Source organism: Calonectris borealis, chromosome 1 (genome assembly GCF_964195595.1).
Source record: "Calonectris borealis chromosome 1, bCalBor7.hap1.2, whole genome shotgun sequence".
NCBI lineage: Eukaryota > Metazoa > Chordata > Aves > Procellariiformes > Procellariidae > Calonectris > Calonectris borealis.
The window spans coordinates 183,471,258-183,615,436 of NC_134312.1; the positions used below are offsets into that span (position 1 = coordinate 183,471,258).

At 37.8% G+C, this 144,179-nt stretch overlaps 1 protein-coding gene across 1 annotated transcript; it reads right to left on the reverse strand.

The window, feature by feature from the left end:
* Positions 1–21,652: 21,652 nt before the first annotated feature.
* On the reverse strand, positions 21,653–116,220 carry PCDH17 (protocadherin 17). The gene is made up of 5 exons (XM_075139147.1): positions 115,610–116,220; positions 110,929–113,978; positions 86,347–86,405; positions 86,020–86,192; positions 21,653–23,215 (listed from the first exon to the last, which is right to left on the reverse strand). The coding sequence occupies exons 2-5, from the start codon at positions 113,542–113,544 to the stop codon at positions 22,533–22,535; spliced, it is 3,531 nt and encodes a 1,176-aa protein (XP_074995248.1). The 5' UTR covers positions 113,545–113,978; positions 115,610–116,220; the 3' UTR covers positions 21,653–22,532.
* Positions 116,221–144,179: the final 27,959 nt, after the last annotated feature.

The window sequence follows — 144,179 nt, forward strand, 5'->3', positions numbered from 1 at the left end:
TCTGATTGTATGCATCTGTGAACCTACTGACATTCTGGATCAGAGCAGGAATCTATTCAACATGACGTTCTGACATGTCCAGTGCCAAATATTTCAGTGGAAGTTGCAATAGTTCCCTAGAGTGAAAAGTTATGGAATAAGCTGCTCATTAAAGAGGTTTCCTTTTGACTGTCATCATTTGGAAATCATAGCATGTTCTGAGGTATGAGGATTTCATAGATTCATCAATGTTGAGGCTGGAAAGCATTACTATAAATCATCTAGTTTGACCTTCTGCATGTTGCAGAGAATTTTTCTTCCTAATTTCTCTATCAGGCCAATAACTAAATTACCAGGTTTTTGTATTTTTGATTCTATTTAGTAGAAAGGGAAAATTTTCTTTATCTACATAAATGAGTTAACTGTTTTATTGGAGTTGAATATGATTTTTTTATTATTTTTAAAGAACAGTGATTGGTATGATTGAATAATTGTGTCATCATTATTTTAAATTACAATTTTAATATTGTCTTCTTAATATTCACTGAATGCTCCCCCTGAATGTTCCCCCTGAATGCACATTACAAACACAAATTTTCAAAAATGACTCATTGTTTTGCAAGCCTAGAAGGTATTTATTTAGGAAAATCTGTGCCATTTACATTTCTGCACAGAAAATTTCCAGAAGCTAATCCATCTCCCCAAAATTATTTTTAAAATGCCATATTCCTGCAGTCTGCAATACCATCTGTCAGAATGGAAGATTTCTTCCTGAAAGAAGGTGAAAACATCCCATATGGATCTAAGACTTGGGTCAGAAGTCTGAAAGGAAGGGCCGAAATGCAGAGTCTATTTCTGATAAAGCCTATGCTGAAAAATTGCTCTTCATTTGCTGACAGGATATACTCCGAAAACATTAGACAAAATGAAAATGCACATTAGACGAATTTATTTTGTTCACAGTCCACTTCTACCTGTAGTAAAATGTTAAAGGAAATAAGAGTTCAGTTCATCCCACAGCATATTAGGCCCCATATAGTGCCATACAAAGGAGTTAATATGATTTTTTTCTGGGGATTTGTTTCAGGACCAAATATTACCCTGTGGGAACCTATGAAGTGCATATTTAGCCACATTCTAGATTTAGTACTAGCCTGGAAGTGATTTAATGTACATGAAAAGGACTACAGAAAGGAAGAAGTGAACACTTTATTTCATAGTAGCTGTTTCTCTTGATGACCAAAGAGCAAAACACAAAGGGAGGATGGAAGAAAAGGAAGGAAAAAATAGCTAAAACATCTGAAAGGTTGATAAAAAGTTGCTGAAGGTTTTTCATAGCTTTTGCATTCAGAAGAAAGAAATTTGATGTTAACGAGTAAGGCAGACAGCAGTTGTCAAATTCCTAAGTACTTGAACCCCTTCCTTGGGTGCTAGATGGGAATGTAATTGCACAACTAAAGAGGATCTTCTACATAATTAATAGAAATAACACATTTGCAAAATATACCACTTTCTCCTTCTCTTTTTTTTTTTTTTTTTTGAAAGAAATAACTTATTCCCTGGAAAAAAGTCTGTCATTCTGGAGCATCTTTTTCACCATAATGTTAGCTCATCTTTTTGACAGTTTATTAAAGTTTCAAGAAGCAGTCATGCAGATTAGCCTAAATATCTTATTTTTCCTTACCATCAGATTTCTGTTAAAACAGAACAAATCATTACATTCATTCATCATCATTTGGCTGTGAGGTTCCAGGATGCCAAAAATAGTAAACACTTGTGGAATCTACAATAATTGAGAGCAACAGTAAATTACATTTTAAGTGCTCATCAAGGTAAGAACAAGGCACTTCATGACTCTTTGTACATCCTTGTTAGGAGGTTTGCCAAGCTAGAAGAATGCACAGGTTCATATAGAAGTTGCTAGCTCTAGCCTTCCTATGAGTGCGTTTGTGCTGTACAAACCCAGTGATTTTTGTAGAGATACCTAACCTACTTTAAAAAAAAAAAAAGAAAGAAAAAGTAGATTGCCTTCGATAGAGCATTGTGCTAAAACCTCTAATATATGCTACTCTTGTACGCCAGTTTGATAATTTAAAATGCAGTGTGGATACCTGCTTCGTTTCCTTTAGGGTTCAGGCAGGGTGAGGTGTTGCATTTAGCTGTAGTTTTCTACAAGGAAAGTTCCCTCTGTAAAGCGCAGCATCAATGTCTTAACATTGAATATTACCAATAAAGCAGCTGTTGCTTAGTTTGTCAACATATGCATATGCTATAAAGCTAGTAGAAACACCATCATAGAACAACTGTCTGCTTTAGAAGTTTCACTTTCTTCCCAGTTCTGCCCTTATGCGATGCAATTCAAGGAGCTGAAAAATTTTGCCTTTGGCACTAACAAGACACATTAGCAAGGTACAATTTTTGGATTATATTTTAGCTGGAACACCATCCCTTGGTCTTGCAAAATTCAGTTACCATTCTAGTTATAAAACCTGCTTGATTTCCTCTTCTCATAATAAAGATACCAACTTATCCACACAGTAAATGAATTATGTGTTGCTCCTTTGTGTATTCCACTGTAAGTTTTGCAAGTATTCCACTATGTCTGGAACTAGATAATTTTGGCCAGTGAAGTCCCAAGGGGTCAAAGATGCATCTTACCTGTCCATTTCTACAGTAGCCAAGATGGGAAGGGCTTGATCACTCATGCCCACTCTCCAGTTCTTTCTTTAGTGTCCATGGAACATAAAGAATGAAAGGGAGATATCCTCTTTCTAAAAATGCCTGTTCTTATAGAAAGAAGTATCCTTTTTTTATCTTCTGATTGCTCGTCTCTCTATGTATTCTGCTGCAGGTGGCTCCAAAGCAGTACAGCTGAGTGGGGCTACAAAGCAGATGGTAATAATTACTACAAGACTTTATAAAGGAGGCATCCAGGGAAAGCACATGCGTTAGAATACAATGATTTGTAAAAATGTCTATGGAACTCTGTGTTATGCTGAATGCAAATTGCATTTCTAAGCAGCACAGGTCCTTGTTGAGTGTGGTCATATATTATCAGGTGACTTAGATAAATCTTAGGAAAGCATAATAGATACAGAGATCCGCTTTGAGATACTCTGAGTGGAAATTGCTTCGCTTTTCATTCTCTCAGCAAAGGAGACAAACGGCTTTAGAAAAAAATTTGAAAGGTTTTGTCCTATACAGATAAAAATCCAAGGCCTCCTACATATCTTGTTTCTTCTCTTTGAAGCTGGCATGGTTTGGTAAATTATTAAGTTGGCTGAGTTCTGAAGCTATTGAAACTAGAAATATCAGACAGAAATGTTACCACAGTATATTTTTGGGAAAAAGAACCTGGTATTCTCTCTCTCTGGAACCTCCCACCATTTTTCCTATTGTCTTAAAAAAATGATGGACAGCACACTGGGAGAAAAAACTGACAGAGAAAAAGGTAACCATGAGGCAGTGCTACAGGACATCTGAGATATAGTGCAGGATACTCATGTATTTAATTAAATCCACAGGTTTCTAAATGTCAACTTCATTCAGTAAGATCTATTAGTAGAAACCAGAGTGTATACTCAGAGCTCTGACTTAGCAAAGGCACCTTTGGTGTCCTGGAAAACACAGCTAAGTGAGAAAAAAATTAAATTCAGACATGCTAACCATCTACTTGATCTAATGAATACATCGTTGAGAGTGATGACTGAATGTAAAACAGAAATAGGTATGTTTAGTCATTTCAGATTTAGAATAAATTTTTATGTCTAATTTTTGTCTGAGTTTTGTTTTGGAGAGGAATTGGAAGGATCAGAAAGTTTCTGCTGTTAGTTATTCTCTCTTTTTTTATGTTGACAATGAGACTCTAATGCTGTTGTGCCCAGTTTACATGTATTGGTTTTTGAAAATAAAATCTATGACAAAGAAAAAAGGTTGTTATAAAGATGTAGAACAGCAGAAATAAACTCAGTAGCTGTTTATTTGTTATGATGGGAGACAAACTGTTACGATTTGTACAAACATTTCCCACAGAGGTATAGGAGGGGGAAGACAGATCCAAAGGCTGTCAACAGTCCTGTCAAACAGGATGTTACCTGATAGTGATTTTGGTGACAAATACCTAGAAAGTATATTACCACTTTGAGCCTTTTCATGCATCTGAGATGGATCCTAAGAGCACTGTGTCCCAGTGGGGCATCAGGAGCCACAGTGGCTGACAGGGCAGCACATCACCAAACATGGCCCATCTCACCACCCTCACCAAATACAAAACTTAGGGTGATCCCCAGACCATAACTATTACTTACCCATATAATACTTCTCTAACCTCAAGTCCCGGCTCTAGCTCAGAAGTTTTGCTGGACTCACTTTACCAACACTCACATTTCAGCCAGCTCCTCTTTGTAATGCACAGGGAATTTCACAGAACCACAGAAATGTTGGTTGGAGGGGACCTCAGGTGGCCATCTAGTCCAATCCACTCCTTGGTGCAGAGTTATCACCAATATTAGGTCAATCAGCCTTCATTTTGTCTAGCTAAGTCTTGAACACCTCCACGGACACGGGTTCCACAACCTCCTTGGACAACCTGGCCAAGTGCAGCACTACCCTCCTCCAGAATTTTTTCTTCATGTACAATTTTCTTTTCTCAAGCTACAACTTGTGGCCATTGCCCCTTGTTATATCACCTGGCACTACCAAGGAGACTTTGGCTGCATCACCTTTGCATCACCCTTCAAATAGATATAAGCAGAAGCCCTTCTTCTTCACTGAGCTGTATAATCTCAGTTTCCTCAGGTGCCATTCATGGTAAATATTCTGTGGCCCTGATCATCTTTGTAGCCCTCCATTGGATCCTCTCCAATTTCTTCTTATCTCTCTTAAACTGTGAAGTCCCAAACTGGATGCAGTATTTTACATACAACCTCACTGGTGCTAAGTAGAAGGGAAAAATAACGTCCCTTGATCTTGTGGCCAGAGTCTCGTAACATAGCTCAGTATATAGTTTGCCTTATTCAGGAAGAGAGAGCACTGTTGGCTTATCTCCAACCTGGTGTACACTATTACCCTAAAGCTCTTTTCCGCAGGGCTTTAACTCAGCTAGTCCCTTCCTAACCTGTGTTGATGCATGGAATCATTTCTCCCTAGGTCCAGAACTTTTCACTTTTTCTTATGGAACCTCAAGAACTTTCTTTTGGTCTAGTGCTAAAGTTTATTGCAGTCTCTTTCGGTAGAGTTGTGTCATTTGTCACGGCCACATTTACTCCTTCCAGTTTGTTTCATCTGCAAATGTTCTTAGTGCAGTTTGTGCTATCATCCAGGTCATTGAAGATGTTGAACGTCATGGGTCCCAGCATGGAAACGTACGGTACTGAACTTCTCACTGCTCTCCAGAGGGACATTTAACCATTGATCACTGTTGTGGCTGAATCCAGTTAATTTTCAACCCACATAACTAATCTACTTAACTGTTTTCCCAGCACATACTTCCTCAGCTGTGGGACAATGTCAAAAACCTCACTGAAGTCAAGGCAAATTCTATACATTACTTTCTCTTGTCATATACCCAGTCATTAAATTGCACAAAGACAACAGATTTGTTATGCACACTTTACTGTTGGAAAGTCCATGTTGAGTATTCCTGATTACCTTTCTTGTCTTTCACTTGCTTAGAAGTAGATTCCAAGATCATATGTTTCTTGATCTTCCCAGGGACTGAGGAGAGACTGACCAGCCAACAGTTTCTTTGATTCTCCTTTTTGCCTCTCCTAAACATTAATGTTTCATTTTTTTTTGCTTTGTTTTGTTTTGTTTTTTCCAGACAACATGATAGGCAGCAGCCTCACAAACACACAATCAACTCGTTCAGCATCTGTTAATAAAACTTAGCCTCATGATATGGAGTACACTTAATTTCTACAACCTTTTGTTCTAAAAATGAGAATCCCTTCTCCTTTCCAAACTTTGCTGGTACACACAGAGGTCAATTGAGTCCTTCAGCATTTTCAGTATTCATAGTCAGTCCATGACTAGCCTGTCTTCCATCTCCATCAGCTTCCGTTCATTTTCCCTAACATTTTCTTTGCAACTGGCATAACTATACAATCCCCACCTGTTTACCTTTGTCTTTCACCAGTCTTAGCTCCAGCTGGTCTTCTGTTTTCCTGATCTTGTCCCTAGGTGCCTAAGCAATTCTTCCATACTTCTTTTTTGTTGCTTTGTTGTTTTGTTGCCTATTTTGTTTTTTCCAGCTCTTGTGGACTCCTTTTGTTTGTTTAAGTTTGTTGGAGAGTTGCATGCTTAGCCAAGCAAGTAATTTGCCAAAATTACCAGTGTTCCTGCACAGCAGACTGAGGACAGACTTTTTAGTAGGGCCTGTAGCAATAGGACAAGGGGTAATGGTTTTAAACTAAAGGACGGTAGATTTAGACCAGATATAAGGAAGAAAATTTTTACAATGAGGGTGGTGAAACACTGGCACAGGTTGCCCAGAGAGGTGGTAGATGCCCCATCCCTGGCAACATTCAAGGTCAGGTTGGATGGGGTTGAATCTAGTTGAAGATGTCCCTGCTTATTGCTGGGGGGTTGAACTAGTCGACCTTTAAAGGTCCCTTCCAACCTAAACGATTTTATGATTCTATAATTCTATGATTAATTCCTGAGCTGTCTTTAAGCTCTCTTCAAAAATCAGCTAGCTCTCCTTGACTTCCTTCTCCTTCATGGCAGCTCCCCAAAGAGTTCCCAAGCAACATCCTGAGTAAGATGAAATATGCAGTTGTAAAGTCCAGAATCCAAAATTTGCTGCTTGCCTTCACACTTCACCTCCAGGTCCTTAACTTAATCACCTCAGAGACACTGCAACCCAAGCCGCCCTCTGAGACTGCCACCAGGTCTTCTCTGTTTATGAGTAGAGCACTACCCCGATCATCCCTACCAATACTTGCATTAGGAGATTGTTACCAGAGTAGTATAAGGACCTCCTGGACTTCCTAACTAATGTTGTGTTTCCCTCCCAGCAGATGCCCAACTCACTGAAATCCCCCATAAGGACAAGAATCTCTGAGTAGGGACATCTTCAACTAGATCAGGCTGCTCAGAGCCCTATCCAACCTGACCTTGAATGTTTCCAGGGATGGGGCATCTACCACCTCTCTGGGCAACCTATACCAGTGTTTCACCACCCTCATTGTAAAAATTTTCTTCCTTATAGCTAGTCTAAATCTACCCTCTTTTAGTTTAAAACCATTCCCCCTTGTCCTGTTGCAACAGGCCCTACAAAAAAGTTTGTCCTCATCTTTGTTCTAAGGCCCCTTTAAGTACTGATAGGCTGCAATAAGGTCTCCCCAAAACCTTCTCTTCTCCAGGCTGAACAACCCCAACACTCTCAGCCTTTCTTCATAGGAGAGGCGTTCCATCCCCCTGATCATTTTCATGTCCCTCCTCTGGACCCGCTCCAACAGGTCCATTTCTTTCTTGTGCTGAGGGCTCCAGAGCTGGACGCAGTACTCCAGGTGAGGTCTCACCAGAGCAGAGTGGAGAGGCAGAATCACCTCCCTCGACCTGCTGGCCACATTTCTTTTGATGCAGCCCAGGATACGGTTGGCCTTCTGGGCTGTGAGCGCACATTGCTGGCTCACGTCCAGCTTTTCATCCCCCAGTACCCCAAGTCCTTCTTGGCAGGGCTGCTCTCAATCCCTTCATGCCCCAGCCTGTATTGATACCAGGGGTTGCCCCAACCCAGATGCAGGACCTTGCCCTTGGCCTTGTTGAACCTCATGAGGCTCAACATCTAAGCTGTGAAGCTCTTGTGTTCATATATAGTTTATAAATTTTCAGTGTCTATCATCAAAGAAATTATAGTGCCTTAAAGTAAGTAAATCTGTATTTTATCTGCTTTGGGAATGGCAGGAAAGTTATAAGAATGTAATGTGTGAGAATAATTTACAAATTAAATTTGAATTAGTAACGTGGAAAAAGACAGAAAGTGTTCTGTTATGCGGAAGTACTGATTATAATCCAGCCTTTATATTTGGTTAATATAAGGGCATTCTAAATACTTATCTAGATTTTACAAGTATTTCTTCAATCTGCAAATATAAGCAGAAAACAATCGCAGGGAAATAAATAATGTCTAGATCCATTTCAATATTTCTGGACTCTCCAAAATGAGATTACAGAGGTACATGAAAATGGAAAACTTTTAATTAGCTAACTGTGTAGTAATATAGAATTACTCCTTTGTTATAAGTGAATACATCTAGGAAAAAGGTTTGGCTCAGAATGTAGTTTAGCTGAATCTGTGAAGCTCAGTTTTAAATCTTTTACTTTCCCATGATTCTTCTCCTTTTCTGTGTGTGTGTGTGTTATGCTAGACTCTTAAAATTTTAATTCCTGCATTCCATTAAAGATAGGCACCTTTTTCATGATGCCATTTTCCTTACTTGCTTAGAAATCCAGAAGGGAGCATATTCCCTATTATTATTTAAAACAACTTAAAAACCTTGGCTCCTATAGGGACTTCACTGTCACATTCATTTGTGTTCTACTGTGAGTGTCAGGTGCTAGTTTTGGTATGCAACATGAAATAGAAATCAAGCATAATCAAATGGCTTTTATACAGCTTTTTCGGTGCAACACAATTATAAATGATCTTGAATATTATACATGGAGAAGTCAATTCATTATCTTAAATCAAGACTAGTAGTTACAGTGATACACTACCTATTTATCTAAAATTCTATTAAAACAATATTCTTTCTGCCAGAAAATTTGACTTTGAAAAATCCGTAGTTTAAGCAACTGTCTGAATCATATAACAAGACTCAATTACACCAGGAGGTATTGACTGATATATTTGGTAATGTAATAAAGACGCCAACCCTGACAAAATTTGTTAGTTTGAAAATAGGGCAAAATGCCATTTTATTGCAAAGCTAATGAAAAATATTGCTTACGGAATGATGAGGCCCATCAAGTAGATTTATAGCATACGACGTTTGTAAGATCTCAAATATTGCAAGAAGATTGGAAGGCTTATGCAATGGGCAATATGACTATTGTCTCTGGAGTATAATGAACACAAGAAGAAGAAGAGGGGTGAGCTCTGACATTCAGACTTGCACCGTAGAGGGCTAGAAGCTTTCTGTGTAGTAAAACTCTTAAACAGAGCACAATGCTTCTTGAGCTTATGCAGGCATTGTCATGGCAGGACCACCACCTGGATGTTTTGCAAGCTCCACAATTCAAAGAGGTACTGCTTGGGGGGATTAAAGGCTGTGAGTCGGATTCAATGAATCCAAATCCCAGCAGAAGTTTGGCAGAGGACTGAGTCGGTTCCTGGGATGCCAGCATTAATGGCTGAGGGCCAGAAACTAATCTCAGATGCATGGCACGTGTCACCTCCTATCTCGATTAAGCCACGTCTGTGGCTTGCACACACAACGCATAACAGCAGATTTGCTAAGGCATATGCTGCTTCCAGTGCCATACATCTTAGTTTAAAATCTGGTCCGTAAGGCATGGCTATTTCTTTTCTTTTTTCTTCAGTTGTTTGCTGAAGAAAGAAAAACAAAAGAAAAGGAAAGTAAAAATTTGTTAACAGCACTCACCCTGTTTTACCCCTCTGGCTTCTTCTTCATCTCCTGTTTCCCTCCTTCCAAAGGATTCAATCTGTACCACACCAAAGACGTAAAGAAATTAAAGTAATAATAGAAGCAGCACAGGAAGATTATTTTCCTTCATTCATTCTTCAGTATATGTGAGACATGACAGGATTCTATAAACTCACAAGTATTTACTTTTTAAGCTAATTCTGCAGTGTTGTAAAACAACATGCAAACTGCAGGCTGGAGAGAAATAAGAGAGTCAGCATAGCAAAACTCGATTAGAAAGTTTGATTTGATTATCTGTTCCTTATTTGCATCACACTGCTGTTTCACTCAGAGCTACCTGACTGGAATATTTTCACTGCAATCTGAGCGTGGAAACCGAAGCTATCAGCAGAACACCAGGCTGCAGGAAGCACAGAGTTTTATGCTGGAACATTCCGGCACACTAATTGCTGCTTTGAAAATCATACTGCAAACATTTTCTTGCTTCATTTCATCTCTTGGTTTCGATGGAAAATGCCCAGAAATGATGTGGTTGAGCTTGAAGATGAGAAATGGGAGACTGAGGGGCTGAAAGGTACTGTACAAGTGGATTGATGCAGTGTCTTAATGTACTGGCCTTGAACTATGAGAACTTGAAGGTGAATTCAGCCAGATCAAGGAGAGTGAGAATCAATCAGTTTCTGATGGCTCTAAAAGTCACAATAAAAGGGAAGATGGTTGTGTATTTATTGTCTAAGAGCTACACAGAAGACCCTTTTGTGCAATAATAATTAAAAAGGCTCAAGTAGAGAGGTTAGCTTGAAAAACATGGAACAAAAACACATGACCTTTCTGTTCCTAGAAGAAAGCCTATTAGCTGAATGATTGATTTTGTGCTTAACTTTTTTCTTTTTTGTTGTTTTTTTTCCTCAGCATGTATTTTTCCTCTTGGTCTCATTCTCTACATTACATGAAACACCCCAAAGTATTTTTAGCCATTGGATACTTAGCTCAAATTGGGGAGGGGTAAGTGGGAGGCTAATTAAAAAGTCCTGTCGTATTGAATTTCACTTTCAATAAGCTACTTTTAGCCCTTCACATTCTAGCAGGACAGGCACCAGAAAATATACTGCTTTCAATTATTTTTTAAATAAAAGGAAGAATCTGTATAGATTATGTATCAATTTTTAAAACCGTATCCCTATTTCACTGATGCAGGACCACCAAAAATAAATAAGAAATTACAAGAAAATGACACCCCGCTGCTTCTGAAGTGTTGTAACAAAGAATGCTCTTCGCTGTCACTGGCCCTGACTTTGCATAAGCATCTCTCTTGCACAGTGGAATCATATATAATGTAGATGAGATTGGTAAGGCCAGAAATCTTAATTTATTTATTGTATAAGTGTAATGCCAGCCACCTCCTGTTTTCATTATACCAATCTAATGCCAGCCATTTCCTGTTTCCATTAGACCATTGTAATGCTAGGCTCCTACTGTTCTCATTAGTGCAGGACTGTGTAATGGCAACCACCTCATGTTTTCATTATAACAAAACTGTATGGTGCCAGCTGCCACTTTTCTACTTTACAGAATCGCATTTGAATGTAGTCCATACTCTTTCCAAGAGAATATATACAGAGATGTCAAGGACCTTAGAAGTCGAAGGCCCCTAAGAAAAGCTTGGGAAACACCCTTCCTGACTATTTCGTTGCTGGAAAATGGCAGAGAAATTATACAGAATATACAGAGAAGAGGTTAAGGCTGGGGTTAAACTATTGTGGAACATGGTTAAATTCTAGCAACTGCCTTTCTGATCCATAACCTATCTGGGCTTCCAGAAGAAGATAAAAAGGTGGTTGTAGTAGCTCAAGGTCTTGATTAGACTTCTAGGGAAATCCAAGTTAAATTCCTGGCTCCAGCACATATTGCAGACTGCAACCTATAAATTCTCAGTCTTATTACTCCAGCTGTGACTGGACTGGAGATGATAAGATTTTTTCTGTCCAAAACATTGGATTGTTTTGCTTTGTTTCACTTTGCTTTGCTTTGCTTCTGTACTATCTATGCAATACAAATTATATCATTACTTATCAGCAGTGCTTAAAAAGAAGCTGTGACTCCTTCTCTGGGGTCTTCAAATTCTATTGTAATGACATTAAATGGTACTAAGAACCGCCTGATGACACAAAAATCTTCCATTGAGAGATCTTAAAAACGTAGCTTCTTTGAAAGTTGGAAGGTTCTGTTACTAAGGTGCAGTTAAGTTGTGGTTACATTCCAAAGGATTATGGCTATTTTAGTTTTTGTAGTAGGTACCAGAATTAAAAAAAACCCTCAAATTCTAAAATGAATAAAAGTATAAGGTGTTGTGAAAATATTTTTACTAAAATGTTTTCTAGTTATTTATTAAAAAGTTTTCATTCAGATGCTCAGGTTTTTGCTGATATTGAACATTATAGATTTCAAAAAGAAAGCCAGTGTCATTGTTCTGTGGATGTCCTGTAATATCATTGCAAATAAATATCTGGTTTACGTAAGGGGACTGTGGGCTCAGGTCTATAATGAATGAATGAGTTGTGTTTTAGTCATGAGGCAGAGACACCACATTTACTGGTACACATACATCTGCTGTCTCGATCCCGAAGCCTCGGGAGCTTGAAGTGCTTGCTATCAGGACCAGAAAAAGCACCACAGTGAAGGCCCTTATTCTGTACCTGACCAAAATTATCAGTTCTCCACAGTGACATTGGTTTTAATTATTCATGTGATTCCAGCTTGTCATGTTTTATCTGTTGTATGTTTTAATGATTTATAGTTTCACTGTAGCTTGTGAGAGGATAAAAAAGCTCTGTGGACAGGTACCATGAAAATAAAATTTTACTGTTATTATAAATACTGGTACTTATATTCATTTCTCTGGAAGAAAACAGCTCTTCAAAAGTATTTTTGTTCCACTCTTCCATCTTCATGGAAAAGTTGTGGTTTCAAGAAAAGGAAAGTGTTCTTTGTCATTCTCAGATTGCTGTATTATTAACATTGCTGAATAGAGTAATTGACAGATGTGTATAAGTTTTGTTAAAATGATTAAAAGCTCTGCAAATCATAACCTGTCAGTGTTCCCAGGGAAACAAAGACCTTTCCATCTGTTAGGAGACTCTGTAAATGAATGTAATGAGTCACCTCTAAAATGACAGCTGTCATCCATAGGATTTGAGCCTTGAAGGAAGTGCAAAAATATAATGAAATACATATAAATGGTCGATCAAAAAATATCCTTAATTTGTTATTATTTTGATCACCTCACTGTGGGCAGGGTATAATAGCTTGTTATTTGTCTGTGATCTCTAGTGCCTGGATTACATCCAAGTCAATAGGAAGATAGTTATGTCTGGTGATGTTACAGTTTGATAAGGCATTATATGCCTGCATATATCTTTGCACATTCTCTGTCACAGTCTTCACAATGAATAAAATTTTACGAGGATAGTGGCATGTGATAGCACCACATTTGAAAATTACTTCTTCTGAGCTGTGGAAACTCAATAAAATGGAAACCGAGGGATGGTACTGAGGGAGTGGGGGGGTTGGTGCACTTTTGGTTCACCTGCAAAGATGGTACACCTGTACTCCCTTACCTTTCAACATTTAAGTTTTTTAGTAAAGGTAAGTGATTTGTCACTCCTTTGTTTGTACCATTGTTTCCCCTTTCTGATACATTATCTGAACTAAGGCAGGTGGAATCATAACATTTTCTGTGAAATAAAATGCAAATTCTGCTATGCAAATGGACCATTAAGAACTGAATTAGATTAAACAGTGGTGGTAAATTAGCAATTATACTGCTTTTTTTTTTTTTTTTTTGCTTTTTAAATAGCAAGATTCCATCACAAATAAAATCCAACTAGTCTGCAACACATGTTGTAGATGGTAATGCTAGTCACCACTAGAAGAGAAATCCTAGGGCTGCTGATGTGCTTTACTGAAACTAGTATACATTTTACCAACTGCTCTGATGCAGACTTTAAAGCTAAGAATGCTGAGCAAAGTGCTTTGAGTCGGCTGGTAACACAGTGTATTAATTACAGCTCATAATAACTTCCATTTTTACATAATTGTTGCATAGTTGTGCATGTTATGCCAAATAAAATCCTCAGTCTGGACTGGTGATTGTGATTAATATTTATGCTGCTGTTAAAAATGAGCATGCTTTTAGCTTCATTGATATTGAAGATTTTCTTGATTATTTATAAAATGAAACAAAAATAATAATTAAAGAAATCCCAACTGAGCAAACAGGTCGTTCTTCAAATACAATTCTAACTGATTTTTATGTGGCTGCAAAAATGCATTCTGTGCTAAGCAACACATGCATTGAACAAGGATTGGTCTTTCTCCAGACCACCCTTCAAGGCTTGGAAATGTGGACTAGCATTTTCTAGTATGCCTTACAAACACTCAGGATGAAGGAAATAAAGAAAGTGAATGAGGAGAGCTGGCATCCACTTACAAGAAGCCATGGGATTCAAGATTTGGCAGCAGCACCTGGTGGCTCCTCACAGTTGAGTGTTGTCATTGCTTATACAAACTTGAATTTCTTCCAGGCAAGAGGTGATGTGAACAGCACCTTAGACTAGAGGAATTACTGGTTATCAGCAGAGCTGTCGCAGGTTTACATTCTTGATCCCACAGTAAGCTTGGCAAATCTCCATGAAAGCTTTTTGAACAAGAGCGCTTGATTCAGATGTCCTCCAACTGACCCTACTTCTCCTACTGTTGCAGTAATACGGTGGTTCCCTGACATTTCACCTCTGCTAAAGGGGTAAGAAGTAGTAGGAACTGAGAGTCTGCCCAAAGCATTGTATTCACTTCCCTCCTCTATCTTGATTTCTGCCTCCAACCACAATTACTTTTGCAGTTGCAGTGGTTTTAAGTCTTAGCAGTCCAGAGAAGATTTTTACTAAGCACTGGAGAATGAATCCTTTCAAAAAGGTGATTTCTTTGGAAATTAAAGCACTGAATGTACTTACTAGCATTCTACAGGCTTTACCTGGGTTTCTAGATCTTCCATTCCTCTCTCCTATTTTAGGCCACTGGAACGGGTGTATTTAGAAAAGAATAGTAGTGTATTTATAGTCGTCAACAGCATTACTCAACTGAATTGTGGAGGAAAAAGTGTCCACGAACAGGGTTATATTTGCCATTTGTCCTGTTTGGTGTTTTTTTTTTTTTTTTTCTTTTGGGTTCTGGAGACTACTTTTCAAAGACTGTTACTTTTTCAAAAGGTAATTGTTCTTTTCCTTTTAAAGGATTGCTGTGTCTTACTCTGACATATACAAAAAGATTAAGTTAGCTAAACAAATCCGCTTTCTATCCACATTGCATCCCTAAATGAGTCAACTAAACAGACTCTGCTAAGGTAGCATTGGAGCGCTGAGTGGCAGAGAGTTGGTGTATACCAGGGAGCTTGGTTCGCTTACTTACGCTGGTGCATGGAAGTGCAAAAGGTTTTGTGGAAACATAATTACTGACCTCTGGAGTTTCTTCCAGAAGAAGATAGCACGAAAGAAGCCCAGAGTCTGGACAGCACTCTTTTTCTGGAGCTTTCCCCTACTACAGACTTTGAACTGAGGCAAAACCTCAATGTTTTTAAGAAGCTTATCTTGTGGTCAGTAATAAAGGCTTATTAACAATTGCTAATCTCTATTCTAAATCTCTTATAGCACAATGGTACGGTAACGTTATTAAAACAGTTTCAAATGTATTCTTTTCTGCTGTATTTACTATATTCATTTGGTATTGTACAAATCCTTATTAAATGACATTGCGGTGGCTTATATTAATTTTGTTCTCAATTTAGAATGAGACACGAGGGAATAGAAAATCATTCCTATAGCCAATATGGCTTTAAGCATAGAAACTCAAAGGGTATTCAGAGTAAATACAATTTCTCATCTGGTCCAAGACAGTCCCTAAACACATACTCATAATGAAATACATTGTTATGAACTATAATATAGTTAGAAGATATTAAATGCATTAGTTATTCAGAATATACATATCAGATGATTTTTTTCTCAGAATTTCAGTAAAAAAAATCTAAAAATAAATACTTTTTACTGAAGATGAAATAGATATATGTTTAGTTATCAAGGAAATATCCTGATTTAGAGCTGACTAATTTACTAAGTGTGACACTCCTCTTAACAGGATCTCCCACTGAACTCACAATAGTGAATGAAGAATTTGTTCATAAAAAGATAAGTGTTTTAACTGGAAAATAAAAATATTGTTTTAATACATTTTACAACTTTAATATGATCAAATTTAAACCAAAGAATTTTAAGAAATGAATGGAGGTCTTATCTAAAAATATTATGATTAATAATTTTTTAATTGTATGGTAGGAAGTGTGAAACAACTTTGAAGACAGATAAGGAATCTACTCTAAATTCTCTATATGAGATAAATATGCAAAGTAAAGTATTTTAAATGGACATATGAAAAGGGAGGAGTGGTGACTAATAAAAGGAGCACTTGCAGAAATCATTATAGCATGTAGCATCATAAAAGATACCTGTTGTAAAAGGTTTAAAAAAAATAGATTCATAGAATATTTTCCTAAAGACAGTAATAACAGAAATAGATAAATGTCATTTTGTGATGGTCAGACAGATATGGTGTTTCCATTTTAAAGTTGATGCCAGCACAGTAATCCATTTTTTATCACTTTCAAATCAAACCACCGAAAAGAGTTCTGTATATGATTGCCCCTAAAATGATGGAAAATTTGCAGTTATTAAAAAATGTAATTGCAAATTTGTTAAGGAGTATTTCTTCTTGCAAACATATTAGAAATATGTTTTCTGTACTGCACTAGCAATCAACTGGTTTCCCGATGCAACTTCAATGTTGGTTTTGGGTTGGAAAAAATTGAGGATAACTGATTGACTGATCCCCTAGTTCTCTGGCAGCAGTTCAGTAAGTGCACTTTAATAAGATTTCCATAGAGTTAGTGTTCAAGGCACTAAATACTATATGTTTTCAGAAATGGAATTTTAATTATTCCATTTCTCAGCAGGTCAAAATCTAAATCTGTTGTCCAATAATGTTTCAAGCCATGTCTATACTCTTGCTTCTTACCGAGATAAATGGAAGAATGTTTATAAACATTTTGGAGTCTTGTCCAAATAAAAGGTATTATGTCTAGCCCAAAGAACCTAAAGGAGGGAACCTGTCAGAACACTATTTTCATTTTTAAAGCTAACAAAAGGCCCACAATTTACCCAGCATATATTTAGGGGGAGGGAAAAAAAAACCACCAAACTTAAAAAAAAATATTAAAAACGAATTGGTGTCCCAATCAGAGAAAAATGTTTCCCCAAAACTTGAACTAAATGTTTTTGTGAGCCAGGCATTATCGGGAACAATCAGCAATAAATAAACCAAGATACTGTGCTCTCTTCCCTGAATCATAACATATGCATTATGAAATACATATCTCAGAAAATTCTTAGATGGCTCATTAATTCCCTGTTTCATTTCTGCATGCACTACTGATACTAAGGTGACCTTTCACAAATCAAGCTATACACACAGCAAAGAGACGTCCCTTCTTTCTACTGGAGAAATTTCATTTTTAGGGAAACATTACTAACTGAAGAAATAAGCTTTCAGCTGCTTTCATGTCTTAGACTCAATAAAGGATAAGGATAGGGTATTTATCCCATGAGTGAACACCCTGAAGCAGTTATACGTGGTTGGCTTAAAGGAGATCTAAGAATCTCTGTTTGACAGACTGGCCACTTTCCAAATGAGAAATCAATGACTCTGTATTCTGGGTAAAGAAAAGCCAGGATGGTTTATGACTTGTTCTACATATACTGTGGATCCAGCCAAGCTCTGAATTACACACAGTTGAAGACAGCAAGACAGCAACATCCCATGTCCAATGAGGCCTTCAGCAGCATAAGGTGCATTCTGGCAGGACTCTGCACAGACAGTGGCTTGCTAGGTTTTGGAATTCAGCCTGTAGAAAGATAAATATATGTAGCAGGAAAAGGGGAAGAAAACAATGGGGGTTTTCTGTGCCTAGGATAGCCAGCTAATTAGATGCAGGCTGGTTTTGTTTCTGGCAAAGAGACTTGCAGAAAACATGCAATGGGTAAAAGGTAATTCTGCCTGCAGGACTAGCACATATCTTCATAATACCTGTAGTATTCTGAACAAACTAAAATTCTTTTTAGCTGTGAAAAGCAATGCCTATTTACTTAATCATTGGTAAAAAACCCCAAACAAACAAACAAAAAAAACCCAAACCAAACCCCCCAAAAACCCAAAAAAAGCTGGTGTGGAGGCTTTTTACTATTTGGCATATCATTGCTACAATCACACAGGAGCAGACAGAAAGGGCCACATACGCTGAGGGATTGATCATGATGCTCAAACAGAACAAAAAACAAACAAAAAAAAGAGATTAACGAAAGTGTTAAATTATAACAACAAACTCAAACAACCAGACATAGAACTTTTAGTCATATTTTTCCCAGCATTTTGTCACGTTGTTTACAGCAACATGAATAAAATTATTTATCGCTATTACTCAGGCTCTTAAGAAAGACATGTTAAAAAAAAAAAAAAAACACAAAAAAAACCCCCAACCCTTTACATTCTTCAGATTTTTTTCTCCACTTGCATACTCAAGCAGTGTTTTGATCTTTCATGTTCAGCTGACAGTCTTTGAGAACTTATACCCTCCTTTATAATGCTTTTGGTGAACTCACACCAATGTACTAAACCAAACTATCCTTTATTCAGCTCCGTGTTTCTATGAGCAAATAACAGCCTGTAGGGATTCAGCACATCAACTGCTTAAAAGATAAACCTACCCAGCTTGATGAAAACTCTTCACCACCTTCCTGTTGAGAGAAAACGGTTACACATTTCTAATAAATGAAGCAGGAACTGTCATTTTTTTGGCAAACTGATAACTAGCTGTAACAGCCGCATTGCCACAAGTTGCTTTTCCAAAGTAATTACCATCAGGCTCCCTGTGGTATGCAGTGTTTAACACATTTCTTCTGTGTTAATGAATGCAAAAGCAGGCAACACCACTATTAGTAATTGCTTTTTATTCGTAGTCCTCATTTTCCAGATAGGTCACATTAAACACAGCCATTAAACAATAGCGGTTGAGATAATCCATACAATGTATGCTGCTTTTGTTTGTTTTTTGTGTCATTCACCGGTCATTGGTGCAACTTTGAGCCATATGGGGAGACAGGGGCTGATAAATGTGAATGCCAACCTGTATCACAACTGGGCCAGAGAAGTCAAAACCTTATTCAGGTTTCATTCAATTACACTTCAAATCAACAAATCTTGATAGCCAAAACTCCCATTTGAATTAATGCAATAATAATCACTGCCTGATGTCAAAAGAAAGTAATCAAACAATAATGAGTGGGCATATATTCTGCTAGGCTTCAGACTCCTTCTTGACCTCAGTGATTTCCCTTCCATTGGACAGCAAGCAGCTTGAAAGTTTGTTTGAATGATGCATCTTGCTCCACTGTGAGCAGTGTTTGACTTCTAAGGGTAACTTGGACTGGGAAACCTATACTCTCAAGTGGCAAATCACAGTTCAGGAGAATTTCTTTCCTGGTAAATGTGCCAAGAAAAAAACAGAAAAAAGGGTAGATTTTGAGTCCTGATTTGATTGGCCAATTGTTTAAAGAACTCCCAGTTGCTGGCTTTCATTAATAAAAAAAAGATATAGAATGCCTTATTCGCTATTCACAGTGTACAATATAATTTTATTACTTAACTTGCCTTCCTTAACTCCGCCATTCTCTTTATAATCATGTGGCAGATACTTATTTCAGTCTTATAAAATATGTATGTAAGGAATGAGAGAAATAACTCATCAACTTTATCTTTCATTGTTGCCTCTTTCTCCAGTGGTGATAGTAGAGATACCATGGAGAAAAAATTCTTTTTTAATTCTTTTGTGTATAGTACTTCCTTCACACACAATCATGTTAATTTTGACTGAACCAGCAAAACGCACATTGTATAATCTCTGCTGGTTTATTGGTTCGTTATGTATCCACTCTAAATTGTGAAACAGATTTTTTAACCTGGGATATCCTTAAGCAGTATGCCAGAGATCTACAACACAAGGCAGTTGTCAGCCAAATTAAATAAAAGCAAGATTTCCTAAACTCTTCTATAAAGCTGTGAGTCATGAATTCTGAATTACCTCAGAGTGGTAAATAAATAATCACTACTAAATACAGATAATGTGTTAAACAGCTAAAGCTAGTAAATCACTAGTGACAGAGAGCCTTAAGGTAAATTCCTCTTACATTGGCACAGCCCTTTCTCAGAATGTTGTGGTTTTATGTTTTCAGAAACATACAATGAATTGTACAATTGGTTACTCAGTGTTAAAATCATTTATAAAATACACAAATCTCCATCACTTGACTGCGTTTACATACTGGCTTAGATTTTGCTGAATAATGGATCTCACCGGCAGAGCTAAAGACTTGGTGCACAGACACTGAAGTGATGGGCACCACGGAAATACGTATAAGAGACTGATCAAACAATAAGAAATCCTCTCCACTATGGAATTTCAAGCTATCAAGCTATCAAGCAAAACCAATCTCGGGTCTCCTGGCCAAAAAAAAAAATATATAACACAGACAACACCACATTTTAGATACATAAATTGTCCAAAACATGGAGAGTAGCTTGATAAAACATGTACAAGATCCTTTTTTTTTGCATGTAATTGTAGACTTTTTTAACAGGAGGAGCTAAAAACAAACTGTCAGAATGGTTATCTCCCAAAGACAATTCATTGTAGGACTGACTAGCTAAAATCACCATTTAATAGCAATCCCAACATCAAAACAGACTGTTGGGTCAACTTTCTTTCTTGAACTGATGAAAACTATAGCTTTGTGGGATTTGAGAGTGCCAACCTCTTTTGTATATGTTTGTATAGTTTAGATTAAATTTAATAAACCCAATACGCCATTTTTAAACATTGCGCCACAGTGGTATTTCCCACAGAGTATCTGAAGTATATATAAGGGACAAATTCTGAGCTAAACATTTTATTCTTCTGCTTCTTCTTCTGTGCAAGTTCATTTTGAATGTGCATTGGTTTTTAACTTTCATCCGAAGGCAATTTAGAATTTTTCAAGTGCAATAAAAACACCCCTAGAAAAAATAATAAAAAGCAGAAACTATATTCCAAGTTATTCTGCAAATACTTTTCAGAACAAATGAAAACCAAACTAAAAACACACCCCAAAATAAGCAGTGTATATCTAGAACTGCAGTAAGCAATTGCACATTCTAAGGAATCAGATAAAATACTGCCCAGACCACATTGGCACTGACATGTTTTTCAGCTCTATGAACTTAATAGCAAAACTTTGAAAATGGTGGCATCTCTTAAGAAGTCAATAAAATATCCTACATTAAACAGGCTGGCTGCATGTGTTTGGAAAAAAAACCCAAGGAGGTTCCAGTTGTTGGTTCGAGTGTAATTTTTGTTATTAAACATGGATTTGCAATAGAAGCTTCTACAAGGACTTGCACATAACCATGACTGATGGATGTATTTGTAGGCCGTTCAGTTAGCTCCATCAGCTCACTCAAACACATTTTGAACAGATTATGTACTGCAGTACTTTGTAGACCATACATTAAACAAGAGACTTTGCTCTGAGGCGCTGCTTCCCACAATCCATGGGGAAAAGGAAGCAGGAAAAAACAAAACTCATAGAGTTCGACAGCTACCGAGGCAACACTTGCCATTTACAATATAAGCCCAAATATTTTTGCAACACAACTATATATTAATTTAATAAAATACACAATATAGCTCTTATACACTCAACAATTTGGCTCATATGCACTGAATCTGCAATAAATCAATAAAAATATGTCATTTGATGTAAACACACTGAATCTTCTTACATTTGCACATTTAAATGATCATGTGATTTTTGTGGATATCTAAGACATTTTCACTTTCCTGAGCTATTTTAGTGTCCACAAATGAATAAAAAAGTGTTAATAATGTTAATTTCTTTTGTGTATTACCCTTAAAGGTAACTAATTTTTTTCAAACTTTATTTTACTTCAGTGTTTTTAAAACTTACTGCTAACTATTTATAGTTTTGTTGGACACTAAAATGCTAAATAGATATTAAAATCTTTTTTTTCTTTTTTATCAAGTGAATCAGCTTATGTGTGTGCAGGACAAGATGGACTATATCATTTTACATTTAACCTTAATATGATATGAAGTGTTTTACTAATGATCAGAATATGTTTTGTTGAATAATGATCTGGAATGGATTTTTTTGTTTTCTTGTTCTTTTTTTTTTTTCATATTTGTGGCAGATAACTTTGTACATAAATTTTTACCACAAATGAATGTTAATGTTTGGTGTCGCTTGGACTACTACAAGAACTCTTTTTAGGACTTTCAGTAGAAGCCTGTGGTGACTGCTGGAAATCCACCACAGATCAGAATTATTCAACCCTGTTTTTCTTGGGGTTTATACGTAAACAGTAAAGTCAACATCAGCTATTGAGGACAGTCTTAAAGTATCAGACGTATTTCCATTCCACCTTTCTCACACCTTCCTATCAGATTGTCAAAATGGCACCGTCTTTCCTTCTTTCGTTTTGTTCTTAGTGTACTTGACTCTGTCCTAATGAAAGTTTGGTCAAAATGAAACCAGTGTTATCTGTCAAAAAGAAAGAGCAGTGAAAAGAACATACTTGTGGGCACTTCAGATGTTCACTAAAAGCCTTAAAGCAGCATTGGTCTTCCTTCATTCCTGTAAATCTGTTACAACCGGGGGATTTATTTATTTATTTACTTTTAATCAGCAGAAGAGGAATGTAACTGCCATCCTGTCCTTATTTTCCCCCTCACTTTCTGATGGCTACAGGGTCGCTTCCTCGACAGTCCTGCAAGAGCTTGTCTATTTCTCTCACAACTTCCTCGGCATCCACCGACTCCCTGCCTAGATCCCGGGCTGAACGGTCTAACTGCTCCAGAACAGAGTCCATCTCACTCGAGTCTCGGCTCACTCGGGAATGCACATCTGCAAAGGCCCTAGCCATCTGATCTGATGCAATGAAGGGAGCGTCTTTTGACTGTTTACTAGGCGATAGATACTGACTGTCAGTTGACAAGTACTGGCTGCTTGGTTCAGCCAAGGCTCCTGATTTCACTTCACAACCATCCAGTGGTCCTTTTGTTGAGGTGCAAGGCTCAATGCATGTCTTGGTTGGGCTGCTCGATGCTGAGGGAACCTCCTGAAGCAGAGGACTCAGGGCACGTTTGGCTTTTAAGTAAGGTTTAACATTGGCAATGAGAATAGTGTGCTCTCTCTTGTCTTTCCCAAATGTACAAAAAGTCTTTTTCCCGGTGGGATTCACAGTTTCGTATGTCTCAGTCTCAACATTAGCTTCAACTGTGGGTACAAAGAGATTTGTGCGATAATCTGCATTCTCAGCCTGACTGGCTGCAGGGAACTGTGGCATCCAACACCTGTCAGAATGACCAAGCACTCTGCATTCATCTGTGCAGTTAACACATTCTTCTTGCTCTGTAAAACAAAGGAGAAACAGAAAAAACTCTAATTACAAGTGAATTTCTTCAAACTAATGGATAGGCTATGATCAACACGTGATGGGCTTACTTGACATCTGGTTTCTTAATTATGGAGAAAAAGAAGAAGCTATAATTAAAATATTTCAGAAGGACTGCATAAACCTGTTAGTTGAGACAATAGATTTATTTAACTCCGTTCTCTATGTATTAAAGCATTCACACAGCCCAATGGAAGTATAAAGGAGCCATTAGAGAATCATTCTCAGTGGAATTGAGCTTCATCTGTAAAATAATCTGCTGTAGAAATCTGTTAGGCTTTGTTCTGTAAAACTCATCCTAGAAAAGAGTGAACAGTACTTACGGAACTCAAAAGGCATTATCAGGATTAATTTTTCAAATCAAATAACTAAGCAATGGCTGCCTTTCTGGAAATACAAACACTTCATAAAAATCAGCAAGTTGGCTTTTCATTTTTGTCACCTCCATTTCATTTATAATTGTTATGTTGTGTGACAGTCACAAAATAAAAAGGTTTTCTTAAAAAGCCTACTTTTCCTGCTGAGAACAGAGAACTAGAATTTTCCATCAGTATGCATTAAATATAAGCTTGTCAAAAAGCGCATATTGCAGTTTTATTAGACATGAGTATGGATCATGTAATCAGTTTTCCCCTTCTTTGTTTTGGTGCGGGTAAGTGAAAATGGATTTGCTCAATACATACAATTTGGAAGAATGACAAACCGTGACACACTATTTGAACTGCTAATGTTTTCAGATAGGATTTCTATATTTTTATTTCTTTCAAAGAATATAGTTAAATAAGATTTTTTTATTCACTACATTTTTATAACATAAATTTTGATACTTCCTATTCTACAATTCAAAGACATAAAGAAAACTTTCTGCTTTAGAAACCTTAGCTTGTCTGTCATTTTACGCTAAAAGAATTTGTTTGGGGCACTATTTACCATTTTATAATTGTACACATGAATCTAACCCAATGTCAGGGATAAGGAAACTTCCAGAAATACCCCTTAAATCTGTTTTTTAGAAAAACACAACTCTGATCCAAGTTGTTTTCTTTTTCTTCTTCTTCCCAGTACGCTCTAGTCAATACTGATAGAATAAATCTTTTTGTCATCTCTAGATTTCAATCAGCTATACACTAGTCTTTAACTACTAAGCATTTTCTTCCACAAAATGGGCAGATGGGTTCAAATATTCATTTTATTTGAGGAATTTAGTATTTACAAAATGCTTGGAATTCCAGTTAGACAAAAACCTATGAGTATACCTTTAAACGTAAGGATGAAACACACACAGAGACATGCACAACAGGTCTTCAGAAAAGCAGAAGAAACTTGTTGACCCAGAGATAGCGAAAATTTAAGTGATCGTCATCTTTCTAAATTAGAAAATAAATTCTTATTTACCATGATTCATGGACAGTTGCACTGCAGAAACCTGATACAGAAGAAACACCAAAGGTCATCTATGAGAATCCAATAGTGTAAACAGCTTTGACTGTTCACATTTCTAGGAAGACATGAATAAATGTGACTTAAATTTAAATAAAATTGTGTTATGTCACAATGATCAGTTAAATTGGGGTGAGATAGTTTACTCAGAACTGATACTTGTTAATGATACAGTTCTGTGAAAAAGTGTCATTTTGTATACATGTTCCCTTCCTTGAAGAGTTTAAAATCTAAAACTGGTGTAAGCCCTAAAAAAATATCAAAAGCAAGAGAGAATGAGGTACAGGGAGAGAACACAGAGTGATTTTTGAGGAAAAGAATGTAACAGAAAGGCTTTAAATATAAAACTAATAGATGTGAGTCAGCCTCTCCTGTGTGGGGATCATGGAACAGATCTTCCTGGAAGATATATCGAAATATATGGAAGACAGGGAGGGGATTAAAGGCAGACAAGATGGCTTCAACAAGGACAGATTGTGTCTGACTAACGCAGTGGCCTTCTATGATGAAGTGACTGCATTAGTGGACAAGGGAAGAGCTATGGATGTCATCTACCTAAACTTTTGTAAGGCCTTTGATATGGTCCCCCACAATATTCTTGCTGCTAAATTGGAAAGACACAGGTTTGATGGATAGACTGTTAGATGGATAAGGAATTGGCTGGATGGCCACATGCAAAGAGTTGCAGTCAATGGCTCAGTGTCCAAGTGGAAACCAGTAACAAGTAGTGCCCCTCAAGGGTCCACACTGGGACTAACATTATTTAATATCTGCATCAATGACACAGACAGTGGGATTGAGTGCACCCTCAGCAAGTTTGCAAATCACACCAAGCTGAGTGGTGCAGTTGATTCGTTAGAGGCAAGGGATGCCATCCAGAGGGGCCTTGACAAGCTTGAGGAGTGAGCCCATGTGAACCTCATGAAGTTCAACAAGGCCAAGCGCAAGGTCTTGCACCTGGGTCAGGGAAATCACCAGCATCAGTACAGACTGGGGGATGAATGGATTGAGAGCAGCCCAGTGGAGAAGGACTTGGGGGTACTGGTGGATGAAAAATTGGATATGAGCTGGCCATGTGTGCTCGCAACCCAGAAAGCCAATTGTATCCTGGGCTGCATAAACTGGAAGAGGGTAGATTTAGACTGTACATGAGGAAGAAACTCTTTAATATGAGGGTGGTGAGACACTGGAACAGGTTTCCCAGAGAAGCTGTGGATGCCCCATCATGAAAGATTTCAAAGACAGGTTGGATGGGGCTTTGAGCAGCCTGATCTAGTGAAAGATATTCCTACTCATGGCAGGAGGGTTGGACTAGATGATCTTTCAAGGTCCCTTCCAACCCAAACCATTCTATGATTCTATGACCTCCAAGGAAAAGTAAGCTGCACACTGGTTTTAGTGTACAATAAAAATTAGAATTATCATAACGAAAAGCAAGAGTAAACCCCCAGCCCTGGACTGTAACACAGTGACAGAACTGAGAAGAGTTTAAGGAAGAGATTTAAGTTTGTGGTGTTTGATTTTATTTCATTTGAATGAGATGGCATTGGTATGCATAACCATAGAGCCAACATATGTGGTGACAATTGCCTAATGAAAAGGGAGCCATACAAGTAAAGAACATTGCTATACACCTCATTCCATTAGTTCACCTCCACTAAAGTTCTCTGTATCTAGTTTTTGAGTGCTTCTACAGCATCAAACAGCTGCTGACTAGAACAACCAAGTGAAACTGATACTGTCTCTCTCTCTCTCACAAGAAGGAAAACATAAAACTCCACAAAACAAACCAAATCAAAATATTTTGAAAGGCACATGGGGCAAGAGCATTGGAGAGGAAGGTTCCAAGCTTTAGCATGGGATGGGCAATAGTTAATACTAGCCAGCTTTGATTACGTTTTATCACAGAAAACCAACAGAAATAAACAAACAAAAAAAAATGGCCAAGCCCAACTCTTTCACTGTTAATTATAGAACTTTAGATTTTGCAATTGCTTACTATTAATTAATTTTCTTCTTTTTCTCTTCCTCCTGATCCTACAGAGTAGATTTGTGGCACGCTTGGCCTCTAGCTTTAAAAGTAAAGCTTTAAAAGAACCTATATAGTAAGGAGAAATAATAGGTGTTTTGCTTAGGACTTTTTCTAACCATATCTAAAATTAATTGTCTCTTATATGGAATTCATGACAATGCTGAGTAGAAGTTTTCCGGCACTTTTAAAGGTTTCCCTAAACAATTAATCAGCTTTCCAACTAACTGATTTACTTTGTAAACTTAATTATCCTTTGTATGAATTTTTGTAAATAATTTTGATCCTTTTTTTACAAAAGATGAAAATAAAAACATGCTGCATGTGAGCTACCATAAAATGCTCAGAACTGCACAATCAATGGATCAACACTTCTTTCTGCTGTTCTCTCTCTTTTCAATTATTCCATCAAAGCAGGACCCCTCTTTGTTCCTTCCTTTCTCACAGAAAAAAAGTAACACTCCCTGTAAAACTTTCTAACATATTTAATATGTCAAGAGCTCATAGTGTACTGGGAGACCATCAGTGAACAAAACTGTGAAGATTTCAATATATTACAGCCTATTTCATTAAACCACAAAAAGACCATCTGTATAAGGGAAACTCTTCCTGCCTTTCAGGTAGTAGTTCTGTGTCATATTATCTTAAAATACATTAAATAAATGTTCATATATTTATATACAATTATCTGCTATATACATTGACAACATATATATGTGAATATGAAATATACAACTAAGAAATTCTATTTCGACATTGTCTCTTATTCTAAAACTTGACTGAACTGTATTTGTTTAAAAAAAAAATAGTAAAATTATTCCCTGAACTGAGATTGAAGTGAACAAACTTTAGATGAAAGTTAAGATCAAACTTCTCAACAACTGAACATAAGTTAACTACACTAGCTATTCAGTACTGTGCCAAAAACTATGTTTTGAGATTTTCAAGACTGATTAGGTTAATTTTGTTTTAACTAAGTTATGTTCTGAGATTTTAAATTCTTAGCTTTTATGCATGCGCATACACATACAGTGGGTATGAGGATAACTCTTACACAGTATTTACATTATTCATTACTGCCAATAAAAATACAAAGTTTGCTGGCAATCTCTAAGTAAAAGATATATATATCATATACCATATATATGTTATATATATTGCATGCCATATCTTCCTTCCCCTTCTCATTTCCTGCATTTGCTAAAGCAGTTTTTATACTTGCATTCATACTCACAGTATCGACTAACTTTCCATTTCTGCTCCCTGGGCATCCTAGCAGTGACTGAATTAAATATGAAGCCCAGGAAGAAGAAGAAACAAATACTGAATGACCTTGAAGTGAAAACCACCTGCATTGCATGAGCTTTGGTGCTCTAGTCTTGAAAATCTGTGTCTTTTCACTTCACTCTTTTATGTCACATCATAGGAAACGGATTTTGAGTATTGATTATCATACATTATAAGCTGCTCGTCTCACCATTAGCCTGTAATTTTGACTGCTACAGCTAGCAGACAGCGAAGAAAATCGAACAGGCACTTTTGTACTAGCAGCAGAAACTATAAACATGAAGTGAACTATCACCACCAAGGGCCAAATTAGTATATATGAGAAAATAGAATCAATTTAAAGGTAAATATATAAATATATATATGTAAAATAGGTCATACACTGTGCTGTACAGCAAGATAGTGATAGAGTGTAGAGTGATATGCACCACCGGTCTTTATCTCTATACTTCATACTGTTGAAAATAAACCCCTAACAGTGCAAGTGTGTACAATAAACAGGAACAGCCTAGAGGTTTTCCTAACTCTCTGGAGTTTTAAGGGTAAACAGTCAGAAGTGCGTTATGCACTTAGGGGAGAACATACACTAAAATAGAACTGCTAAATTATCAGCCATAGAAAGAAAAGGAAACAAGCTATCTGGGAACAACAGTCACCTAGATAGGAAATGTATACTGGATAGAAATTTAAGATAGTGTAGAATGAAAGTTATGTTGGCAACATATAAAATTCAAGGCAAGGTATGTGTTTTGATGCAACATTAGATATATCTTACATATTTTATTCAATATCACCAGAGGAGCTATATTTAATATCTGCCTCCTATGTCAAGCTTAAAGTAAAAGATACTTTTATTGTACTATCTCTAATTTCGTACACTTTCCTCATAAATATTGTGAACAGAATTAAATATGGGTACTGATTTCACCCTAAATATATTGCACTGTAAAGTTAATTAATTAATGCTTTAGATAGCTGGCTCCTTTCAATGGCTAAAACTGAGATATCTTAGTTTGACTCACTAATTATATGACATTTGCATAATGATAACAAAGAAGAAACTCAATAATTTTTTTTTTTAAACAGTCACTCAATGTAGCCAAACTGAGTTAATAAATACAATATTTTTTCTAATTTAATTGGACCCTAATTATTTAAATTATACATACACACACAAAGCAGAAAAGCAAATGAAAAATAAACAATACATGTACATAAAACATCAGCATACAAACATTTTCAATTAATATTTAATGTATTATTTTTATAAGATGAAGAACATTATACTCTGTATCAAAGTACTGCATATAATGTAATAGTAAATGTCCAGGCTTGTATAGAGGGGAAATCAGACTTTAAATATACGTATATGCACATATACGTATATGCTTTTTTATATATGTATATATGTATGTAAATATATGTATATACATATATATTTAAAATCTGATTTCTTCTGTACACAAGCCTGGACATATATCTAGACCTAGACCTAGACTTATACAATCGTATTCCTCCCAAAAGCTGAAAATGATGTTATCAAATTGTATCTGAAGTTAAACAAGTCAGAGAGAGTTCGGATCATTATAATTTATAAGATATGACCTGGTAAATGGTCATTCAAGTGCATTCTTTTCTAAGAACTTTTTACTCACAAAATATAAACAACTGTAGCTTTGTATTACCATATGCTCATCGATGAAGGCTAAATAAGTATATGGCTAGATAAGTACATGAATAACATTGAATATTTTAAAATGTCAGTAACTTTTGTTATTTTTTATTGTCCTAGGAGATGCTAGCTTATCTTTCCGATATCTTACTTATTTACCCTTTTTTTCTCTTTCAACAAGTGACGCCTAGTTTTTACTACCACATAAACACACCTCCTTCTAATTAACATTTTTTTTTCTTCTTTTCTATAAACATGGAAGCTAAAAAATAATCATTAATTGTCAGGTATGGCTCACTGGCTGACTCAGTTGACTGGAATGGCTATCAACTAACAGCTCCAAATGAAAAATACACTGGAGGACCCATTCCAAAATGTATGTCGTCTTCTTTTTTGAAGCATGCAGTTTCACACACAGCTGATACAATCTACCTTCACTCCTGAAATACTCTATTTTTCATTGCATTACACAGTGAATAGTAATGCACATGTTTTCTGACCCTTGTTTCGCATTACAAAGAAAAAGATCTGCCTTTGAATGTGTGCATAGAGTTCACACTGACTTCCCTAGGAGATGATAGATTCGTTTCACCCTTGATGTTGTGAATTTGTGTTCATTATTGAAAATATTTCCATTTAGAATTCACTCAATAAAGAAACAAGGTGTAAAATCCTCTGTAGCTTATATTTCTCTGGTCTAACCACAAACACACTATGTAAAAAAACCCACCAGTACTTGCTTTAAACTAATAAAATGAGGCATGTTTTATATGTTTTAATACCTTGAATATATATAAAAGATCTGTATTTTCTGTACATATGTGTAAACAGATGGACAATAAATGGCATCTAATGTCTAATAGAGAATATAAATAACTCTGCCCTTCAGAACTTCAGTAACTCATGTAATATGACCAGAAAACCTCCCAGAATTGATATGAAATGGTGTCTTACTTTTTTATTTGAGACAGGCAATTGCCTTTATTAAAGCACAGAAAAGACTATAAGTAGGTATTTATTACAGGAGAAAAATAATGAGCTGCGTTGAAATGTCCTAAACACCGGGGCTATATGACACTTCTGATGAGAAGTACTACTTCTGTGGTTGGATTCCTGTTTAATTACAGTTGATTTTGACATAAATGAGCAGAGGTAAACAAATACTTCTATAAACATGCTTGCTGTTATTAAACAGAGCTGTCTCCAATCTGAGTATTTATGTTGGCTTGTCTGTTTAAAGGCTCCTTTCAGTTAGGCAAAGCAACTATGTAGCTCAGATTAGCAAAATGATTGGCAGTAAAATAAGACGGACTGCCACTTTTTTAAACCTCTTGGATCTTGTGGTCTTTTCCTGATATTATAACTACAAACTTCTGAGGTCTATAATCTTTACACAGTTTCCCCGTTGTTGATTGTTGGGTTTTTGTTTGGTTTTTTTTGTTTGTTTGCTTGTTTTCTGGACACAGGATAAAGAGAATATATTTTTTATATTGACATGGCATAAAACATTTCAAAAGCAGTAAAAAGATGGTGGACCTATGGATTTAATTCAAGTTCATATTTGTCCCAAACCATAAATATTAGAGGAATATTTCAGGATTACATGGAGCACTATAGAACATTTAACATTTTTCTTATGGAAGTATGCTTCAAGTTCATGCTTATAATTTAAATGCAATCACATATTTTTATTTAAAGACAGCGTAAGAGCAAAAAAATTCTTCTGTTACCTGAAAATTTTCCATCCTCACAGCGGGCTGGTCCACAGATCCCAACAATGGGTCTTTGGCCTCTGCCTTGCTGTTCTGGAGGCAAATCAGACCTGTGAGTCACAGACAGGGATAGGCTCTGCTTCCAAAATTCACAACAATGTCAAAACTTCCACAGCAGAAAAACAATTTCTCTCTGTGGCCCAGGCACAGCTCATGGCCCTTGAAATTTTTCACTATGCTTCTCAAAGGTAGAAACACAGCAGTTTATGGTTGGCAGTGAACTGAAAATGTCCAAGTAATAAAAAGGGTGTCTCATTTCTTCCTATCAGAGGAGAAAGAGGAGAGGCTGAGAATGGACACCCAGTTTTGGTTTCTGACGTTTGCCTGTAAGTCAGACTGGCACCTACTCTAATTTGCAGTAAAAAGACCATATGACAGTCATGAAAAGATATTTTGGCCTCTTCCCCATCCCATCATAAAAAACCTCTTCTTAGCCCAGGGCCGCAGGGAGAAAACGTTCAAAGGTTAGCTATGCCAGCCCCGCACTTAGCTGAGAAGCTACAGGGAAACTTTAGTAATCTGACAAATTCATAGTTTTAAACAGTAAATCTTTGTTGTAGAGCCCAAAAGCTGTTTCCTGGAAAAGAAGAGAAACAAAACTGCAGTAATTAACAGAAGAGAACAGGCTTGTGGATCTGTTAGAAAGAGCTTTTTTGATATAACGCATTTTCCTACTCTTGATCAAGGCAGTTCCACAGATTTTACAGTGGGATTGTTTCAGTACTGGCACCTAAAAATGCAATGACTCTTAAATCTGAAACCTAACTGAACCTGCGTAAATCTGCAGAATTTGCATGATATTCACATCCTTTGTTACTAACTTCATTGTAAGTTGTCATAATTATAATATCAATAATTTCCATATCTAATTTGTAATATTTAGTAAATACTAACACTGTATATTGTACTGTGGCAATGTTTAGGAATCCAGTCATTAACCAAGTCCATTGTGAGGCATCCTATACAAATATTAATAGATTGTACAGTTAGAGACAAGAGGTAACAAGTGATTTTGACTAACAAAAACAGTGAATAGGAAGGAAAGACAACATTAATGAAAATATAATCATGCTCTTGACATTTCCTGAAAATACCAATATAAAAGCTCCATAATTTAAAGAAGCTATCCCCATCTGTCACACCAGCAAGCCACCAACGATTAGCTATATATTACACCACTGAGCCTTCCTCACTGGTTGCCAATTATCCCAGTATAAAAATCTTTAATTAGAAGGCACCAAGCTTTTTGCTTTGTAAGCTTGTCTCAAATTTGGCTATGACAACACATTTGCAGACATTGATTGATGAGGGTGCCACTGAGGAGAGAGAATGACAGGCTTCTGAAGAAATCTGTTTCTATGTCCTTTTGATGGCTCTATTTATATCCTGCCTATAGGTAGACTCTCTTGAATGGAAGTCTGTCAGGTTCTGTGTGGGAGCATGATTTTGTCCCAAACAGAATCAATGCAGTAAAGCTTTTCAAATGTTATCAGTTTTCCTTTACGAAGTCTCACAAAAAATGATTAAAGGCTATATGGATGCTGAACCATTCAAAATCTGGCCACTTTGGTGAAAGAGAGTAGTTTCCTCCACGTTCCTGCCAGCATGCCTGGATTTACATTCAAAATCTCCTTCACCAGACATAATGAGACCATGTCTGTTTTGTACTGATAGATGGAAAAGCCCACTGGCTTTTTTTTTTGGCCAGTGGCCCACTGGCCCACTGGGTATCATTCTCTGCTTCAAAAGATTGATGTCATGTACGGGTCATATAGTCTGGACTTCATGGGAGGTACAATGCATGTGACAGAAGAGGAGGAAGAACACTTTTCATGATGCTGCTCTCAGAAAAACCCAAAAAGTTGTCCAGGTATCTTAAGGAACACTCACTGGGACATATAGATACAGAAATATCTTCTTAGAAAAAAAGAAATTATTTAAGAACTTCATATAGAGTCTCCCCTATGCTATGATAAGTAACATACTCATTATTGTTTGATCAGATGGTGCCCTACACTATTGTTTAGCAAATTGCTGGTGTTGTGTTTTATTACCACCTTCGAAAGAGATTTGCAGAATGGGATTACCCTCATGCCAATTTATGAAGCACCCTCATTCTCTCAGGAATTTGAGTCTCAGAATGTTACTTAGCTTTCTGTCTGGATAGTGCTCCAATTAGATCAATCTGAAAAAATAAGTAAGGATGCCTTTTTCAAATCTGACTCTTTAAACATAACTAGTTTGGCAAAAAGGATTGTACATGTAAACACATTTGATACCATGTTTTCAGGTTCTCCATGAACTGTAAATTAATTTCTGAAAGACATTTACTGAAGATGTCTTCAGAATATTCACATCTTCCTTTTCCCAGATCCTTCATCAAGAACCTTAAGTTCCAGATCACTTTCTTATATTTTAAGGATTGAGAAGATTATAGATATTAACAACATTAATACAGAAAATCTTTCCTGTTAGTTGCTTTTATTTGCAGCAGCTGAGCTGCTCAACTGAGAGTTACCTTTTTAGTTGTCATTTTTGCATTTGTTATAGCTTCAACTTTTGTATTGATGTTGAAGTAATGTGATGTGACAAAACATATCTTTAAGAAAAATTGGTAATTTGGGAACTATTTCCAAAGATATTGTCATTATATGTTCATTGTTTTCACTAATAGCTTCACTTTTTAAGCCTGCTAACTGTTAGAAGTTATTTTTCTGGTCTCTAGCAACCCTCATCTGAGCCATGTTCTTACAAAAAGTGTATTTTAGTCTTGGAGATAGACTTAAATGCTAGTTACAAACAGCACTGCCAAGTAAGATGTAGTCAGGGTAATTTCTCTTAGCTGTGCCCTCAGCTTACTTATCTCAACACTCTACAAAGGAAATCCAACAGTGAAGCAACAAACACTGTTCTGGCAAAGCAAGTAAAAGATGCAACTGCTACCTTTAAAGCTGCTGAAGGATTCAATGTCAGTCAGTGTCAACCTATTTACTTCCTTTAAGAAAATCTTCACTCTGTAGAGGTGATGAAGATACTACACCCCTAGAAATGGGGCAGACATGTTATGAAACCTATTCTAGACATGGATCATGATCAAATTTCTTAGGGTATTTAAAGAGACCTTTTCATTTACTGGAACTTATCACTATAATATTTACTTGATTTAGAGTTTCATGTATGCTTTCCACCATGACTTGATTTTAATGGGTCCCTCTCCTCCCAGCCTTTTTGTTCTATTGGAAAGAAAAGGCAAGAGACCTGTACAGTTATTATTGGCTTGAATTCTTAGTATCACAGATAACGGGAAGCAGAGAAAACTGAGCCCTAATATCTACTGCACGGTTTTTCAAAAACAGCCTCTGGCTTTCCTAATAAATCATAGAATCACTAAGGTTGGAAAAGACCTCTAAGATCATCGAGTCCAACCGTCAACCCAACACCACCACGCCCACTAAACCATGTCTCTAAGCACCTCATCTACACATCTTTTAAATACTTCCAGGGATGGTGACTCAACCACTTCCCTGGGCAGCCTGTTCCAAGGCCTGACCACTCTTTCAGTAAAGATATTTTTCCTGATGTCCAATCTAAACCTCCCTTGGCGCAACTTGAGGTCATTTCCTCTCGTCCTATCGCTAGTTACTTGGGAAAAGAGACCAACACCCACCTCACCACAACCTCCTTTCAGGTAGTTGTAGAGCGCAATAAGATCTCCTTTTCCCTGAGATCCTAGCTTTGCTTTGTTTTTCTTTAAGAAAAAGAATTGCTTTAATTCCCAAGGAGGCAAAAATTGTGTGTGAAGCACTGTGAAGCACCATATCTGAAAGAAAGGCTCAGTCTGACCTTGAACAAATTCTGTAAGGAATTAAGGTAAGAAAAAATATTCTTACGGGAAAAAAAAAATCAAACTTCTTTTTTTTTTTAAGTCCACCTCTTACAGCACATGCATGGTATGTATCCCACTTCTCAGGTATCTAAGAAACAGTTTAGCAGAACTCTAAACTTATTTGTAAGCTCTCAAGTGACTCTGCAGTTCCAGCTGAAGATGGATACAAGGCAACTAATTTGCTACCACCAAGGGAAAATATTATAACATAAAAACATTCCCTCCCTCAGCTTCAAAACTGTCGAGTGCCTAGGGAGCCCGACTATTTGTAGAGTTGATACTCTGCATATGCTTCCTCTGCAACAGTTACATGTATACATCTGGCATCTGTCTCTGTGTTAAACAGACTTAATTGTCCCTAGTATTACTATGTAAAAAACCTCTAACCTAGATGGTTAAAGCAAAAGAAATAAATGAAAGGATATATGTGATTTTTGTAGAATTATTTTTGCATTATTGGAAAGGTAAAGCAGAGAGTTCTGCACTATGGCTATCAGCAAAATATTTTAGCTCTGCCTTCTGAATAACTTTAAATAGAGATTATGCTCTTAGCATGACATTTGGCACTTTGTATTACCTCTTAATCAAATGGGGTTGTTTTAACTGGAATTCCTTTTTCCATTTATTCTCCTTTCCCCCCCCCCCCCCCCCCCTTTTTTGATTGTGGTTCCTCCCTCTTTTATCCACATAAGACTTCAGAGCATTTAATAAATTACCAGACGTAGCTGGACCTATTCTGAGGATATGTCATTTTTTTTTTTAGTTGATATTAGGAGGACTCTACATGTTAGTACATTATTCAGTTCACTGTTGCCAGCAAAGTCAAGACTCAGGCAAAGCACTTGATTTCAGATTTCAATATATTTTTAAAAGATCAAAGAGCAAGGCAAATCTTCTTCTTTGTTTAGGCAGACCATGCAGAACAGTAATACTCTAGAAGATGGGGGTAGAACTAGTACTAAATTAAAGGCCTTTTGAAGTTATTTTAACCTTTGTGTCAATGTTCATCTCAAAACCCCATAGCAAAGTAAAAAAAAAAAGAAATGCTTCTAATTGGGAAAACACACAGAAATAAGTTCTTCCTGTAAAGTAAGATAAAATGCTGGTGATTTGACACATGACATCATTCATGATAGCAAAAATAAAATATGCTCAAGGTGCTTCTTTTACTGAGATTTATTTCTTTGAGCAAGACTATAAAGCATAGTCCTTCCTAAGGCAACTGTACCTGCCTAAGTCTATTTAGGATTCAGGGAAAGAGTATTCCTACAGCTGAGGTCTTCTGAAGAGCCTGTTTTCCTCCTACCATGTGCACTAAACCCTAGCGAGCAGGAAGACAGGCCATAGTTTTTTTCACCCCTCCTGTTTAAGCTTTATTATCATGTAACAGGGAAGCAAACCAGAGAGAACTTTCATCTAATCTGCTATTTAAGGGAGAGTTCTTGTCAATCAAGGGACTGAAAAAAAAACCCACAGGAAGTAGCCTCAGATGCTGAATATTAGTTTCATCAGATGCTTAACAGCAGCTATAAGAGAGAAAATAATTTCATTCAAGAAACAGAGATAGCCACGTAATCTAATTTCTGACAATTAAAATTAGGCTAGAATTCTTATGCTGTCTCTAGAGGCAATGGAGAACGATGGATTCAAAGAGCCATTCAGAATGTCGGTGATAGGCTCCAGATCTAAAACACTTCCCAGATAGGCCTACCTATTTTCACTGAATGTGCATGGAGTTGATGTCCTGAAGTTATCTACCTCTGTGTTAGAGATATGTACTCATTGGTCTGGCTTTTTCTGTTAGCTGTCTTAAGCTTTTCAACACTCAGAAAATTGTCTGTTTTGAGTCTAAGGGCCCAATATTCCCTAATTTAATGTAGATGGTATTTAGGTGTGTAACTCAGCATAATGAGTCCCCTTTTCCAAGATATGCTCCTAATGCACATTGTCCTCCCATTGGTAGGAAAACTGTCCCCTTGAAAACTAATAACTTAATGATTACATGCACATATAACTTCTGGGATTTCCACGGAATATTCACTCAGTATCTAGTCCAATCAAGATTCTTGGTATTTTTCCACTGAGCTATTTTCTTGCAAAAGTAAAGCAATTTTCCTTCTCCCTTAATACTGTGCTGCCATGCTTATACCAAGCTACTACCTCTTTTACACAATTGAAATTTGTGTCAAAGTGCTGCATTTTGAATGCCTGAAGGAACGCATTGGGATCTGCTGCTCTTCATTGAGGCAAATTGTAGCTGATCCACTCCCTTCTTGCAGCTGCAGCTCTGGCTCCAACTAAGTTCTTGTCAGAACTGTAGCAGGGAGTGGCTTTGCTGATGTATAGGTGCTGCCACCTTTACACAAGCAAGATGTTTGACATGGTGTGAAGTGGCCTTTTTTTAATTTATGTTATTTTATTTTATGTTATTTTATTTTATTTCCAGAAATTTAGCAAGAGAAATCCAGATCAGCTGATCAACTATATTTTGTCTACAGAGCAAGTTGGCACCTTAGGTATGACCAGAACATCATCCTAGCTCCTGCTGGAATTTAGAGACAGAGGTAGATGAGAGCCAACATCCTTCTTGCCAACTCTTCTGTCCAGCCATACCTTGCTTTTGCATCCCAGGCTCTGTTGGCTCACAGATCCAGCTGAATCCTAAACACAGCAGAGTACCGGATACCTTGCAAAGATGCTAAATTCCAATTTTCCCTTTCATCTACAGTTCAAACCTACAGATCTTCTGCAAACATTACCAAAGTATACATTTAGCTTTTGTTTAACTAGGAAAATAAAAGGAAGGGAGCTTCATGAATCATAGCCCATGTTTATGTACTAGATTTTTCATGCTTACCTGCCTGTCCTGAGAGTACAGAATTGCTAGCCTTGGATTTTGGAGTCGGACTTTAAGTTAACTGAGATGCCCAAAAGTAAATCTTAGTATGTCACTTCTCTCCTTTCCAAGGAAAAAATAAAATTTATTGATATAGAGCAGCATACCTGGAATTCCCACCAGTTACTGATTCCATTCTCAGAAACAATTCTGATCTCAAAATTCTTATTGTAAAGGTTGAGTAGGACTGAGCTCTTTCATTCATTAAGTCTGTGGCTTTCAACATCAACCCAAATATTCCCTCTTTAAATAAATTCTCAGTTTAAATTTGGCATGTGCTTTTTGATTCAACAATGTTGAATCGATATTTCTCAAAGAGTCAGACTGAGATAATAAACAACTGTCAACAACTTTGTTCATAAAACATCAGTCACAGTCCTCTGAAAAACTGACACACTTATTTAGCAGTTAATTTTTCTTTAAACATAATCAAGTGGAAAACCAATGATGGTAATCCTGTAGAGTGCATCTGCATTATCAAATGTTCCCGTGACACATTACCACAGGTACATTTAGCCACTACAGCCTACTGGTCTACATGATATACAAATAAATCCAATTGCAGCTTGATGTTACAAACTGCCTTCAACATTTTCATCCACAGTTCATTGCACCTGCATAACTTCAAGAAGTATTTCAGAGCCATACTGGACAGAGTAGTAAGGTTAATATTCACAACATATATTGGGATACAACATATATTGGGGTAGATATTTTCAGTTTTAGAGCATGCTTTTTTCAGTAGAAAAAAGCTAAGGGCTATTAAAAAGAAAATAATCATAATAAAAAAATCATATGAAAAAACTAACACAGGAAAATAAAGGACAATTCTTTAATAGGTTAACCACTCTGGATAAAAAGAAGTTATTATGTACATCTGATTTTCAAGTCAAAAAAAAAAAGAGAAGAAAATATATATTAAATCTCAATGTTTATGTAAAATGTCTTCCCTAAAGCTTCCTAGAACTAATTAATTAGAAATTTTTTTTTTTTGCAATTTTTCTTTGAAAAAATCGTATCTAAAGTAATATATATTTATTTTGGTTACTGTGAGAATCTGTTTTACAAAACAATCAGCAAATGTTATCCTTGAATATAATTGCCTATTTAATTTTAAACAGGAAATCAAAGTGGAGTAAAAATACAGAATAAAGCATTTCACACGGAGAGGGATATGTATATTTCTGTCACTTTTTATTTTCTACCTTTGGAGAGGAAAATACAGCATTTTCTATAAGCTTTCAGTGTCACAGTTAGCCTGCTCTAACTATGATGACAACATGCATCTTTGATGACATGGATGAATACATCTAAAATTCAAGTCTTCCTTCTAGCAAAACTGTAATCCTGTACAGAAGGTCAATGGCAATCTGCCTATTAAGGCCAACTGTTTGTAAGTAGTAAGCAGCATTTTCTTGTTAGGATTTTTCTCTCTGCTTTGCTATCTGATTTCTGCAGGGACATGTATCTATTTACCACACTAAATCCTGTTGTTCATCTTTTGCGTCTAAAGTATTCTTTGTTCATTTCCTAGAGGTAGACAAACAGAACTGGCATTATTGTTAGCATTCTCCAAAAACAGAGTCAATGCAGATCTAGCTAATCCCCTCCTACTTATTATTCAGCAATCAGTGTCTGCCAATAGGATTTGGGAATCCCAAAAGACAATGCTTAAAGGGAAGGGTTAAATTCAGCTTGTGTAAATGACATTCTCTGTTCCTGGGATCATTCATCATATTCACAGAATCTGTTCCATGGAGGGACCTCAGGCTGCCAATTAAAATAAACTAAACTAGATGGACAACCAGCTGCATGAATGAGATCGTTGTCATGATCTGAAGTAACTTTATTAATGGTGAGAAGTTATGTTGGTACAGACAGTTCTTTTAATCTGCTCCAAAGACCCACATATTCCTTACAAAAAGTTGCATTTGGGAGGTATTACCTCTAGAGCTAAGCTCCCTGAGAAACGATCATATTAAGAGAAACCTGCTGGGGTACTTGATTTCAACTACTCCCAACTTTTTGAGAGACTAATTGAATTATCAAAGGCTGCAATGGGGAACGTAAAGCCTTCTAAGAACAGATCTGCAATACAGATAAAATCCTTAACTCATGCCATGTGATTATCTTAAAATGTAGTAATAGCCTGGGTGTTAAAACACACCCAAATTTAAGATTTCTTTTGCCTGGTTAAAACCTCTCTCTATCCACAAAAATTATGGGAAATGTCAAGTGTTTGGGACAGGAAAAATTACTTTAAAACATCTTATTTATTCTGTGTCCTCTTTCAATGTCTTCAGGTGTGCTGGATGCTCCCTGGGGTAAGTTCTATCAAATTTGTTGTTCAAATGTTTACAGTATATATTTTAACCTTTCACTTTTTATAGTCTTTCAGAAAGAATATACTATTTCCCTCATTTTCAGTGGGATCACACATGGTTAAAATCAAACATGAATGCATCATCTTCCTGAACTAAGGCATATAATAGTGACAGAAATGCTGCTATTTGTGCAGACATTAATTTCATTTGTGAAAATTCAACCTTGCCCAAAATTTTGCAAGATAATTTTGCAAGATATAGGTTTGGAATTGTAGAACAGGTCCTGGCAAAAAAGACTAGTGGATTGGGGGTGGGTGAGTCTGGCAAAGTTACAGGACAAGGGCAATTTATTGTATCCCACTGACACTTTGTCAGAGATCACCTTCATATACATATATAAACATAAATGTTCACAAGGATATTGTTGAATTTATATTATAGAGACAAATCTGTGTCTACAATTGTCCTGGTTTCGGCTGGGATAGAGTTAATTTTTTTCCTATTAAGTGGTATAGTGCTGTGTTTTGGATTTAGGATGAGAATAATGTTGATAACACACTGTTGTTTTTAGTTGTTGCTAAGTAATGTTTTATAGTCAAGAACTTTTCAGCTTCCTATGCTCTGCCAGGTGCACAAGAAGCTGGGAGGGAGCATAGCCAGGACAGTTGACCCAACTGGCCATGGGATATTCCATATCATATGACATCATGCTCAGTACATAAACTAGGAGGCGTGGTCCGGGAAGTAGCAATCGCTGTTTGGGGGTGGGCTGGGCATTGGTCAGCAGGTGATGAACAATTGCATTGTATATCACTCATTTTGTATATGCTATTATTATTATTATTATTATTATTATTATTGTTTTCCCTTTTTTTCTGTTCTATTAAACTGTCTTTATCTCAATCCACAAATTTAACTTTTTTTTTTCCCGATTCTGTCCCCATCCCACTACATTTGTTGCACAAATGTATGAAAAGCACTTAATTACCCTATTAACAGTTATAAAAGTAATTATAAAAGTACAAAAAGAACCATGTTAAAATTGAAAGTATGAGAGTAAAGCTCACAAGACTTGCATGACAGAACAAAAGATACAAGAATAGCTTTGACCCCTTGACCCTATGCTGCAATCAAGTGCAGTGACAACAAGGTGGAGGTGTTCACTGCATGAAGAGGTGAAAAGAGGTGATTGTGAGAAGTGTGAAGACAATTCTATATCGATAATGCATTCATCCCAGAGTGCAAGGACATCTGTTAAAATGCTTTCTCTTAACAAGCACCTTTAGGGATACTTGAGTAAAAGCAGGTAAAGAATCACAAATAGAGGATAATTTAACAAGGTGCTATAAGGCATTAGAAAGGACATATATTGTAAACTTATTCTATCGTAGAAGTGTATCCTGTCCCATGACTACAACTGGTGATAATTTTGAGTAATTAATAATTATTCCAAGAACCACCTGCTTATCTCTCATGCACAGAGCAAAATCTGTAGCATTCTCAAAGCATGCTGGTGGTGTTTGCATTTTCCCTTTCTCTTACGGGTACCTCCCAGAGGCATGCAGAATTCACCGCTCAGTGAGGTGGACCTGGCAGCAGATCAGGAGAAGCTGAGGAGCTATGAGTTGTCTCTAATTTATTCTTCTAAAGAGAAATTGTCTACTTAAAGAATATGAAAAGCAAAAGAAAAAGATTACTCCCCCCTGCATTAAAAGCATGTATATTCTTTTAGTATTTGCAAATCAAATGTCTTGCCAGCCTCTCAAGAGCCTCAGAAGTCAGATTGCTTGTCCCTGATTTTTGGAGTGTCATTTCACTGACAATTCCATCTTCTGAGTTTCCATCTACCACCAAAGGAAATTTAAACTTTTTCAAAACTCTGAATAGTTTTGTACATTCACTGGCCTTCCATCATCTTTGTTCCACTAATATTCCTGGTCATGACAGTTTTGTCCTCCTTGAGCTTCTCCACAGGGCTGTTAGTCTCCCTGTGCTTAATTCTGTTCACTAGACCTGTTTTTGTTGCACTGTCTACAAAGATAACATGCTAATAATAAAACATAGTTCCATGAGCAATGGAACTAATTAAAGCTTATTTTCTGCAAATTTTTGTATTATTATTGACTAACGTATCTTGGAAGGCACAGTCTGCGTGAAGCTTTCTCGGTAACTGATGCAATGTTAATGACTTTCTTCAGTGCCTAATAACCTGTGACATCAGTTTTTCACTTATATTGGGCACTTATATAGTCTATTACAGCTGTCTATATCCACAAAATGTGTGGAAACTTATTTTTGAGGCCTGTGTCCTTGGATAGACAGTGGTTCAGAAGTTACGGATAATCAGGGAAACAGGCAGACACAGGTTGCAATTTCACGGAGTTATTTCTTAAAAAACCTAAAAATGTATCTAAAAATCAAATTCTTTTTTCCATAACTGTTGTTGGAAGACTGATCTCCCTAGATAAGATTTTTTTTTTTCCTTGAATATCTGGAAGGCACCTAGGAGATCATGAATGCTACCATAAAATACTTACTGGCTAGGTTTTTCAAATATCACTTTCTGGCCAAATCGATGTAAAATATGTTTACGTGACTTCTCGTTGAGAAGAATATTAGCCTGATTAAAAAGATTCACTAATGTGTCCAGGTTGATTCTGACACTGAACTAGTTCAGACACTTCCACTCGGCATGCAGTACTGCTTTATGCTGTTCACGCAGACAGGTACATACATTTGCACCTGACTAAGGAATGTAAGTGGGACATAGCCCCAGATTCTGACACTTGCGTGTCTCCAAGGAAGGTGTCCATATGCCAGATAGGTGTCTAACTTCCCATTATAGTATATGGAGACCTACTTAAGAAAGTCAACACCATGTGCACGCTAATGTAAATACTTGCAGTTGATCTGAATCCCATTGCTAATTAGGTGTATGAATGTAGACCAAAATTGCACTCCAAATGTCTGAATATAGATGTAGGTTACCATCTTTAGGCAGAAATACTTGAAAATACTTGGTTGCCTACCCTAAATACAGTCTTCTATAACGAGACACTTTGCACAGAATTTTGGCAGTGATTATGAGCAGAGCTGCAGAACTGACATCTAATTGGATTCTTTCTGTTTCTGTATTAGGAAAGTCCTATTTTGATTAATCAGTTGTGCTACAAAAATGTGTTATTTCTTTCACAGCAGTTTTCAAGAAAGCTGTTTTGAAATTTCTTGGAAGACACGCTCCAGCTTGTTGTGCCCAGCTGTGTTGCATCACACAACACCATACTCAGACATGATTAATGAAAACCATATCATCCTACACCAGTCAAGAATGAACCAATTTAACTTACTTATATTCCTACCCCTTCCGTAAGGAAAAAGATCTCCTAGTCCTACTTTAAAAAATGGAGCAGATTAGCTTTTGTACTCTCACACTTGGAGCAAAGGACAAGAAAGAAGTTTCAAGAGATTACAGGACAAAATTAAGCATAAGAGGCCAACATATTTCTATCAGATCAAAAGATAAAGATTGGGGGGAAAAAAGCCAAAAGCTGAGGAAATACTTCTGCTGAGAACTGTTTCTCTAAATCAGAATTGCAAGTTTAGACTTACCATTCTCCAACATGCACTATGTTATAAACCTTCAGCCCACAATAAATATCAATTATTTGGATACACTTTTAAGTAGCATCCAAGATCAGTTCACAGAAGGAAGGGAAATTTATGAATATAAACTTTCAGGTCAACAAACTTTAAACCTAGCAAGCTTAAGCATGCCATTTTCTACATGAGTAGAAAAAAAATCTTTTAAAATGGAACATTTATCAATAGGTCATTCTGAAGAATCCAAAGCACAAACAAAAATTTACAAGTATGCACGTAATACATGTTGGCAAATATACAGTAAGAGGGAATATCTGGTATATACCTGCTTTGCTGAAAGGCAAAATCCTATTAAAAACAAAATAAAATAAAAATAACATCAGTGATTATAAAAAACTCCCAATCCACCTTCTAAATCATTTTCTTTTCCTCACTAAATCACAAATCCCTTCAAGCTTAACTTTTAGCTTATTTCAATGGTTGTGGTTAAGTTCAGCTGTATTAGGTGTGGCTTTGTTTGTTTGCTTTTTTCCCCTTTAAACTGGTATTAAACAAAACTGGAAAAAAATGTTATGTAACACAAAAGAAGTTTTTTCTCCAGTAAGATTTAAACCAGAATGCATTTCAGCACAACATTTTTACTTCAAGATTGTTTTGCCAGTATTGGTTCTGTCATAAATATATATCAAAATTACATAAATGTAATGACTTCCATAATTTAAAATTAAGAATTACTTTTGCTTTGTGGGAAAAAGAAATGTGATGAATTTTAAAAGATGTCCAAAACTGGACTCTAGCTAAGACCTAACTGTTCCACACCTCCAGGGTTTTACTCAAAAGGAGGTGAGCTGAAATGAAGACAGCAGGACTTTTTATCTTATGCACATCTAGAGGATCTCCTTTTAGAAATATATATGTATATCTGTAGTGATGAACAAGAGAAACACCTTCTGAAAAGTATGTTTGCTTTCATGAAATAGAAACTTTTGCCAAATATGTGAAAATCAATATATTATTTAATAATTCTTTTTATTTTCTTTTTTTATTCTTCAGTCTTTTTCTTCTCATCTTGTTTTTCTGTTTGTCAGTTCATGTTTCTCTTCCTCTGTTCTTCCTTCAAAACGTGTAATACAGTGCTTTTTTGATAGTTGACGTATGGTTTTCTGAAGTGTCCACAATTTTATTTTCTCATTGAATAAAAATATCCGGAACTAAAAATAAGTTATAGAATTAATGTCCAAAACTGAACAAAACCTGAATGGTTATCACCTTTGGTTATTTTAATTTACATATTGTAATCAGTTCTGGTTTTTTTCCTCATGAAGTACAGATTTAATAAACTCATAATTGTATACTGACTGCAGTTACATGACACCAAGTGAGACACGGAGTCAGTCACATGCACTCACACAGGCAAAAAGCAGAAATAATATTTCAACCTTTATATTTTTGGTCAGGTATAGAATTTCTCATAATATGGACAGGCAGATTATAAACGAAAAACTTTCATTCTCAGCTGAAATCTGCGTCTTGCAGTAAAGCAGGTAATAATAAGACAAAGTATTTCATGCTTTAGCAAAAACTGCCTTTTCAATGAATTTACACTAGGTAGGAATGAGCTATATTGTGCAGTGTTTAATCTGCTCTAAAAAAAGTGGGAAGAAATTCTTCTGCGCAGCTCTCAGGTATTAAGTCCGTACATCTTTTATGTTGACAGTTCAGCTTGAGGCTATAAAATAGAAGAACCTGTTCTACATCTACTGTTTAAAACAAGAGCAGAAAAACTAAACCTCCATCAATCTGCTATCTTCGTTTTATGGCTTATCTGTGGCAAAAAATGAATCATAAGAAAGATTTGTTCTGATTCCATAGACATATCCATCAACTTGCTGGTACCCGTGAACCATGCTTTCCTATAGAGATTGGTGGTAACGGCACAGTTGCAGTATGGAACATACTACAATACTGAGCTACTGCTATTCACTTGCAATTACAGTAACGATCTGTAACAAGAATGTATCTAGAAAACGTGACACCACACACCCGAAGTAATACAAGTTCACATGGTTGTTTTTTTCACATCTATACCTCTTCCAGATTGAATACTTTCTTTTAGAAGCTCTATCAGGACCAAAGCAAATAGAATAAGACAGTGATATAATTCTGAATATTTTTTTCAGAGGAAATTTCTGTCCAAATCCTTTGAATACAAAGGACATACAAATATGCCGTTTCTTCATCAAATTACTTGTAAGCTTTTCAGGAAATAACAGTCTATCGAGTTCTGAGCTGTGACTTTTTAAGCTGTGACTTTTCAAGCTGTGACTTCTCAAAAAACAAACCCTACACAGCTTTGTAATCTCACATGTAAATTTTGGATCACAAGAGAAGACAGCTAACAGATGAAGTATTTGCTCACCTGAAAGAAGCAGTTCAACAGACTGAAGTCTACTTGTGATGGTATGTAGGGTGAGGATAGCAAAGGAAAGCAAAGTCGGGAATGCTTGAAAAATAAAATATTTTCAGTTAACAAGAAGAAAATTAAAACTTTGGGGAAAGGATTCATTTCACATCTGAATCCCTCTCTCAAAATTGTCTCTGATTTTATCTTAACCCTGTGAATAGCCATCTCTGAAAAAGTGCAATAGCAGTTGCATTAAAGCACGTGATTCTTTTAGCTAAGGGCCACTGCAGAGTGTATTCAGGAATAACTCCCACTGAGGTAAATAATCTGCTCAGGGTAAAAAGGAGCGTACAGTGTAGTGGTGATGCAAATGATTTAGTGTAGTAACTCTGCATGTAGTTTCAGCCCCCTTTCTTAGATAGCTCTATCCTGACAGCAATTTCATAATGCATTCAAACCCAATGCCAGAAAATATCAACTAAGTGGAGAAAAAAATTGGTAGTTCAGTTTGCTTTAAAGCATGACACAAGTGTGAGAAAAGGGGACAGAAAAACACACAAGTATAGTTTAGTGACATTTATTCCATAAAGACTGTGAAAAATGTATCTTGTATGGATTATTTGGATATTTGCAAAGTGTGAAAAAAACAGCTAATTAGATAAGCTATCAACAACTTCCCATGGAAAGAGCTTATAGGGTTTCTGACCTGATATCATATTCATTTAATCTAATTTATGAAACTGCTTGAGGAAACATTCAGCTGCTTTCTGAAAGACTGACTTGGGGATTATTGGAGCTGTATAATTGTTCAACTGATCAGACTTAAAAAGAAACATTTTGTTTTACATTAATCTTGCAGAAATGGGCAATGAATTTGAGGAATATATTGCTGTCTAAAAGTCTTGCCAAAAAATGTCTAGCTGAGAGCAACCACAACTACTTTTTTTTTTTTTTAACAGTCTCATTTTCTTATTTTCAACCTTTATTCAACATCTGTTCTTCCCCCCCTCCTCTGTAACATAATTATGTAGAAATCCAGCATAAAACAGGTTGAGCAGTTAATAACAGGCAGCTTAAACATTTTCTCACACTGATGCCCTGCAGATGTTTCTTTCTTTTTCTTTTTTTTCCTTTGGCTTCTCATTTAATTTGTATACATTTCTTTCCTGATCTTGAAGTATGCTCTCACAACATATGGAAGCACCTGAAAATAAGTCTGGGAAATGCACATGTCCATAAGGCCCTTATTGTGATAGGTACCACATTTAAAGGAAGAGAGTGAAATTCACAGTTTGTCCAGTTAAAGCAGAAGGAATTTGATTGAGATAGATAGTCTGTCACCACCCTCACTCCAGAAAGGCTTCCAGACCTTTTAAAGACATTCTGTATAAAGGTTGACAGTCTTTCAGTATACATCTATGTATATGTTTTCTTTTCTCCAAAATAAGTTCCCTTTGCTTTTCTATATTTGACATAAACTGACTACACATCTCAAAAATAATCATGGCTCCATGATAAATACTCTTCATTTTGCAATACGTCATTTCGCAATACTTCATTTCAGTAATTAGCACTTGACATTTAGCCTAAAAGAGATGGAAAAATATTATACTGACAGATATTCAAAAGGTCCACTAAAATATAAGAGTTCCTCCATGCAGAAACAGGTACAAGATGCTGTTTTCCCCTGAATTTCCAGAGTTTGCTGAAAAATAAAGGATCCTGACTCATCTGGAAACAAATGTTTAAAGAAGACGGGGTTAACTGGGAAAAAAATACTAAGAGTCTAGTAAATCTTCACTTTAGTTCACACCAGAAAAAAAGGAAGATAAAAATTACAAAAGACAATAATATGCAGAAATAGAACTGATTTCATTTTATATAATACATGTAAACAAACAAAGCACAGTAAGTGTAATTGAATGTACAACCTATTGTAATTAGAGGATTCTACCTTCAGATTCGCATAAATACCTTAACTGGAATTATTCCATGAATGTTGAATTGGTTTATAAAAGATGAATCCAAACAAGCCTGATAAGGGCGAACATTTTCCCCATGGGTTTAGTAATGTATAACTCTTCACGTTTGCATTCTGAGGACTGAATAATCTGGGTTTTTTTCATATTGTTACTGGTTTATTTTTATATTCTTGGCATTTGAGGCAACTATTGTATATTTTCCATGTTTTCTGGCAGACTTATGTAAAAAATGTTGATTTTAATAATTTTCCAGCCTGCCTGTTGCATGAAATTTTTACATTTATGTGGAGTTTCACTCATATTTATTATATTATAGTTGGATGAGATACTACCCTTTATTAATGAGACATCACGTAATCGGATGGCTCTTGCTGGAGGAAAAATATTATCTGCTTTCATTTGTCTCACAAGAGGTGACAAATAGTTAAAAATTAATACAGAAAACACATACAAATTCCTAGTTTATCTATGAAACATTTGTTCTTTAAGAGGGTCACCAAACTGCAGCTTCTAACCTGCAGGGTTTAAAGTAAAAGAGAAATTATGCCATTGCAGTAGTAAAGTAGGTTTGACACAGATGAATAAAAGAATGTTTCTTAACTAAACATGAATTTAAAACAAATCTCAAAGATTAATATCTCTTCTTTGGGCAAAATTACATGTAGGATAGTTACAGATTATAAGATTATTTCATTTTCCTTTGTTCTTCTGAAAGATGTCTGGTTTCCCTCCCAGGCAGAAGTTTAAAAATCATTTTCAAGTGGGAAAAAAACAAACAAACAAAAAAAAGCCAACCAAAACGAAACTCCAATTTCAAATCCTCCTTTGTGATAAGGTAAGAAAAAAAATTTGATTTTTTTAAACAGTATCCAATGCTAGAGGTTGCTTTAATAATGAAAGATGACATGGATAGCTTTTGTAATGTGCCCAGTCAAGTTAGCCATAAAAATGTGTATACATAACAGAAAAAGTCTTTTGTAATGTGAAATTTTCCTTTGCAAAAAAATAATATTTCCATGAAGGAGTTCTTCAGCATCTGCTTGAAAGGACTATCTTTATAGTTTCACTTTTAAATTATCAAAGTTGCAGAAAACTCTGCTTGTTCTGCACTGTCCTCACCTGCTCCCACCAAAAGAATCAAAGCAGAAGAGGCGGTTTGTAAACAGGCAGAAAATGCTTAAGAATGTGAGAAGAAACTGAAAGACACCCTGCATCTGGTATACCCTGAAATTACCTTGGAAGTTTGCTTAGAACTACATGCCATGTAGTGTGTTGCTGCTTACTGCGCACTCATGTGTGCCTAGAAAATTGGGATTCTTGGAATTGATCCAGCCAGACTGCAACTTAGAGTGAAGTTTATTAGATATCGGGGGGGGGGGGGGGGGGGGAGTAGAAAAAAAAGAAACAAACAAACAAAAGAAAGAAGAAAAAAACCACAACATCATCTTCAATGATGCCACCGAGGCGAAGGGCTCCGGAGCGGAGGATCGCGCCGGGGGACCCTTCCTGAAGCGGCGAAACCGCGGCAAAAACCGCGAAGGCAAACGCGCAGGGAGCGAGAGGGTGCCCCAGCCCCCCTCCCCCGAGCCGGAGGAGCGAGCTCCTGACGAGCGGCAGCTCTGACTCAGCGCGGGCGGGGACAGGAGGGACGGCGGCCAAACCCCCTCAGGTACAAGAGCAGCCCCCAGGGAGCGCGAGCGACCCGGAGCGCGGCGAACAGGGCGTGGCGCATCAGAAGGGCGTGGCGCGGCAGTTTGCACGGCGGTTGGCACAGGGCAGGGCGTGCGAGCAGGGCGCAGCCCTCCTCCAGGCTCTAGAGGCTAGCTCAGCTCGTGGTCGTCGCCCTCCCAGAAGAGGACCTGGCCATGGTATCCACTCGGCCGAAAGCCATCGCCAGGAGAAACGTGGTGACCCAGACGGAGCCCCTACGCAAACACACATCTGTCCAGGTCTCCAGCTGCAGGGAGTGCCTGAGGCTGTCCCTTGTACAGGAGGGCAGCAGGGACAACGCCTGTGTGCGCTGCGACCAGGTGGATGATCTGCTCAGCCTGGTGGCAGAGCTGAAGGAGGAAGTGGAGAGGCTAAGGAGCATCAGGGAGTGCGAGAGGGAGATAGATTGGTGGAGCCGCACCCTGCCGTCCTTGAGGCAAGGGCAGCACACGGAGGCTCTGCAAGAAGCGGAAGAACCCCTGCCCTCTTGCCATCAGGCAGAAGGAGGAGACCCAGGCGACGGAGGGGAATGGACACAGGTCCCTGCTCGGGGTGCCAGGCGAACCCCCGCCCGGCCTTCCTCGCCTCAACCTTCCCAGCTGCCCCTACACAACAGATATGGGGCTCTGGAACTTGAGGGCCAGACGAACGAGGACGCAGATGAAGGCCCATGCAGGGGGTTGCCCGAGGCGAGGCAGCCAGCCCCACAAATTACGACTGCCTCCGCTAAGAAAAAAAGGAGGGTAATTGTCATTGGTGATTCCCTTCTGAGGGGGACAGAGGGCCCAATTTGTCGGTCGGACCCATCCCACAGGGAAGTCTGCTGCCTCCCTGGGGCCCAGGTGAAGGACATCACTAGGAAGCTCCCTGGTCTCATGCAGGCCTCCGATTACTACCCACTACTGATTATACAGGCTGGCAGTGAGGAGGTTGCAGAGAGAAGTCCCGAAGGGATCAAAAGGGACTTCAGGGCACTGGGGCGACTGGTGGGAGGATCGGGAGCACAGGTAGTGTTTTCCTCAATCCCTTTAGTGGCAGGGCGGGACACCGAAAGGAACAGGAAAACTCATCGGATCAACACGTGGCTCAGGGGCTGGTGCCATCAGCAGAATTTTGGCTTCTTTGACCACGGGGAGGTTTACACGGCACCGGGCCTGCTGGCGACGGACGGAGTTCAGCTGTCTCGCAGGGGGAAAAGGATTCTCGCGTGTGAGTTGGCCGGGCTCATCGAGAGAGCTTTAAACTAGATTTGAAGGGGGAAGGGGATAAAACCAGGCTCACTAGAGAAGACCCTGGGGGCAGCACGCCATTGTCGGGGGAGAAATCGGCAGCCCAGCTCAAGTGCATCTATACCAATGCACGCAGCATGGGCGGCAAACAGGAGGAGCTGGAAGCCATTGTGCAGCGGGGTAGCTATGACTTAGTCGCCATCACGGAAACATGGTGGGATGAGTCGCACGATTGGAGTGCTGCAATGGATGGCTATAAGCTCTTCAGAAGGGACAGGCGAGGAAGGAGAGGCGGTGGAGTAGCCCTGTATGTTAGGGAATGCTTCGACTGTCTAGAGCTCGATGGTAGTGATGACGAGGTCGAATGCTTGTGGGTAAGGATGAGGGGGAAGGCCAACAAGGCAGATATCCTGCTGGGAGTCTGTTATAGACCACCTAGCCAGGACGAGGAGGCAGATTAAATATTCTACCAGAGGCTGGCAGGAGTCTCCCAGTCGCTAGCCCTTGTTCTCGTGGGGGACTTCAACTTTCCGGATGTCTGCTGGAAATACCAGTCGAGGAGGATCCTGGAGTGTGTGGAGGATAACTTCCTGACGCAGCTGGTAAGCGAGCCCACCAGGGGAGATGCCTCGCTTGACCTGCTGTTCACGAACAGAGAAGGGCTGGTGGGAGATGTGGTGGTCGGAGGCCGGCTTGGACTTAGCGACCATGAAATGGTAGAATTTTCGATACTTGGTGAAGTAAAGAGGGGGGCCAGCAAAACCGCTACCATGGACTTCCGGCGGGCGGACTTTGGCCTGCTCAGGACACTGGTCGAGGGGGTCCCTTGGGAGACAGTCCTGAAGGGCAAAGGGGTCCAGGAAGGCTGGACGTTCTTCAAGAAGGAAGTCTTAAAGGCGCAGGAGCGGGCTGTCCCCATGTGCCGCAAGAAGAATGGGCGGGGAAGACGACCGGCCTGGCTGAACGGGGAGCTCTGGCTGGGACTCAGGAAAAAAAGGAGAGTTTATCACTTGTGGAAGAAGGGGCAGGCAACTCAAGAAGAGTACAGGGATCGCGTTAGGTCGTGCAGAGAGGAAATTAGAAAGGCAAAAGCCCGGCTAGAACTCAACCTGGCCACTGTCGTGAGAGACAACAAAAAATGCTTTTATAAGTATGTTAATGACAAAAGGAGAGCCAAGGAGAATCTCCATCCTCTATTGGATGCGGGGGGAAACGTTGCCACCAAGGACGACGAAAAGGCTGAGGTACTCAACGCCTTCTTTGCCTCAGTCTTTAGTAGTCAGAGTGGTTATCCTCAGGGTACTCAGCCCCCTGAGCTGGAAGACATGGACGACGAGCAGGATAAACCCCCCATAATTCAAGAGGATGAAGTTAATGACCTGCTATGCCACCTGGACGTTCACAAGTCTATGGGGCCAGATGGGATCCACCCGAGAGTACTGAGGGAGCTGGCGGAGGAGCTTGCCGAGCCGCTCTCCATCATTTACCAGCAGTCCTGGTTAACTGGGGAGGTCCCGGACGACTGGAGGCTCGCCAATGTGACTCCCATCTACAAGAAGGGCCGGAGGGAGGATCCGGGGAACTACAGACCGGTCAGCCTGACCTCGGTGCCGGGGAAGATCATGGAGCGGTTGGTTTTGAGGGTGCTCACGAGCCATGTCCGGGACAACCAAGGGATCAGGCCCAGCCAGCACGGCTTCATGGAAGGCAGGTCCTGCTTGACCAACCTGATCTCCTTCTATGACCAGGTGACCCGCCTAGTGGATGAGGGAAAGGCAGTGGATGTGGTCTGCTTGGACTTCAGTAAGGCCTTTGACACTGTCTCCCACAGCATTCTCCTAGAGAAGCTGGCGGCTCACGGCCTAGACAGGTACACTCTTCGCTGGGTAAAAAACTGGCTGGACAGCCGAGCCCAGAGAGTTGTGGTGAACAGAGTTAAATCCAGTTGGCGGCCGGTCACGAGCGGTGTTCCCCAGGGCTCAGTGCTGGGGCCGGTCTTGTTCAATATCTTTATCAACGATCTGGACGAGGGGATCGAGTGCTCCCTCAGTAAGTTTGCAGACGACACCAAGTTGGGCGGGAGCGTTGATCTGCTCGAGGGTAGGAAGGCTCTGCAGAGGGACCTGGACAGGCTGGATCGATGGGCCAAGGCCAACTGTATGAGGTTCAACAAGGCCAAGTGCTGGCTCCTGCACTTCGGCAACGCTACAGGCTTGGGGAAGAGTGGCTGGAAAGCTGCCCAGAGGAAAAGGACCTGGGGGTGCTGATTGACAGCCGGCTGAACATGAGCCGGCAGTGTGCCCAGGTGGCCAAGAAGGCCAACGGCATCCTGGCCTGTATCAGAAATAGTGTGGCCAGCAGGAGTAGGGAGGTGATCGTGCCCCTGTACTCGGCACTGGTGAGGCCGCACCTCGAATACTGTGTTCAGTTTTGGGCCCCTCACTACAAGAAGGACATGGAGGTGCTGGAGCGTGTCCAGAGGAGGTCAACGAAGCTGGTGAAGGGCCTGGAGCACAAGCCTTATGAGGAGCGGCTGAGGGAACTGGGGTTGTTTAGCCTGGAGAAGAGGAGGCTGAGGGGAGACCTCATCGCGCTCTACAACTACCTGAAAGGAGGTTGTAGCGAGGTGGGTGTTGGTCTCTTCTGCCAAGTAACTAGCGATAGGACAAGAAGAAATGGCCTCAAGTTGCACCAAGGGAGGTTTAGATTGAACATTAGGAGAAATTTCTTTACTGAAAGAGTGGTCAGGCCTTGGAACAGGCTGCCCAGGGAAGTGGTGGAGTCACCATCCCTGGAGGTATTTAAAAGACGTGTAGATGAGGCCCTTAGAGACATGGTGTAGTGGGCATGGTGGTGTTGGGTTGACGGTTGGACACGATGATCTTAGAGGTCTTTTCCAACCTGTATGATTCTATGATTCTATGATTCTATTCTATGATTCTAATACAAACACAAAAAGTTCTTTTATATGAGATTGATATAACTGTGCTATAGTTTATGGTAATGTTTTTCTGCACATCATCATAGTTTGTATGAACAAAAAAGTAATGCAATATTGTATTGTTGGACTGCAAATTAGATCATTCTCAGTTAGCTTCACATAACCTCTTCCAAGCGTCATACAACTTTCTTCAGTTACAGCATTTACTGATAGGAGTTACTAAACAGATTACTATAGTAAGTTACTACAATGATTTAATTTGCAATTTTATGATATTTGGCCCGCTGCTCACTATGCTGATCTGAAAAAAAATGCACTATTATATGTTCTTAAAATGACTAATATCACCAGAATCATGACTTCAAGACATCATGAGGACTTGACTTCATGACATCAGAAGGAGCAATACACAATACTGCTGCTGACAGTAAATGTCCCCTTGTTAAGCTTTACATACTCTTTGCATGTATGTTAGGGTAATTCTGGTGAACTAATTTTATGCAAACCCAATTATTCTTAGATTTAAAATACAGGAGCAGAGAACAGTTATTTCTTGTTAGAAGAAAAAATCTTTTCTATGCATGAAATTCAAGATTTTTTTCTAGTATTCACCAACAACAGAGATTTTGTAATTGCTGTTAAGTAATGTTTCCTGTGCAGTGGTAAAGATATGATTACTATATATTCACAACATCACTTCAAGATTCTACCAAGACATGATAGCTGTCAGAAGAAAGTAATGTCCTCATATTTTTGCAGAGGGAAATTCTCCCGGCTTTAAAATATGTTATTTACAAAGCTGACAAGACTCAATCACACAGACCAATATTTTTTGGTTTCTTCTTTCATCTGCCAATCTGCTCTATACTGAGCTTGTAGTTCACTAGAGACCTCTAAAAGAAAGATTTCCATCTTGTTTTCTTGAATACCCACATGATGTGCACTGGCAGACTGATACTTCACATGGTGAAATTCCTCCTGAATTATCTTCAACTCGTTTTCTTTTTTTCCGTTATTTTCTAATATTTCATTCCAATTCTTTTCTATTTTCAGTATGTGCTGTTCTACATATTGTGATAACTGTCTTCCTCCTTGTGAGATCTGATTTGTATTCTTATCTCCAGATTTCATCACCTTAGAGTTTTCTAACATTGTTGTCAAAGTTTTAGGGAAATAAGTTTTATCTGGTATCTGCTGCTTGAATCTGTAGACTTGTAAATATACAATTCTGTGCAACTCTGCATCTATTATGTTAATATTATAAAATATATATTTATACACAGAACAAACTCTTCAGGTATGATAATTTAAAATAATAGTGCCTATTTACGGATCTTTTATTAAAGAATTGAAAAAGGAGTTCACTGATAGCTTATTTATAATGGAATGGAAAAATCCTGGATTTGGGACATTTTAGCATAAATATGGTCATTACCCTTGCCTTCTTGCATGAGCCATTTCATTACAGATTGTCTTGCCCTGATCTTTGACCTTCTGTATCAAGATAGAGAATACTAACCTACAAATGCCTCGGATTGACTATACCAAAGACTTTTGTTAAAAACATAGTTTGTATTCAGAAGGCTTCATAGACTGTTGGATATACTTCAGCAATAAGTGCAAGCTATGTGTTTACCAAAAGTCATAAAATTCAATATAGCTATTCACCAAAAAAAAGGGTCATACCCTAAGAAAACAGTGAATAAAAAAATCTGAATTATGCCCTGTGCAGCTTAGGAAGTCAAACAATGACAACTAGAAGGTGCTGGATCCTAACTAGAACAGACAACCAAGTAAGTCATCTTTCCTTTCTTTGCAAAACCAGCATTCTAACAAATGCTAAGAGATTCACCAACTATAACAAACTGACATTCAGTATCCAGTCATCTAAATCCTGAGCAAGCTAAGGAAGATGTTAATGAACAAAAAAATCTAAGCAAGTTTAATATTCTTGAAAATTCAGTCTGGACTTGGGTCACAGCATAGACTTGACAGTACACTGGTAGTTGATTTAAAGAGAAAGATAAGACATTCATTATTCTTATACTCCTGTTTCTCTGCATTATTTAATACTCAGCCATGAGATCTGTCTAGCTTGTTTGATCTAGGGAGAATGTGCTATACCTTTTTGTCAGAAATGAGCAATAATAGAACCTGTCCTCCACAACTAAGACCTGCACTTGTGGTGAACAGCATAATTATCAGTGTAATCTCAGATCCTATCTATATACCATGATTAGATGATATATCATATATATTAGGTGATACAATTCACATGAGATGGACTGAAAAGCCAACAGCTTAGCAGACAGCTTTACCTCTCTCTATCTCAGGAAAATGATGTCACCTTCACCAGGGAGATACTTGGACAAGATCAGTTCTTGAAGGAATATTTACTAGTTCAGTAGAGTAAATAGTCATAAAAGACTCATAGAAGTATTGTGAAGCTCTCACAACTATACTGTAGTCTCCTGGGGCTGAAATTGTACCACTATAAAGAAGAAAATAATCTGTGTTCTGGGAAGGCTACATTGCTTAGATATGTAAATTAAGAAGTTAGCCTTTTTATGCTCCCTACCTACTCAATGGAAAAAGAGAGGCTCTTTCAAAGGGAAATTCAGTTTAAATTCTTAATATAGAGACTAAAATACTTTTGGAGTAAGTGCTTTCTCTTATTTGGCTACCAAAAATGAGGAAGACGACTCATTAACCTCATGAAGTTCAACAAGGCCAAGTGCAAGGTCCTGCACCTGGATTGGGCAATCCCCAATATCAATACAGGTTGAGGGATGAAGGGATTGAGAGCAGCCCTGCCGAGAATGACTTGGGGGTACTGGTGGATGAAAAATTGGTCGTGAGCTGGCAATGTGCGCTAGCAGCCCAGAAGACCAACCATATCCTGGGCTGTATCAAAAGAAGCGTGGCCAGCAGGTCGAGGGAGGTGATTCTGCCCCTCTCCTCTGCTCTGGTGAGACCGCGCCTGGAGTGCTGCATCCAGTTTGGGGTCCCCAACACAAGAAGGACATGGACCTGTTGGAGCGGGTCCAGAGGAGGCCACAAAAATGATCAGAGGGCTGGGACACCTCTCCTATGAAGAAAGGCTGAGAGAGTTGGGGTTGTTCAGCCTGGAGAAGAGAAGGCTCTTGGGGAGATCTTATTGTAGCCTATCAATATATATAAGGGGCTTATAAGAAAGATGGAGAGAGACTTTTTACCAGGGCCTGTAGTGACAGAACGAGGGGCAACAGCTTTAAACTGGAAGAGGGTAGGTTTAGATTAGATACAAGGGAGGATTTTTTTACAACGAGGGCGGTGAGTTCCCGGCCTTGATAGGGGGGTTGGACTGGATGATCTTTAAAGGCCTCTTCAAATCCAAAACACTCTATGATTCTATAATTACATAAATCATGTATCTTAACTTTTGTGTTGTTAGTATGAAGTTGTCACAAAAGACAACCTATAAATAATATTTTCCCTTTTTGCTGGTTGGCTACAAAACTGTCTCAGCCAAGCAGAAAGTGATCTGCCCTTGTTCAGGTCTTCACTTCTCAGATGAAATGTCATATATCTTGATATGACACTTCATAGTTCAACAAGAATTACAAATTTTAACTAGAATTGAAGTCCTTTGGGACATTGGCTACCAAAAATGCATTAATTTAAAGTTGAGGCACTCAGCTGTTTTCTCCTTCTGGAGAGAAAATGAGAGATCTTAAGTCAAGAGCTTAATACACCACTGGGAGGTACTCAGATACTACTGTGATGAGTATCAACAGAATGAATAAGGAATATCTAATACATAATAAAAGCAATGTGGGAAAGGGTTGACTTTCAGAGAACTACCTGCTCTTTTCATGATAACTTGGCAGCATATGTGCAAGGCGTGCATATATATTTATAATCCTACTTTTTTCTACTACACAGTGATGATAGTGATCTCCTCTTTTGCACTATGCCCATGTGACAAGCCTGATTTCTTCAGAAAGAGATACATGCCAAGCTGCAAATATGGCTGAAAGGCCTGGATGCTTTTAAGTTACTACATTTTGCCAGAACAAACAAGAATACTAATCATAAGCATGAAATAATTAACATGAAAAAAACTAACAACAAATCATCCTGCTGGATGGTAGCACACCGGAATGAGTGGAGCATAAAGATTAATAGATAAAAGATAAACAGTGAGGTCAATCACAAGTGCAGTTACTATTACACTTTTTTCCTCTTTGACTCTTGTTTTGAAGAGCAAATTTAAAAATAATCTGAAAAGAAAAAAAACTTTAAAAGATGTTTAGGGTAGGAAGGATTTGGGGCCATTAACCTTGACAGAGCTCTCTTTGCCCTAAGCAATCTTTGTGCTTTCATAACATGAGCCACCAATGTTCATTTGGAGGCTGAGATGAAAATACAACTGTATTTCACTCATGGACTAGTACTCATGTTTTGTTAAATGTACCCACTTAGTCACTGACATAGACTCGCTTTCCCGATGCACCTTAAGAGAAAGTGCAATTATTCAAATGTGAAAACTCCATATAATTTTTTTCTTGCTGATGTATTCCAGTAATTTAGGCTGTGTCCAGGATGATCATGTAATCACCTTCAAATGTATTGCCCTAAAGTATAGAGAACTGCCAAGTTACAAACTTAGACTTCTAAAAAAAAGAAAATTACATACTGTAAAAACAGTATACAATATTCTTACTAGAAATAAAAAATAAGATTAGAAGCAATGTTTCTGATCAGAGGGAGTCAAACTAATAGAATGAGGTTAGCCAGAAAAAAAGAATAAGAAAGGGAAAACTGTGCAGGGAAAAATCATGAAAAGATTAAAAAGACATGCCTTATGCAAAATAGGAAAAAACACATGAAACGGAAGGAATGTTAAAAGTAAAATGCTGGGGGAGAAATGTAATGTAATGATTGGATCAAAGGAGTAAGCTAGAAGTCACACGAGTGTTACTAAGAATGATTAACAGTAATAATAATGACGAAGATGATTGAACTGATTTGTTTTAAAAAGAAAAGTCAGGAACTAAGAACAGTTGCGATGGAAATGAAATAAAACTCACAGAAAGAACAATTTGAGCCACTTGAAAATGCCACTAATATCTCTGCAATCTGACTAAATGTATACTTCCTAATGCATATTTTAGTGCCCATCAACAGTACATAAAGTGTTACACAGAAATGCATGCATAATAATAATACAAGCCTAAACCATTCAGCTGTATCACAAATAATAATTATCTGGGACACTAAAAGATCATGGCAAAAGCTAATCTAATAAGTCTTCCATTATCCTTTAATACTTTAAAACTGTGCCGTGAGCTAAACAGTTGTCAAAATTGAGTTCTGTTTACACCGAGCTGAGTATCAGTGAAATAAACAGAGATCACTGCTGAGCTCTAATTACAAAAACAAATTGTTCTCTCTGTAATCGAGCTGAAAAGGTTAGTCTCCTTCTCCTCCTACCCCCCCCCCCCCCATCAGACTTTATGCTTATTGGAGGCACAAAGGCAGATGAAAGATCATATGTCATTTGTTGAGCAAATAGAAATTGTAAGAGAGGGGACATAATAGAAAGACCCCACCAGATAACACTGATTAGCTGCTGCCTTACAGGGATGAGGTCACGGAGAGCACAGTGACTACTTTATACCAGATATTGTATTTCATTTTAACTCAGCTAATGGCATACTCCTTTCTCTCCAAAGTGCAGTGGCTAAAATGTGGTCTACCAGATAAGTGCAGTCCATGGCTATCCTCCTTCTGAAGGGAGGTACAGACTGCAGAGGTTACGCAGAGAGGCACAGGGGATCTGTTCTCGCTCAAGATCATATGGACTGCCATTCTTCATATCCCATATGTAAAACCTGCAGTTGTATACACTCCACCTCACACAAATAAATATTTGTGGAAAGTTGACTGCATATGGATTCAGGGACTATACTATTAATAAGCATTTTGTATTGTGAAGTACTGCCCATATGAATGTCCAACATGAACGGAAATAGAATAGCTCACTACTTCTCATGTCTTCTAAGTTTTTATTCATTTCTACTGGGGAAAGATTGCGTGCTATTCGTTTTGCAGCAATGAAGTCTTACATTGATAGGCACTTTGATGCCAATATTTTTCTTCTATCACAGTCACAGATTAGCTAGTGTCTGGCACCAGCATGGATGTTCATACCTGAATATAATGTAGACTGCAGGGTAACAGCCATGTTGCCTGTACCATCACTTCTCTACAGATATGTAATTCATTTCTTGAAAGAAATTCTATTACAATGCAACTAAATATAACACAGCTCCTCAGCAGGTATCACTGTGGTGAGAATAGCCCATCACAGTCAGACTGTAAAAATTTGTTTCACACAAGCCAGTCTCTGCTTGTTCACTGTCAGAGACAATACATTTTGCATCATCACTTACGTTGTTTTCCTTATCTGGCATGATAGTTACAATCTATATTTCTCAGCTCTGTGCCCCAGGGACTAAAACTATCAAAGTACAAGGAAAGCAAATACGCTAATAAAAATGCAACCCATCTCATGAACAGAACCAGAGTCACCTTTGATTTCCAATGTCCTCATAGCCCTACCCAAGTCAGCTGCTAAATTACTACTTTAAGACACTGAAAGCCAGCATGAGAAAAGCTCTTATTTTATGAATAACTGGTACCTAACACACACAGCCTAGCTCAGGTAAGAATACTGATTCACTATAACTAGTACATAGTTTTGCATATAGAACTCAAATCAAAGAAAAAGTTACTGAGAAACTTTATTACAGTATGGTAAAGCATACTGTTCCTTTCAGTGATGAATTACAAAAACAAAAACAAAACCAGAAAAAAGGCAATTAAATCTACTTAATTCCAACTTCCTACAAAACTGCACCAGATCTAAAAATTTAAGGCTCATTTAAAGCAAATGGAGTGGGTCATTTACAGCTTATTGAAGATGTCAATCAACTGGAGATATGGGAAGAATTTAAACACATGTAAGTACTGTCAGTCCTCATGCCTGATTTTTTTCTTCTTGTTCTACTAAGGGGAAAACTTTGGTCTTGCACTCCTATTGGAACTAGAAATTCCTCCCAAGGTAGGTTTCCATTTATAACTCTTTCATAAAATAACTCCTCTAATACTAGAGACATTAAGAAACCTCGTGCTCTAGAAGTGGAATGTCAACTTTCTCTATCTAGACTAATTAAATACAAATAATTTTACAGTTTGCTATTAGCACCTTGGGATTTTTAACACATTTGACTAGGTGCATTGTATCTGCACTTATATTTCATTTGCAAAATCTGACTGCTATAGATATTGGAATCTTTAAAATTCTTTTGAATTTGTTTGTCTGTAGTACAAGTCTGAACTTTCTGTTGGGAAACATGATTTCAGAGTAATCATCTGTGGTTTGTAAGAAAAAGACATCATTCTTTGATATCTTTCTTATAATTGTCCAATTTGAGATGGGAGAGCATAAAATCTTTACTCTAAACAGAAGTAAAAACTGAACAGAAGTCTGCACCATTTGCTTGGGTAGTTCCTAGCAAAATGGGACTCATGATCTGATTAGGCCTGTAATACAAACATAAAACAATAAATAATGAATAATAGTGGAACTTTTAAGGTCTTACCTGTAAATAAGTTTTATAATTAAGATGTCACCTTTAAAATACAATGTAATATGAATGCATTCAGTTTAAGAGTTTGATGTCTCATACTTTACACAATGATAGTTTCCATCTTGCTGTAATTCTGGTTTGGTAACTTGAAAATCTAACCTACTGCTTAAACTTTAAGACCTACATTTTTTGCATACTCAGAACAGGCATTCGTTCTTGCCTCACGCAAAACAAGTAGCTTACATGAAAAAGATAAAATAAAATAGGACAAAATTGCAGGAACCAATATTGTAAATAGTTTGAGACTATCTTGAAACATCTTGCCTATATCTAGCAGGAACTCTTATTCAAAGGATGTGATTTTTTCAGAAGACGAATGAAGACCTTTTTTTTTTCTATTGCAGCATCTGTGAAAATGCACATAAAAAATTGTGTGTCAGGATGTGCTTAATGCTAGAAAACTTTATAAACTGCAACAGGCTAAAATAATTGTCCACTTCTTCATTTGGTCAAAAGTAAGATTTTTACCCAGAAGTGTAAAAAAACCATGGCAGTTGTCATCTTTTTGTTTTGCTTTAAGCAGCTTTGCAGTGTGGATTCCTGACTTTTCAGGCTAGCAAACATCACTAGAAAAGACCCAGTTCTGACAGAAACAAGCCTCTCCTTTCTTTAGGCTGTAGTTCCACAATATGTAAAGCTAAGCCAGATTAGTACTGCCTGGCACCCACTCTGAATGAGTTTCTACCCTCTTTTAATGTTATGGTGAGTAGGTTCAAGTGGCTAGAAGAACAGAAAAAACCTCCAAATAGTTTTCCGTTAGTTCACCTTCCTGAATTGGCTTGCTGCAGAACCATGTGAGCCCTCTCTCCATTGAAATCTCTAGCTAGAGAAAAGGCAACATACCAGGTTGATGGAACCAGGGCTGTTTATCTGATTTAGACCAGTTAAAATTGTGAAAGTAACTTTCTAACATTGGAGAGACTGTGATGGACCATGTGGTCATCAGGACCTAACTCTTGTCATGGACAGTCGCTCACATTTTTATCTCTCCCTTTAATGTTAAAGGTTTCCTTCTTGTTTTAAACACATTAATGCCTTCCTAGGAATTGTCCTTCCTAGGCAATAGCCGCTTCCAGTGCCAAAGAAAGCTGGTCACAGAAGAGATTTCTAGGATGTGAATTCTTCACAGTGAGGACGAGTCTCCCTGTGCAACCTGGGAGCACAAGATACCTGCTTGCCACATATATTCACAAAAATAGTATAAGTATAGCCACTTTGAGCCACAAACTGATGGACCCTAACCTTACATCTGCTTCTGAAGTAAGGTCAACACAAAGGTGTCACAGAATCTAAAGGGTAAAAAATAGCTGGTTCAAGATCATCCAGCTGAAGAAGGATGTGGTGATGGAAGAAAAAAGATTATTCTGAATATACATATATTACGAATGTTTTCAATTTCCTCAAATTATATACCGTATGCTTACTTAGGTAGTACAAAGTCTCAAGATCTCATTAGACATACAGAGAAAGTAACAAGAATTCCTTGGTTTTACCTCAATAAATATTGTCTTTTTCTTTTTAAGTTGGATTTGATAGAAACCATCAGTGTAGTAATCTCTTCCTGCTCATACTGTTGTGTTAGCATTATGTAGAAATCGAGGACACAAGCACAATATAAACAGAACAAGAAAATTAGTTGTTTAAAAGGACAAGCTACCACAACCTATCATATCAACAATTCATATTTTCCACTGGTTCTTAATTCACTTTCAATGCCAGTTCAAGAACCTGGCCATAATATTTAAGGCTTTGCTGAGCAGGATGCATCCGAGAATAATTCTCTGTTCACTGCACAATGAGACAGCTGTGTCCCTCTGGGTCACTCTTCGCAAGTGTGAAGCTCCCAAGACTAGAAATAAAATGTTCGCAGTTGATGGCTGTCATTTGATGGAAAAGACACATCACAAGAAATAAAGAGGGGCTCCAGTCAGATCCTCCTACACTGAGGAAGTAATCAAAGCCAAGAATAATAACGAAAGTAAAGAAAAACAGAAGCTAAACAGCAGTAAATAAAAACTGCCACGTCTGTAAGCTAAGGGTTGAAAAGCCAAGCCTGTCATTAACACTAACACCTCCATGGCTACATCAAACTTGGCGTGGTGTGGATCTACCGGGAGGTATATATTGCCTCCGGCTCCCCATCCACATACCTAATTCCCATTTTTTTAATGGAAACCAGGGTGCAATGAGATAAAAATGAATTCAACAGAGGTGTGGGGTCCCATCCTGGATTTTGTCCCAGTAAGCAGTTGAGCACAAGCAGGTTTCACAAATTTGGTCATGTTGATACCTAAATGATTGAGGTTGTTCGTTCTCACAAGCTGTGATAGGAGGCACCTGGAAATGTGATTAAAGGGTAGGTAAGACCTGAATCCTATGGACTTTAGCATACTGTACTTATGAACAAAATGAATGTGCTATATCTTTCTTTGTCTTTTCACTAGAAATATGACTTTAACATTTTTTACACCCTCACGGGTTTTACAAGGAAATGGGAGTCATTTTGTTTCCCTTCATATAACACTGCTTTCAAATTTTATTTATTATTTGCCCAAACTTACTCTCCTTGCACACTATTCCTACGAAATAGCTGGAAGAGCTACTTTGGAATCAAAACGATTTCTGCTGGATAGAACAAATGGCAGGATATGCTTGAAGAGTTACACGGCTGACAGTCGCCACTGAGAATAAAGCGTATAATGGTAATTCTCAGCATGCGTCAGGGTGGAATTCAAGCTCAGCTGAACAGAGTTGCAGGTATCCTTGTCTACCTTTGAGCTGTTCAACCTGACAGTGCAGTGTACCATAGCTTTACATTCAGATCTGTTTTGTTCTTTTCAGTAAGAAAATCCTGAATACAGGATTGATGGCATTGCTCGTTTGAATCAGCAAGCAACCTATTAACGGGACACGACTGGGTCAAATATTCCACAAGTGTCAGGTTTTATTGTAACCTCTTTTTAAAACAGAAATTGAAAGAAGTTTGCTTTTCCTAAGGTTCCAGATGAAGGAATTTAAAATAAATATATATTGTAATTGAATGAGAATCTAAGGAAAAAATGCAAAACCTCTCAGATAATCTAAAAGGCTTCCTTGTCTAAGATGTGAGCGACACTCTGTGGAGCTCAAAATGTTGATTCCTTCTCTATGGATTCTTTGTCTGGATCTGGGTTAGTAAATGTAAAAGTGCCACAGCAAGAAACTGTCTATACCGTGTAACTACTCTACCTATAATGTCCATACAGCTGCAATGATATCAGGCAGACCTTTGGCCTGGGCCAGCTATCATTCTGCCAGGCTGTCTCAGACATGATTCAGAAGTCAGCATAGTCAGGAATCACGGCTGTGTGATCCTTCTGCTTAGCGTAATGCTCTTCTTGGATTTTATCTTGGACCTTCACAAAAATTCTGTGTGAAAAAGAGCCTCGGTAATTCCAAAAGCAGGTGACTTTTCTGTGCTGCAGGGTAAAAGAGACTGCAAGTATGTCTGTGGCTAGATCATGAAGCTCGGTTTCGGGGTCGGAGACCCTTGCAGTCAAGAGTTCCTATGGTTTATTTGCACAAAGTAAGGCTATGAGGGTGTTACCTGACAGGATTTGAGCAACAGTGAATAAAGATGGATTACCAGTCTGCTTCTTTTGTGTCTTCTGACTCTCCCTTTACCAGACCCAGCCATGAAGCTGCAGCAAACCCCATGAAGCTATGGCAGCCTAGTTAGGAGCCACAGCAACCCAAACGGATCCCACTGCAGTCCATAAAGCAGGAGTGGACAAGCAGCCTAAAGTATTGCTTTGATGAAAGACCTCCACAGTGCATCGGTGAACACCAGAGCACGTAACATCACATGCATTCCCCGAAAAACTCTGGAAGATTAATCCTTATCAATTAAACAAGCGAATTTAAAGAAGATTTGTTCAATCGCATTAAACGACTGTGTGGATATTCTTATATTTTTCTTGTTATACTCTTATTCTTTTCCTTATTTTTATTCTTATTCCTATTCAGAACTAAAATGCTCCTGATTCACTTTACTCTCGTTCACTTTGGAACTGATTTAAGCTCAGCCAAAGTAAGTGTATTTTAAGCCCAAATAAAGATATCTATATAGAGATTTAAAATTATTTGACTAATCCACCTGTAATGTTAGTCTGGACAAATTTTCACAGCTGCTTCAGTGTAGAAAAAGACAAAAACATTGACTTGTGCTAGAATGAGAAAAATAGTAAAAATAATGGATGTTTGCATTCCTGAGTGGAATTCTGCAACAATAACTTGTGAAAGATCTCTGCAAGTATTTTTCCAAGGGTGAGGAAAGTCAAAATGACAACAGGGTAAGGAACGAGCCTAAAACAGGCATTTGGCAAATTGTGTAACAAAGGAACAATAAAAATATCATTAAAATACTGTCTTTGATATGCATTATTACTAATATACCAAGCAAAAATGGGCATTGCCACTATATGTACTTGAAAATGTTATTCCTATTTGCCAAAACTCCCAGGAAGTGTGAGAATGAAAATCAGAAGGAGCTGAAAATAGGAAATTGATGGCACTATTGGAGACTACCAATATAATGTGGGTTTTTTTCCAGAAAAAGGAAGCAAAACATTGCATTTTTACTTGCATGTTAGTAACAGGTATAACTATCAAGTCTTTCATAAAAAATCATTATGAAGAGGCAGACTTGAGTCATTTGAATCACAAGTGAAAGATAAAATTCAAGATGAAAATGAGACAGCTATGGATCTCTCTATAATGGATTTGGAATAAATGTGTCTTCCCCCCCCCCCCCCCCCCCCCCCATCTTTCTGTTATGGCCTAAGAAAGAATTGAAAATGACATCACATTTCTGCAACATTTCCACATTTCTTCAGAGATTCTGTTTCTACTCTCTGATTTTAGACGCTAAAGCTCATATACTTTTTTGAGTTGAAAATTGAGTTAGATAAGAGGAGGGTATATTTTAATTAGTAACCAAGGAAATGTTTGTAATGAATGGAACACATCCAAGAAAGGTAGGCATTATGCAAGCCAGCACAGAAAAAAGGCTGGTGACATTTCAATTCATTATAAGAGAGTGTTTTTAAATTAAAGACAAGTGACAGGCATAGAAAAGCACATAATCTCAGATAACTTGTCAGCTAGAGTGAAGTCACAAACTGTACACTTAATAAGGAAAAAAAAAAGCTAGAGTAAAAATTAACCATATTTGGAGAAGGAAGAGCAAAGAAAAAATTCGGCAAATAAAATCCCAATTGAACAGGGCACATAAAAATTGGTAACCAGACCAAAACCAAATATTTACTTGATTCTATACATTTTTTAAGTCTTAAAAATAAGAACTGCAGCAGCTGGTTGTAAGTGAGGAATGTGATGTAACAGATACCTCACAGAGGCAGTAGAAAGAAAATACCCGGTGGAACCCAGTGTAATTATAATGCCAAGATACAAATTATATAGGAATGATGAAGTACATTGCACTTAAAACAACTAGTCGAAGAGTTCACAAGAGGATAAACATCGCTTACTTGATTTACTTTTTAACATTCAACAGGCCAGGTTGAAAATGTAATTATCTACGTGCTACACTGTAATGCTGGCCATAAAGCACTCAAATTCAATGTCTCTGTAGAAAAGAAAAAGGAAAAAAAAAATTACTACAGTAACATTTAACTTAAAAAATGGGAACTACCCGAACATGACAAAGCTTTTTAAAAGGAAATTGAAAAGGACAACTAAAAGACTAAATGCTTGCAGATAGCATGACAGACTGCTTAAAGATACTATACTGGATTTCAGAGTAACTGTATACCACTTACCAAAAACACTTTTAAAGGACAGAAAAATAGCCAGCATGGTGAAACAGCAGAGTAAAGGAGGCCATTAGAAGTAAAAAGATAGTCTTAAAAAAGTGGGAATTGTATGCAAATTAGGAAGAGAAAAATGCATAAAGTCAAAAAAATAAAATGTTATAATATTGTAAGGAAGGATGGAAAAGGTCTTGAAGATAATTTGTTCATGACATAGCAAGTAATGAGGAGAATTTTTACAAAAAAAATTGGAAAAAAATGAAAGTCTGACAGAGAATCAGTGGATCGGTAGGGCTGACGGAAAATCAGCATATAATACAATACTGAAAGAATATAAGATCACAAGTACCCACCCCTCAAAAAAAAAAAAAAAAAGAAAAGAAAAAAAGGGAAAAACAGTTTGAAAGGGACCCTAGGGAGATTCCCAGAATGCAGTTATTTTGAGCATAGACATGAGTCATAAAAACTGCCTGCATCTGAAAGAATAATAGACTAAATTTTAGAGAAAATAATAGGTAAAACGAGTCCTGACAAATCAGCAGACCATATGGAACCCAAATATGAAATTGGAGCGTTGTAACACTATCACTTAAACTAGCTTTGGTACCAAACAAATGTGAGTAGTAAAATCTGAGAGTGATTGTGAAGAGCTGCAGATAGATGTCATGCTATTCAATGACTACAATAAAATGGCACATGAGATTCAGTGTCAACAAATGTAGGTAATGTACATGATGAAAAACAGTAACAACTCTCAATACACAAACTATGGTCTCTTTGTACTCTTCTGGACAGTTAACCGAAGATGTCAGCTCATAGCTTATCAAGAGATCAGTTAGAATAAGAAGAAATCTTGGAAAAGGAATAGAGAATAAAACACAAAACATTACTCTGTTTAAATCCACAGCTGCTGTGTCTAGACTTCTGTATGCAGTTCTGCTCATGCCATGTTCAAAAGAATATAACAGAACTGAAAAGATAAAAAAGGGCAGCAAAAATGATCAAAGTTATAAAAAAGCTTTCGTAAGAGAAGAGATTAAATAGACTAAGATTTTTTAGCTTGGAGAAAACATAACAAAGGAAAAATATGAAAAGATTTTTGAATCGTGATTGTCACTGGAAAGACTAATAGGAAACAATTATTCACTGTTTCTCCTAAAGCAAGAATTAGGCACTGCCAATGAAATTATCAGGTGGCAGGTTTCAATCAACAGCGGTATGTTTGTACACACACCTAAATAAGTTGTGGAGATCATTGTGCAGGTCATTATGGATGCCAAGGGTCTGTAACACAATTAGACAAATTCATGGAACAAAAATCCACATGGGCTTGATGGAAAAATGTCTTTTTTATTTTCTTGCATTCTTTTCCTTCGACCCTTAATTGCACAGGGGTGTAATTGTCCTAAAGTCTTTGTGCAATTGCTGGAGAGTGACAGGAAATTCCACAAGGTGACTCAGATGTTACATCTAGGTAGATGATCGAATTACCTTCAGCTAGTATAAGTGAAGGGCATGCATATAGTACAGTTGCCTTGGACTGCATGATGAGTTGGAGTTTGTTACCTCACAGTAACTTCCACATCTCAACCCTTACTAGACAGAGTTGTTTTCATATGTTTTTAAATTCCTACAGATTAATATCTTACATAGTAAAGAAAATGTTTAAATCAGTGTGGTTGTTAGTGCTGAATCAGTGCTTGCACTGCACCTTCCCAGCAATTTTTATTACTCTTGTTTTCATATCCATTATTCTGAATGTCAGGGAGCTATTTTTAAGTACTAGCTTAGTTCAGTTTAATAAAAGATATTAAAATATCTGCACCAGAATAATTAAAAGAATTCCTTATTAAGAATTTAGTTTCATAAAATCAAATGCATATGTAGCTAACTGCACGACTGTTCCAGACAAGATACATTTTGCGGGAATAACATTATACAGTCTGCACTAAAATAGTGATATAGAAAAAGACAGATGCAACCAGGATTATGAAAAGTCACAGAAAGTATAGTTAAAAATTTCAAATGTGTAATAGATAATTTGGCTACTCTTTCAACAGTTTTTAATATGATCACTATTACTACTAAATTATTCTTTTAAGCTGAACTTCCTTCCTTTTCAAATCTGATTGTTTTCAGCAGTAGAATAATCATAATATTTAATTCTTACATTTATTAGAATGAAGTTTTCTGATGATTTTCAGTGAAAGGAAGTAAAAGACTGACTTAATTTCAAAAAGCTGGGGGCTCTAAAGCCCAAATCAGAAACAATGTTAAGGGACTAAATTGGTCATTATTGACTCTATTGATGTATAATGGTGCAAGACAACATACAGAGATATGAAAAGCTGTGTAACACTATCAATTAAAGAAAGATTCATACTACTTCCAGTAATGCACACTTTTGCCTTTCCATTCTGTAAACTAGATAAACTTGGAATATTTTGTGAACTGTAAATTTAACTGTGAATAGCAAAGCACAAATTTGAATTATCTGAATTATATTTCCCATCATTTCTGAAATAGAAATTTATAGTCATTAAAAACTGTCTACTTAAGGGTTTCACAAAAATCTTGAGGTTTTCAATTATAAAACCGGTCGGGGTTTTTTGTTTGGTTTTTTTTGTTATAAATATACTCTCCATCTTCTCTTCCTCTGTAAAAGTAATTTTTTTTTTTTTAATTTAAAAAGGAAAGGTTGCATTGCGGATAAGAAAAAAGGAAACTAAACCATCAGAAGAAAGTAGTCAAATTTCCCAAAGTAAACTAACTACCTTGACGGGGGGGGGAGGGGAAATAAAAAAAATCCAGATGAGATGTTTACTCCACTACTTGTTTATCAGCTAACAAAGTTGAAAGAGCAAACACAAAAGCAAAAGACAGCCAAAGGTATTTGACTGATGTACAACACATTTACTCTCTGAGATAGTTCTGAGGGGCACTTACAGAGTTAAATAGTTGTTATTAAGGTTACTCTGAACATGAGATGGTACGTAAAACATTTTTGAAAATTCCATTCAATTTGCCAAAAATGCAGTTCAATCTTAATCTGTGTGAGCCTTGTAAGAAAGCAGATTATGTTCACGACTAATAACGCTGATGCTGAATAGCAACTTGTGAGACCAGATCTGTATTGTGAAGTATTGCTGGCAAAGCTATGTCATCTCAAAGTGTGAAAAAAAAAGACAACCCTAGTTCACACAGTTATTTGGCAGAAAACTCTGACATTCACGAAGATATATATTTAATTTAGTTTATTTCTTTCAGGGACACAGTGCAGAAAGGTAAGAAGGAGACCTCTTTGTGCCAGCATATGCAACATCTACAGCAGCTGGCTCTGGTGATGGAGTTGAGATGAGAGTGCCAGGTGTACTCCTGCAGATAAACCTCACCTGACCACCAATGGCATATACTATAGTGGGTGTGATACAACAGGATAGACCCCAAGTATCTTAAATAAATATTTACTTAGATTTAATAGGATTGTTACTGTATGTTTATGAAATGCCAGTTGATTCTTAAATGTATTTGCCAGGGATTAACAGCTATTCCAGAATCCATTGCTATTTAATGAACATACAAGAACTGTCTCAGATGTGATAAGGAGTTAGGTTTAATAAGATCATGAATTACTTCAACTCACCAAATGATAAAAATTTACTGAAGATTAACACTATGTAAGGTACAGATATCTTATATAGAGGTTAATCCTTAAATTAATATGTTTTTATTCATCCCTTGGTATTTAATTAACTTAAATTATAATAGTTCCAGTGGTCAGATAAATATGTTAATTTATTTTGATTTCAAGTAGAGGTCTATGTAATCTAAGACCATCCCTTTCCTTTCCTGTGAGTCATTTCAGTAAAGCATTTCAGCACGTAGGGCTTTTTAGAAGCCAAAGTACAAGTTGATCTCAGATTCTAATTTTAAACCTTCAACACAATATTCTTTATTGCTTCTGGCACCAGCAATTTGGCCATAAGAATTCACAAGAAAAGCCAAATAGATGAATATTTAAGCAAAACATCAAAACCTAAGAACCTTACACAGGCACCCAATTTTGTGAGTGAAGAAACGGTTCCCAAGTGCAAATACGTGGAAGAGGGAACAATGGCTGTGCAAACAGAAATCATATTTCTCACATGGAAGAGAGATTCACCACCTCCACATCATGACTCTGATTAAATCGGAAAGATTTGTTGAATAAATTAATGATTATGAGTCCAGAATAAACTTGGGCTGGAACCATTAACACTTATAACATGAGTAAGAGACACGGAAGACAAAAAGTTGGAATAAACAATGGCCAATATGCAAAAAGCTGGTTCCTGCAAAATCACTGAATGGCAATTCATCTTTCATAACTTTAGATATCTACAATTATTGAACTACATCTGAGTTAGTCATCTTTTACTGACAGTAGAGAGGAATAAGCATTTGAGGGTGTGATTCACCTAAAATAGGTCAAATGAATCATGCTCCAGAAGTACCTATTGCTCTCCTCATTAATTCTAAAGTACTTGTCAACTAATTAACTATTAAGAATCAGAGTAACTAGCTCAGAGGTAGGTAAGATGGTAGGTGAAATGGTAGGGACAAGGCTCCTGAGAACTTCTGACTGTTCTTTCCTTCAACAGGGTTGAAAATGTAGAGGTTTGGGATATTAAGGTTTCTTTTTCTTTTCTTAACTAACAAAACGTTGAGGTCTAGGTTTTCCAGTTTCCTTGTACTTAGAGAAGACTAAGTATCTAGGAGAAAATCTAAGCCTTAGTTTTGAATCCACTTTGGAATGGTAAAATTCACTCTAAATGAAGATGCCATAAACTTGTATTTCCTGGATTTCACTAAGATTCTGCAGGTATTTTTTGCTGTCTTGAACTTAACAAGTTTTTTACTTTTGTTATATTTTCCAGAGTACTCTGTCCCAAATCTTGCCAGTAAACTGAACAAAGGCACTATATCCCTAAGTAAAAATATCTTCATATGTATTTTAAGGAAGTATTTTATTTCTGTTCAGCTACAAAAGCTTATGCAAAAGAATGATGTTACCTGACATTGGATTAAAAATAAAAAGTTATGTTTTGTTGATTTATAACGATAAATAAATACCATACTGTGTTGGTTCAAAATGGGCAAGGCAGTACAGCTTTGCTGACTCTGATGAACTTCTACGGCAAAACCGCAAGCACCTCTCTGATATGCATTCCAGTTTAGGATTATTTAATTGCAGCTATTTTCTAGGAAAAATACCAGTTTTGATCACTTTTGGCAGAGAATTATATTCAACAGAAGCACTCTACCTCTAAGAGTAGGGCAGTTTCTTGTTTTTTAAGAAATCTGAGTGTTTTGATTACTTGCTTTTTTCCTCCTGTGTTACCTGTTATCTTCTCACACCTTAAACTTCTAAGCTTCTTTTTTTTCTCTTTCTTCTTCCTGTAATTCTTTCTCTCTCTGTCTTTCCATACTTCTGTATATCAGAAAAGGAATCAAGTTTACAATAAGGAAAGCAGTATAGTACTTATCTTTCAAATGTGCTTGTAAAAAGTTTAAATATAAAAGAGTCTTCTTTTTAATAAACGATGAGCCAGCTACTGTTGTCATGTATTCCTGTGAAAAGCTGCAGAAATGTAATAAATCTACAATGATCTGTAATTCTACTGACATCTGAATCTAAGTCTTAAAAGAATTTAAAGAAACCTTTAGGTTTTAAATAGCAAAGAAATGTTTAGGCTTTAAATAATAGCTTATTTTGTCTTGCTTAAAGAGGTTGCACATCTCCTGAGATCACTGTAAAATAATAGTGAATTAGCGATAGGGTAATATTTCTTAAAAACAAGAGGAAGCTGGGTTCCCAATTTTCACTGAGCATCTAACCTGTCTTTGGGAGACTCTTTTCTGGTGCCAAAATTCTAGCAGCATAAATATTTCTGCTATTCTGCATATATTAAGAAAAAATATGACTGTACACAAAATAAAACACATAAAATTAAAAATAAAGGAATAAAATTAAACATTAATAATAAAGAATGAATAAACAGACATGTGAATATAACAGAAATATAGGTATTATCAATACTTCTGTATAGGTAAAATTCACAACTTTTATAACTATATATCAATAACAAGGCTTAAACATCTCGTGGGATTTTATTTTACAATAAATATCAGGAAGCCAGAAAATTTTGACATAAGATTTATTTTGGAAGTCCAAACTATTTAAATTCTGTTCTTATCTTGAAATAACCGTGCAATGATAACTGAGATATAGATTTTACTACAGGCTTCAAAGTTTTTGATACTTCTGTCCAAAATCTACATTTTTATTATTGTTTTTTTATTGTTTGAAATTCATAATAAATGTTAATCGTAAGTGTCCTGAGTTAATATAATAGTGCTTGCTTTGGGGACAGTTGCAAGCTGTAACATATTTTACCATACCATTACTGTGTGAACTTTACAGTGTAATTCCATCCAAATACAGGTTTTGAGAATGTCCTTATTTGTTTATTATAAGCCTGAATGCCAAAGAAAAAAAAAATTATCCAATTATATGGTATTTCCAGTGATTTAAGGATATGCAGTATCAACTTTATATGATCTTTTTTATTTTAATTTTTATGGTCCAATTCAGTAGTGTGCTCTGGCTACTCTTCGGTACTCTTGAGAAGCAAAAAGCAGCCACAGCAGACTGGCAAGTTAAGCTGGGTTTAAAGCTTTCCTCACAGCAGTGGCTGTAGTGTTCAATGTAGTTTTCTCTCTTCATCCCTCTCTACTCCATGCACTTCCCCTCAAAAATGCCTGCCTTTCCTATGCACCCAGATATTCCTACTTGGGTACCAGCCACGTATTGTTGGGTCGTAATTCTTTGAGTTGAGAAAAGAGAGAAAAGGAAGTGCTGCCTGATGTAACTCAGGGTCACGTTCAACCTTCTGTGTTTTATAAGGTAGACACAAATCTTACAAATATTTTAGTCACACTGTTTTAGTTTGCCTTTTTTGAAATTATTTGCCTAAGTATATACCAAGTATACAAAAGAAATCAGGCTGAGAATTTGACAGAAATTGATTTCTTTTAGACTATTTTAAGTTTTTTTCATGGGGAAAAATATTGGTCCTTTATAGGAGTAGCCACCCAAAAATAACACATTGTTGGGGCCACATAATATGAATTCCCATGTTACATGTGCAAAATTTCTACTGTAAGTAAAATATTCCTATAAAAGAGATGTGAAGCTGGTACTTTCTGAAATTATTATAAAGGTGCAGTATGAATTTTATATACCTCAGGGGAAAAAACAAAAATTAAAAATCTTCAAATCAAACTGGTAAACTAGGAAAGAAATACCACATGCTAAAACTAATCACACACGTGAAGTGTAGAACTATTCATATTCAGCAGTGCACACAGATCCAATATACACTTCCCTAGGCCACACAGATTACAGATGGGCTGCAAAACTCTCTTCGCAGTATCAGAACAGACACAATTTCACTTGTGCTTCTGTTGTTCTTAGTCTGTATGTTTGACTCGGAGCTTGGAATTTTGTTTGGGCTGTGTAAGTGTCTAGAGATAATGTTCAATGTGCAACCTAAATTGAACTTTTCGTGTAAGAACTGCATTCATTTGTCCGAATAAAAATTGAGTCAGATGATAGTAAAATTCTGTATGAAGAATTTAATTCAAAACTCTGAGAAATAGTTAAGTTGATAGACTACCCTCTAAAAATCCAAGGTGCACACCCCTATAATATTTAAGCAGACACTGTAATTATATTGTTATATGTATAATAAATTTTATATGTATGTATATATACATATATATGTACGTTAGAGGTACAGTACTATGCATTATTAACTAATGAATTCATTTTTTTAAATACTTTTTTCCAACTGTATACTATATTTTAGATTGACAGCTTTTGCCTCAGTATTTTTATACTTTCCCAAAACAAGTTTAAGATGAAAATAGTGTTTTATGTAAACGGATTTGTGAATTGTTCTCATATTTGTAGCTTTAAAACAAGCACACAATGTTTCAAAGCTTTCAATTTTCCATACTGTTAAGATGCAGATGTATATAGATTATAAAATCAAATTTTCAGGGACATCAGTTAATGATGTCTTATTTCTGTATTTATGCATATGCATGTGTACATATATAAACACACACATACTACATACACAACATTAATAATATTAAAAGAAATAATAAAAGATGAAGGATTTTTGACATGTAGTCACATGAACATCCCCACTGATTTATATGAGAGAGTTGATGCATAAAAAGCTGGAAGAATATGGTCCTAATTTTAAAATACATTTACTTATCTTAAATAAAGGGATTTTTTTCTGTGCCACAGTATGACTTGGTTATACTGGGCATATGCTCCTCTCCATTTCATGCTGTAGAGGGGAGCAGATGGAATTAAATATAGCTTGGCATGCAGCAGAGGGGCAGCCACGGAGCAGTATTTTTTAGCACCACGCAGGCACTACCAGCTCCCTATACATTAGAGATGAAGCACAAAAAAGGGCATGTCACCTTCAGGAAAGGGTAGTAGTCAGGGAACATCTGTTATACATGCAGTGTTCCCTGTAGAAAGAACTGAAACATGATGAAATATGCATCAAAAGTTCCCTATGCACTGAGATACATTAAGTCCCTTTCAAACCATATGAAGCCCACTTGGGGAAGGGAGGTTATTTGAGTGCGGCAGCTGGAATAGGAGAAAGCAGCAGCAGGGAATGGAAACCAGCTGTTCTGCCATTCTGGAAATCAGGATGGGCAGTAGGTGTGCAGGGGCTGATACATGGCATGCGTTTATCACTGACATACAGAGAGTAGACAAAGTTTCACTGAGCAGTAATTAGTTAATCACACTGCAGCAAAGTACATGTTAAATGCTAAGTACTGTTGTATTATATCAGGGATTCTTGTTGTGAAGCACTACATAATCCACATTCCCTGTGATTCTCTAACACGGTGAGGTCTTCCCGTAAAAGATGATGTTGACAGACAAAAGGCTGCAGAACAGGTCAGTGCAAATGTTCCCTTTCAGTATGTTTAACATAGGACTGGACAGTATATTTCATCCTCACTTTTAATTATGGCATCATAAAATGCAAGACTAGAGTGGATTCCCTGGCCCTGGGTAGGTTAAAATAAATCTAGGTTATCGCTGACAAATGTGCATTTAACCTGTTTTAAAAACCACCAGGAAGGGGGATTCTTTAACTTACATGAGTAGCCTGCTTCAGTGCCTAGCTATCTTTATAGCAAAGTTCTCCCTCATATGTAACCTAAATAGCTCTCCCAGCAAATTAAACAAAAAGGAGATGAAAGAAAAAGCAATCACCACCCTATTTATAACAACTTTTTGTATATGGAAAGACTTTTATTACGTTTCCCCCCAGTCCTTGTTCATTTAAACAAACACAAATTCTAAACAAACACTTCTTTCAAACTTCACCCACAGGCCGTGTTTCGTAAGCCTCTATTTTCTGCTGTTATTCTACCTCTTTGTTGATTTTGAATTTGTCCAGATTTTCCTTAAAAATATCCCTACAAACTGAGTACGACAGCTGTGTCACTAATTAGTGTGATGCAACTCTGGCCCAAATTAAATTATATCACTTTTCTCCCTCTGGAAACCAGGGCATAGGAGAAAAGTAGCATGTACACAGGAAAAGGGCCACGAAAAGGGCAGACTAGATTATTGTATACAGACATTAGGAGATACTCTTTGTTCCAGAAGAACAAAATACAATTAGTATTATTCCAACTGAAGTGTTACTGAATGGAATAATTAACTCCCGTCTCTTATTTAAGACACTTCTGTTATATCTTCCCCAGCTGGGCGTAAAACTATTGATAACTACAGTCCAAGTTCAGGTTTCCAGCTAATATGCATTAGCTTTACAGTAACTTCATCTGCAGAATATTCCTCCTTTTTGGTAACAAGGATGTGGTTGGAATATGCAATGGGATTGTACCAAAACTTGACTACTATCGCTGTTTATCATAGCTGTATTTTCTGCTGACACAATAAGAGGAGATACATTCATACAATGATGATTTAAAATGAGAAAGAGAGGAGAAGATGTTGTATTTATTTTAATTGTCTCCTTTATATAACTGAATAAACAAACACACTCTCGCATATATATGTTTTTTGAAGCTATAATTCTGTGCAAGCTTAATTAAAAGAAAACTGTAAGTACACCATACAAGGACATTTTCAGACACAGACTAAGAGGCAGGAATAGACTCTCTAGTCCCGTTATAATAGTTTCCATGATATTAAGTATCCATCCAATATATGAATATGTGCCCTAAAATTTTCATTAACAAAAGTAAGCACAGGCAGAGAACATCCATTTACCACCCAGGGAAATGCATAAAGCCTGAAACAATGAAAACTGTCTATTTTCTGATTTCCTTGTTTCAAAAGTTGTTGATCTTTCTATGCCCCCACTTTTCTTTCAATTTATAAAAAGAATCTGAAAAGAAGAAATGTTAGCTGAAGATAATGATTTTGACATAGAAGGGCTTCATCTTACTGAGAACTGCAAATCCTTCTCTTGCTCTTCTAGTGGGAATAAAGCAAAAAGATAACTTATGGATTCTAAGCCTTCCAAGAACAAACTGCAGTACAATGACTGTGCTCAGCCCCGGGAAAGGCGGTGTCAAAACAGAGTACAGAAAGGAAGTAATGAGATTTACACAAGTGACAGGGGAGGGATATTCTGCTTTGTTGCCTCTAAAGTAAAGCACAAAGAAATGAGCACCAACAGCTATCGCACCCAAATGTTAGAATTTGCACTCACATCTCAGACGCAAGACTTACAGTAACAGACTTATGATCTTGAAGTGCATGTTACGCATCAATTTGCAAATAACCTTATCAAAGAAAACTCTTCTAAAATTTATTAATAATTTTATTGGTACAGTCTCGACCTTTTAAAGTGTTAGTAATGATATATCTAAATTGATTCGGTGGTGAAGCTTCCAATGAAAACAAAATACAGGACAAAAGTATAGATAATTTTCAACCACTGAATTAATTTGTAATTATAAAATAAGTAGAAATAATGGGGGGGGGGGGAATGAAATTACCTGAAAAATATAGCATAACACACCAAATGGTACATAGGTGAAGTTGCGCTGAATGGCTATAATCCCTTCTTTGTGTCACACTGACATGTTCTGTGTGTGTACAGATGCAGAAGGTTCTTTCTGCATGTTTTGAAAGTCAGTTATAGAAATTTCCCCCCTAATTTGTGGCTAAATACATTAATTTAATGTGGGATATGCTATTCACAGAACTTCACTGCTACCAGATACATGATGATAATAATCTGCCAGATGCTGAAACATGCACCTGATTAAAAACCTGGTTTGGCAGAATTCAACTCCAGTTGAAAAGCAGGATAATAGGCAATAACAGGCGGCAATAATAGGCTAAGATACTCTGATGCAAAGTGTATTCACTGTCACTTCAGCTGCCAGAATGTTTGCACTGCTTTTCTATTTTGTATCAATGAAAGCAGATAAGTAAGTAGGCGAGACATAAAGCTAATCCATGCCTTCTCCATTAGAATGCCACTTCACTTCCTTTTCTGACTTCTTCTAGGACAAACATCTGCTTCCTCAAACTTCTCCTTCCTCACCTTGCTTGAAATCCAAATCTGCTTATATACTTATGAGGAGAGCACACGACAGAGGGAAGCTATGCCTGGGAACACTCCCATCTCTGATGAGGAAGCACCAAACAAACTGGATTCTGCTTCAAAGCACACCTGATTATCGTTCAACCTGACATCACAGTGTCACTCACAAATCTAGACTCAGTATTGAAATAACTAAAATGTAAAAAGTGAACCTAAATTGACTGGTAGACTAGTAGGTAGTCTAAAAATAAAACTTAAAACCAGAAAGATATTCAACATAACTGCAACAGGGGAAAAGAAAATCTTTAATACTCTGAGTAAATAAAAGTTGGTAGATAGAAGAGTTTTGTCTTTATTTTGCTGAAATCCATCATATAATTTGCTCAATGTATAATACAGTAACAGATATGTCATAGATGATTGGGTATTAACATGAGAAATGTTATGACAATCATCTGTATAGCAAAAGCAACTGACCTGTATTCCTTTCTCTAGTTCATTAACTTAGGTTCAAAAGGAGAATATTATTCTGATCTCTCAAAAAAGGGCATTACAGAATATTTGCATAGCCTAGCTCAGCCTAGGTAAGGAAGTCTTGCAAAGGTGTTACCTAGATCGTCTTTAAATGAGTGTTTGAGATCAAGGCAGTTAGAAAATTTGAAACTTTTATGAGTACTCCTCTGACTAAAAGTGAAATATATTAATTTAAAAGTTTAATACCAATAGAAGTTTCAATATTCCCATTCACCAAGGACTTCATAAGAAGGATGAGACCAATAATAATACTGCTAATTCTCTTAAATTCAGAAGTACTGTTTCATTGAGCAATGTACTCACAGCAGAAAAGTAGGAAGGAAGTGCTGGCAGTGGCTTAAATGTCATAATGAATTTGTTAAACGCACTGTAGTGGACATCAAACAAATATAAACATGGCCTTATTCTTCATAGAAGTCTGTAATTCTACATAAATTTTCAGTCTCAAATTAAAAATCCCACTACCAGAATGAGGCCAAAATCGAATATCTCCAGGGCACTGATAAAAAATTTGGTCAATCAGAAGCAGATAAATTAACAGAATAGATAAATTAGTTTTTGTCCTATGCTAGTCTTCGTCTAGGATCACACATGTGCTCGCATAAATCACAGAAGCCAAAAAAAAAAGTAGAGAGAAAAATACCTGGAAAAGAACAAATGAAAGGGTAAAAAAAAAATCTCATTCTGTGTGGGTTTCACCTAACTGTTTCTAGAATACTACTACTACTAAATAATACTAAGAAAAGGAAAGAGATCTCAATATAATTAAGTTGTTCTTGTAGCTTGCCTAGATAACAATCAATCAGATGAAAGAATGGGTATTGCGTGCAAGTCCTGACATAGAACAGCAAGTTAGCATCTTACCTGACCATATTAAGGGTAAGCAAATTGGAAGGGACGATAGTCCTGGACATAAAGACTCTTAGGTGGCGTCAGAACAAGTAGTGCAGTCTGACAGCTATTCACATTCTGGGCACAGAGAGAATGTGATAGGAGATGTTCTGCCCAGGGGAAAAAACCTTCGGGAGGAAGCAGTGTTGAACAAAATAGTTCATGGGTTGTGTCAGCTCTGGGGGGACTCCCAGCCTCCATCAGTTTCTCAGCAGAGGCCATCACCAGCTCTGAGAACTTTGAAAAGAAATATTTCTCCACAATCTTCTTTTTCCATTATCTCATTAAGCTGATGTACTCGTAAAAGAGCCCATCATCCCCAATGGCATGGAAATCATTGGTGGTGATGTCAGCCAGCAGAAATTTGTTTGATGAACTTTCTGCACTTATCAGTCTAGACTGATTCTCACTCAGTTAAACAGAATGGATTCCTATTACAGACTCAGCAGATACAGACTTATCTACAAAGCAAGATTATGGCAAGAAAATCAGTGGATAGTTCAGAAAAAATCTTGGTAAAAAAAATCTGATAATTTCTGCCTGCTGCAGAAGGGTAATGCAGGATACTCGATTTCAGGGATCATTCTTGTTTAGAAATCAAGAATATAAATGTACAAGTTACTACAGACTCATTCCGTGAATGTGTTCAGTGGAAAAACTCAAGAGTTAACAATATTCATAGAGATTCTATACCACTGATATAGTTTTTATTCCTAAGACTGTTGCATGCAGGACTGCATCAGTAGTGATGCATACATATTTTTGTTGTGATGATGAAGAAAGAAGTATTATATTTTTAAGTTATATTTAATATCTCTTTTTTTTTTTCTGAAGATACATTCCAATCCTTTTATACTAGTCACCTATATCTTAGATTAAAATCGTGCTGTTCTACAGAGAAGCCCGGTGAGCAATACAAGTCCTAGAGGAGTCTCTTGACACCAACGCTGAAGAGTGTTCTTTTGCCCTTCCTCCAAGGAGATGCCTCCGGTTTTTGGTTTATTCTCAGGATCCGTGCTACTGTTAACGAGGCAATAGCACATGCAGAAATGCCCCCTCTATGGGATGCAGGTGCGAACGGCAAGCAAACGTGTTGAAAAAAGATGAATGCACAGTAATAAAGCAAAAACTGAACAACAAAGCTACCCAATTTGGAGATACTTAATCCCTTGGATATTTTTGACAATGGCATGAAAATGTAGATTTCTGTTAAAGCAAGAAAACACAGACAGCAAAAACCGAAATAAAAAGGACGGAAAAATTCCTGGGAAAATCTAAGAAAGATGACGGTTTATGAGTAACTACAAAAATGTCCATAACCCTATATTGTTTTACTGATTATAAGGTAAACACATCCATGATTCATTAAGAAAAGTATAGAATGCATATCTTGCTGTTGTACTGCTTCCTTGTAGATATCATTTATGGTTTATGATCTCATTTTCAGCTTTGGATATCTTTTCAAGAAATACAGATTATTGCTGTTATACTTAAACCGTACCAAGCAAAAAGATTATTCTGTTATTTAAATATAAAATGTGAATAATATATGCTACTTCAGGTGGAACAAACAGGTAACGACAGATGTGTTCAAAACTATTAATTCTTGTAAGACTTTTAAGTAGGGTGATCTCAAACTGTCCAAACTAGTGATGGGGTTTAAAGTCTCAGCAACAGAAGTGAAAAAAAGTAAACAAAACAAATCTATCTAAAACCATTCTATTGAAAGAGTAGCAGGCATATGGAACAAGCTGCTTAGTAAGACAGCTGATTCAGATAGCATAAGAAAGCTTAACAAACAGCTAGATATTTTTATGCAGAAAGTGGTTTGGAATTCACAGCAAGAGGATATATGGTGGAGATAACTAAAATGAGACATGCTTATTTTAACATAAGACTTACTGTCCTGATAACTTTTATTGGGTTGGGGTTTTTTCCCCTTTCGTTCCATGAAGGCCAAGTGATGAGCTTTCATAAACTTTTCATAATGATACCTAATTTGCATTATCTTTCCCACTTGTGTGAATGTTTACAATCACCACCAGACAAAACTTGCTACCTGGAGATATTTTCCTTGAAATCAAATATTTTAACTGTAAACTTACTGAGGCTTTACCATCCACTGTTTTCACTATTTTAATACAAATCATAAAGTAAGCTTGATTGCCTTCCATCCCATGCTGAAATCAGAAGATGTCTTGCCTACAGAAATTATTTTTTCATAAAATTTCCGACTTCTCTATTACTGACAGAAGCACAACTGCTGTAGTGCTACTGACACAATTTTTGTCTCAATTTAATTTTCAAGCTGTCTAGGCTAGAGTTGCTCAAAACTGTAGTTAAACTACCGGTACCGCCAGCCTTCTTATTACTGCCATGGGTAGAATGGGACCCGTGACAATAGTGTTTGGAATTATATACAGAGGATATCAAACTCAAACTTAACTAATTTTAAATTAAGAATCTCAAGTCAAGATCCTGAATTCACAGTTAATCCTGATCATTTTTCAAAAATGCCAGAAGATCTAGTAATTAGCACTGTTCTAAAAGCAGAAGTTAAACTATTTTAAATATCTTTAAACAACAATAATTAAGCCTGAAACTTTGCTACAAAATAGTTAATTCCTATCACTGCGCCCAACCCAGAATGATGACAGAACCCCAACTTCTGATACTGCTTCAGGTGCTGCCATAGACAATTTTTTCTAGCAAGCTGCCCATCTTCTTTTCCCGGAAAACAATTTTTCTCTAAAGAAAATGCAATCCTTTTTCTATCCTAATCACATATGTCGTATTTCTCACCCTCCTTCAACTTGGCTTATGACTAGAGAAAGCAATTTTGTTTATCTTCTTTCAAAAGAGAAAAGTTACTTTGGGCTAACAGCCCTAATCTTACTAAGCTCAATGACAAGCGATCATTGATTTCATTGGGAACACCACATTGCACCACATTTGTTATTGCAGTGATCTGTAACCCCATAAGGTGCTCGCTGCAGGTTCAGTTTTCATAATATGCCAATGATTTTATTACAGCACACTTGAGACGGAAGGGTTCGTACAAGTAAACAAATGGTTATCATTACCATTTGTAATTATATTTGGGGGAAAAAAAAGAAAAGGAAAAGAAAAAGAAAAAAAAGTAGTGTATCTCTCTATCCTCATTCTTTTTTTTTTTCCTCAGTAAGAAAATTCACATAAACACCCGCTGCTGCAGTTCAGTGGCTGACAGTACTTAACATTCACAGTTCAATGTATGTTTAATAAGAATGTGAGGGATTCATACGAGTCACCAGAATAAGTTGTTTCTTGATGAATAGGGCCCCTCATCTAGATACAATGACAAGTGCGAACCTCCATATAATTCTTTGCATTACAATGAAAATAAGCAACAGGAATGGTTGGCTTAATCTGCTAGAGTTTTTATATTTTGATCACTGTTGGACTTGATGCTGCTGGACAAACTGCAATATTATGAACCCTGGCCATACAGTCCTTTTCTAAAAAAACACACATTTTTAATCTGAGTAGTAAATATTTTTGCTAACGAAACTTTTAAAATTTTAGAACTCTTTCTTGGCTATACTTGATAGAGATCCAGAGATTTTTCTTTTTCTTACACAAAACTGAGAAAATTAGACACACACTCAAACAGCTTCTTTAAAAAAAAAAAAGGCCAGTACTGCATCTTTATACAGATCAATGTCCAATTATAAGCAGAGAGTTGCTGTGGCAAAAGGTCAGGAAAAAATAATCTTTCTGGCATTTATTACTTGGAAAATAAGGTCATATATGAGGTCAACCTTCAAATATATACAGAATAAATTATACTGCAGCATTTTAAATATTTTACACAGCAAAAATTATATTGCAATCTCAACATAATAAAAAAAATGAAGTTGAACATGTATTTCCTGGTGACTGTACTACAGATCAGACTAGGCTAAGAGGCAAAAAAACCTATGTCCAATTAGTCAACAATTAATAACAAGCTTGTAATATATTTCTGCTTAATTATAAATATAGTTTCTTATTTAGGCTGACTTATTTAATAATCTTTTAACTGTCTTTAACACTGAATCATCTTCCCCACAACAAACTAAAATAATAGCAAGCATACAAAACATTTAAAAATAATTCAGTGGTGCACTTCCTTATTGCTTACAGCCTAGAAGTAAAACACAAACACACACAATGCTGGAGTACTCAGTCTGTCTGATGCTTTTAAAAAAAAAGGAAGTGTTTCTTTTGAAATAAAAGACCTCATAATTAGATAGAACACATCTGGAAGAAATTAATTGGACACAGAGTTTGAGGAAATAAACATGCTTGCTTGTCAGAATGAATGCTTGCAGAGAGCACTGTCATTGTCCTGATATAAGTCATTTTAGCTGTTTCACAGCCACTCATCTTTGGTACCTCCACAGGATGTGAATGAAATTATACTGAAAATCAGATTATATTATTATTTAACACTTCTCACACTACTATTAATTGTGAAATCAATATTACAAATAGGAAAATACATCCATGAAATGAAAACATCTCCTGATCCATTTTTACTCGTCTGATATCCCAAGTCTCTTTTCTTTTCCTCGTCTGCTAACTATGTGAGGAATGTAAATGACTGGCATTCTTTTATCTGTTGCAGTCATGTCTAGTTTGAATTTCCAAATCATGCTTTGGCAGAAGGACTGTATATAATATATAACAGGCAATGCCAGTGGAGATAAAATATATTCTAATAATTTTAGAAAGGTACTAATTTTTTTTTTTTAATCTACTTTGGATATTTGCGGTTTCGTTTCATGTTCATTCTGAAAGATACTGAGCATTCTTTGCTCTGGGCTAGCTACAAGATTTACTGTTTTCTCTGATAGTATTATCAGTGGGCCATTCCACCCTGATAAACTGCAACTGCAATACTAATAGGTTTATAATTATGGCTTAAACTTTACACTTTTGTAAGCATTGGAGGCTTCACTCACCTTGTTCAAGTGGCTGGCTTTTAGTTGAAGTAGTTTTCATCTTGAGTGCCTCCCTAACAGACATGTCACAGCAGGAGCCTTTGTTAGTGTCTTGGTCACTGTCAGCCTGATCACTGTCCCCATGCCCGCTGTCCCTCAAGCTGGCTCTTTCTGGATCCTTGAACGTGGAGCTACTGAAATACATATTGGAAAAAAAAAAAAAGAAAAAGAAAAAAGAGAGAGAGAGAGTTGTATTTACTTGTTCTAAGTTGAATTGTAGTCTCTGGCAAAGCAATTTTGACAAGAATGCAAATGGGGAAGCCGAGAAAGTTATTTAATAGGCCTTACCTTTGAACAAACTGCTGCCTGCTGCCCATGTAATTGGGCTCTGCGGGAAAATTGTCTGTCTGTGAAAGAGAAGGAAAAAAATACGTATAGTTGTACACTGGACAAATCTCCTGCAGAGCAACAAGATTTCCTAGAGGAGAAATGATTAATAATTCAAAAATTCCCTTAATCTTCAGATTTGTACATTTTAATTAAATTGGAAAATGCTGGTATGTAATTATGTGCTCAGAACAATTAAATGATTCCGGTCCACAAATTACCTGCTAAAGTAAACAATAAGGCGCCAATAAGTGGCATTCTCTGTTAGTAATCTGATAGATGACACTGTTTATGTTTTTTCATTAGTTAGATATTAAGACTGATGGTTATTGAAAATGAGAGAAAAAATTACTTTTGCATATTCCAAAAGTGAATTATTCAATAATACTAATTTTTAATCATAATTACATCATCTACTGGGATTTTGAGGCCCTACTGCAATACAATTTCATATATTGCTATATTACTCTTGAATTGAAAAAAAAAAAAAAATCAAGAAAATTTGTGGCTGATTAGCTGTGGGGTTTTTTTTAAATGCTACTGGAAAAGTACACGTATGAAAATATTTGGATTTTCTCTCTTTAATATTCATCAGTATTAATAGCTATGTCAGAATAATGAGAACCACACATGCAAACAAGAACCTTAAATGATTGTTGTAGACAAGTAGTTTTTAAAAGAAGATACTTTCATTAAGTCTGTCATGAGTATATTTTTAGCAGCATGATCTAAGTAACTGTAGAAGCAGAAGTATTTACAGCATCCAGACCAACATGGAGTCCTGCCAAAGGGAACTGAATTCCCCTGTTATCATCAGCTGAAGTTCTTTGGGAGAGAGAGAGACTGCATCTTTCACAAAACTCCATATACTGTACATTCACACACGTCACTTCTTCTTGCAGCTGACCTAGTGACAGAGCTTCTACTGTTTTCTGCATCACTTCGTATCACACCACTATGCTTCGCAGCAGCTATGAGTTTTGCAACAGCATCTAACGTATCAGTATCGGTAACACAGGCAGTGCTCGATTAATGGAGCAGAAGGCCTCAGGTAAGATTTAATGTCGCACAACAAGTGTTTACACAAGTGACTGGTCTCCTAGATACTTGTTTTTCCCCACTCCATTTTTTTAGCGTTGTTTTGGTTTTATAGGTAGGTGGTCATTAGAAATATTTGCTACTGCTTGTATGGTTGGAATATTGGAGCTTGGAAAAGATGCATGAAGTTGCATCAGAAATTTAACAGTCTCTGCTCTTTGCAATTGAAAATAGGTAGCCACCTGCCACTCTCAAGGTACATGTGAAATAGATGTGCTTATATACCATGGATATCCTGTGTGATTTAGGGAAGGGATGGAAGGTATGTTGCTCTTCTGTTCAGCATGTATGAAGTCAATTTACACCACACTTTCTTCTTGTTTCTAGTTAAATCCTTTGGTTCAAAAATTAGGGTTATAACACACATTGTATTCACATTTGGAAGCTGTTTCTAATTTAAGCTGTGGAGTACATAGCATTGTATATGTCATTACAAAAATAATCTGATGTTTTATCAGTGAATTTTCTTTTACGATAAACTGTATGACAGAATCAGGTTTTACTTGTCTGTTTTCAAAATATAACATAAAGCACCTATACTTACAATTCTAAATTATTTTTTTGTCATATCAAAATTGCACATAATTTGGAAATCTGGGTGTTTATGTCCAACTTGTTCTTCAGCAGCATTTTTAAAAGACGGGCTTATGAAAGTTCTTAAATACTGCCTAAGAAATGCAAACAAGACGAAATATTACAGAAGGAAAATTCTGAAGATCTGGGACATCAAACTCAGTGTTGTGTCACTACTTTTCCAAGTCAGCATTTCAGAAGCTGATAATTTCAGCTACAGGTATACAAACTTTTTAAAATCTGACCACTTGAATTAGGGGGCAGTTTAGTGCTTTGAGCTTAAAAACAGACAAGATCCTGGTTTTAATATATGCAATTAGAATAAAAGCTTGTCTTAACTTTGAACATGTTTCAAGTTATAAAAGCAAACACTGAAAACAAAAAAAAAAGGAAGAAATGGAGGTGCAAAGATAAATGTTTCAGCATTCTTATATGTAATCTCTTAAATGTAGCACATAATATTTTAGAAGCAGCCTTAATTCTGACGTTTATTCTATTCTTGTCACAAATTGTAAGCTAATATCTCTCTTGTGTGCAGCAAATCCACCTCATATATATACACACATTTATAATCATTATGACACTCACAGAGCCCTATAATTCTCAATCCAAATAAACTTTTATAATTGTAGAACTCATGTCTATTTTCTAGGTCTAATATCTAAACTATAGATGCCCAGGAAAACTGACCTTATGCTTTTACTTACGTAAGAAATCTACCTCCTCCTAAACACAGCTGCTACTAGAATCAACATTTCCATTTTTCATGTCATTGTCAGGCAAAATGACCACTATAAACTATCTTTTCATCAATTCTCTGTCATTAGAAAAGTCGGACTTTTGCCCTCGAATTAATTATAACACCTCCTTAAAGGTGATGCTGAGAACTTATCTATAAGCTGGACCACAGTAAGAACTGGTCGTACTTTTTGTTTCTGCTTTTTCATTGCAAAGAAAGCATTTCACACACCCTGGACTAGCCAAGATATAAATTTTAAAATAGAAGTTATGACCTCAACTTAGCTGCTGTCTTAAAAATGGGAGCTGCTTCTGAGAAATTCTGTATTTATGGTAATCATTAATGACCTTTAACTCGATAATAATTTGACCAATTTCCTTTATATTGTATTTTGCAGCAACACAAACAGTTGGGTGCCATGTTACAGTGAGTTCATCACTGCAAAAGAACAAGTGTAAATACTTGATAACCATATACAGCCACAGAACTCAGAGTTGAATTCTTTTCTTTCTGCTCTAAAAGCGTTAAACCTTTTCCTGTGAACTATGAAAGTATGATGCTTGTGTTGAGCTGTAACAAAGCATCCCGAGATACAGGCAGCAAAGAGAGAATTGCTTCATGTATGAGAATATCTATACAAAAATTGGGTTGATGAGCAAGCATTTAATTTTAAGGCTACGCAGTTTAGAGGAATCTTAGAAAGGTAAGCATCCGCTTCACAACGGATTACAGAGGGATATGAATGTCTAACTCCCTTAAACACTTTTTTTTTTTTAATCCCAGCTGAAGTGAGAGGTCATATATTTAAAATTTTTACACTTTAACATCAATGGAAGTGATATTACACATTTCAGCTCATGCATTAATCATACCTCTTTACACTGCATAACTGTAACTCCGAGAAATGAGTGCTACTTTAAAAATCTATCAGTAGCAAATAAACTCTTTGTTCTTCTCTGGGTATACAGCCTTTTCTAGGAAATCAGAACCACCGTGTCTCTCTGTTTACCTCCAGTTTTAAAGTAGGTTTCAGTTCACCTGCAGATAACCATCTAAAAGCTAGTCACCTACTCTAAGCTAATCAGTTAAGATCCCTGTAGAAATATTAGAGACATACAAGGTAATTCATCCCATTTTGGGCATCTAGCTTTAGGTACATACTGCTTATAGGGGAATCTAGATGACCAGCAAGATGCTCAGTGTAATAGCTAAAGCTAAGTAAGATGCATTGTATCAGAAGTGAATTATCTGGAATTACAACCTCCTGATAAATAACTAAAAATTACTCAAATGCCAGCACCGTTAACTTCCTGAAGAACAAAATAAAACAAGTTCCACCCTCACCCTCCCCCAAGAAAACTCCCAGAAACAATCCATCTCTAAAAGTCACCGGAGTTAAATGCAAAGACATGTTTCCTGTCTCTGTGATTCAAGGTTGAGAGCTGGAGTATCAATTAGGTCACCAACTATTAAGATACAAGTTCTTCAGTAGGAAGAAAACATACTGGGACAAATGGTCTCTAAAACTAAAGCAAAAGCAGAACTGTCCACTGGCCTGGTTAGATACGGGAGAACTAAAAAGTCTGTGATGTCAGCCCAACTGTCCATAGGTCCCCTAGAGAAGAGGTCCTGTTTTTACGGCTCATTTTCACAGATTAGTGGAACCAGTTCATCTCCAATGAGAGTATGCTGTTAAACCATTCAACAGATATACTTTTTCACAGTTGCTACAATGGTCCCTTAAAAATACTTTCTTCCATCTATCTGTCCTAATATGTGACCCTAGAGTGAATTTGAAATTTTAGGAACACTGCCGTTACTGTGATGTTGCAGAAAAATTCCTGAGGATTTCTGTACACATGTTTAATACAGCTTTCTCAGAATGATGAGGCTCATAAAAAATGCCATCTTGAAAGAGATCAGAATGCATATAAACCTTTCAAAAGCTGCCAAAATTTAAAAAAGAGGGTTACTACCTTTCAGAGAATATCTTACAGTTTGATTATTTTACCTTTTTCATCGGGGAGTTGAGGAGGAGGAAAGTAGAAGAACAGGCAAATTAAACCTGTACAAAATACACTGTTACCGATATGGGATTTCATGTGTGACAATATAATTGCTGCAGTCTAATAAGGGGACTTGAAGAATCATTTATTGGCCAGTGTTTGCATGAGCAACATGTAGAACATCCTTCAAGTGCTATCATCAACTCTCTGTGAAACCATTCATTCTACTACAGGTGTTAGGGCTTGCATATTAAGACCACACAGGGGCTTAGATAAACTACAATTGTTGCCAACTATTGCTCTCATATGGCGAATTTGGAATACTGAATTTTATAAATTCAAAATAAAACCATTCAGAAGCTTGAAAGTCAACTGTTAAGGTTCTACTAATTAATTCTTGAATGGCTATGATTTCCAAAAGTTTCGTTTAGAGAAAGGAAAATGAAACATTATGGCCAAGAACAGAGTATCAGAAACAAATTCCTCATAGGATACATTAACCTTAAATAATCTCATAAGAAAAAAAAAAAAAAGTGAAAGCTTCATCACTGGAAACAGTTTGAACCAGCCTGGGCAAAGCATTACACAATGAATTATGGGGAATATTTTTAGCAATGGGCTACATTAATCTCTTTTCCTTTTTTTTTTTTTTTTTAGTAAGTTCACGATCACAAGGTATATGTGTTTACTTCTGTTGAAATGTTTTGATATTTTTATAAATAAAAAGGAGTTCCACTGTGGCTCTACATGCGTGTTTGTGTTTGTTTTTTTTTTTTTTCAAAAAAGTCATGATTAAAATTACAGGCTTATATTAATCGATCGGTTTTCAGGGGTTCTACTATTGTTCAGTAAGACAATGGTAGAGGACTTCACAAGGCTTCTGCTTTCAAGAATTCCTATAAAAAGCAGGCTGTCTATTAAAAATTAGTTGTTCTTAGCTATTTTCCTTTTTTTTTTTTCTGTTTAATCAAAGTTTTTGTTATACCACAATTCTGAAGATTTCTAGCAATCTTTGGTGTATTCCATACTGTTTGAATAAAATTAGTGAAAAATAAAAGAAAAAGTTTTCTATTTGACAGGTCTCTCTCCTAAAAAAAAGTCTTAAAATCAACATGATTACAAAGAAAAAGACAGGGAAAGTGAGAGAGAGAAAGGGCGGGGAGAGACAGAAATGCAATATTTAAGTATTCTTGACAAATTATGCCCAGAAATAATTGTCATGTTAGGGAAAGATGTATTCTAAAACGTAAAAGAAAAGGACTTAAACATTAATCAGATTTATGAATATTAGGCTACTAGAATATTCATAATTTTTTCTCAGAATTACAAGAACAAGTATCACATTTTCAGAAATGATTCAATGCAACTCCATTTTATGTAGGTGTTCATACCTGGGACTATAATAAAGCAAAATGTCTTTGCTGACTCTAACTTCTTTTTAATTAAACATTAAATGCAAAAATGAAATGAAACATCTCTTCTCTTTATCAGACTGCCACTTAATATGTAACTCAAGCATCTTCTGTGTCTTTTCTTGAAAAGCTTAATTCTGAGTGTTCACCCTTCCTCCATGAAACAAAGACCTTATATAATGGCAATCACTTTTCAAGACAAAAGAACTGTATTCTGCCAAATCTAGTTTTGAAAGAGCAGACAATTGTCTTCATTTTGTTAGGAACAGTTTGTGTTCAACATAGTACAATTTTTTCACAAAGACTCCTCAGTATAAGACTGCCAGTGAGTGTATATACTTAGCCTGAAGTAGTAGTTTTTGATTTCACCAGACTTCCTTCATTAAGAAAATGTATTAGTCCAATAGCAAAAATAATAATTAAAAAAAAAACCCAAACTGGGCATAAACTTCTAATAAGTTATTCTACCTTTTTGAAGGACAAAATTAAATAGGTTGCTTTAACAAATCTTGTCCTAATATGTGCTCTCCACTCTCATTCTTTTGAAAATGTTTTTGAGACATAATTTATATGACATGTACATATTTGGGAAGTTTCACACTTGCTGCAAAATGTGTATTTTGGTGTTACAAGACCTACAGTGTGTTTATGTGAATTTCTGACATATGTAACATTCTTCAAAAGCACACTAAAAACACAGGGCAACAAAAACAGTCAGATCCACAAGGCAATATCATTCACCAGGCTGCTGTACTCTTTTTTGAAGAGTGTTGGTGGCTCATGTTTTCTCTTTCTCTTGAATGAGAAAAGCAAAACTGTGAGGGAAAGAGGTCCTGAGCTATTCAGTCAAATGCACAGTGACTTCTGAAAAGTGAAACTCTGAGGACAGATACTACCATCCTTTCCTGTAAGTGAAGGAATGCAGATTCTCCCCATATAAATACGTGGTCCATGTACTTTTTTCTCTTAGCCAGTACCATATTTGTTACCAAAAAAAATTATTATTGATTTATTGTTTAATCATTCATATTAAGGCATTGCAGATATTTCAGTTGTGTTTGTAATACTGGTTTACTGAAAACAATTATTTCTTAAATTTTTACAAGAGTTTACTCTGCAATGTACAAGGCACAAAAGAATACAGAAGCCTAGACTGTACACTGTAGGATTTAATACAGTGCAAGGATTAGAAGTCACAAGGTCCAGGCAAGCTTCCTCTCACCTCGTTGATGGTTGCACCAAGCCTGAAGGCTGAAGAAGCTAGAAAGGTCACTATAGAGAGACACATTTTTAAGTGACCCTGGCAAAAAAGTAGACTTAAAAGACACTCAAAAGATGAGTGAGACCAGATCCTGATCAGATTTTTTTAATATGAAATAAAAGATTGAAGCCTTTCAGGAACAAGTTTGCCTCTTCTTCAGTGGGGAAGTCAGCTTAACAAAAGCCTTCAACTCCTCTGACAGAACAGACGCAGGATATATGTTTAAATGCAGATTTCTCTCTCTAAGAAAGATGGGACTAGGAAAAAGTGTGGAAGCTGAACCCAAAACTTCCTTCTACTGAAAAGGGATTCAAGAAGATTTTCCAAACCAAACTCGAATTGCTGTTTGTTTCACAGTAGTTTCAGGTTTCTGAGCCTCATTTTATTTTGCACTGGAGGAACATGAAACGTAAGCATATAATGAAATTATCATGGTCTGGGAAGAGAATGTGGAAAGTTGTCAAATGGGACTAGGAAGATGTAATTGTAATATGAGCTTTTAAGATTATCTACTTTTTGGAGAAGGGGCAAGATCAGAACATAGGAAGGGGTGCCAAACATCAGACTACATAAAGAGCTCAAGCTGGAAGTACAATAGCTCTGTTTCTGCTATCACAACGTCAATAAATAAACATAATGAAATTCATGACACATTATTGCCTTGCTCTGTATTGCCTCTATTCATTTAAAAATGATGAACACATCTAAAATAATTCACAACTTGTCAAATGCCTATGAGCAGTGCAGTTAGACTGGTGCTTTAGGAGGCATTCACAAAGATCTTACGAGAGAGCTTGATATGACTTATATCAAAGTAAAGATGGAAGTATGGGAAAACAGAACAATAATTACTTCACCTGAATCTGCTAGTACAGTTGCATCCAATGTATTTACACTGTTCACCAATGATATGTACTTACTGAAGCTACTCTGTCAATAAAAACCACATTAAGAACCTTTTGAAAGAGCTTCCCTGTCAATTAGGCTGCAGATACATTCTATCGCTCCAGTTTTCCTGTCAATTTAATATACTGGATCATATTAACAGTACTGGCTTGTCAATAAGGCAAATCCAAATCCTATTAATGGCGTTATACTGCCAATATAATCAGCTTCCTATTCATCCAGCTCCCCAATATTTGGGAAAGCTGTGAAATGGGATTATAAGGTTAGGTTACATACATCTGTCTCTATATTACATAAACATTTCAGGAATTGTATCATGGTGTGTAAAAAAACACATGTAATCACATTTTTCCATTACGTAAACTTCAGATGACAGAATAGTATAATTGTTTACCATTGCTGAGAAAACATTAAATCGTCCTCATTTATCACATTATGTTTTCTGCTCGCTGTAAGTAACACTGTTATTTTATAAGACAGTCTACTTGTGCGCCACACATATAGAACTGCTAATAGATGTATGCACTCCACCCCACCTGCACAAGATAATATCTGCTCCAGAAAATAAAAGGAAAGAGATAAAGCACATTTTAGGAACAAAATATGAAGCACTCCACAATTTCAATGCTTATTTAGCCCTTGTACCGTGCTGTATAATCTTGGTGGAACTGAAGCTTGTAAGTATAATTCTAGTGTAACAGAAACCCCTGGAAATAATTAATAAGAGGTAGTAGTTCGTGCATAAAAAAAAACAGGGGAAGTTCAGCAAGCCTTCTATTTAATAGAAGCCTTAATGAAGTTGAACATTAGTTGCTTTTAACCACATTCAATATTAAATAACTACTTTGACTGGATTAGCAGAATATACAACAGACCATTAAGCCTGATTATATTAAAAAAACCTTTTGCTTAAAAAAAAAGAAAAAAGAAAAAAGTAATTGCATTAAAATGTACTGGGCATTCTCTTATCAAATTAACTCTCTAGGTCTAACTTAAAAATATGGATTTAAAAAAACATGGTCCAAAATGACAGTTAAAGGTCAATGAATCAAGTTGCCAATTATATTTTCTGGTAGCAGATGGGTGCAATGAAACCTAATGATTGAATTTGAAACGCTTTAATGCACCTTTTATCTATGGCTCCCACCATGTTGAGTCTACCTTAGTATTCCTAACAGATATTATGTTTACTGCATAACAGACTCAACTACAATTAGCTAACTAGAATGAAATCTGTGCTTACCACAATATCCAGCTTATTCTAAGAATATCATACCATGAACTCAAAATAACAATACATTTGGGAGTGTGTCTTTGATAGCATTAGGGGTTTTTTTGATTTTTCATTCCAATCTACATGTTAAATATGAAGTCTAGAAATTAAGACATTAAAATTAGAGGGAAACTTAAAAAAAAATAGTGCCTTGAAATTTAAGGAAATGATCAAAGTATTTGTCATAATTTCAAAAATATTTTTCTCTCCTTGTGTTTAGAACCTTTTTTTTTTGTACAGAGAGAACCTTATCTTTTCTTTCTTTCTTTTATGCACACAGATTCTACAGTGCAATTGTGAGCTCCTGGCATTTTATTTTTAATTTTGAGACATATCTGAAAGCTCTTACTCAGCTGGAATTCCCAGTGAAGCCAGTAAGTGCTGTAGAATTTGTTCTATTCTTACCACTGTTGTCTTCCTGTTTCTAAGAGCAATGTTTTCTGAACAGATAAAAGTTTATAAACTGTGCAGTACTATATCGTGGAGAAGGAGATCAAATTATGGCCTGTTAACACTGACAAATTATTTTGTACTCACAATATTTAGTAAGGGGAAACAGCGACACTGGATACTTTAAATCTGTTAAATTTGTGTTAACATCTATCCGCTATGTTTACCTTCTTCTGTCCAACCCATACTCTCACTAAAGGCAACAATAAAACTCCTACAAGCCATGACCTGAGGTCCGCTGAAATCAATGGATGTTTTCAAATTGGTTTCAATAGCCCTTGGATCAGTCTCCTTACTTCAATTATGGGATAAGTGAGTCTTTACATAGTGTGCTACATTCCCACAGATACATATGTTGTATGCTGAAGAAAGCTGCAAAGGAGCAGGAAGAAGTTTACAATAGTGATAGAAAATGAGAAGAAACTCTTAAATGTAATATTCCTTTATCCCAGCATATGGTCTTCTCTATGGATGGCATTTAAACAGATTTGTAATGGCAATGACAGGGAAAGGTGATTAGCTGGGCAGCAAACACTGTTTGTGGCACAAGACTCCGGTTCTATGTTTCTTCCCTACGGAGTGAAAAAAATTAGCAACGAAGATAAAGCAGGACTTGACTCTGAAGCCACACTGCCTGCACAGAAAACACACATAAAGAGGAACTCTGAAGCTTTCTTCCTAGGTGACGATCAGAAGAACAGCAGTAAATCTAGATCACCTCCTTTCCTTTAAAGCCGCAACCTTATCCCCTTCCTCTCCCTAAAATCCTTCCCCAGAAAAGCAATGATTCACTTATATTCCTTAGGAATTAGGAAGAAAATCACAAATGTTAAAACTTACATTATTACCTTCTGTCTAATTTCTTATTTCGGTCATGCAACTATTTATTTCAACATTTTGTTAAAAATCCCAAGCAAGGTATTCTATAAACATTTTGTGACACAAATACCTTGGCACAATTATTTCCTCTTAGCAGTAGAAAAAGACACACCACTAAATATGCTGCCAAAATAATGGCTGAATTTATGACAGAATAGTAGATCATCAAACTTTACAGCCTCACATGCCTGTGCAAGGAGATTTTCAACTGTAAAATGGTGATGAGTTGATTTATTATTTGTGACATAAGATAAATAATTTAGGCTTGCACAAATTTAGCAAGATGTTCTGTCCCTAAATATATTTTAAAGCCATAACAGTCATGTGTCTATGATGAGGTACCTCATAAAATGGAAAGTTTGATCGAATACACCATGAATATAGTAGCAGTGGTCAAGTAGGCTTGGACAGAAAAAATAAGGCCTTTCGGCTATGGGGCTTTGTGTAACCATCCACAGCTCTGTCACTTCAGTGTTAACCTAGTGCAATGTCTTCATACAGGACTCTATATAAAGTTGATTCAGAACAAGAAAAAAAAATAGTTATCTTTCTCGATAGGATCACCTCATCTTGAACACAACACCCATTTATCTAGGGATCTCCACAGGTAATCTATAAACTCACAGGGGTGACTTTGACCTGTAAATTCTTAACAGCCTGGGAAAAAAAGAGTTCTGGATTACCCCTCTCATTACAGCTTGCCGTATCAAGAGTCTGAAATCAGATTTTGTTGTTAAGATAAGGAAGATCTCCATAAGAAATGTTCTCTGCAAAGATTCCAGGATTAGGAAAAGTCTTCTTTCTGTTCCAAACCAGTGTTGGTTTGCCAACATCTAGGACACTGCTGCAAGTTTCACCAGGGATAGAGAGACTGAACATGAATGCTAATATTTTACTGAGGGGCTAGTTAGAATACAGTGATTAAATTATGGGTTTGCCTCTGTATCTAATTAACAGGAAGCTCATCCAGCATGTGAGCACCTTTTTCAAAGAGAATGCATGCAACAGCAACTGAAGGATGCATATATATTTTAATTTATTTATTTTTTTTTAGTCATGAACTTTCAAAGAAAATCGTCAATGCAACCTTCTTTAAATAATGTCCACATCACAGAAGTCCCCAAGCCAACATTCAGAAGAAGTGTGTGTCAGGGGAAGTCCCTTTCAAAATGGGAAAAAAATGAAAATGTGACAGGTACAGTGCAAGAAATTCCAAACAAAAACTCATGCAAAGGGGAAAAAAAAAACTTGTTAAGATTGTTCATACTGCTCTTCCTGAATATTCAAACTGGATAGTGCGTAACACAGACTAATGCTGCTCCCTGCAGGTGGATCAGGAGCCCACATGAAGCCACACCAACTTCCAATTTCACTGGAATTCAACATGGAGTTAGGTGCTTAGCTGCAGAGAATAATCTCCAGGAGTGGAGCCTTTGCATGCAATTCTTCTACACATGTGCCCTCAAAACTTGTTTTCAGGTAGAAAGACTCAGCAGGAGTTGAATTAGTTATTTCCATGGAAAGTTATTAATTTACATAATTTCAGGGCCATCATAACTTACTGGTGCTTCTTTCTAAATAAACACACCATTGTGCCATTGGGAATAAAACAAAAGCCATACAATACTAAGAGACTACTATATGGCCTTCAGTTCACATGCAACTTTATTAACTTCACTGTAAATTCCTAAGAAAGAGTAAACGTGGGTTTGTTGGTTCTTTTTGTTTAAAACTTCTCAGGCATAAAGTACTAAAGTACAAAATGCCCTTCTGAAATATGCTAAGATCAAGAGCAAACTCATTCACTTTCCATGAAAATAGAATTAGGATCCTACTCCTAGGACCTTGCGTATCAAACTTCAGCGTAAAGACTTTCCAAGGTAACGGTATAGAGCCCTATTCCTAAAGATTTATAATAGGATTGCTGCTTTAACCTTAACAACAGCATAACAAACAGCACCAATATGATGATAATCCAAGCTACCAGCAACCTTAAGAATGTGCAAGGAATAGACAGATACTGGCAGGAATTAATCTGCCATTTTCACACATCTGCCCAAGGGAGGTATTGTAATTGCAAAAATTTACTCTTAGACTGCTGAGACTCATAGTAATTATGTTTCTTTTTTAATAGAAATAGCCACAGGTAGTAAGAAATTGGGTTTTGAGGTGGGGAACCGGGCATGCATTCTAACCCAAATTACTATGTAAGTATCTTTATTATAAAATATTATAGAAAACCATGGCTCAAAATTTAAATCAGAACAAAACCTTTCCTTTAAATAAACTCTTCTCCTCCCATGGCTATTCAACACGTATGCCTATTTCTTCATTTACTGGTATCAGCAAGACCAGTATGACTGCAAGCAATTTATCTTTATGTAAAGATCTTTGCCAATCCTAACCAAAATTCCTGAAGCTTACATTTGCTTAATAGAAACAGCTTTCTCTTGCTTTACTTTCATGCAAGTAAAGCAGACTAACAAGTAGGTCAAAATCTGGAAATCTAGCTACCAGTTCCTAAGGTTCCTTTGCCAGTATCAGGGGATGAAAAAAGAGTGTGTGTGGTCTACATATATTTTAAATGAACTGAAATTAAAGTTTTCTTCAAAATTCTGGAAGCCTGTTTGAAACAAATGAGCACAGGAAAGTACTTAAAATGAGTTATTTCACACTTGAAGGAATTATTATTTCATTACCGTCACATTATTGAGATAATGAGATATATACTGTTGGGAAAGATCATACATATGGTGGCCAATGAATAAATAACAAAATAAATTCATCCAGTTACTTCTCCCCCTTGCAATACTATATCCTGTTAGGCCTGAAAAGAAGCTACAGGTGGTTTAAACCGACAAAATACATTTACAGATTTAGACAAAACGAAAAATATGTATTGAAAGAAATAACATAAACCATTTTGTTTTCCCCTCTTTTTCACTCAATGGCTACAAAGCTGACTGATACGTTCCTTGCCTCGGAGCTACGAGATGCAAATTAACACGGTTGATGGAAGCAATTGAGGGCTGATTATTCTCACATGTCACATGACTTTATACCTCTTTTTTATCATTACTCCCAATCTTGAAGTCTGATAGTGGGATACACAGTTTTAAGCAAGATGTATAACTTCCACCATGAAGTGGAAAATGAGGTGCTTCCTTACCTATACTCCTGCCTCAGGAAAAAAATGACAACAGCATTTGTCTCTAAACTTGATGTTTTCCAGGTTGCAGCAAAAGGTGCGGATTGACAGCATCTTCCAAAACACTGTTACACAGCTATGTACAAATCATACACAATATCCAAAAAAATAAGATGCACATTGGTCATTAATAATGCCTTTTATCCAGCTAGATAGTTCTTTTGAATCCGTGCTGCTTTCCTTTCTATGTATCTCCACATACGTGTTCATACACACAGTTGTATTATCTGACGTGTAGTCTAGAAATCTAAATAGTTTCTGAGACTTCGTGGCTGCCGTTTTTAAAAGGCTTTTAAACTCATTATTTCCCAAGCACTCTAAATTCCACTATATACTTATTGTCATTTGAGCCACTGAAATGATGAAGAGATCAGAAAAGAACACACTTGGTACTTTACAGCTGTGGCTGGATAATCTTGCTCATGATCATCAAAGCAGGATTGTTTTTATGATCTTCAAATCTGCATATCAAATTACACAAGTCTATGTGAAAAAGCAAAAATATCAAATATTCAGACATCAGGACTATCTCAATAGAGTACTAGAGAATGCAGTTGAAGGCTAAGTGAAACAAACAGCTTTTGCAGATTTGCAGTGTTTTTAAAGTAAAGGAGAGAAGCAACAGGGAGCAGTTCAGCTAACACAGACTCACAGATTCTGGGCTGAATTCTGCACATGCTTACTCACATCAGCAACTCCATTCCCGTAAGTGATCTATTTAATTCAGTGGTGTTATTGACCTAAATTAAAATATTCACTGAATAAGTGTTTTAAGGATCATGCCTTGAAAGACATAATACTAATGCAATTATATATATATAAGTTAGTTTCCATAGGCCTTGGAATTACTTATGTGCTGGTTAAGGACATGGTCCTGCTTTTTCTAGATTTGTGGAAAAGCAGACTTTTCCTCAATACGAGTAGGAACAAAGCCCAGGTGCTGAATGTGAGGTGTATTATTAAAACAATATTCTTTTTTTTTTGTCACCTTTAAAATTTTATAGAATTTAAATATTTTCATTAAGAGTTAATGAAAATTTGTTTAGCCCACTTCAGCTCACCTTTTTTTTAAACTGAGTTGTAGCTAAACAATCTTAACCATAAGCGGTTGCTTAGCAATCAGCAAAGAACGAGACAGAAATATAGTAAGTAAAGAAACTGACTGACATGTTCTGTGTTTGAATCATGGCATTCATTAAAAACAACAGAATAACACCAACAGAAGTTTGAAACAAAATTCTATTAATAAAAGAATACATATAACTGTCTTTAGGAACAAATTATGCATTTAAAAGCTACAAATTGTGATTCACATGTCTGCTCTCTGTGAAAAATCCTTTAGCTATTATTAAAAATACATTAAAATCCTTCAAATTTTGTTGAAGCCATTATTTACCTTTTGTTTTTAATTCAATTGTCAAGTGCGTTTCCAATGATTTTAAAACCAGTATATATCTACAAAGCAAGCAAGAGTTTATAGCTTTGAAGACTTGAAATTGATTTTTAATGCACCAGCTTTCAAACACTACAAAGGCTGCTCTCTGCTGATAAAGACAGTAAACAAGAAATTGTCCTTTAAATGTTCCCTTTAATGTTTTTCTTTAATTAAAAATCAATCAAAAAACATTGCAACATTAAAAATTTTAAAATTAAGACATTAAAAAATGTTTAAGGTTTTTGACACATGACGCATTCAAACTAGAATGAAAACTTATGATGCTACTTTTGTTTACTTCTGTTAGTTTAGACTTTCTTTGCACTGTAAACATTGTTAATCAAGAAATAAAAACACATAAAAGTAGTTTATCACTGAACACAGCTCTTTTTATTGAGTAGAAATGTTAAAAATATGATGAAATAAAACTAGACGTTATAAAAGTACTGAAGTAAATGCTTTTTAAAAACCTTTAGATTATTTTAATATATTCCTTTCCTCTAATCAGACCAAAGCCTATTTATGTAGATTAGTTACATCTAGAGCCTCATTTATCCAACCTGTATTTATCCTTTGATCACAAAGCTTGTTAACTTAAATGGTCTTTTATTGTTATGATTCGTTTTCCCATAATTATGTAGTTTAACTGCCTGATTTTTTTTTGAATAAATATATGCAAACGCGCCAATCATATTCAGCAGTGTTATGCTGGATGCTCAATGAACTGTAAGAGCCATTTCAATACAATAAAACTGCCTGGAAGTGTTCCAGGGCAAGGACTGCAAATACCAGTAATCATAGTGTCACTAGAACTAGTACAGGCAAATACAAGCGTGTCACGCATATATCAATAGATGGTCTGAAACACTGCCTGAAACTAATTTCGCATGTCTGTCACTGCAAGCACTTACAATGCATCGATCAGAGGTCCCACCCACACAGCTGAAATTGTGCATTTGTATCTTGTAACAAGGCTTTTCCTTTCCCTTTTAGAGCCCTCCTTTGGCGTGCCATGGAGGCTGCAGCACGCAACCACGCAGCAGGGAACAGGATGCGATTAGAAACTTTTCTATTATGGGTAAAAGTATTTTATAAGCCAGAGGAACTCTGATCTGAGACATACATCACAAAGCCAGTAGAAAGGTCCGTGGCTAAAATAAAATACTGTTCACTTGAAAGATTGTACTTGCCTAGATCGCTTATAGCGTACCAAATTGAAAATAGATCAGCACGGGACTGATTGTCTCGAGGGCTGAAAGAGGAGATATCCCCTCACTGCACGGAAGATGCAAATCGATCTTTATGCTGTCCTGTACAAATAACACTAATAATTGGCTGAAACTATGCAGGAATATCTTTACATGCAGAGGGACTCCTCAGTTTTGAGGACACATTACCAACAAAGGAGCTATCTTCTCATCTCAAGCAAGTGAGAGATGAATTGATCTTATGCTATCCTTTCTGTACAGGTAACAACACTAACTAGTGGAAACAATTCAGCAGAAGACAGACATGCTTCTCGTGTGACCTTAATAAGTAGGAATTGTATCAGCAGCCTTTGGGATTTAGCTATAAAATATATGACTGCTCAAGGAGGTTATTTAAAGCACTGCCTAATATCCTAATTAACCGGGACATTCATACGAATTTGCTTGTTCTTGAATGTAGTACTTAATACTGAGTATTTTATCTAAAATGCTTAATAATTTATCTATTTTTTTCTTTCTCATAAGATTTACAGTAATTAATCCAGAATCTTCTTTTGTTAAAAAAAAAAAGAAAAGTCTACAGCAGACTAAAAAACAAAGGTTGCACTAAAAAGACCATGATAAATATATTACTAGGACTTAGAACACACCCTGGCTAAGTTTTATGGCAGGCTGTACACGACTCCATTTCATCTCACCATATCAGCAAAAGCAGCAACAACTAGTTAATCTCCTTGTTGCCCCCTTAAAAACATAACAAATGAAACACTTAAACTCAATGAACTTTTCACCGAAATCATTTTGCCACTCTCTTCCTAGTACCTTTTTCTTTTTTTTTTTTTTTCTTTTTTTTTTTTATTTAGGTAAGAGCCTGCAGTCCCCTGAGAGTTTCACTTATTTCCTATATTTTTGAACCCTTTAGCATTAATTTCACCACTTCTCTTCTTACAGCTGAAGTAGAGATACAATTGAAAGTATAAAGCTCTCAGGCTATCATCTGCTGCAAAAATTTGTCCTGACTGCTCTACTCTGACCTTTTGACATCAAAGGATTGCTTCTATACTTTTAAAGATAAAAACAGAGCTGTGTTTCTGCTCCGGTCAACAAATCATTGTTTAAGTTCTTTTCACAGAAAATTCTTACCTGTTGGAAAATACTAATACTAGCGTCAAAATGTCTTTTCTTTATACGTGCAGGCACTCCTCAGTCTTGAAGAGGTATCTCAAGACCTTTGCCATGCATCCTATATGTTTTCTTCAGAAAGAAAACAACAACCCATATACATACACTTTTTATATGTAGAATGAGTGTCTTGCATAGCGAAACCTAAAAGTAATTTGACAAGGCATTTTAACTTTTGTGGAAACAACAAAAGAAAGAGAAATTAAGCAGGATCTTTAAAAACTTATGTGTAAATATTACCCAGTATGTCAATGTTTCCTGGGGAGGACGGTAGTGAAAAGGAAGAAAAAATGCTGGGGAAAAAGGAAGGAAAAAAAAAATCCCAACTGGTTTACAGTCAAATGTTGTGACTCAGGAAGAATTTATTTTTTTAATGGCATTTTTGCCTCATTAGTGAAGCCAGGTTGTAACTATGCTTTCTTAATACCAAGTGATATTTGCAAATATTTTACATGTATCTATTGATAATTTTCCACGTAACAATATTTGCTGAATTTTAAGAATAATGAGGTATTATACACACTTTCAAAAATATGCAAAAACGTGAAAATATGTGTTCAGCAATATGTTCAAAGGAGTCTTTGGTTTCTTCTTTCAGCTGCACACCTGATTATGTTACAGTTCACATCATAGTTACAAAATCTTCTAATTTCCAGTCTCCTTAATTGTTTGTAAAGAAGCTGTAAGAAAACATCAGAAAAGGCTGAAATCTGAAAATAAAAGGCCCAATCATACTATTCTTAGCTGCACTCTGTAAGGCTCTTAGTCACAATTTACTCTTGAACCACTGAAATCATCGATGAAGTCAAAATTATGCTATTGACTGAAATATGAGTAAGAACAGGCCTTTTCATCAACGTGGGTAAGGATAACAGAAACCTGACCAAATCTACTGTTAAAAGATAACTCTTCAAAGGATCAGTCATTGCAATTGCACTGGTAATCACAAATTTGTGTGGATTTCCCCATTTAAGATTAGGCAGTGACAGTGAGCACCAAGATGAGGAAAGCTCAGACAACTTTAAGAGCTGTGGAGAGCTGTGATCCAGTAAATCCTGCATGACTTGCTTCATGTCTCTTATTTTAACTGCACTAACTTTCTTCAACTCTTATACTTCATAAAACAGCAAGTTCTATGGATACATTATTAATCTTAATTTATTGGTTAATGAGAATTTCTGTTCTGGCAATATCATTTTCTTTCTCATACTATCAATATTCTATTTCAGACTCTTAAACTGTCTTTTTCTCTATTATGTTTATTGTTCTATATTATAGCATTTCATCTTGGAAAGTTCTTTAGATCGCAGGAATGATCCTTTTGAATGATCATCATGATCATCAGGAATGATCATCAGGAATGATCCTTTTGAAATAATATTGCTATAAACAGTATGGGCAAGGAGCTCAAGATCAAGACCAGAGCAGATGTAACACAAAACAGGAGCCCAATTCTGCTTCCTCTGCCTATTTCAGCATCCAGGGCGGATGCCATAGTGAGCAGTATGTTGCCAGATCTGGTCCTAAAATATATGTACTTTGTGTCACAGTACTATCCGGTGTATCTTGACAAAAAATGACTTAATGCTTCACAAAAATATAGAGAAGATCCTGTCCTGAAAATCTTACACAGCCAACCCCGGTATTGACTTCATTGAATAAGCAAAACTAAAGCTACAGAACGACATAACACAAAATCATACTAGCTGCAGATTGTATTACACAATGCAAACATTCACAGGAGTTATTTTGCAAGACATCTAACCTTGTAAAACACTGTAAAAACTACCATAATGCATCTTAGCCAGGTAGTTCTGAAGTTTCATCTGATGACAATTTAGTGTCCTTAGATACAGCCCTAGAATACGCAGCTGCGAAATATGCAAACTATGAACCTGCAAACTTGCAAACGTGTAGAACTGCCCCAGTATCCTCTTGGTGCAAAAGGTTAACTTCTACTAGCTCTAGTGAGAGAGAATAATATTCCTCATTTGCAGCAGAAGATATAGAAATAAAAAATGAATACCTCTGTTTTCAGATTGGAATTTAAAACTCTCAGAACGAATGCAACTTCTGTGAGGAAAGCTGCTTCTCCTTATACTGCAGCAGATGCAAACTTCTTGTTGCAATCTTGAAATTTCTGAGCTAAAGTTTCTCAAAGTAAAGCATTGAATAGTATATCTAAAGACAGAGCAGCACTAATATAGCTTATGTTTTTTATTTCCTCTGAAGACTCTATCTTCTTAGGTACTACTAGACACCTGGCGACGGAGCTGCAATGGGACTTGACAGTAATCTGTTGACACATCATAAACATCAGGTGCCTGAAGTATTAATGACCTGTACTTTATCTTAAAATGTTACAGGACTGCCTAGTACAGCAGCTACAGTGATTCCCAGCTTGAGAGCTACTTGCAACACAGTCATTCTTTTTTAGCTGTTGTTGAGCAAAAGCTGTGACCACCATTTTCTTTATTCTCATTCCTGTTATATTTACAAACCTCTCCAAGATGCACCACAAATATAATAATAAATAATCTCTAGGATGATCAACACTCCTTGCATATGCAGATAGTTTTCTACAATACTGTTATGTCACTTTGAGGAGCCTATTTCTAGAACCTGTTTGTTTAAAGAAACTATTTATTTCCCTTTATCTATCCACTCTTTTATCTATCAGAAAACCTGCCAGAAGAAATTGCGACTTGTTCACCCAGGGAAAGGTGAACTGATTAACTCAGAACTTTCTAGTAGGAGAGACATGAACATATATGTGTATGTTTGTACATGTTATTTCTTTTTCTGGTGTCTGCTCTTCAAAACAAAGCAAAATCCTGTTTCTCTTAGTCAGGTGAGTAGGTCACCTTGATTTACTCACCAGAACGAGATGAACAGAATTTGCCCAGTAGTCTTTAAGGTCTAGAGTGAACAGAAGTCTTCTTTCAGCCACGTAGAGTTTCCATTTTCTCCTGCTTTCCTCTTTTTTTCCCCCAATAAAAATTAATAGTTTGGACCTTAATTGATTCAAAGGTCACATGGAATTCTGAATCTGGCAATGAGAATTGTATAGCACTGGCCTATATTTAAATATTTTTAACTGACTTGCATTTGAAAGCACTGTCTTTAAGCTATGTTTAGAGTATGATTGCTGAAGTTAAAAACAATGAAACGTGCTAAAGTGTAGCTGTTCTGACTTCCCAGTACATTACTAAACACTGTTCTTCATCCACATCAACCTCATGTGCGCATCAAATAACAAGCGGTCTATCTTCGGAGGCCCTAAGCACTTGCAAGTCTCTTGCACCAATAAAAGCTGGAGGTATACTGCATCCTTGGCTATCCATCCAAAATTTTATACGTATATATAGATAGTATACAAGTTTAAATTATTTACTTTATGGTGCTGAAGAAGTTCATTGATTCATATAGGTAACGTGCAACTACGGCACATAGCTGGATGCTATGAAGTAGTGAGTAAACACACAAGTTGTTAAACTGTGTGACTAATGTATAACAGAAGTCACTTAAGGAGAGGTAAGATTACACCACTCTTACACGTATCAGGCAATACTTTCTTCAACTGCTGGTCATTTTGGGTCAGTCTGAAACCCATAGTCACTAAGTAACACTTTACTCCACAGGTATTCATTCATATAAACTGGGCTATCTCTAGAATAAAATACTATTCATGAGAAATAAGGGAAACATAAAGCCTATTGACTTTACTAGATCTTACTGCAAAGCAAAAAAAAGTGTCATGCACTCCTAATGAGAGTGAGAAAATTTGGATCTTACTGAGAAAGAAATTATTTATTTGATTTTAAACATTTATAGACTCAATTGGATGTACTAAATAATAATATCATATTTAGTATGTATATATATGCATGAATATATAAGTATGTGTGTATATATATATAAAAATATAAAGTTTTAATAACAGGCTCTTGCTAGAGAATTCTGCCATTAAACACTTGCCGAGAAAATGAGAGTGAAGAAAAGCAGTTCCATTGCATGAATCATATAGAGTGAGATTATGTGGCTCAGTAACATATCTGGAAAAACTAAAGTGAATATTTGCTAGAGAACACTTACGCAATCGTTTATCTTTCCTTTACTGAGGTAACGAAGAAAACTGCTTCTCTGAATTGACTAATGAAAGGAGATGATAAAGCAGCTGTTTGGATTCTGTATCTTTTTTCCGTGGCTATACCTTTGATTCCTAACTGTGCAATTTATTTTTCCAGACACAGTTTTCCTGGAGTGATTAAGGATATAGTAGATCCAGAGCGAGGGCTGATCCTTTACTATTTCTCCCAAAGTCTGCAGTTTGAATTTTACATGAGACAGAAGTATGGGACCAGACACAAAGTAGTATCTACATTCTAAATGCGAATTTTATATAAAATTTACTCCAGGGATGCAGAGATGGAGAATGCAAAATTTATTTTAGTAATGCAAAACTATAGTGAAGAGGATCAGATTTTCTCATCTAGCTGCTTTAAGTCTGGGCCTTTCCAAAATAGAAACCAACTACTCTGTTTCATGCTGCGTATTTGTTTTGTCAATACAACTACAAAATATAGTATCAATAAATATGTTTGAGCAGGTTGTTCACCAGGGAAAAATGAATGTTTCCTAATCTACTGGCTGGACTATCTAAACATCCAAAACACTCCGTGTAGATGTTCAGGGAAAGCAAAAACAATATTAGACGTACCAGTATGTGCTATGAGGAGTTACGGTTAACATTTCCCACAGTTGTTAACGAAAACTGTTATAGAAACCACAACACACCTTTTTAAGGGAGGAAATTCCTCTTTCAGCTTTATATAGATCTCAAAAAAAAAATCATGATTGATATTATACAGTGAACACTGTAAAAAAAGGAATCATATTTTCCATAGGGATTTTACACTACAATTGAATCTTTACTACTCAGTAGCATCAATACATGAATTAATTGCTTTATATAGACATTACATGGTTGTAGGAAAGTATAATTTTCTGTCTTTTAGTAACTATTACACTTGTCAGTAGGAAAAAAAAAGTGTTCTTTTTCTTTAGCATTCTGACAACTCCATTTTACAGTAAAAAAGTTGACATTACTTAAACAAGTGTCATTGAAAGTTATTTGTTTTTTAAAGCATGACTTATAAATCAAATTATCTCCAGTTGTGCCCTAACCTAAACTCTTTCCTGAAGTGTCACTTTTTGTTAAAATCAATTTCAGATTTTAAGTATTGCTCCACTCACCTAATTGATAGCAACACAAATTCATGATAGGCATAAAATGAAATTGTTTCTGTGACACAACTCAATAGTGGGTTGAGGATTAGTTCACAGTGACCTTGTACAGACAGCCTTTTTTCTTTTTTTTCTTTTTTTTCCCCCCCCCCAGTTATAAATATTCAATTTATAGGCCATCAGTAACTGGGATTTTTTTTTACTTAACCTGCCAATTATTGATGGCCACTTCTATTTCATTTAAAACACTAGATGCAGCTGGCAACTAGAACATTCTGTGTTCACAGACTGCAGGGTATGATAACTCAAAGGTATTATGAATTTTCTTTTGGTACATCAAGTGTCTACAGTGCAACTTCTTTCCCACTAGCTGCATACACAAAATGAGTCTGTGTCACTTCTGATACACTCAGCTCATTCCCCTATGACTCAGAACAGCATATTAGGAGAACCACAGGATAAAACAGATATGACATTTCAAATATATTTAATAGTCATTATCCAGAGCCTGCTTTCAATCCAAACGTTAAAAATCACTTTGGAACATACCTGTAGTATTTGAACATTAAGCTGCATTAATCATGAAGTAATACTTTAAGTTAAATCAACTGGAGCCAAATTCTGCCCTCACCTTCACTCTGTGAGTTCACTGCTCTGGAATACATCTTCTGAGTTTGGACTTTAAACTACCTGCTAAAAATTAATTCATTCTTTGATTAGCACCCTATGTCCAATGGTCCAAATTATGCCATTTCTCACATTCACAAAAGTCGGTAGAGGACAGTGTGGATATAACTGGCAGCAGAGTGCAGCCCAGCTGTAATTTCTAAATGAGCTTTGGAAGAAGAAAGAGCATGTAAGTCTTTCACTATAAAGCAATCATCAATATTGACTCAGGCTACTGGAAATCTGACTAGTTGTTTTGCTCTTCTATGACAGGATGCGAGTTTTGTTAACATTTGGGGGTAGGAGGGAATCACCACATACATTTTCTTTCTACTTGACTAAGCAAAATTTTCAGCGCTAAAGGTTTGGATGTTTATGGGGAGAGGAGGAGGCAATGGGGCCCCAATGATACTGTTCTGTGTCAAAAAAAAAAAAAGTATATATATTCTAAAGAAGGAAATTTAAAAAATTAAAAACATACATCTTGGAAAGATAGCTCATATTTACATACAGGATTGGAGGGCTATAATACACTGTTGCAATAGATGTCCTCAGTGTGTACAGTTTCTCCCACGTCCTGTTAGTTACTGCAGATGATATGACTGCTTCAGAAACGCCCTCCCCCTTCTCCACCCCGAACCAAGGCAAAGTGAAACCTGTGGAAGTGCCCACCTCTGTCTGACGATCTTCTGGGAAAATACCCCAGCGTGCCCCAAACGTACTAAATGCCTGCCTGCCCTCTCACATGCACCTCTTTTGCACTGCGTAACTCTGTTTGTTTCAGTGGGCATTTACTTTTGAATCACACGGGAAACACCAGTGTGACAGCAGAACCAGACCCACCAGATGTGGTCTGGTTCCACTTTCATTAAGTCCACCTCTCTTTAGTGACTTGTGTTGGTCCCTTCAGTGGTGCCTTACAGCAGATTTCACTGCAGACAAAAGGTGAAGTTAAACCAGCGTCTAAAGTGAGGTCCAGGGTATTCTAAAAGTCTCCTACCTGAATTATGGACATCCGGCTCGGGGGAGCCTCGCTGGCGTTAGTCCCTTGCCCTGTGAAGCTGGTGTGGCAGCCCACATGTCCCTGGGGTACAGTCAGGTTGTTGGAGGCGGGCTTCAGGTACATCACCTCAGACCTGGGAGAGCTGAGGGGCAGGCGGGTCTGGTAGTCAAAGTACATGGGTGAGGTGGCCAGGGATGGGCTGCTCACCACGTTCATGACATTGAGGGGGCCCCGGCTGTCCTCGCCCTCACTGGGCACCAGCATAATGTCATTCTTGCTGATCTTCTTCTTCTTGCCCTTGCCCCCTCCACTGCCACTGCCTCCTCCTCCCCCGCCACTGCCTCCCCCTCCTCCCAGCTGAGGGTGGCTATACTCGGCAATGCGACAGTTATAGGTGCGGATCTCCTTGTTCTCTCGCTTGCACTTCACGGCAATAGTGATCATGGCAGCCAGCAAGATGATGGAGACAGTGCTCAGCGTCACGATCAGGGGCAGCGACAAGTCCCAGTGTGGTCGCCGATGCTGCTCGCCATTCACCTGCGGCTCGCCAGCCTCGGGCAGGGGCCCCGCCAAGGCCCTGACAATGAGCTTGGCCACTGCGGAGAGGCTGGGCTTGCCATGGTCACTGACTTTTACCACCAGTTCAGCCACAGGGCTGAGCTCCTCCCAGTAGGGGTGCAAGGTGCGTATCTCACCGCTAGTGGGGTCCATCTCAAAGAGGTGCTCCTCATTGCCTTCCACAATCTCATACGTGAGGCGCCCGCTCTCCCCAAAGTCACTGTCCAGGGCGCGGACGGTGCCCACAGGGTAGCCCACCCCAGCATTGCGTGGCACCTGCAGCTCGGCGGTGTCATTGATGAGGGCGGGCAGGACGATGAGGGGCGCATTGTCGTTGACATCGAGCACAGTGACGCGCACCGTGGCATTGCTTTCGCGGTGGGGTGAACCCGAGTCTTTGGCCAGCACACGAAACTCGAAGTGTTTTGTCTGCTCATAGTTGAAGCTCCTCAGGGCATAGATAGCACCATTAGTGGGGTTGACGGAGACATAGGTGTAGATGGAGACGTCGCCCACATGCCCGGGCAGAATGGAGTAAGAGACTGTCCCATTTTGCCCCAGGTCGGGGTCCTGGGCCAAGACGGAGCCCAGGTACTCTCCAGGGATGTTGTTTTCAGGCACCTGTAACACATAGAGGTTCTTGCTGAAGCGGGGTGGGTTGTCATTCTCGTCGAGGATCCGGACGGAAAATGACTTGGTGGAGTTGAGTGGGGGATTGCCCTCATCACGTGCCACGATGGTTACATTGTACTCATCCTGTGCTTCGCGGTCCAGGGGCCGGTCGGTGACCACAGTGTAGAAGTTGTCATAGTTCTCCTCCAGGGTGAAAGGGACGGCTCCGGGCCCGCCGCCACCGCCCAGCACCCGGCACTGGAGCTGCCCGTTCTTGCCTGAGTCACGGTCGGTGACCCGCACCAGGGCAATGACAGTGCCCGGTGGGGCAGCCTCGCTCAGTGCTCCCTGGCGAACGGAGACAAAGCCAATGGTGGGCGCATTGTCGTTGCGGTCGATGAGGCGGACGGTGACCTTGCAATGAGCAGGGATGGGATTGGGCCCCAGGTCCCGAGCCTGGACATCAATCTCAATGAGGCCGCTCTCCTCATAGTCCAGGTTGCCCTTGACACGGATAAGGCCACTCTGCGGGTCAATGCTGAACAGGTCGCGGACACGCTCAGGTGCGTAGCCACTGAAGGAGTAGAGCACCTCTCCGTTGGTACCCTCGTCGGCATCGGTGGCATTAAGGTCAATGACGGCAGTGCCCAGTGGTGCATTCTCTGGCAGCTCTACCACGTAAGAGGCCGCCTCAAAGACAGGGCTGTTGTCATTGGAGTCAATGAGGCGCACGTTGATCTGCACCGTGCCCGAGCGTGGTGGATCGCCGCCGTCCAGTGCCGTCAGCACCAGGGTGTGGTGACTCTGCTCCTCACGGTCTAATGGCTTCTGGATGACCAGTTCTGGAAACTTTGTGCCATCACCGCGGGACTTCACATCGAGGGAGAAGAGGCCGTAGTCGTCACGGGTGAGCAGGTAGGTGCGCAGCCCGTTGTCCCCGGCATCCGGGTCGTGGGCACTGGTGAGGGGGAAGCGGGTGCCCGGCGCAGCATTTTCCGAGATGTCCATGTCCACTTGATCAGAGGGGAACGCCGGTGCGTTGTCGTTCAGGTCCTGGATCTCCACCTTGATCATGCAGATCTCCTGGTCGTTGGCGAACACCTCGAGGGAGAGCTGGCACTTGGCACTGCGCCGGCACAGCGCCTCGCGGTCGATGCGCTGCTTGGTGTAGAGCAGCCCGCTCTCCCCGTCCACGTCCAGGAGGTGCGGGGCCGAGTTCTCCAGCACCCGGAAGGTGGACTTGGGGCCGCGGCCGCCGCCGGGAGCGCCGCGCTCCGCAGGCAGCATCCCGCCTCCCGCCGCGCCCGCCGCCAGCCGCGCATCGCGGCCGATGTTCCCGATGACCGTGCCCGCTCCCTGCTCCTCCGGCACCGAGTAATTCAGGTTCTTCAGCGACAGGGCGGGAGCCCAGCAGAGGAAGAAGCAACAAATGGAAAGGTACATCCCCGAGCAGGGGTGGGGGTGGCAGCAGCTGCAGCGGCGACCAGGGTTGTCCCTGTCTTCTCTGCCTCCTGCACTGGGTTTGTTCTTCCTCCTCCTCCGTCGGCTCTCTCCCTTTTTCCCTCTTTTTTTTTTTTTTTTTCTTTCCTTCTCTCTCCCCACCCCTATATTTTAAGTTCCTGAACCTGTTGCTCTAAAACATCTGCAGAGACACAGGATGAGAGGCAGCAAATGGACCATGTAGCTCAGAGGGAGGGAGCAATCGGGGGGGGGCGGAGGGGGGGGAAGCAGCTTCGGCAGCGTTTCAGCAAGCGCTTGCCGTGCTTGCAGTCCCCTCGCAGTTACTTCGGCTGTCCAACTTCGGCAGTGGGAGGATTTCAAAAATCAGAAAATTTGCAAAAGATCTTCTCCTCCGGGCGGGCGAAGCGTTCCCGATCCTTGAATCCCCGCAGATGTACAAACAATAATAAAAATAATAACAATAATAAAAAATCGCGGCAGTGGTTGTTTTTCTAAAAACGATCAAAAAGAGGCTTTTTAAAATATGTGTATTTATATATACATAGGAAAGGGGGATGGCCACAGGTCTGTAAGCAGGGGTAGAAAAGCTTATTTGCTACTCATCGCTTGTGATGCGATTGATGGAGTGGAGGGGTGGGAGAGAGACAGAAGGGGAAAAAAAGTCTCAGCTTGTTGTTGAAGCCCTCTTCGTGTGCAGTGAGAGGCAGTGAAATGTCTGATTGCACCGCGGGGTTGTTGGTTTTCAGGGAGTGTTTTGCTGCATTTAGAGATTTAATCTTGCATTGCTTGCGGCGGAGAGCTGCATCTCCCTGCCATCGGTATTTCCCCCCTCTCTGTCTCGTACACCCTCACTCTTTCCTTCCCGAATCAGGAGGCGAGGGAACGAGGATTGCAGGGCAAGAGGGGAAAACAAAACACACACAAAAAAAACCCAGCAAAAACTAGTGTCCGGATTTGTAGTTTCCTTTCTCTCCCTCTACTACTAGCCTCCCACTCGTCCTTTTGTGGGAAAAAAAATTAAGAAGCCCACCAGCTGACTGTCATAATTAGCAATAAATATATATTTTGAGAGAAATCACAGGCTGTGATCAATCAGATGCACACTTGGGTTTCTTTAAGACAGGCCAGTAGCCGCCGCCACCACCACATCCTTTCTCTCCGTGTATCTATGCGTGTGTGCGTATGCGTGTCTGAGGAGCTGCACTTTTCTCGATGCAGTTTAATTCCAGTTTGCTTTTCTCTCCAGCCGAGGGGAAATCAACAGGCAACCCATGGCTGGACGCATAGATTAAAAAAAGAGAGCAAGGGAGAGAAAGGAAGCGGGGGGGATCGGGGAGGGGGGGAGAAAGAAAAGCCACCACACACACACACTCTCTCTCTCTCGCTAAAAGGGAAACAGTCTCTGTATTCACAGGGCTGCGCTGTCAAGTGCCTCTCTTTTCTTTCTATTCAGCATCTCCTTCCAATGACACTGCCGCCTAGTCCTCTTCATTTAGGGGAGGGGAGAAGAGGAAAAACAATCCTGGCGATGAATAAAGTGGGACACCTTTTAATCGACTAATTCGCTTATATTAAAACCTATGCAGTTCCGCGGTTGGTCTGATGCATTTTCTGCAGTCCTTTCAAGCTTTAACAGTCTCTCTGGGCATCTTGGTACGGGGGAGAAGAGCGGCGGCAACGCCAGATGCGTTCCTCCTCTCTGATATACCTTTCCCAGCGACACGGCGTATAGGTAAATATTGGGGAAGGGTAACTAAATTTTATTTCAGGTTCTTTTAACAACCAGAAATAAATGAATGGCACATCCAGAAATGCAGGTGTTTCAATCTGCTGGATGAGTCAGATCCAGCGGAACAAATCACATTCACTACCGCCTCATGTTCCTCCCTTCATAGACATTAGTTGCAGCTTCTTCCTAACGCTTCTCTGACTCACTCTATAGACAGGAGAAAAATTAATCAGATTTATATTTTGGAGGGGGGAAGAAAAAAAAAAAAAAGAGAGAATGGGGGGGTGGGGGTCGGATCCAGCTACACTTTTACTATACCTCTTTCTCCGGGAGACTGAGGATCAGGAAAACAAGGCTGTTATCCACTCACTGGCACAGAGGCGCGTCTGTCTCCTGCTTTGCTGAGTGTTTTTTAACCACCTTTCCTCAGTGTTATGTGTGAAATAAATCAGAGATCTTTCATATTAAAAGAAAAAAAAAAACCCAAACAACAAAAACATAGGTTCCCAATACATAGCTCACAGATCTAGTTCCGAGCCTCAGTTCTGCACTGTTTTTTTCTCCTTTATTTGAGTCCGGACCCAAAGTACACAGTTAATTCTGCAACCTGTGGTAGTGAGGCTTTCAAAAGAAAAAAAGAAGAAAAAAAATAAATACTCTTCTCTGCCTCATTGATGGGTGGCCCCTTTCAAACAGACGGTCGCCAGCCTGAGCCAGACAGCACGCGAAAGGAACGCCGATCCCCGACAAACCAGATCCATTTCACCAGCCGCCCGCAGGTAAGTGGAGAATTCAGCGAAAAATTCAACAGTTGGAGCCGCTCTCCGCCTCTCTCCTCTCCCCCCCTCCTCCTCCTCCTCGCCTCCCTCACTGCAGCACTGGCGGGGCCGCCGCGCCGCGCCGCGCTCGCCCAGCGCCGCTCGCCGACTGCCTCTATTCACCTCACGCCGCGGCTTAAACATTGATACGGATTCCCCGCCAGCCAATCGGCGGCGGCGGCGGCGACCGGCCCCGGCGCCCACCCGCCAATGGAAGGAGGCTGGGCGGGAGGGGGGGCGGGGCCGTGGCGGGCGCTGGGTGTCATTGATTAGATCGGTTCGGTGGGAGACGCGCGACGTGCGAAGGGCCCGGGCGGGCGGGCGGGATGCGGTGTCTCGCCGCCGCGCACCGCACCGCAGCGCCGCGCCCCCGGCCCCCCCGGCTTCGCGCTATCTACCTATTTATTTATATACACTCCCCCCACCCCCCCCGCCCCTTACTTATTTATTTTTAAGACATATTAACAAGTCTTCCGTGATGACGGCTGGGAAAGGAGGGGGGACGCGACGCCCCCGCACCGCCCCCAAAGCACTGCCAGGGCGAGGGCTTGGCTCCGCGGCACGCTCCCCGAGTCCCCCTGGGCTCCGGCGCACCCCCCCCCCGCCGCCCCGGGGATGCACGGCAGCTGGATGGGGACCTCCCGCGCCACACCCGCCCCGGCCCTTCGAGACCCGCCCCGAGCGGGTCTCGCCCCCCCCCGAGGGGCAGGTCCTGAGGGCGGGAGCTCCCCCCTGCCCGCGGGGCCGCCGTGCGGGGGAACGGGGGCGGGCGCGACGGCGGCAGCCCCGCGGTGCGGGGCTCAGGGGGCCGCAGCAGCGCCCTCGCCTCCCCTCCCTGCCCCTCCCCGCCTCGCCCGGCGCGGCGCCCGCCTCCGCCCCCGCCGCGGCGGGAGGGTCTCGTCCGGGGGCGGCGGGAGCGGAGGGAGGATTGAGGCTGGAAAGGTGAGTGCTCGGATTGCCGGAGCGCCGGTCTGGACCCGAAGCTGCCGTTTGTGAGCTGTGAGTGACGAGCGTGTAAGTAGCATGAATCATTTAGGGGGAAAAGAAAGAAAAAAAGACCAAAAAAAGAAAGAAAAAACCAAGGAAAATCAACTCTGGAGCAATTATAAGACGCTCCTGACAATTACTTTAGGAGCGGCTCTTAAAAGATTCAGTTAAGGAAGCTGCTGTTTCGCCTTGCTCAATAGGATAACCTTCAGCCCTTTCAGAGTTACGATGTCCATAAATACCATTTGAGTTGGAGAAAGTCTTACAAATTTATAAATTCAAATAAGTATTCTTTCTAGACCCATCTTCCCGTCCTGAAGTCCTCTTTGTAGCTTTGAAACCGATAGTTTGCCATGCAGAACGAGTCTGCTAGTAACTCTTACAAAACTAACGCTGTGTTAAAATGCAGTATATAAATAAACTATACATACATCAGTGGCAGCGTAAAATCACTACTCTCAGACGTGCCAACTTTCTGTGTGAGAGCGACAGACAGACGAAATAAAGGATATGTTTACAAAATGGGCTTTGCTTTCTGAACGAGGGCTTCAGATTGGCTGATGAAAATCAGCGTATTCGGCTAAGTCACTTGTTTGGAGAAGTCCCCTATAAAAGCAGCACGATTTTGAAAATGGAACAAACACCAGAGTAAACCCCTGAGCTATCAGGAGACCTCGTTTCACTGTAACTTGAGTCCTGTGCTTTCCTTTCCTTATTCCGTAGCCTATGCCAAACCTGCAGGATGTCTCAGGGTGTCCAGAGGTTGCCTGTGCAAGTTCTGCTAATTGGGGGGAAAAAGGGTGATTGCAATTGTGTAATGGCTCCCTCTAGCGTGCTAGAGGTGCTGCTGCACGTGGGGCATGTACTGCGTCCCTGCGCGCCTGGCTGCGCGCACACGCGCTAACTCCGTTCCCTCGCTGAGGGAGCAGGAGAGCACCAGCAGGATAAAACAATAATTTCACCATTACAGTGGCATATACTATGTAATATATTTCTGGCAATGTTTCTCATAGTTTGCTTATGCTAAAAAAAAGCCACAAACCCCAGATGAATTTGACTTTTTTTTTGGAGGAGGCTAGTGTCTCCATCACTTTTTCCTCCAGCCTCGCGAATGCCTTTCTTTTTTTATATGACTCAGCATTACACAATAAATACTCTGACTCCACAATGAAGTCAATACATTTAAGGGCACTCTGCAGTTTGTAAAACAAGTACTTGGGACTCTGAATTAAGGGGGAAAACTATATAACCCTTTATCCAAGTAATTGGAGTCTTTGCTTGTAAAATTTGCCTTTTTTTAATCAAACATCTTGCAGCTTACGACTTCCCATTGATACCAACGACATGCATGGAATACTTCGAGGAAGAATAAAATCTGAATTACTAGCACTAGATCCTCAAACCTATGACTGACTACCAGGTGATTATCGTAAGTGAAATGCTTACCCCTTCCCCTACAAGTCACTGGGGTTTTTAGCGTTAACTTCAACAGAGCTAGTTTTTAATACTCATTTTCAGGTATGGCCGATTATTAGCAATTTCTAATGATTTATTGGAAATCATACCATCCTGACATCTTTAAAAATTGTGGCTCTTAAACCCAATAGAGACTTAGGTACCTAGCTGGAAAAAGCCAGATAAAAAATTATGCCTGCATATGAATATATGCCTCTGCCAGGCTGATGTTTGTTACATTAGACAGTTTATAACAACAAAATGGCATTTATTGATTTTAATCCACCTGTGCAAGTAATGAATATTTTATTTGTTCGATGATTTTACAGTATATCTAAAATGCTTTTTCTGTCAAATTTGTAGCACACACTACATATTTGATAGCTTAGGGTGGACCATAATTTTCTATACATTCATCAGGAAATTGCTGTATTTTTCACATAGAAAAGTCAGAAATAAAATGTATGAAGGTAATGCCAATGACTGCCAATAATACCTATATGCTGAGCCACATCACTGTGTATTGAATATACAGTGTATATTGATTGGGAAAAAAAGTGAAACAAAATAAAAACAAAATCAAAAAGTACTTATTAACAGCTTGGTGAGAAAGCTGTACTGTGGAGAGGCTAATATATAGACAAAATGCAAATCCTTAGAAGGATTATAGAATATAGACATATAGAAGACATATAGAAGGCTTACACTATCTGACAGATCAAGAAAAACACATTAAATACACTGTGTAGGAGAAGCTCAACAAAGGAGCAAAGTCCAACATAACAGCCCTAACAATAACCTGTATTGGAGGGGTTAAATTATGCTTTGGAAAACTACTTTTTGATACTTGAAACGTGTGTTTCTTGGAAGCCGTAGCCTAACATCAACCAAAATAACAGATAGTAACAGGACATATCTCAAAACCGGCTTTTTAAAAAATGCTGATTAATCATGAACATAGTACAACAGTATTCAGACTTTTTTGGGGAAATTTTCATAACAAAATCTAGTAGTTTATTATTCTGTCTTCAGCAAAGACAGGTAAGCCTTTCTACTTTCAGAAAAAAAGGAAATAAATAAGAAATATCCTCTATCAGAAGTGTTGAAATAAAAAATCTTTAGTCTCAGCGTGGAGGGTACTTAAGCATAGCACAAAAGTCTCAGAACAAATATCCCTAAACAAATAAAAGAAAATAGGAAGGCAAGGAAAAGATCAATATAGTTAAATGTCAAGGTTCAATATTTAAGTTATCTGAGCCTAAAATGTATCATTGGGAAAGCCCAAATCCAATCATCTTGAAAACAATAGAAAGAAGTAAAATTAGAAAGGCCAAGGAGGGAATTTGAGGAACAAAGAATCCACATATAAGAGAATGAATTACCTGCTAAAAAACAAATATATGCTTTATCAATATGAGGAAGCCATGTCAGAACTGCCGGGCCTATTAGCTGGCCAGCTATAGAAGAAAAAGTATTGCAGAGAAATTAAATTTCTGTACTTTAGTACTCATAGCAAATGAAGACATTTCCTCAGGTCAACTTTTTTTAGTAACAAAGATGAGATGTGGGTGTGTACTGAGGTGTCACCAGAGAGATTCTTAAAGAGCGAAAAGCATCTAACTAAATGGTAGTCATCAAGCGTTCTTACAGAATCTAAAAATGAAGTAAATGAACTGTTAAAAATATGCAGTCATTAAGATCAGTTACTATGTGTGAGGATTAAAAGGTACAAAATCTGTTTGTCTTTTAAAAGGACTAAAGGACTGATCAAGGAATTACGGTGTGGCAAGCTTTACTTTCAGTACTAGGAAAATTAGTTCAAATGACAATTAAAAATAGAAATTGTATGTTAACTAGAGAAATGTAAGAGAAGTGCTGTCCAGAAACTCAACGAAATCAATAGAAACCTTTCCACTTATCTGATTCATCCCATAATAGCAAAGCAGTATAACTTACATAGATTAAAAGGACATTTCTTCTGTTTATTAGTATTGTTTCAAAGTAGCAACAGAACAAAAGATAAAATTACTTTTGTCGCTTTGTATGTAAGCAGTTTTATGACAATATAAATGTGAGTCCACACCAGCAAGACATGTAGAAGGGAGGATAGTTGCTGAGAAAGGGAACAAGGAATGACAGCGCGGTAAGTAAAGGCAAGAGAAGGTAAGCGTCTGCAATTGATGTTAGTGGACTAATGGAGGGGTGGGAGCCAGGAAGAGAGAGAAATAGGAAGAGGGTGCTGAAGTGAAGCACAGGGCTATTTAAAAAGACACTTCAGGGAAAGGGAATTAGCAGTAGGAGATAAGCCTGAGATTGTCACTGAAACAGTTGATACCTATGTCTTCTATCTAGCTGGGAGGAATTACATTTACCGTGGTACCTGTGCCATTTTGGAAACAAACAAACACAGACACACACACAAAGATTCATTAGGCTTACAGAAAGGGTGACTTGTTAGGCCACAGATAAGTGGCTTACGACTTGTATTCTCATGCCTCTTTTCAGGCGTGTTATCTAATGACGATTTAGCACAGAATACAGAAACGTCATTTTTTTTTTTATTACAGTGAAAACAGGACACACTTTGAGATCAAACCCAGTGTGTTTCAAACAGACTAAGTAGAAGTTTTCTTAACAATTTAAAAAAAAGAAAACAATTTATTTAAGAGCAATCGAACTAATGAAAACCGGTTTCCTACAGGTGTGTCTTTTAATTTTCCCCCTGCCACTAGTACCAGCGTCCTCCTGTGTCTTCAGTGATGGTTACCCCGCAGATGTGAGCAGCTGGCTGAGAGGGACGTGCTGCTGCGCCAGGCAGCACCTGCCTGGAAAGGTACCACGGCTTTTTCCTTCTCTCAGTTAAGGTATTGATTTACCTCCCATACATACCCACTGGCTGGAATGAAATTTAAACTATCATCACCTTTGAAGTGTCTATCCCACTTGCAAATTTGATCGAAATTGGCCAGTAGGTCACAAAGTTACTGGGCAGAATGACAGAGAGTCACTCAGGTAATGGTCAGGTGGGCTGTTTGTTTACTTATATAGCCTCCTTCAAAAAAACCTAGAACATTAAAAATTAAAACATTTTAGCCATTTTACTATAACATGATGGTAATCCTGGGAGTATGATATGGAATAGTAATGTGATCATATGATATGACTTGGCATGTTGTCATAATACATGCACTGATATTACCAGTGAGTTAGGAATATACTGTGTAAATATAAACATCAGATTTTGTAACCTAGAATAGAAAATATTTGCATTTTCAAATAGAGGATATGCTCTAAAACTCTTAGAAACTTTTCTGAAGCAAATATTTTATGGATTTTTCTTAAACCTGGCAATTTTTGTTTTCATGGTAAATTGCATTAAAACCAATAGAGTTCAGCAATATGTTTTGTTTCACTGAATAATGAAGTACTTTACTGATGAAAATCTGTTTTGTGAATTATTTGTGACAAGTTTGTTAGAGAGTAGAGCACATATACCCTTTATTATTATCCTGATTAAAATACTTGTTTAGAAATTTATAAACGTGATTAAAATTCATTAAATACTTGGTTTAGTAGCTGGTTGTTAGCTTGTCTGCAGTTATTGTAGGTTAACGTCTCCTATGTCCTTTAAAGATTATGTGGCGGGACAGGACAGATGTTTGTCTTCTTGTTCCCCTCTGGGTGAGGCTGCACTCTGGAAAGGGGGAGATTGTGCCTTCCCTGAGCTTGCACAAGTGAAGAAACTTATGGAAGTGCAGGATAAAAAAGGAGAAGAAGGGGGAAAAAACAAGACAAAAGGGAGCAGAAACTCCAGAAAGTGCTGAGAAAAGCAGGGAGCAGAACTGCTGTTCAAGTCTCAGAGGGGAAGGAAAGAAAATACTCTCTTGGGTGTGGGGAGGGGACGGTGCGTAATCCTCTGCAAACCTGCAGAGCTGCTGGACTGAGACCGTCCACGGACGAGCAGACCTGCCGTGTGACGGCAGCGTGAACCACCGATGTTCCTCTACACCTTTACTATTCTATCTCACTTTGGATGTTTTATGAAGCTTTGTTTTGTAGTGAAATCTGATCTTTGGGGCTTAAAACTTTTCTGGGAGGGCTGGTAGTGCTTGCTTTAAGGAAAAGGTAGAAGCAGATCTATCTCAAAGATCTGGCTAAGTGACATACATTGTGCAGATAGAAGTACTGGTAGAGTACTGATAGAGGACAAAGTTGGAGAAGCCAAAATTAAATTAACATTTCAAGAAGACCATATCTGATGATATGAAAGTTCAGGAAAGTCAAAGAAAATGGGAATGCAGCCTGGACCCTGACGAAAGTCTTGGCAAATGTGTTTCATGAGAGCAGTCTAAGGGCAAAAGCATGTGCTGCATGGAACTGTAAGAAAGATGCTCTACCAAGTAGACTCTAAGGTTATGCTCAGTGAGGTTAGGTATGGAACAAATCTTTTTCCTTCTCTTCATTAAAAAAAACGCCAAACAAAAAGACCAAACAAACAAGCTTACTGACCCAACAGAGTCTGAGGAAGCTGCTAGTTGTTTCTCGTGTTTCTTATGCAGGAATGTCTCTAATAATACTAAGATATTATAGTAATAATATTACTATTAATAATAATTAATACTAATTAATCATTTGGAATTCACTGAAATCTCAATATAGTGTGTCACTGGACCTCCTTTAAGAAGAAAATAACTGCACCTTCTAAGTTACAATATTATTGAGAGCAGGCTGATATTGTTGTTGAGTCAAGTTGAATCTCTGGCTAACACAGCAGAGCCCGTAAGTTTTTTAACTGCAACACCGCAGGCTTCCCACATTTTACACCTTCAAGCTGCAGGAGGTTTGAGTCACTTATTCAAAACATTTTCCCAAATTTTGAGCATCAGGGTATTGCTTCTTCTGGAATGGTAGGTTTTTATTGTTCACTCTCTTCTAGTATTTCAGTATTACAATTGCTTCAGAGCTAATGTTTACTGGCAGTAGCCAAGGAATTGTGGTAGAGTTCAATGCTTCGCTTTTTCCTCTCAAAGCACTACTTAGATGTTGAAGGCTGTAACTCAGTCAGACAGGTCACCAATTTGCTTGTGAAGGCAAGACCAATGTCTCTGTGGAAATTCAGAACTGGTGCTGCCACCTCCAAGTAGTGGCAGGAAGCAGATGATTGAGAAAAGACTCCAAAATAATTTAGATGTAAAATACTACGTATTCCTGAGTCACATAAATTCACCTCTGCCAGTATTCTTACTGTTACTCCCCAAGTGGGATGAAGATATCATGCTCTTTGAAACTTCTGGTTTCCAAGTGCAGTGCTTAGTTTCCTGAAAAGAATAAGCCTGAACTATAAGTGCAAAGTAATCTGTGTAAGATAATTTGCAGGAGATAAAGTTTCTACTGGAAACAAATCCAAAAATAATAAAAAAAAAGGAAATAAGCCAGCTTTTTGATTGTCAGTTATTTCCATATTTTTGTCTTTTTAGTTTTTCTAAGGTAGCATTTTGCACCCAGCAACAAAATTGCAAACTCTCCCTAGGGTTTATGAAATTTCTTATACATTGCATACTAAAGATTCTACAAGCTAAATTTGCCTGTTATGCAACCCTTTTGTTTCCAAAGTATTCCCTTATTCAGTTATGCAGTTAGTAGCTTTCCTTTAAACATGACTGATTGCAACACTGTAAACAATTCCGTTGCTAAATCTCACAGAGAAATGGAATCCCATTTACTCTCTCCTAGATGCAATTTCATAAGATTAGAAAGAAAAAAAAAACAACACAAAACAAAAAAAAAGACAGGTAATGAAACTGTCTCTACTCTCCACCCCAAAAGTCCAGGGACACAACTAGGAATAAATAATGATAATAAAAATTTCTGTTGAGTCAAGTGTCACATTTGTATGGTTGCTTTTAAAAGGGAGCAACATCTTTAGACTTTCTGTAGGTGACAACCTTTCTTCGCTAGTTTACACATCTATTTGAAACCAACCATTCCGTTTTGTTCCTGCTAACTCTTTTCATTTGTATACTCTTCTGTGAGCTCCAACACAAACAAGACTCGTAAACAGCAGACTATAGATAAGCTTTCAAAATGTTATGTGGCATTTTACCCACATATCTGTCAAGTAAAAGGTTAGAATCTTCACTTTTTAAAGAAAAACATACCAATTAGCAGCAAGGCAAGGCTGTCTAGAGCATGAGATTTTCAAAGTTTGACACATCTGTAGATGCAACACAACCCATTTACTTGTATGAAGCTCCCTTTCCTTGTCCGGTGGCGAGTGAGGATCCGGAGAGGGCCCCGGTTCCAATGAATTTGCAAGTGCTCACAGGAATTACAATATGAGGTTCTTTGCCTGATGTGTCCAGCATAGCTACAGATGGAGAAACGGGGTAGCAGGTGATTGCTTCGCCTTGTTTGCTTACCAAGCTGAAGCCTTAATACTGGTTTTGGTGGTGTAATGGGCAAACAGGGTTGTCAAACGCTCCTATCCCACGTGTGCAGGAAAATAAGGGAGATTTGAGGGCTTGCTTCCTGGCATGGGCTAGTGGGACTGCAGGTCACAGCGAAAGCTGGAGAGTGACGACAGCAGCCTGTGCAGGGCCACCGGTCCCCGTCCTGATGGGGCATTGGCAGCCGGCGCTCAGGGACATGCAGGGCTTTGGCTTCATCCCCTCAACATGCCGTTCATCTGAGATGAGCTGACCTGACAGTTGGCTGCCAGCACAGAGCAGTAGGAGTTTGTGCCCCCCTTAGAGCCAGGGGCAAGCAAGAGAGGAAATTATGTTTCTAAAAGTCATAATTCCTTCTCCGTTTGCTGCTGGGATGGTGCTGCTATGTATCAGCCTTTATCCAGGCAAACTGTTGTCTTACAGTCTTGTCATAAGTGATTAGTTAGAATCCAGTGCTATAAAAAACCAGAACCAAATGGAATAACCAAGGTGCAAAATTAATGTTTAAAAAATCCTATAACATGCTGCAAAACCAAAAACAGATCTAAAATTAAAACACGAAATACTGTATCCTTGAGACCACAAAAAATGCTTACTGAATTTTTCTGTCTTTATGAAAGACATTTTAAAGAGGCTTGATTTTATAAAATTACAAAGTTTCCATGTCCTCAAAATTAGGTCCTTTAAGGCACTTTATTATGAGTACATAAAATCACTTATTACTCTGAAAATCTTAAAAAAAAAACCCCACATATTGTCAGAATACCTATATAAAAAACACAGAAAGAAAATCAGGAAAAAAGAATTCATGCAAATATAAATCCTACTTAGTATTTCTATTGTTAGGTTTTAACTGTTAGGCAGCAAAATAGTTTTTAGTTTTATACTAAAAATGTCTTCATAGCTGCTGCCTTGAGGAATTTATAGTGTCAATAAATTAACATAAATGAATTTTACAATTTTCTGTTTTATTATAATACCTTAAATTGTTAGCAGACTTAATGGCTTTACATACATCTAGAGATAACATCTGAATTGCAAATAAATCACTACAAAATATATGTTGCAGACAGTTTTTATTTAATGTGCACAATCATTAAGTATTTAAATGGCTAACTTCTGCCATTTGCCTGTTCCACTAAATGTGCTCACTGTAGTGTGTAAAGGGGAGTGTACTATATTAAGATGAGTAATATTTTAAATTAAGATTTGGTTTACACTACAGGTGTTTCATTTGGATCTAATGAGTCAGTTACGTTACTAAAACAGGATAATTATTTTAAATATATTTACTCAGAAGTAGGGACTATATAACTGATTTTTATCCTTATTTTACTTCTGTATCTCTTAATAACTAGTTCCTGTTTAATGTGTAGTAACTCCTATTAAACCTAAATTAAATGCTTTTTGTAGGATTGCTATTTAAAGTTTTACTGAAGAAGTAAAATTTGCTTTCTAATTAACTACTTAATTTACATACCAAATTAAGGGCATGTAAACACCTCTGGGGCACTAGAACATGCCATTTTGTTATGGTGAATGATGACCCGGCATCAGTTACATCCTCATTTCTGCAGTGGCGAAGCCATACACCCCCATTGCCTGGGGAACTCCAGCTGACAGGGTGCTGCAGCGCAACTCCTCTCCAACGCTGGCTGCCACCTGAGGTGTGAGAGCACGAAGCCTGTCTCAGGGTGTATCAGTAAAGTTCAATATCTCACCCTTATCTGAAGGTGCTTAATGATTCAGGGTATTGAAAAGACTGAGTCCTTCCTGAAGTCTGTGGGTGACAATTTTGCTTTTTTGTCCCAGTAGAGCAGTCTACCATAAATATAGTTTATCTGGAGAAGGACCTGACATCTTTGGTGGACAGAACTGATATAGTGGAATGAAATCCCACGAGAAACAATGGCCATTTTACACTCCAGCAAGTTTCTGCTTTAGGTACAAGGCTTTTCTCTTTACCTAGCTTGCTTTAATGGAAATATATAGCAAAATTTATATGTAGGTAACTTTAATTTATTAAGACAAAACAGCTCACACTTTTCTCTTTGAAGCAAGGATGGCAGAACAGAATTAAAATAGATTAATTTGTACTGCTTGATACATTAATATTAGAAGTTCTCAGCTACAGTGATGAATGTCTATCAAAAACCTGTATATCGGAGAAGACCACATATGACCAAAAGAAAGGTAAAATCACTGCTAATGGGTGGTGTCAGGGACCTAAGTTGTATGAAATGTATCAGGTCACCAAAACGTCTGAATTTAGACATTACTGAGCTCTTACTACAAGACATAATCATATAGAAAACTGCTGAAGAAGTGCATTTTAAATTGCTTTGCTATTTTCTTCTCTAAGAGAAAGTGGCGATCATTGTCTCTGATCTTTAAAGGCTGTAGTCATGTTAGTATAGCAGTCACTTCTTCAGCAGACGTAAATTGTCCCTACGGTATTATGGCTGTAATCCTATTTCTGCTCTCTTGCAGAACTTTACCAAGTAACTACTTGTTGAGTTTTCCTACTAAAGGCTCATCAAAGCACAGCCAGATTTAAGCCTTCACCTACATGATCATCTTGTTATCATTTGGCTCGTGTGATGCAAAAATCAAAGTGGTTCCCAAGCAACTGAAGTTATAGAGAAAGACATTTAGTTAATCAATGAACTTTGAATCATAACTTCTTTCAGGTTTGTTGTTTATTTTTTAACCAATGAGTGAAGAGAATTCTAAATTTCAGCTTGTGACTATTCTTAAGTGTTTCATAGAGCAAGCTCTTTCGTTTACAGACTTTATGGGAAAGAGTTCACAAACAGAGGCCATTGTTTATTGTCTTGTAGTAAACAGCAACTGTCTCAAACAACCAGCTACAGTACCCTGGGAAGTGGGCCCAAACCTCTGAAAAGCCACTTACCATACAGTAAGTGCATAAAAGAAAAATTGTAAAAAATACAGAGTAGATTCACAGGAGGATTTCGAAAGACCTTAAAGAGACCAAATTGTTATCTATACTATCTAGCTCAAAGAGTTTAAAATAAGAAGAAATACAAAGTTACAGCTGACAGACCTAAGCAATACATCACTAAATGTCCACCTGCACAAAGTATATAGCTTCTACTAAGAAACAAAATTCATTTGCGGATTAATATTTAATCTCTTTATTCTGTTTGGTGAAAGTGTTCTTTTTCAGTATGCTCATTTAGAGTTGAAGCTGTGGATGCTCTCTGGCAGATTCTAATACACATGTTCCCTTTCCAGTCAGCGGACCAAAAAGAAAAACTACTATAGTTAATCTGATCACATAAAGGGAACAGAGTTGATTAATAAACAGAGTTAGGCAAATACTAATACTTTGGGGGACTTTCTGTTGTGTATGACTGGCATAAATTTAAAGTTATTAAATCACTTCATAGTCGGCTATAGTATAACCAAGGCCTAACTCTACCCTACTGAATAGAAGAACAAATTCTCATTGGGTTTAACAGGCCTTTTCTGGTATTAAGCATATTTATGCAATTAATTAGGAAGAAAAAGATGATAAAAACATGTGGTTTTTCCCTTCTGTGGGGTAAATAGCAGGTGTCAAGACTAACATTAATGCAGTTAAAATTTCTAATGTATCAGGACAATTATTTGCAATATTGACCTGCAGAATAAACAAGTATTGAGGTTTTGTCATCCTTTCTAAATGCCACAGCACTGAAAATCACACAGGGACAAAATTAGAATATTAAATGGAAAGATGCTGTGTTCCACAACAACCAGGAAACTGAGACCCAAGAGCTAAAACTCACAGTGATGACTGTTGGCAGATCCTAAACCAAGGCATATATCTATTATTTTTTTTTTTTTAAGGAAAAATATCAGAATCTTTTTACATCCTTGCTTCTGTCCATACAACACTTTTTGCAAAAGCATAAATGGGAATTCACTTCCAATTATACGTTGTTTATTTGCAGTCAGATAAACAACTTGAGTAATTTCCATTGAATAAATGTGTTCAGTTCATTAGAAGGGAAAGTCTAGGAGACAGATAGCCAGATTTAAACATGGGGAATTATCTTCATCCTTCTGAAATCAGATAGAATTTTGCCATTGATTACCATGGCAGCAGTGGTGCTGAAAATAGTTTTTTTTAATCTTAATATAGGTGAGCGCAACAATTATTTTGTTTGCAATCAATAATTTATAAGATTTCAACCATACCAACCAGAGTAAATCTATTCCAGTAAAAGGTAATGTAAATTATTTAAAATTAAGTATGTAAATATACTAAGCTGCCACACTGAAATATTGCTGTAATTTGGTTCAGAGATATGCTGAAAAAGAAAAAGTAGTCTCTTCCAGTGGATTTTAATTTTTTTTTTTTTCAAATAAGATACTTTAAATCAAAATATTTAGATTTACTCATTATCAACACTGACTCACTAGCACCACAAAGTGGAGAGTAGGGTTTCTGGTACATTTTTACTAGGACCAGTGCAATCACACCTGACATTAACAGGTGTGATCAAATTTAACAGGTAAAAAGATGTGTTTTAATTGTAGATGTTAATGTTTCTAGCATTGTTGCTGTATTTCAAAGAAAGAATAATAAGCAAACTTCTATCAACATTGTTAGAGCAGATAGATGAAGAGTTGGCATGCATTATAGTCTATATCTCCAGACATGTGGCGTATATGTCACAAATAATGTGAATGCATGTTTGAATTTAGGCAGCTAGTGATCAGCGTAACATGTTGAGCTCTCAAGCAGATTAATTTCTATATCACTTTATGATAACACATTTTTATCTCTTTTGCTATTTCAATTACTTTGATAAATTGGGGAGGGGGATTGTTTTCCCACAGTAGCATCAGATACGGAAATTTTTAGTGGATTTTTTTTTCTCACTTAACTCATCTACATGTTACAGTTTAAGAAGCATACTGCTAATTAATCAAGTTAATTACATATCAACATGCAAACCTTGTGTGGCCAGGCTTTTTTTTAATTATTATTTCTTGTTAGTTCTTTTCATAGCTAGGCTAAAAGAAATGGATCACATACACCACACTTGCTTTAGAAAGAGTTACTGATCTGCTGCTGCAAGTTTTTGCTTCCATTTTCCACTGCTTCTGTCAATAAAACTGAAAGCAATTGCCCTTAGATGCTTCTGATATTGTAATATCATCAGCGGTAAAGATTTACAGACATTAATTTAACTGACAATAGATCTTGTTGCCTAATAGCTAAATTATGAGAAAGATTTGTATGATAAACAAGCTGAAATGCCTCTTGCCTGAGGGAACTCCTGGGAATAAAAGGTTCTGTTGTGTCTGTGGCTTTTTTTTCTTTCCCAACTTTTTTTTTTTTTTTTTTGGAGAGAAGAGAGATCAAACTGCTGCCATAAACTTTTTCCCAACATTTTAAATTGATATAAGCCTTGCCTATTATTTCTTTCTATGATCCACTTTCTTCTTTTTTGTTTTACTGATTTAGATGTACCTGCCTTTTTGCAGTAGGAGCTGTTTGGTTGAAAGGCAGCATATTTATTTCAGAATTAACTACGGCTCAAGCCTCTTTTGAGAAAGTCACAGAACTCATAGCATGCTGTCAGGGGTCTTGTCTTAATGAGAATCAAAAGTACTAGTCCATGATAAAGTCCAAGCTGTGGTTTAAATATGTATCAGCTGGTTGTGGTCAACCTTCAAAGGAAAGGCAATCTGGTGAGGCAATCAAATTTGTCAAGTATATCTGACTCACACATAGTAACCACTATTCCTTTTCCTTTGCTTGAGTGTAAATCTGGAGGAAAAGAGAATTTGAGACATTTCTGTTGTTTACTTAGTGTAAATATATTTAAATGCTACTCTGTTTGTTTATTTGCAGTGTGGTGCAAGATAACAAAGTAAATTTCATGAGTATTATTTCTTCAACATCATTGTTATACCTGCAACTTCACAAATGCCTTGTATTTTCAAAAACAAGATTCTTGCCCCAAAGCACTCATAACCAAATCTACACAGAACGCATAAAGAGACCTGAAAGAGGAAAGTGAGGATATTTTAGGCACTGAAAACAGTTTTGGGAATAGAAATAGGAAGTCATGCATGAGATATGGATACACGCAGTAGGCAGGACTGTGTCTGAGCCAGGAAAGAGTAAGGACTCAGTCCAGTCATAGGCTAAGGCAGATTCTTGCAAAGCCTTGAAATTGTGGAGGAGAAGTTTGACCTTGTAGTGTAATGAGACAGAAAACCACCTGAGGGACTGAGACATGACTTGACATGATCAGAGTGGTGAACAAGAAAGATAACCTTGGCAGTGCTTGGAGTGGACTGGAAGAGAGAGATTAAAGGGAAGAAGGTTACAGTGGCTAAGAGGTCACAGCAGGTGAGAGATAATGAAGGCATGAAACAGGAAGGAAAAAAAGATGAATAACTGAAGATACGGTAGATCGAGAAAAGATATGATTTGTCCAAAAAGCCCAAATTTGAACATTTGAAAGTTGATGATTATATGAAAAAAACGTATTCAAGGCTTCTGCTGTGTTTATTTACTATTTTATTGGCATGCTGCAGCCAACTTGCTATAGTAAAAGTCACAGAACTATCTACATCATCTATATCTTTATCTGTCTCTACACATTCACATGTACTGATAGATAGCTATTTTTATATTTTGACTGTAGAGCAGCAATATGGAAATCTGGTTTATTTTGCTGGCTCTACTACTGATTGGCCCTGTGATCTTGGACAGGTTATTTCTGTTTGCTGTGCCACAGTTTATCCGTCTGTAAAACAGTGTAAGCCGTTCTTTCCTTTCTTTGTACATTTATAGATGAAAAAGGACAGGTACTGTTCAGTGGACTTAGAATTCTCTGTAGAGCTCGGTTAGAGGACGCCCCCGGGCCATCCCATATGGACACCTTCACAACCACCACTGGGATGCGATGGTCCCTTTATAGTGTCAGCATACCAGTTCTGGATATTGGGGTGGGTCCGGCTGTGTCTGGGGTTGCAAGGAAGTTGAAAATGACTGTGCCCAAGTAGGTAGTTTTGACTGGAGGTATAAGAGCTCTGCTATGTCTGAAGCCATCATAACCAAAAAATATTTGCAGACCCACTTCACCTACCAGTTGGTTTGGGGGATTATGCATGGCTTTGAAACATCTGCTACCAAAAGACAGTGGCGGTATTCTTCCCTGAGAATGCTTCATTCAATTTGCCAAAGGACTTTTTAAACTATTGGTAAAATAAGACATAAAGCAGACAAAATACTTGTTGGGAATTTCAGCTGGGAGTACCAATATATTTGGAGTGTCACAATTCTAGTTCAGAAAAGCTGCAAACAACAAATGATCATGCCATAGAAGACAGGAAAAAAAAAGTCTAGCTGGTAGATTAGCCATAAGCCTAGGAAGCAAGAGCACCTCAGCAGTAAACACAGACATAATAGTGTCTATAATTTTTGCTAAATCACAGAGTTAAACTCTGCACTGATGAGTAAAAAAAAAAAAAGGTGGAAGTTGGTAAAGGATATTCTTTCCTCTGAGGCACTCTTGCCTTAACAGTCCTCTTTGTACTGCTAGTGCTGAAGCTAAGATCCCAAGGGGATGAGGAAGAGACAGGAGTGCTGAAGGTGGTTATAGCTGCCATTTTTTCCCCACTGAAATTCTGAATTAGTCAGAATTCCCGGGGAGCTAATTTCTGTGGCTCATTCCTCCTGGAATTCCTTACAGGAATTCTTCCTGTAAGCTACGGGTATAGAAACCTGTTTGCAATGGCTGCTGTGCAGATTAGTCAATATTTAGAAAAAAAAAAATTAGAGATGAATAGTAGTGTTTAAAACATTAACTGAACATTAAAAGAATGGACCAGTAAATCATATGTTTTGTGTTTACTATAGGAAAGCGCATTGTTGAAAAACAATGGAAAAATTTTCTTAGAGAGCAGAAAAATCTTAGGGGGATAAATTCAGGAAGACATCTTCCCAGTGTTGTAAAGGAATACGTAACACAGAAATAAATCTGTTGAATATTTAAGATACACTTTTTAACTTTCTAAATTAAATTGTTGCCATTTGCTGCTAAAACAATTAGCAGGTGTCAGTTAGAAGACACAATAGATTATGTACCCAATTACTTTCTCTTTTCAGACAACAGTTTGCAGACACAAGAATGTGTGAGGTTTAATCAAAGATTAGAACTTTTTAATTAAATAGGGCCATATGTGACTAGTCATTTGACATTAATTACTGTTTTAGTTGGATTTCTTTTGATTTGTAAAAGGCCCTGAGCACTGCGAAAATTATGTCACATCATAGAAACTGCTGATTATTAAAACAAAAAGTTTTCTTCATCAGCCCATCACTCTCCTGCAAAAGACACATAATTTCAAAAGTGAAACGGCTGCCTTAGAGAAGGAGACCAGTGAGCTTTAAAAGCAAAATAGCAGATGGTACTTCAACTGACTCCCCTTAGAAGGGACAGTCTGAAAGCACTTAATTGTAATGATTGATAAGGTCTTCTGTCAATGCTCAGCAAAACTTTCAAGGGGCTAAACAGCTGGCATGAGGTTCATTTGGAGTTTTAACTAGTTGACTACCCTTTGGGGTGTCTTAAAGCTAACTAGCATCACTGATATTAATAGAGGACATCAATCAAAATGAAACGCTGTAGCAGAAACTGATCCGAGACTTCAAGTAATATTTTAATTTGTCGGCCTACAGAGAGGAGGATAAATGTTAACAGTGTCCTTGTGTGATAGCTTTAAATTCAAGTCCAACGGTGGCATCAATGTTTGCGAGTCATTCTTTTGTGAGTTTTGCTTTTTCATACACTCCACTTATTCAGAGTAAAGTGGGAACAGTGACAATGAAAATCCTTATCTGAACAGCCTGCAGAAAGAAAAGGAAAAAAAAGAGAAAGATATAAAGGGAGCAGGAATAATTCTTAGCTCACGTAGAGATTAGGGGTGAACTTCACAAAAACACACGCTCGGAGTCATTGTGCCTTTTGTGGTGAACTTTTAGAGAGATTTGAGCGGGGGGGGATATGTCTGTCTGAAGGTGAATTGAGAAAGTAAAATCCGTTCCTAACCTGCAGCACAGTTTCTGTGCAGTTTCTGCACATGGGGCTTGGGTACATGTGTCTGCAGCTCCTCTCTTAGCCTATTGAAATGGTGCTCCATGCCAAGCTACTGGATCTGTCTGCCACAGAGCTTGTTCCTGGGGATCACGAGATGCCTGACACTCAGAGTGGGCAATGATTATCTCATGGAGAAAGTTTGGAAATGTTTGAACAAGTGATAGTCAGATTGCCAGCTAAGTACAAATCTGGACCCTGTATGCCCCTGTTTTACCACAGCCTAATCATAATAGTAAGCTTTAAATGGGCAAAACAATTAAAAACCTGTTTCACACTCCCAATTAACAAATCACATTGTACTGAGAGTCTTTTGTGGGCAGAAGTATTGACGTGGTAGAAAGAAATAATATTACTTGGAATTAGCTAATCTCCACAGATTGATATCAGATTTACATGCAAGTCAGCTGCTTCAGGCTATCAGCATAGCAGGTTAATCTGCAGTTTGAGTAATAGTTAAAGGGGGTAAAGTTACTTGATGGAAAACTGAAGTCCGGTTTATAACCTGGACTGAAACTCAACAGACCTGCGTTCATTTCTGTGACAGTCTTCCTATACCACTGTGAAAAGAATGTCATTCAATTTCTCTGTCATTCAATTTCCTAACTATAGAAAGACGGCAGTGCCTTTCTACTTCACTTAGTAGACAGTAAGACTTTGGAAAGAAAAGATATCTGTTACCGGCATTGGTGCAGTGCCTGGGACAAACAGGTGCTTCTAAATACTGCTGTTATTTCTAGCATAAATTGTATTTATGCCTATTTTTCTAGTTTAGCCTCCAGCCTGCTACAGTCTGAAAATCACTATGGAAACTGTGGTTGTAAATGTGGTATTTAGCAATCAGTCTTCATACCATGTCTAAGTTAAATCTTTTCCTAAAAAGATCTAAGTCACAGTGTATTTCCTATAGGATTGCAGCCTCTCCTGAAACGGACAGAAGTGTTCACTCCGTTCAGATAAAAAGTTTCCATTTAAAGTGAAAAAAACTATCATTTGTGTATGAAGACAACCATTGTAGGGAACTTTAGTTCTAGAATGAATGGAAAAAGGTGTGCTTTATTATTTAAGAGATATTGTTTTTCAAGGAAAAAAAAAACACTGGTGAGAAACACAAAATTATCATAGCATTTTGTATTCACTGCATCAGTTATTTCTCAAAGAAAGCCTATCAGTTAAAATGATGAATTTTAACCTTTACCAATTCTTCTAGAGAACATTCAATTTATATTCTTTAGGCACTTTGCTACTTGTTCACCATACTGATGCAAAATTATTGGTTTTGTAATATTTATAAAGATTTTGTTACGAGTTTTCAAGGACATATTTCACATTTTTTTCAAATCTAAACCCTCTAGTATAAGTTAAGACAGAAATGGAACAAAAAGATAACATATGGTACAGTTATATGCTTTAATACATTAATATTTAAATACAGTATTATATTGAATACAAGTCTGGTGGTCAATAGAAAATACAAAGGTCACGTTATCACAGAGTACAGAAAGCTTTAAGAGATGAATACCAATGGAAAAACATTTCTGCTTAGAATCTTTTCTTTTTTTTCCATTGCTCCTATGAGATCCAGTAACGCCCATATGAAATCAATGGCTTCAAACTCCCTTTATGAAACCAATTCTGTAAATGTTGTTGGCAGTACTAAATTTGAAAAAACCAACAAGCAAACAAAACAACCAAACCAGTCTGTATATAGGTTCAAATCTGAGCTTTGCTTAATTTGTGTCTCAAACAATTTCTGTAGCCATGATGTCAATTTTTCTTTAGGCACTCTAGGCTTCTGGGCATCATTCTTAAGAGAGCAGCAGCATTACAAATGAATATTGCTGCTGCAGTGTTGCAGAGTTAGATGCTATCCTTACTCTGCAGTGTAAGCGTGTGTTGGGCTGATAGGCCTGGGATACAAAACTGCCAGCACACTGAACAAAGAGATGGTGAAACAGAGTGCCATGAAGAAATGGCACTTGCCTGCTGTAAAGATCACTTTCTTAGGGTAAGGTTCACAACTGTAAATCCTTCAGAGAATGTTTCTTTTCTTTTTGTCTTGTCTCTTTTTTTTTTTTTTTTAAATTTCTTTTCATTCATTGTTGAAAATTATGGTTATATTTCTTCAAAAGGCGTGGGCCACGTGGATTCCTTCTGTAGGGGAGTTTAGACCTTTTCTGGAGATCATCTGAGCAAGCACAGAGATAGGAAGTTCTGGGGATTGCCAAGGGGAAGAGAAGAGGAGTAGGAGGCAGTGATAGGTACAGCAATGAATTGGAATCCTGCAGGTCTTTGGAAACTGAAAGCCTTGTTAGGGGCTTCAGGGATGACAGAAGCAAGGTCCCTACTAACTGCAGAGGACTGTGCCATTTGCTCCAGCTGGGAAGCTGCCAGGTTGACTAAAATAAAGTGTAGAAGCAAGGACCTACCTTTAAGATCACGGAGAAACTGGGGTGGGGGAAAATGATTTATAAATTAATTAATTAATTGTTTATTTATTTATCTGTCCTAGTCACTTCGGATTTTTCTTTCTAAAAAAAATCAGCTAACCTACTTGAAAGACTGTTAAGGCCTGGATTTTCTGTGTTTTCAGTCTCCTTTAGAGAGGTCACTGTAGGGAAAAGATCTAGACTGGTCCACCTCAAAGATTCCGCTGATTTGGGGTCCTGCCAAAGCTCTTGTAGATCTTCCAGTATAGCTGAAATACTCAGAATGTGTTTCAGGCTTTGCTGTGGGGTAAACTGAGTAATGTCTGTTTTATGAATTTCGAATCTAATGATCTAGACACTTACCAATTTAATGCTGTCAGAAGTTTGGTGTTAATATGCATGGCCTCTGGCAATAGCTTAGTTATAGTGGGGATATTACCAGTGGAAATGTTAGTCACCACCTAAGTGATATCAGAGATTTGCAAATGTCACTGGTACAAAACCTTCAGATGTAGATACCTAAAGTGGTAGTTGTAGCATAAGGACCAGCTCCAAAGGAAAGCTTGTGTGTTAGTGTAGGTTATTTGCTGTATCCCAGGAACTGAATTTTGCTGAATTAGGCACCTAAGAACAGAATATGCAAATGTTGGAGTACTGAGCAGCGTGCTTTCAAGATCAGTCAGCTAGAAATGATGAAAATAGGTGTCTAAACACCCTCTCCCTTCAATTTGAGAACCTAACTATGAGACACAATTAGCTGCCTGGATGAGGCTGGACCTCATTTAGGAGTCTGCCTTTCACACAGTAGCTCAGTGGTTAGAGCAATTGCCACAGAAGCTGGAGATTTGGAATAAAACCTATTTCTCCTATTTCATAAGTTACTGTACTGAGTAGAGAAGAGCCAGTTTTGCATTCTGGTCCATACTCTTGCTGTCACCAAGGTTTTTTTTACCTAGTGGCAGTTTAAAGTAAACTGGGTAGGGAAGCCAGTGCCCAGTTGCCCCTTGCTATTGAGTACTTCAAGCACTGTGCTGTATTGTTCCGCAGCTGTTGTACGTGAATGTAGAATTCCTGCTTAGCACCCACCTTTTGAATTCACTCCAAGCTCTTCCGAAGAAAAAGTTTGATTTAAGGATTCAGTTTTTTCCTAAAGTTAGTCTGTAGTAAGTCTGAGAATCTGACTTAGAATGAAAAGCAGTTGATTTGACTATCAATCATTTAAAGCTGCCACCCGTTTGCATGTCTGAAGAGGGTTTTTTCATCAAGACAGTCTCTACGGCGAGCTTGGATCATTGTCTGATAACATAGAATCATAGAATCACAGAATAGTTTGGATTGGAAGGGACCTTTAAAGGTCATCTAGTCCAACCCCCCTGCCATGGGCAGGGACATCTTCAACTAGAGCAGGTTGCTCAGAGCCCCATCCAACCTGACCTTGAATGTTTCCAGGGATGGGCATCTACCATGTCTCTGGGCAACCTGTGCCAATGTTTCAACACCCACATCGTAAAAAATTTGTTCCTTATAGCTAGTCTAAATCTACCCTTTTTTAGTTTAAAACCATTCCCCTTTGTCCTGTCACAACAGGCCCTGCTAAAAAGTCTGTCCCCATCTTTCTTATAAGCCCCTTTTAAGTACTGAAAGGCTGCAATAAGGTCTCCTCGGGGCCTTCTCTTCTCCAGGCTGAACAACCCCAACTCTCTTAGCCTTTCTTCATAGGAGAAGCGTTCCATCCCCCTGATCATTTTTGTGGCCCTCCTCTGGACCCACTCCAACAGATCCATGTGCTGAGGGCTCTAGAGTTGGACTCCAGGTGGGGTCTCACCAGAGCAGAGTAGAGGTGCAGAATCACCTCCCTCAACCTGCTGGTCATATTTCCTTTGATGGAGCCCAGGATACAGTTGGGCTTCTGGACTGTGAGTGCACGTTGTCGGCTCATGTCCAGCTTTCCATCTACCAGTACCCCCAAGTCCTTGTCGGCAGGCCTGCTCTCAATCCCTTCATCCCCCAGCCTGTATTGATACCGGGGGTTGCTCCGACCCAGGTGCAGGACCTTACACTTGGCCTTGTTGAACCTAGTGGTTAGATCTTATGTCATTGTTTGCTTATATCTTGTCTCTTGGCCCTTAGACCAGAAAACCCCTGCATGCCAACTACGACTAAACAAAAGACACAGTCAAAAATACCTGGTGTGAGAATTAACTAGAGATCCCATTTTTCATTTTTAAACAAAAGACTTGGAGTCAAAAAGAGCTAGTGTGGGAATTTCACTAATGAAGATGCATCTAGTACACGGCATTCACCTACACGGCCTTGGCCTTGGTGTGTTTAGAATATGGCATTCACAGCTTTGTAATAACATTTTTCTCCAATAGGTCTCTAGCTTGCCTAGCATCTAGAGGTTAGGAGGTACTGTGATACATGAGATGAGTCATTTGACGCTGAGATCTTGGAAGCAAAACTAGAGAAGCAACACATATTATTGGCAGTCTAAACTGTTCCTGTATCACAACCCAAAGCTCTAGGAGATAGGAACTCTCACCTTGCCTAGCAGAAACTTCACTGCTTCCTGCATACTCGCTGTGGCGTTCCTCACAAGACAGAATAAACTGTGCTTGGCAGAGCAAAGCCTTCAGGCCAGCACAAATTTTCAGTGTCAGCGAAATCTTTGGAGTCATCTTGCCAAGAACATTTTACCTTTTTAAGAGATAGGGGACTTTCCTTTTTGTGAACAGGTCTTATAATTCCCTGATTTTGGCCAAGAAGGTTCATGAAGGGAATGTGTTGCAAAAAGCTGCAACCTGTAGGCAAGTGGACAAGCAATAAAACTGCTTATTCCCACCCCAACAGATGTTAACACTGGTAGAAGTTAAGCAGACACCTGCTGTAAGTGATTTTTTAGACTGAGTATTACGTTTCATGCAAACGATAGACCATTGCTACAAAAGTTGGAAATAATTTTCACTGCTAACATTGTGAATAGATGATGTATTGCTCCTATTGCATTTCTAAAAACATTTGCCCTTTTATGTCTCTTTCCATTTGCGTTTCTTTCCCTTTCATCTCTTTTCTTTATCACAGTTTTTTGTGGACCTTGTTTTGCCCTTCTTCCCAGAATTAAAACTTCACAAAGTAGTCCAGAGGAGGCCAGGATAAGCGAGCATTAGAAATACTGTAAAGAGATATTTTCAATCCAAGCAAGTAAACATTTTCCAGCTTTGAAATTATATGAACGTATATCTACCAACAATACTTTGTCAAACATAGAATGAAGTAAAAAAAAAAACGAAGAAAAGAAATATTTTGTTTGGGCTCAATGGTGTGATCTTTAAGATATTCCACATTTTAATTTACTTTATTTTGTTCTAAAATTATCTAATATATTCTTTCACAAACATTAACATAAAGTTGTTATTGGAAGTTACTAATTACTCTATTCTGATAACCACATGGGGCCTTAATTAAAAATTGTAATCCATTGCAAAATGTACATGCGTATAATGAAAACACAATTCAAATATGTTGTCAGATAACTGGATTTTATTACTTAGGCTAAAGGAAATAGATACATTTTCTAAAAAAATGCTCAGAAAGCATGATATTTCTCGATGTTGCAGTTGTTCTCTGCTATCCAGCAGTGAAAACAATAATTATTATCAGTTCTTCATGTTCTTAGGGTTGGCATTGATATTTGTTTGCATGAAGAATGCAACCATGCAAAAGCACAGTAGCACTTTAGAGGAAGAGAGGCTGCCAAAGTCTCTGGTGAGGCTTGCCAAAAAGCAGTCACAGTAGGGTGTCTCTACTAGCTCTCTATCAGAGTGCATATAGGTCCTGCTCTTAAGGATAATCACCTGCTACTGAATAGAACTATTCATTGAGGCTGAGGGATTGACTAAAACACAGTCTCAAGCCTTTCAAAATTGCAAAGTTGCCAATGCTCTCATTTTTTTCAGGAGCCTCCTGATGCTTGGTTAACTTTGGCTTAATGCCGTGTTAACACTATCTTGGAACTGAACTCAGCTTATAGCTGGCCAGCTGAAATTTGGGATAGGTTGCCATATGAATCTTTACATCTGTCTATGGAGCCATGTCCTCAGTCTTTCAACATATCTAAAAAAAAAAAAAAAAAGATATTCTTCACAGAAAATTCAGTCCTGCTCATGCTATCATCTTTATTTTTCATTTTACATGAGATAAGGTTAATTGAGCCCCAAGAAAGAAAATGGTATGGCAAACTCAGATATATGTCACTCAGCTGAGAATAAGTAGCTAGTTCCCATGAATAAATTCTTGCTCTGATGTAAAAGAATTCAGATGAAAAGAGTGAGATGCTGATTTTGAGATCCTACACACCTTGAGGGAATAGGCACTAAAGGGAATGAGTTTGAAAAGTGGTGATAAATTGCACTCCCTGTCTTTTGAACTGTAGGCTGGCAGTTAAACCGTTCATCCAGTAGGCAGATTTTCAAATCTTGAAGCAATTGATGCCTCCTGTTCCGCCATACAGCGGTGGCCTTAATCACCAAGCTCTGTGACCTCCTGAGACGTGAGCAGCAAGTTGGTGAGGAGAGTTGCTGATAAATGTTTGCCTTTGTTCTTGTAATTAAGCCATTGTATCCAGAAAAGTCAAGTGACCATAGAAAGGTGTCTTGGACACCAGGACAAAAGGGTTCTCTGATTGTCCTTCGAGTGGGACAGAAATTATATTCTTACTCTATCTCAGAATAGATATGCTATTTGGTTACAAGGACAATAGTCCTGGGAGTAAAGATCTGAAAAAAAATATCAGATTTACCTCTTTCCTACTAATTGCCATAACAACTAGAAAACCGTCACTCATAAACTTTCTATCTCTTCTTATACCATGACTCCTGCTTCATAGAGGTCCCATGTCAGCAGGCAGGTGGAACATGCCCTTTCCTGTGGCTGCCATTAAGGTTTTGGCCAATGCTAGCCCAGGGCTGGTAATGGGCCTCTAGCTTCTGTGAAGAAGAGTTCTGAGCATTAAGCAGATGTGAAAAAAGTAACAGCAATATTTTCAGACTTTTCTGGAGAAGTAGATAGCTCACTGACTTACTATCCTCTGATTAAACCTGGAATTTATCTGGGCAATGGGCATATATCTTCAGTAGCCAGGTCTGAACAAGTATGGCTACTTTCAGCAGTAGCAAACTTTAAGCCACACAGGAAGGCATTTTATAGATTTAAGTATTGCAAGGATTAGGCAATTAGAGATGACCTAGATAACGGTCTGGGCTGTAGTCTAGTTTGGGCTTCTAAATCCCAATTTACACTGACCTTAAGTGATCCCTAAATTCTCTTAGTTTCATTTTAGGCCTAAATTTTATATGGGATCTAGCCCATAAAGTCTCTCTTGGATCTGGTTTGTGATGTTAGGCCCTCAAAAAAAAGACTTTTTTCCTTTGAGTTTTGAACAGATTTCCCCCTCCCCCCCCCCAAAGAAACTGTTTCTGCATGGAAAACATCTGTGATGATTTATATATTTTTGTAGTAATCCCCTAATTCATTAGAAGCCATATCTCCATTCAGAGGATTACTATCTAAATATATGTGCATAAATCTAGGAAAGTTAACTTTTAAAAGGGACAGACACTTTGGATTTTAGAAGCATTTTTATTTGTGATGTTGTTTCCAGCTGTGATAAATAAAGGTCTGAATTGCAGCGGAAAATGTAGAAATCGAGACCCTGATCCTGCATTGAATTCCAAGTGGGCAGGAGGTTTGCCGACACATAGTTCAGTGCAGAATCAGGGCCCTAAAATCTGAACTTACAAGGGCTGACTTTTTTATTCTGCAGTGTTCAAATGGACTGCTTAAAAAACCTATAAATGCTTCATCTAGACAGCAGGGCACCATTTCAGGAACTGATTGCCCATTATGGTACTGACAATAAAATAGGAAAATACCCCAAGGGAGAAGGAGCAGGGCCTTATGACTTTCCCATTGAACTCAATGTGAAACTTATAATTTCCTGCCCCCACTTTGCAGGATGCGTCAGTTTTCAGTGGCCATTGCATTATGCTCCTAAGCCTCTTTCAAGGAAATCTGAAATGAGGGGGCTTATTATGGAAAACCAGACAAAATCATGGCAGAAATCTGAGTTCCACAACGATAAAGATTTCTTTCATATATACAAAAGAATATATATTTTTTTCTTTTATATTGGCTTCCCTCTCCCCCAAAATGAATCAGGTAGAAGTAATACTCCTTTGATTCACATTTTCTGTGCTAGATTCTGAAAGTGTACTTGCCATGCATAGAAGTGAGCATATCCATTTAAAAGATCTTTTAAGATCTGTTTTTCTTTCAGAGATATTTTTAAAGGATTTCTGGTTCAGCCGCTGTCACTGGGCTTTGAGTAGCCATAGTGCCTGTCGTGGGGGTTGAAGTAGCCGCAGTGCCTGTCGCCAGGGTCACACATTCTCCTTTCCTGCATCAGAGCCAAGAAACCAATACACACCCTCCTCCTCCTCCCCACACTGAATCTCCTCCATGAAACTTCCAGCAGCCTGTGGTAGCAGAGAGCACCTGTCTGGATAATGCAAAGGGATAAGGGAGTATGTTAAACAAGGGCAGAGGGAATTGGGGAGGGATGCAGGAGACACAGAGCTAATTGAAGCAAAGCATTTTATTAATCTAGAGTGCTGTCTCCAGGCATGCCTGAAATCTAAATAATGATACTGAACTTCAAAGGCCTTATTCTCTATTCCTTGTGCGCTCACTACTCCTATTTAAGTCAATGGAACTTTGTATATAAAAATACAGAATCATACCATGAATAAGCTGTAAGAATCAATTAGCAATAAAATCTTATATTCTTTGCAAGAAGAAAAAAATCTTTATCTGGTCAATTCTTTCCTGTCTGTTAGTAGCATGATGTCCCGGTTTCAGTTGGGATAGAGTTGATTTTCTTCCTAGTAGCTGGTATAGTGCTGTGTTTTGGATTTAGTATGAGAATAATGATGATAACACACTGATGTTTTAGTTGTTGCTAAGCAGTGCTTACACTAGTCAAGTATTTTTCAGCTTCTCATGCCCTGCAAGCGAGAAGCTGGGAGGGGGCACAGCCAGGACAGCTAGCCCAATTGGCCAACGAGGTATTCCATACCATATGACATCATGCTCAGTATACAAACTGGGGCAGTTGGCCGGGGGGTGATGACCGCTGCTTGGGAACTGGCTGGGCATCGGTCGGCAAGTGGTGAGCAATTGCATTGTGCATCCCTTATTTTGTATGTTCTTTTATCATTTTTATTATTACTGTTATTATTTTCCCTTCCTTTTCTGTTCTGTTAAACTGTCTTTATCTCAATCCACGAATTTTACTTTTTTTTCAATTCTCTCCCCCATCCCACTGGGTGGGGGGGAAGAAAGCGAGCAGCTGTGTGATGTTTAGCTGCCTGCTGGCTTAAACCACAACAACCCTTTTTGGCTCCCAACCTGCGGCACAAAGGGTTGAGATAACAACAGATCTGACCACAGTGTGTTAAGGCAAATTTGTTATAAGCACTCATTGTATTGATTTAATAGTCGCTGGTCACAGTGTTGATTTATTTGCTCTCAAAGTTGTGGGGCTGGCTCTCAATGTTGGGTTAAGTAAT

Bases quoted from the DNA above. Each gene is read 5' to 3' on its own strand.
- PCDH17 (XM_075139147.1), bottom strand. From the start codon at position 113,544: ATGTACCTTTCCATTTGTTGCTTCTTCCTCTGCTGGGCTCCCGCCCTG. The intron at 86,406-110,928 runs GTAGGAGACTTT...TCTCTTTCACAG, and splicing joins GCCGGATGTCCATAATTCAG to ACAGACAATTTTCCCGCAGA. The intron at 23,216-86,019 runs GTGAGTGAAGCC...TTTGTTTTACAG, and splicing joins AAGCCAGCCACTTGAACAAG to AGCAAGAAGAATGTGTTAAC.